Source organism: Solanum verrucosum, unplaced genomic scaffold (genome assembly GCF_900185275.1).
Source record: "Solanum verrucosum unplaced genomic scaffold, falcon-dt-bn FXZP01000177.1, whole genome shotgun sequence".
Lineage (NCBI taxonomy): Eukaryota > Viridiplantae > Streptophyta > Magnoliopsida > Solanales > Solanaceae > Solanum > Solanum verrucosum.
Window position 1 is genome coordinate 2,324,333 of NW_026020401.1, and position 143,367 is coordinate 2,467,699.

A 143,367-nucleotide genomic window follows, 5' to 3' on the forward strand; every position below is an offset into this window, starting at 1 on the left:
AGACGATATTTTTTAAAGAATTTCACCATCTAGTAATCTCAATATTTTACCACTAAATAAGAAATAAAAAATATTCTTATATGCTTCAATTGGTTCAAATCTATTTTGAACGGAAAAAAATACTTTGATATACTCAACATATATAAAGTAATCAACTCTAAAGATTCTTCAGGGGACTTAGTGATTTCCTTATCTATATTTTCATCAAATTGTTTCTTACGAAAATCAGGTTTATATTCATCACATATGCAATTTCCTTAGTAGAAATCATAGCACTCATAGTACACATAATTTTTTTAAAAAAATAACATATATAGGTAATTGTTTTTTAAAAATGGAGGCCTCAAAAAATATGGGGCCCCAAGCGATGACTTTAGTGGCCTAGGGGTTAAGATGGCCCTGAAGTAAAGGGGGGCTAGACCTTATCTTACCAATCCTAGCTAATGAGGTAGTAAACCTCTACTAATTAATAAGTCTGAAGAAAATAAGAGCTAGAGAAAATTAAATTATTGTACTGGCTTTACATGTTGAAGAATTATCATTAATAGAAGAATTATTAATGCTTCATAATTACGTATATTTAATTAGTAGTACGTTATGTACTTAATTAATACTCCCTCCATCCCTATTTAGTTGTCCACTTTAGAAATGATACACAGATTAAGGCAACAATGATTAGCATAGCGAAGTTACAATTTTACCCTTATAGTACAATTTACAATTCCAAAATAAATTAACTCAAGATAACTAATCAATGTTGGGAAGTTTATAAGTTTATTTACTTTATTTATGACAACTTTATTTAAATAAGGGTATAATAGGAAAACAATTGTTGTCCTTTCTTGATTTTTCAAAATGGACAACTAAATAGGGACAACTAAAAGAGAAAATATGGACAACTAAATAGGGACGGAGGGAGTAGATATTCATGCACTCCTGGTCCTCTTGGGGTCTGCATTTTGCTAGTCTCATCAAGAATTATATATGCATGTTGGCTTGGTACTATGTTACTATTTTTTGTCCCAAATCGGCATTGTATAAGAAAGTGGGAATAAGTAAAGACTATATAAGTCAAGGCCTATAGCCAAGATAAAGCATCTTTGCGCTTGGGGCAATGACGCAGCTAGTGAGGTTCTAACCGAGGCGCGTCTATTGCTGGTTGAAAACTATTTCCAAACCCCCTCTTCGGCCTTGGTTCTACCTTGGCCGTCGAGAATATTTGGAAGGGCTCCCTTTCTTAGGTAAAGCCCTACAATTCTTAGTTCAATATTTGTTATGCTAGCACAATTATGTTGAACATCTTGAATGATTAAAAACATTCAAGGTGTTTTAATGCTAGGTGGGCAAAAATGTGTGAGGTTTATACAAAAAGTGTACAAATAATTGATTTTAATTTAATTTTAACATGGACCAAGTGATCCTAAAAAGGATATATTCTACTAATTTAGAATCTATAACTAACATAAACAATACAAATATGGAGGAACAAGCCAGTTATGAAAATATTCCTATCATATTTATTAATTATAGTATGGAATAATTGCATTTTGTTTCACTATTTAATAATTTCATATCAGATTTCAAGTCAAAATAGAATCACACTAGATTGTACATTACATACATGTATCTAGGACACTAGGTATGCGAATGAGATATGAGAAAGACGAGTGAGATGAGAACTGAATTACACATAACATACATGTTGGGGAAAAAAAAAACTACAATATTGATATTGGACTAGAATTACAAAGTAGGAAACAACTTATTACAAATATTATGTCGTGGCAAGCCACTGTCTTGAAAGCGATTTCGATCCGACTCCGGTGCAAATCGTTGTAGCCGGTCGCTCCCCAAGATTTCTCCAGTTACTCTCAAACACGTGCACTTATGGCTGAAAGTTTGGAAGTTGCCAAAAAATATTCTAAGAATAAGAAGAAAGAAGGAAAATGTTTTTTTTTCCTTTTGGTGGTGTTGTAGTATCTTATGATTTGCAAGAAGAGGAGTTTCAAAGAGAAGTACTTTCTTAGAAATGTATGTGAATGTTAATGACATTAAAGGTCATTACATCACACTTAACTAAATCTAATTTGGAACAGATATGTAATTCATCTCCTTTGTAACGTAATATTTTGTATCCTTTGCATTACTGTTAATTAATTAAATTAATATCACACATGTATCTGGTGTGATTCGCATGTATCTGAGACACTAAATGTCAGCGAGATATGAGAGTGACGGTTGAGATGGGAAGAAGGTGAGGGAGGTGAGCAAGATTTGTCTATGTATCCCATATACATGTTAATCCACTTAAATACAATGTATCTAAAATAAATTACACCTAATTTTGACTCCATATATCACAAGATACATGTATTTGAGCACACTAAAATTTAGTAAGATTTGTTATATTGTAAACTAACATCTATATAAGCATTAGATCCTAAGATTTCTATAAGTTATCCTATAAATATGGGTTCTAAACATACCTACTTCAATGTACGGCTCAAGTATTTATGCCCACTTGGGTAATTCAAGAGTTTTGACAGTCGGTGATCCACTATTTTTCTGCTACATACGAGTGATCTAACCTGAAATGTCCATTACAAGATTTCTTTTTTAAAAGATGCAGATCTTTATTTCAAGGAAATGATAAGTCTATAGCTGTCAGGGCTGATTTAATCTAGTCCAGTCTTGAAATTTGATGGGATGAATTGGGCCGACCCACCATTTTGATGGGCTTGAAATGACTATGTGGGTTGTGGGTCGTATTTTTCTTAAATCTAAATTCTAACCTAAGAAAGCTAAAACATAAATAAATATTTAGAAAGAAGATATTACGTAGTAGTGTTGTTGTTAATCAAATTTCTAGTTAATTATCCCAACAAAAAAGAGAAACGAGAGAGAGGAAAGAGCGGTTCCTTTTTAGGGATTTGGGAAATTTACAAAAAAATTTATTTACTTGTTTTTATTCAACATAATTGTAACATCTCGCACCTAGAAACAACTATAAAGAGTTTAAAATATGCAAATATTGATTTTTGAAAAGAATAAGGAAATCTGGAAATTTTTGTCTAAGTTAAGAAAGTGAGTTTTGGCTATTTTCAAACGGCCATAACTCCTAGCTCAGGATAATTTAGGAGCAAATCTTGATATGGTTGGAAACCCCTTGGAGAGATCTTTCCAACGCCGCCAAGTTTGCGCGATTTCGACAACGTATGAGTGAGTTATGCCTTTCGGAAGTTGGGCTGTTGGATTGAGGAAAGTCCAAATCCGGATTTAAGGAAGGGTAAACTAGTCTTTTCTCTAATTAATTTCCTAATTCATTTTTAGGGGTTTATTGGGGTAAAAACAGAACTTAATTCAGTTTTGGAAAATTAGAATACGCTTAGGGTTTGGAGAAAAGAGAAAAGAAGAAAGAAAGGGAGAAAAGCCAAGATTTCGCCAAGAACGTCAAGCGTTTGGAGTGAAATTCGTCGGGGGTGATCCCTATTAAGGTATGTGAGATCTTTTAGTGATGGGTTAGTTCACCCACACACCAACTTGTTTCAATTCAGCGATTTTGGGTTGTTCACATGTTAAAAAATGAAGTTCTTGAAGGACATCGTTAAGTTTTTGATTTGGTTGTGTTGTTGAAGTTCTTGTTGATTTGATTCGTGTTTCCAGGAGGATTTTCGAGTTAGATCTGTTGTATGTTGAGGGTATTATTGATCTTAAGTGTTTGGGAAAAGAACTAGGGAAGATTGGAGAGTTTAGAGATGAAAAACGAAGGAGAAAAATCGTCAAAAACCTGGGGAAGGGGGTGGGGCGTCGCGCCAGCCAGCGCCCCCAAAAAGGGGCTCTGAAGTTCACCCCTTGGGGCGACGCGCCAGCCAGCGCACTCCCTCTGACGTTTGAGGGCTGGCGCCCCGCGCCTCTCAGAGCGCCAGGGACACCAATTCTCCCCATTCTTCCCCCACCTTTTCGTACTAGTTCCTAAGTGATGTACCTATGTTTCCTAGTTGATTCTAACACTCTAAGGTACATATAAACATCATGAAATCATCCATAAACATGAGATCATGAACCTTGAATCCATAATCCAATTCAAGGAAAGTTAAGATCAAAGTCAAAGAAGTTAAGAGTGAAGTCTAAAAGTTAAGAAGCAAGTCAAAGCAAAGTTTCTTAAAGTTTTCAAGAGTCTTTAACAAACGTTTTAACTTCGTTTCAAGGCTCAAGTTTCAAGTTAAGCAAAGAGTAAAGAGTTGAGTCCATTTTCTCAAAAAGCTATAAGGGAACTAAGTATTCCCAAAGAGTTTATAAATGTTTTCACATTTGAGCAAGAAAAGGGAACATCGATTCCAAGAGGGCTTTTAAGCTAAGTTTTGAGTAATTATCTCAATTCAAAGAAAGAGTTTTGTTTTAACAAACATATGGGCTAAGTATTTTTTGGGAGTAGTATTGAGCACCGATATGGGGACGCGTGTTCATATTAACTCAAGTCTCCATAAACCATGTAGCCATCATGGGTAGTAAAGGATCATACTTTTTAGATGACTCCTTAAGATGCTTTTGGCATTGACTAGTGGATCCACTAAGTTAAGCGTTCTATATGACGACAAAGTATATGACAATTATGGCAGCGTGGGCAAGACGTTGTATCACCACTTAGGCTCATAGTGGTGGTTGTCGGTTAGAGAATCTCCCACAAAAGTTATATTACTTTTATATATAAGCAAAGTTGAGTTTGTTATTGCTTTATCTTTAACGAACTAAGTTGTTTACACTGTTTTACAAGCTTTATATATATATATATATATATATATATATATATATATATATATTGCATGTGTCTTATTGCTTTATATTGAGTTCAGTTATTCATGAGTTGTACAGAGCCAAGGTAAGTGTTCATTCTTACTCTTTTCAAGCTTAAGTTGTTGTTTAGCATTCCAACTCGCACATTCAATGTACTGATGCCAGTTGGCCTACATCGTCTTATGATTCAGACGCAGGTAACCAGGATCAGCATCCATCGCCTCGTTGATCCAGTTGAACATTCAGAGTCAGTGGTGAGCCTCCTTGCATTTCGGAGGACTCTTTTATTCGCTTTCTAGTTTAGTTCATTAGGATGTTGAGGGGTTTTGTCCCAACATCCATCTCAGTTGTTTAGAGGCTTCATAGACAGTTAGTAGTTCAGTTGTCTTTACATTATCATTCAGATGTTGTTTAAAAACTGAGTTGCCATTTTGGCTAAACTATTATTTCTTAAGTTATGCATGAGTTATATCTTCTTATGTTTAAGTCTTTCGCTGAGTTAAGTAAGCCAGACCAAGGGTTCGCTTAAGGCCAACAATGGTCTTCGAGTGTCAGTCCCGCCCAAGGGGTAGGCTCGGGGTGTGACAATAACTTTGTTTAAATTTTAAAGTGTCGGTCTTTGGGCATCGTAATATATATAACGGACTAAGGCCTAATTTGTTTTCATTAAGAACTAGATATATGAATTTGAATAGGTCATCTGAATAATTAAGATGTTGTCTCTAGAACTGAATAGTTAATGATTCAGTAGGATTGTTTTTCAACATCAAAATGTACCTAATCTATTTTTATGTACATAATAAACTATATATACAATTCAAATAAAAGTTAATTAAATATTTTAAAAAATAATAAAATAAAATCATTATTTGATTTTCAAAAAATGAATCACTTATACTTGCTAGTGATGATGGAGATAGTTTGTAGTGGTGATGATAATGGTAATAGTTGTTAGTGGCTAGTAATGATGGTGGTGATAGTTATGACGAGTGAGGTGGTTGATGTTGTGTGGCTATCATAATAGTGGTGATTGGCAGGGGAGTAAGCATATGTATGTAAGGGTGTCCAATTTGGACACCCTTCATCGGAAAAAGTTACCGCATATATAAGTAAAATGATACATGAAATGATTAAATAACATATTTTGGACACCCTTGACATAAGAGGTTGTTATAGCCTAGTGATTTAAAATGTCTTTAATACGTGTTTAGACATATTTAATGAGTCAATGCTCACGTGTTCAAATCTCACTTGCAACAATTTTTCCCCATTTTAAAAAGAGCTTTTGTTGTTTAATTTTTGGACCCTCTTCGTGAAATTCCTGACTCTGCCATTGGTTATTGATATTGATGTTGGTGGTTTTAATGATGAAGTTATTTGATGTTAATTAGTAGTTGAAGTTGTTGATGGTGGTGGTTGAAGATTATGTGGTGATTGGTGATGTGTTTGTGGTAGTTGGTGGCGGTTCTAGTTATGATGATGGAGGTGGTTGTTAGAGATTGACATAGTGATTGTAGTGGTATAGGTGGCAATGGTGACCGTAGAATGTATGAATGTAGTTGGTGGTGGTTCTAGTGGTGATGGTGGAGATTGTTGGTAGTAGGAATTGACTATAGTGGTTGATAGTGGTGATGGAGGTGGTGACGACTCCAAAGACAGTGGTGAAGATGGTGGCGGCAATGATATAATCATAACGATGGAGGAGGTACGTGTAGTAGCTGCTGACTGTAGTAGTTAACAACGATGGTGGTTGGTGGTAGACGATAGTAATGGGTGGTTGACAATTATGGTGGTGGTGATTGTACTGGTGGTTGTTGTGATGACAAGGGTAGTTAATGTTGGTGGCTGGTGATTGAGGATAGAGTGATGGTGAATAGTATCCCCTCAAGAATACATCTTAATAGTATTAAGGTGCAGTTTTAAATCTTAATGATTAAGAGTTAAGACATATTCAGGCTCATTAAGTATTTAAATCTTAATGAAAACAAATGCACTTAATAATTCAACTCAATCATTCAGATTTAGACCTCCATTAAATGAAAACAAATTGATCTAAGTAGATTATTAATTTTGGTTCCTCCTCTTAGTTGCTTTAGTTCTCTATTTTTTATCTGGTCCATGAACTGCCTATGTCGGTTAATCCTCATGGGCTGACAAACTTATTTTGACCGAGCTAAAATAAACTTGTTCTTAAATGTTTCCTATCATATCAAATTGATCTAAGTAGATTATAAGCTTTTTTTCTTTTGGGGTAAACTTACTTTATCTATGAAAAAACAATATATATGATATGACTATACGAGTTACTTGTGCATTTAGCAGTTTATGTTTGTGTTTAGTATCCTTCTTTTTTTTTGGTAGGATGTTTAGTATCCTTCAATAAATGAAACATGAAAAGAAAGTTAAATAAACATAAATTCATTATTTAATTCTGTGTAATGGTCCATCATCATCAACTTGTTAGTTAGTGCTTTTTTTTAATGTTTTCAAATTAACATGTTTGTTTAATTAGCTTAATTTAACTTGTGAAAAATGATAAACAAATATATCAAGAATATCTTTTGTCCACATCATGTACTTGTCAATCGTACTCCATCGTTCTTATCTCCTTGTCATTCTAGTCTTAATATTGTTCAAATACAAAAAAAAAACTTTTTACTTGCATTTACTACTTTTCTCTATGCAATTTGATTATCTAGTTTTGACACGATACAAAATTTAAAAAAATAAAAATAAATTTATGATCTTAAACATGACAAATAAAATGTTGAAATAAAAAAGTTGTCAAAAAGGAAAAAAAAATCTTTTTAAAACAAAATAAAAAAATTGGAACGCATTGAAGTAACTTATTTCCATAATATACTTGTCATCATAATATTTACTTGCTCTAGTGCTGTAAACCATATAGTACGTACTTTAAAATTTAATTTTTTATTGCTGAGACGACTTTAACATATTCTTCAACAAGGAAAATGTGTACATATTGCGTGCTAATATTGTTTTGTTTTTTTATTTTTAGTATGAACTAAAAAAAACTATATATAATTACATGTCTAGAGAAAAGACTTAATCACAAAAGATATACTCTAGTATTAGATGCATATAATATTCTTCTTTATCGAAAGTGCGATAGAGATGAACAAAATATGGGCAGAAAGCTACTATAAAAGATATACTCAACTATTAGATGCATATAATACTCTTCTTTATTTTTTCTTTTTCTTTTTAAATTGAGGGTTTGGGGAGGGAGGGAAAAAATTACTGATTTTTTAATTTTTATCCCTTTACAGTTTTGTGGGTAACAAATAACTAGTCGAAAATGTATCGACAATGAAAAAATAATATAAAAATTCGCGAGACTTGAGTTCAATAAGATAATTATGTCTCAAAGGCAAAAGAAATTATGCCTAAGGCACAAGTTATGCCTTAATGCATAAGTGTAGTGTCACAAGTTATGTCCGTAGGCAAAAGAAATTAAGTTCAATACACAAGTTATGTCGAAGACAAAAATTCAATAACATAAGTTATGCTTCAAGTCATAAGTTCAGTGACACAAATTATGTCCATGGCATAAGTAAAGTGACACAAGTTATGCATGCCAAAGGACAAGTTCAGTAGCACAAATTATACTCCAAGCAACAAGTACTCTAAGACTCTTGCTTGTGAATCAGATATTACAAAACTTATAATTTCAATGTAATATAACTCTTTCAATTTTAATTGAGAAAGAATGGCGAAATTTGATCCAATAAAAAATAAGAGAGGAGCAAAGCGCCAATGACGCGCGAAGTGGATGCCCAAAGTAAACCTTTTCTAAAAAAAAATGACTGAATTTAGATCATTAACCCATAAATTTTCATTAATAAGCACTAGAAACAAAAATTAAAAATTATGAATTCAAAAGGTAAAAAAATTAAAATCATAAAAAACTTGATTCCAACCACGATCTACTATATTTATACCAATCATAGTCCTCTATATATTATCTATCGATATGGTGAGGCCTCGTGGTGGTCCTAAATTTCATGGCATTAGTTTCTCAAAAAGCAACCCATCTTATTAATTGAGCATTTTTTATTTTTCTTTAAATTTTTTCCTAATTTTAATTGATAGATTTAATTGGAACTAAAGGAAAAAGATTAACTAGAGACACTAAAATTTTCTGTCAAAATTTTAAATTATAAAAATACACCAAACACTAAATAGACAAATCAATAATAAAAATTGTGCCTCAAAAAATTACACCAGACTCTTAAATAGAACAAAAAATAGCATATATAAACGATAAAATTTGTACTTCTAAATGTGAGTCCCGATTATATACGCTATATTTTCATAATTCAAATTGAATTAAACAATTAGAATTAGGTAAATACCTTAGTGCTCAATTTTAGTAAATTTAAAAGACCAAAACTGCTCAAGTTCTAATACTTAAAAGAGACTATTTTGAGTCTACCATCATAGATAAGGGACCATTTTTGTCATTTTCTCTTCAAGAGATTTTTAGATTCTGAATCAATGGACAAGAATGTCATAGTATTAACTAATTTCAATTTACAACCACATGTATTAGAAGAAAGTGATTTTTTGCAATTGCATGCATTTACCTTCACTCCAGTAACAAATAATTAAGACATCTTGATGGTTACTTATAAAATGAATAGAAAAAATAGCAATTTTTTAGTAAGAGTACTATAATCTTTTTTTTAAAAAATAGTAACTGATTTAAAAAAACAAATATCTTAGCATTGTGTAGAGACACTGCAAATGCATAAAACAAACAATTTTTGGTTGATGATGGATATATGTGTACTACAGTTCAGTTTTAAATTTCAAAGTTAATATGTGTATTAGTGATATGTATTTGATTGTTGATTAATATATATGTGTATCTATGTATTTACATTTCAATTTTAAAGTTAATATGTATATATGTGTGCAATATTGGGAGGAGAAGGGAGAGAGACCAGCAAGATTTGAAAGAGTAAGGATAGAGATGCACGAATACAAGTTGTACCAATATGGAGGTTGTATCTGAGATACATGATACAACATGTATTATCTAGCATCTCTACTCTCTCGCTTGTATCTCTTCCCTCTCCTGCTCTCTAGATCTTGCTCGTCTCTCTCCTCTCTAAAATTATTGCTATGAATTATAATTAGACAAATTATAACTATTTATAAAATTCCTCATGAAAATATATGGAGGCATACATCCAGTTAGGAGTGTACAAAATTGAACCGAAAACCGAACCAAACCGCAACCGAGTCAACCCGGAAAAAAAAACGACTAGTGGTTTGGTATTGAAAAAAAAACCGACTATATTTGGGTTAGTTTGATTTTAACTAAAAAAAAAACAACCCGAGACCAAACCAACCCGACATTATATATATAATTTTAAAATTTTATTTTATACATAAAAATATTTACTTTGATATAATTTTTAAATATTTCTTATACTTTTTTATAGTTTTTATCTTTTAATATATTATTTCAAGTTTGAAACTTAGAATTATGAATGGTCCAATAAAGATTATAGTCCATAGATGTTGGTAATTATAATAAAGCTTAAATCAAAATCAAATTAATACTAATGCAAAAAGAAAATCAACTCTACATTAAGAATGACAATAATATTGAATATTTGTTCTTTAGTTTTACATTGATTTAGACAATTAAAATACATAATTTAATTTTAATTTCTTTTAATATTTAGTCATGTAACTAATACTTAATTATTAAACTTATTTTAGCATGATTTAGTACTTTTAAATTATGATCATTTTCATTATGACTTGTTAATTTGCAATATTTGTTTTACGCGATTTCATTATTATTACTATTTATGTTGGATATTTTAGTGTCATTAATCATATCATATTGTGTTATTTTTTAAGAAATACCTTAGATATTTGTATTTTGATAGGACTAAAGAAATATTTGAAGTACAAGTAAATTATATGTTTGTATGAATACTTTACCGGAAAAATCCGAAAAATCGAAAAACCCAAGAAAATCCAAAAAAAACCCGAGATTGAAAAACCCGATTTTATTAGTTTGGTTTATAAATTTAAAAATCTGACACAAATGATTTGATTTGATATTTGAAAAACCCAAACCAACCCAGACATGTACACCCCTACATCCAATACTACAAACCATGAATTAAGAGGGAACTTCCACGTCTTGAAGGCAAAAATAAATCTATCCAGACATAGAAGAGTAGCTAGAAGATTAGTGACAGATGCAACTGAATTCAATATAGCTTTAATTCAAACGATGTAGTTATATTAAGAAATTTATTAGATATGTATATAAATTAAATTCAGAGTTTAGTGATTAACATCTAATATCAAAATCCTAACGGTTGTAAATAACTATCAAGTCGAGTACACTCAAGTAGTGCCAATCAACCTCATTTGTCTTCCTCCTAAATCCTACCTATAATATAAACATACTATTTTTATATAGATTGTGGAGACAAGAAAATTCATCTCTCTTGTGAGCCCAGGAATTCAGCCCCTTAGCTGGTTGGAATTTTTTTTTTATCAGGTGCATGTGTATCCTCACGCCACCAGGTGAGTTCACCTCTGCGTGTGAGATTTGTCGATAATTTGTACTTGTAATACATGTCATAGTTATTACAGGTTCAATTTTATTAAGGAGAAATCCGTAAATTTCTTAACTAATATGTTCGGTTAAATATAACCATAATATTTACAAACTCAAATCTTGGCTATGTCTAGAACACGTGAAGTAGGGTGACCCAACAACCAAGACTAGTAGAAGGTCCATTCCCCACATGTTTGGAGAGTAGATATACCTAAAGCCAATCCTTTGGTCTATAATGAACTAAAATGCATTATGTAATTAACTTTGTTGTCATTTTATTGATATGTTTTTTTACCCAAAAAAACGTAGTCTTTTTCAATATTGGGTAGATATTTGACCAGACAATGACCCTCATCCACCACCTAACCTAACTTTGTCAAAAAAAGATTAAAACCATCCCCTTTAATTTGGTGTACTTGTACCCCACAACCTTAAAATCATTTCACTCTCAAAACTCATTTCAACATAAATTTGAGTCATTATTTCTTGATGATTATAATGAGTTTCTTGAATTCTCTACAAACTTCTAAATTTTTCAATAGAATGAAATTAGAGAAAGAAAGAAGAAAAATAATATATATTTTTCTTCATTTCAATTTATTTGTCTGATTTCGATTTGACACGAAAGTAATGAAAAGTTCTGATAGGCGGTAGGTCTTAGTAATGAAATAATGTGGTATCATATTGTGAAGTATTCCACAGCCAGCTCATTATATATGTTCAACAAGCTGCCTACATAGATTCTCATTTTCTTGTGAGTTGTTGTCCATATTAAGGGTGTACAAAACAGAATCGAAAATCGAATCAAACCGCAAATCGAGTCAATTCGAAAAAAAACCCGACTAGTGGTTTGGTTTGACTTGGTTTGGTTTTGAAAAAAAATACCCGACTATATTTGGGTTGGTTTAGTTTTAACTAAAAAAAACCAACCCGACATTATATATATAATTTTAAAATTTTATTTTATACATAAAAATATTTACTTTGATATAATTTTTAAATATTTCTTATACTTTTTCATAGTTTTTATCTTTTAATATATTATTTCAAGTTTGAAACTTAGAATTATGAATGGTCCAATAAAGACTATAGTCCATAGATGTTGGTAATTATAATAAAGCTTAAATCAAAATCAAATTAATATATGTACTAATGCAAAAAGAAAATCAATTCAACACGACAATAATATTGAATATTTGTTCTTTAGTTTTACATTGGTTTAGACAATTAAAATACATTACCTAATTTAATTTCCTTTAATATTTAGTCATGTAACTAAGACTTATTAAACTAAATTTTAGCATGATTTAGTACTTTTAAATTATGATCATTTTCATTATGACTTGTTAATTTGCAATATTTGTTTTACGCGATTTCATTATTATTATTTTTGTTGGATATTTGGTGTCATTAATCATATCATATTGTGTTATATTTTTAAGAAACATCTTAGATAGTTGTATTTTGGTAGGACTAAAGAAATATTTGAAGTACAAGTAAATTATATGTTTGTATGAATACTTTACCGGAAAAACCCAAAACAACCCGAAAAACCGAAAAATCCGAAAAAACCCGAGGTTGAAAAACCCGAGTTTTATTGGTTTATAAATTTAAAAATCCGACACAAATGATTTGGTTTGATATTTGAAAAACCCGAACCAACCCGACCATGTACACCCCTAGTCCATATTTTTGAAATATCCTCTCATGGCAAATTAATTATAACCCATTTATATCATCAAGTTTAGGAAAGTTAATTAAAAGTGATTACATTTTTAAAACATGGGTACCTATTTAAGATAATTAAAACACAAATACCATCATGGAGTATAATGAGATTTATTTACTTAGATACCTCCGATAAGAATATTTCTTTTTATCATAAGTGCTAGACGATGTAAAATTAAATTAGATATAGTCCAACCAACAAATTCATCCTAAATGATAATACAACAAAAAAAAAAATTGACCTAAACTTTAGAGATGTCTTACATGGTGGTAATTACAGAACACAAAAAATTAGTATCACACATGAGGGAAACACAAGGATAATATTTTTTTAAAATAATGAATAGTAATTTGCTAGTGGTATTTTAGAGAGGAGAGAATGGGAAAGGTCAGACCGAATTGTTTGCAACAAATTTTAAAGTGATAGAAAATAAGCAATCATAACTAAAATATGAAGAAACATAATTTTATATATTGATAAATATCGTGGGTATAAATCTATTTATCTCTTAATTCTTCTTTCCTAAGATTTCTCTTAGGTCATTAATAGCGTATTTCTATGAATATTCATATTTCTCGAACTAGGATAATGTTGACCTCCTTGAGATTTATTTGATTTTCATTGATTTTTGTGAATATTTCATGTAATTATGCAATTTTCGAGATGATTGCCTAGATTTAGAGTAGACTAACCTCCAAGAATCCTAACAAAAACTAAACTCGTAATCCTACAATATTTTATCTCTACATGGATAAACTCTGCATATTCCGGAGAATATTCCAGCCACCGGCAACCACTAGCAAATTATTTTCTCGATGATCGTTAATTTTTCCTAACAGCTTCATTAGTTTACTAATTTTTTGTTAATCCACACCATAAACCACAAGTCCACTGCCATAAACATCGCCTCTTGTTTTGATAATTAATTGGCTTTTGGGGTACTCCGAAAGGCCATATTTGCCAAGTATTTTCCACGTATCACCAAAAGATTTAATAGATCCGGTCTAATATATGATTAAGATTAAGCAAAGCCTGTTTGTCTAATAAAATTATCTTAATACATCTACATATAATATAAGTTCACGTGTGTATTTATTTCAAATATATTAGTTTATTATTCGTAATCATAAGACTTTGATTCACCTGAAAATAAAATAATAGTTGATTGAAGTAGTTAATTTTTTTATAAATTACTTAGACGAGTCTTTTTTACTCCCAATATTTAATGTTAAACTAAAAAAAAGGTGTATATATCACTAAATCAACAAGACAGGTCTTTTGTTTCTTTTGTTTGGTTGTAAAATTCTCAAATACAACTTTTTCTTCCCTTATAATTAATAAATACGTAGTCACTATTATGAAATTTCAAATATAAAATTTGGATAGAGTCATTGGAAGCTTTGTTGCAAATAACTTTTTTATGAGACATCATAATATTTTAAAGTAGTTTTCTCATCCTTAAAGAAACTTATATCCCACCACGCATAAATTCGATTCTTAAGAATAAAAATTAACAATCAACAAAGCTCAATGTTTTCCATTTAGAACTGCATAACGGTACCCAATTTTCAAAGATTAAAAAAATTATTTAAAAGAAAATTAAGAAAAGATCTTACGTACAAAAAAATATTTAGGGAGAGAACAATTTTTTCCTATATTTATAGACAAGACAATATGTTGCTAAGATTGTGAGATTATAATAATTTTTAATACTTAATATATAATGTATTTATTAATTAAATCATGGTTAGAGATTTACTTTAAGAAATTAAATCTTAACCATTTATTTTACCTATGTCATGTGTCACTAATTCAAATAGAAACTTGAAAAAAAATGAAGAGAAGAAAAATGAAGAGGAGCCGGATCCAAATAAAACACGTGATTATTGAAGTTTAGTACCATACACCTACAAAAGTGTCAATTCTTAGTTTTAAAAAAATAAAGAGCCCTGTTTATACATCCACATATTTATGCACTCACAATTAATCATTATTAGTTTCATGGAAAAAACAAAATATTACTAGCTTTCATAGCCTATATTTAATTCATAGTAAATTGTCCTGTTAAACAGCTATTAGTTGTATGAATATTATAAAGAATTAGAAATGATATATCCTTTCTTCTTTTTGTTATTACAGTTTATTTATATGAGGAACCAAAGAGCAAATTATAATATTTTTATCCACGCGGGCTAAAAATAAATAAAAGAATCTATATTTTAGCCTTTTAGGTTTAAATTTTAAAGCTAATAAGTGTATTAGTGATATGTATTTGGTTGATGATTAATACATGTGTGTTTGTGTATTTACGTTTCAGTTTTAAAGTGAATATGTATATATGTGTGCAATATTGGGAGGGGAAGGGAGAGAGACCAGAGAGATTTGAAAGAGTAAGGATAGAATTCACGAATACAAGTTGTATCAATATGGAGGCATATATCCAGTACTACAAACCATGAATTAAGAGGGAACTTCCATGTCTTGAAGGCAAAAATTATTCTATATAGACATAGAAGAGGAGCCAGAAGATTAGCGACAGATGCAACTGAATTCAATATAACTTTAATTTAAACAATCTATATCTATATATATAATAAAGCTAGATGTAGGAAAGGTGATGTGGCATGCCTCTAAAGCCAAGAATGACATTTATGTTTTTTCTCAGTTTTTTGACATTTTTCTTAACTTTTTCTATTTATATAATTTATTTAAAAACCTATAAATTATGTCTTAATTACATTAGTTTAGAAAGCTCAAAAGTCATTATTATTAATGTAATGATTCTTTAATTTCTAATTAAACCATATAAGTAATACATTTTACCTTCTTCATCCGTTTTGCTCAATTTTTTCCCTTTCATGGGTGAACAACAATTGTAATATCTAATTAAATTGAGCAATTAATATATTCAATGTCTATGTTTCTTTATGTTCTTTCATATTACTTATTTCTTTTTATATTGTTAATAATTTATTTGCAATCGTGAAGTTTCACTTTTGCAGATTGTGGGGTTTATGCAGCTAAAGATCTAATTTCACACACACAAAAATTCTGTGTGCTATGCATGGTAAGCTGTTTAAATATATTCTTTAGATTTTTTTCGTAATTATTTTGTATTAAATTGAGGTATGATTATGTGTTATCAGATAGAAAATTCAAAGGAGAAATACTACTGATTGTTTACTTTGCAGATTTATTATATTTAATTTTTAGTTTGCATCTTCGTAATTTATCTTGACAAATTCACATGCTATTATATATTTTATTTTGATAAAATTTATTTGTATGTGTCATATTTTTCCAGCATATTCAAATGGATTGGTAAAACTTATTCGTATTGTCATATTTTTCTAGCATATTCAAATGGATTCATTTTTCCATCCAAATTAAGGTATGTATTGTTTTTGTTTGAGTGTTACTTTATAGTTTCTTAATTAATTCTAACTCAACATTTGATAAATTTTGATATTTTATGCTATATCATTTATATCAAGGAGTCTCATATATTCGGCCTATGATATCTATCTCAATGTTAGATTTTGAAGTAATTATTGTTTCTATTCACTTTATTTGACATATTTTTCTTTTTGAGGGTTAATTTAACTATTTTTCAAAGCTAAATTGAATTAGATTAATTCATTATTTTAAAATTAAAATTTAGATGTTCTGCAAGCTATACGAAAAATACTATAAGATTCAATATTTCTCATATTAATATGATGAAAAAATACATCTGAATAAAAGTTCATATAATTTGATTCTCGAAAAATAAAATATGATAAACAAAGTTGAACGGAGAATGTATAGACGCTCCAAATTCATAAACATTTTTCTACTTCTTAATTGACACTGTAATTTTGGAGCTATTTTCAAGTTTCATGATTTAAAAATAGAGGCAACACTTAACTTTTTAATTACAAATAATCATTGTTGTGAAGTTGAAATTCATAAGTATTTTACAACCTTTTTATTATTACACCTAACAATGTTCAATCAAGTATAATAACTATATACACAACATTAAAAGGAACATGAACATATGATAAATAAATAAAATGTAAGAAGAGAGAGAGAGGAGATGAAGCGGCTATCACCATAAAGAACACAAGCTCCAAATTTATATAAGGATTGTCGAATTAAATACTTTTAAAAATTTAATAAAATAATTTATAACGTTTGTTGGTTTATTTTTAAAAAATTAATATAATGATGAGTTTCTCCAATTAAGTTGTTTATTCTTTTATCTTCTCAACTGTATTGATTATTTTCTTATTTTCTATATTATGTAATTTTATATATATATATATATATAGTTCTCCATAGTCTACCATTTTTATGCACTATTTATTTAGTATCTTTTTTTGTTAATCATGTTAAGACTTGAGGATATTAATTTTAAGTTGTTTATATTTATTACCAAAGAGTTAACGGAGAAAGAAAAAAAAAGATTTTACATTATTAAAAAAAATAGAAAATTGTGTGTAAGAAATGAAAATGTTGTGGATAATTTTTTCTCTCAATTGTCGATTGATATCATTTTTAATAGCTCAACAAGTCTTAAAATTCCATTAATCATCTTTTCATTCCTCACTATAATAGTCTTCTTTATTAAATATCTTAAATCTTAATATATGTTTTTTTGTTCTTCCACCTTCAACCTTCATAATTCTTAATTTTAATTTTTGATTATGCATTGATTACATAATAAAGAAGCACAAGAAAAACATTAGGAAAAGAAATAAGGAGATCAGAATTGATGTCAATTGTCTAGAATGATTTCATAGACAAGGATATATAATTCTTCGAAGAGAGTGATTTTAAATATTGCGGTTGGACAAACAAATGCTTGTGAAGGAACAAAAGTAGCAAAGAAACAAGGATATGACATCATAATTAAAATTTGAATATTTGATGTTGAAATTATTTTTTGTTTATTCAAACGAGTAACCATAACTTTCAAAATAATCAACATATTCATATTTAATTTGTACGAATTTTATTTTATACTCATCTTAATTATTGGTTTAAGGCGTTCTATTTTTTCTTTTTACTCTGCTAAGGTGTGTGTGAATATATATATATATATATATTCACGTAACCACCTCTTAAGAACTAGGAATTTTATTTGTCTTTTTTTTTCCCTTTCTATTGATTTGCTTTATCTTATTTATTAAAAAAATCATTAAAAAGATAAACAAGTACTTTTATTAAGAAAAATAATTATTTTTTTCTTCACTTATAAGTACACCATACGAGTACTTAATGAAGACTAAAAACTTTTAAGTGATAAAAACAAATCATAGAAGAATATATAAATTAAGTATTACTATACAATTGGTGAAAGATTGAAATATTTGACTTAGAAAACATAAAGTCTTTCAAAAAATATTATTGAATTGAAAGATTAATTTGTGCGTAGCGCAAATTAGTTCACTAGTATAGTTATATTAAGAAATCCATTTGATATGTATAAATTAAATTCAGAATTTAATCATTAACATCTAATATCAAAGTCCTAACGGTTGGAAATGACTATCAAGTCGAGGCCACTCATAACATAAGCAGTGCCAATCAGCCTTTTGGTCCATTAATTTAATTTCCTCCTAAATCCTACCTATAATATAAATATACTTTTTTTGTATAGATTGTGGAGACAAGAAAATTCATCTCGTTGTGAGCCCAGGAATTCAGCCCCTTAGCTGGTTGGAAATTTTTTTTATCAGAAAAGCAGGATTTATTTTAAAAGGCAAAGAAAGTCGTCTTTCTATATTCAAACAAGAATGGAGAATCATAATAAAATTTTACAGGCACTAAATATCACTGATATAATTCAGGTCCCAGCTTGGGGATACTCTAGAGGGATTGCTTTGCTTTGCTTTGGAGGAATTCGAAAATTACCATTGAACCTTTTGGTCTGACTGAACAAGAAATCCACGCCACTATTGTGGTTAGTATAAGCTTCCCTAAATGGTATATCTCTATAATTTATGCTAAGACATAGGAAGATATTATGGGAAAATTTGAGGAGTATATATAGCTACCAAAATCAATGGACCTTAGCTAGTTTGTGGAGATTTTAACAAAATCACTAGTGCTTCCGAGAAGCTTGGGGGGAGACCTATAAACAATGCTAAGAGCTCAAATTTCATCAGTTGTCTTGATGATATGGACATGATAGACTTAGGTTTTACGGGGCAAAAATATACTTGGACAAATAAGCACAAGAGTAATAAAACTCTCATTATCGAACGCCTTGATTGCTTCCTCAGCAATCACTCTTGGTTAACTCTCTTCTTAGACACAAAAGTCTATCATCTCCCTCGTATACATTTTGACCACTGCCCTATACTCCTAAACTACCTAAAAAGCTCTTCACACGTAAAAAATTAATTAGATTTGAAACTATGTGGATTAGGCACCCGGATTTCCCTAACATAGTAACTAGAGCGTGGAAGGATAATAACAACTATAATAATGCCCTAGAAAAATTTCTCCAAAATATAAAAATTTGGAACATAGAGACCTTTGGTAATATTGTCAAACAAAAAAAAAAGATATTCTCAACAGATTAAATGGGTTGCAGCAAATGAATGCAATAAATAAAAAGAATTTCCATCATAATCTGGAGAATACTCTCAGTATAGAGTTTAACGAAATTCTTAAAAGAGAAGAGGACTTTTGGAAGCTAAAATCTAGAGTCCAATGGCTTAGCGAGGAAGATGGAAATACTAAATTCTTCCATACCATCACTATAAATAGAAGACGTAGAAATTGAATTATTGGGTTAAATGACTCGGTGAAAAACTGGACATTCGATCCTACCTCCATAAATAACATTATTACCCAACACTTCCAAGTCATTTACACAACTGAGCTTACTAAGAGCGACTACCATAACCCAAATATTTGTCAAAATGCTCATCCAATGGAATCTAGAGATTTTATTGGTAGACCCCTAGATAAAGAAGAAATCAAATATGATATCTTCGCCTTTAAACTTCTTAAATCCCTGGCCCGGATGGTTTACACCTTTTCTTCCAAAAATATTGGAATGAAAATAAAGAAGCCATAATCAATACTTGCATGAAGACTTTTAAATCCAGCTCCATTCCTCCAGAAATAAATAAAACTTTCATTTGCCTCATACCAAAAATTAAGAACCCTGAGCAGATTAACCACTATAGGCCCATAAGCCTCTGTAATACGGGCTACAAAATCATCAACAAAATTATAGTTAATAGGATCAGACCATACCTAGATACTATAATAAGCCCTCAACAATGTAGTTTCATTCCTGGAAGAAAAGCAGTAGACAACGTCATAATCGTTCAAGAAGCAATCCACTATTTCCGAAAAACAAAAGGAAAATTTGGCAAATTTTTTCTGAAAATTGATTTAGAAAGAGCTTTCGATATATTGGAATGGTCATTTATCAAACAATCCCTTATGACCCTTAACTTCCCAGAAAAACATAATCGACCTCATTATGTCTTGTATATCCACTTCATCTATATCAATTCTTGTTAACGAAAGACCTACAAACTATTTCAGCCCTACCGGAGGAATTAGACAAGGTGGCCCCCTATCACCCTGTTGACACCCAATTTTGGCCTAACATTTTTTAAAATTCGTAACTTTTAAGTTTTATTTATTTAATAGTTCAAAATACATTTTTTTATAAGTTTAAACAAATTTATCGATAACTATCCTTATTTGTCAAAATTTAGGATTTTTTTTATCAGTTAATTTTAATTACATTATTTTATGTCACAACCAGTTGACTATGTTCAAATATTTATTCATTTCGACTAAATCATTAATTCTGATAAATTGCATTTTTTACATGTCATTAGCTAAATTCATTATACTTTTTAAAAATCATTTTATTTGTAATATTTGTTAATATTAATTTTGATATATTGCACAGTCTAGAAATTCATTCGAATATGGATAAGATTTCATGCACAGATATTTTTAAAGGCTAGAGATTTTGGCGCACGATTTTAAAAGAATGATACTGTACTATAGGTAATTTTTTATTTTTTATATAAACAATGGCTTATTCATTAGGTCAAGGGTGGTGGATAATATTTTTTTTACATTAGAAGAAACAATTTCCAAAGAGAAAAACCCTAACTTTTTTCTCTCATATTTTCCTCCCTTAGCTGCCACCACCTAAAACCCCACTATTAAGCCATCATTTTTCCAAATCATATCTCCACAAAAATCAGCCAGATCCAAACTCCATTTCAACAAAACCCCCTCACCTGAAACCACTGCCAAACAGCCATTCCTCCACTACCAACGACCACCGAACAACCACCTAAAATCACAACAAACCACCACCAGACCTCTACTCTTTCGTTACCCCAGAAACTCCGACGAAAGTCTATTTTTGAGCTCCAAACCAGAAACGGCCCCAGCGAACAGGAGCTCTAAGCTCCGAGCTTGCGAACCAACTCCAAACAGCAGCAAAGCAACACCAAACCCACTCCAAAAAACCTGACCCCAAATATTGCCTCTGTTCTTTTTTTGGCAGCAACGAACCAGCTCCAGTGAGCTACGAGCGCTAAAGCCGGTGAACTAGAAGTCAGTGACTCCATTGCTGCAATAGACAAGATTTAATGACTTCCCTAAACTCACGCCGGAGCTTCGGCCAAAAACAATCAAACAACAACGCATCACCACTGTAAAATCCTTTTCTCAATCTTTTTTAATGTTTATTTTTGTTTTATCTTATTAATGATATTGTTGGAATCTGTTCTTGTGCCATAGTTACAGTTGTTAAAATTTCAATTTTTCTTATTTTGTGGTTTTTGACTAATTTTGTATTAATTTGATTGATTGGTGGCTGCTCATATATTTTTTTTATGACACTTGGGTTGATATTGTCCCTGTATTTTCTGTTTTTATTTTGGGTATTGTTTTGTTATTGTGATATTTTTTGCTATTTTGGGTTATTTGCCAACTAATATTTTAATATTTTAATGTTATTTTACTTTTTAATACATTTTATTATATTAAATGATGAACAAATTTTGATATTACTCTTTCATGGTGGTTGTAGTTTAGTGCTGAGAATTCCTCATTATAAAGGATGAAAATTTAGTTTAAGTTTATATTTTTTGTAAGTTAAAACGGCCAATGAGGAAATTACCGTTGATTTCCAAGGTTTTCCATGTTAATAAGACGGATTTTTATTTTTTAAGTTATTGTTTAATTCATTCATATTTATTTATTACTAACAATTTTACTAAGTGACTTTACAGGAACCCGGAACTGTTTTCCATTGAAGCTATTCGAACAAAGTTCGAACAATACTTTTGATTCATTATCGTATATTATTGACGATGGGCAAATCTAGGTTGTTTCTTATATTATTGTTTTATTTTATTACTTGTGTATATTCTATGTTTGTTTTATTTGTATATTGTTTTTATCTCCTCTTCAATTTGAAAAATGAATTCAGTCGGAATCCACATTTGTGGATTTCGAAGGATGCCTAACACCTTCCCTTTGGAATAACTTGAACCCCTTACCTAGAATCTAGTGGTTTCGTAGATAATTTAATTGGTTTTCTAGTTTTTCCTAAAATTAGATGGCAACTCCCTTAAAATTCATTTATTATTTTAACTTATTTAAAAATTTAATTAATTGTTTATTTTTTGAGTCATCACGACGTTTCACCCTATTTGAATAAAGTAGAGATGTAAACAGAATGGTGACTCTGCTAGGGATATAGAGGTTCTAACCATTATAAGTTCATTTTTTCAAATTGAGGAGCATTTTCTTTTATCGTGTTATACCTTATATTTTGTTGATTATTTGTATATTGTACTTGTTGTTTATTCATTATTCATTTAATTGTATGTATATTGTTATTGCATTTCAAGGCATAATTTTCGCCAAATGGCAAATAGAATGCATTAGGACAAAGGCGATTACGTGGCTTTCCACAGCTGTCCTTCAAAAAAGCACATTCGAATTCTTTTGAAGTGATAAATGAATAATTGGTTTGTGGTTATTCAATGTCGTTTATTATACTTCACCTCGTAGTTTGTTTGACTATGGTAATCAGGTCTTGTCTAAACCACTCTTAGTCAACTAGTGTAGAGCGAAGTCAAAACCTTGAATTTAGCGCATTTGCTTGAGATGAGTCAACACTCAAGGCACATTTGTATAAGACATGCATTTATTGTTTGTATATTATGTGTTATACCTGTTTTACGTGAATATGTTGTATGATAGTCCATTATTTCAAAAAAAAAAATTAGAGCTTCATAGACATAAATGTCAAGTCAGTTTTACCTTTCGAGTTATTTTTGAAAGCTTGAAGGTTATTGTTCGTCCAAAGTTGCAAGGGACAAGAAGACTCGCGAAATTTAAGTCTTTGTATTTCACAAGACATTAATGCCCAATCAAAAAGACAAATTAGGGGAGTCTTTGACCATGAGGCCACACTCATTTATTTTTGTTATTTTTCATGTTGGTCCCGCTTTCACACATTTCTCATATTTTTATAGGGAAACCGTCCCCGACAATAATCGGGGATGGTGATAATAATGTGTAGTTCTTGTAAATAATTGGAAGTATACACAGTTTGAAGAGGCATCCAAAAAATAAATACAACAAGTGGTTACTGTCAAAATTCGGAGACCACATTTAACATATAATGCAAAGATCAACAGTTAAGAAGATACAATGAATCGCTCCGAGTTTGTCTAAATTTTGAAATTATTGTATTCCCTATCTGAACGAACTACGCGAATCTGATTCTCATCTCGGTGAGATATGTAGGCAACCCTTCTTGGGTTCGGTATCCAATTTTACAAATTTAAAAAATAAAAAGTAAAATAGTTTGTGCATATTTTCAAAGAAATATCTCAACGAACTACGCGAACCTGATTCTCATCTCGATAAGATACATAGGCAACCCTTCTTGGGTTCAGTATTCGTTTTTTCAAAAGTAAAGTAAAATAAAATTGTGTGCATATTTTCAAAGACATATATGGATAAACTACGGGAACCTAATTCTCATATTAATGAGATACGTAGGCAGCCCTTCTTGGGTTTGGTATTCATTCTTTTAGATTAAAAAAAATAATAAAATAGTTTGTGCATATTTTCAAAAAAACATATCTGCACGAACTACGCGAACCTGATTCTCATATCAATGAGATACGTAGGCAGCCCTTCTTGGGTTCGGTATTCATTCTTTTAAATTAAAAAAATAATAATCAAATAATTTGTGCATATTTTCAAAAAAACATATCTGCACGAACTACGCGAACCTGATTCTCATATCAATGAGATACGTAGGCAGCCCTTCTTGGGTTCGGTATTCATTCTTTTTAATTCAAAAGAAATAATCAAATAGTTTGTGCATATTTTCAAAAAAACATATCTGCATGAACTACGCACACCTGATTCTTATATCAATGAGATACGTAGGCAACCCTTCTTGGGTTCGGTATTCATTCTTTCAAAAAAAATTGTATATATCGTAAGAGTCATGTCTTCAACTCAGTTGGGACCAATGCAGTTAAGAGCATGTAAATAAATTTGATATGATGGAAGGGACTGACTTTGTGGTAAACTATAGACTCTTTTGGTACCTCTCATTTGCTTGAAAATTATCTCGCATGCATTCAAGATAAGAATAAAATCAACCTCATTCTTTCATTTGCATTATGTGGTGAGCTTTTAGATCGAAATTCAATTGCATTGCACTGTTGATCTAGAACTTGGCCTGAATGTTTTTTAGGCAAAATCTTGAGTATTGTTTGGTTTGGGAAATGATTGTAGGCCTTCTTTGACCCGATTGTGCCTTTCAAAGCCCACCGAATGTCATTAATCCCTAGTTTTCCTTATTTTGAGCCTGAAAACTTTTCTTTAGACAACCACATCTTAGCCATTACCCTTTTGAGTGCTTACATGCACTATTCCTCTCTTGGCCCAACCTTCTTGAGCGAGCCGAAGATGTGCAAATTATAAGCGAAGATCAGTGTTTAAAGTTGCCAAAGGCAAAGGATATTGAGTCTCCCAAAGCCAAGGAATAAAAAAAAAGTGAAAAGAAATAAAGAAAGACAAAAACACCCCTACAAGATCAATGAAAGACGAAAAGGAAAACACTCCAACAAAAGAGAAGAAAAATTCAAAAGAAAGGGTGAAATAGAAGAAAAGTCCCAACAAATAAGGACTCAAAAGAATTCGAAACAAAAGAACGGGGTGACAAATGAAAAACTTCAAGAAATAAGGATTAAAAAGAAGCTGAAAAAGGGGGGACAACGAAGAGGATCAAACGCCAAAGGTGTATCAATCATGAAAAACACAAAATCAATGTGACGCTCAAGAAGAATTAAGTCACTCTTATTCCAAATAAATATCATATCCGTCCCTAAACCTATATTACAAGCCAATAACAAGTCCTACATGATCTCAATCCAAATGCTCTCACATTAGTGGAGATTTACATAAGGGTCAAACATATGGTATCACAGTTGCATGCATTAAACATTCTTGTGAGTGTGAGTGCACTTAAAAAAAACGTCCTCAAATAATATGCTTCAACTATGTGTGAAATAGGACTCTTCTCTTTTGTGAGGGAACTTGAAACATAGGGATTGACACAATTTAAATCTTTGTTTAAAGAAAGATGAATAAATCTTGTTAATACTTAAGTATGTTTGAGGTACCATATGAAGCTGTAGGAGTTACCTTGAATTCAATCTTAAAAAAAAAGCTTTACATGAGATCCTAACTCTTGGTACTAATTGTAGCCAAGATTTGATTGTCTCTTTATATTATTTATATTTCAAAATAAAAAGGGCAAGCACCCACTCTTTAATATTTTTCAAAAGAAAAAAAAAAGAGATTTTACCTTTCCTTTTTGGGTTGTTCATTGTAAAAAATGTTATTAGGTTAATCATGTCAATGTGAGACGCCTATTTTACTTCATTGGGTTGTCCGTCTTAAAAATGTGATATATCTTGTCTTTAAGCTTTGAATATCGCGGAGAATAGTATTTTTCTATTTCATCATGTTCATATTGAGCATTTTATACTAATGATCTTGTCTCAGATTCTTTGCAGTGTTCATCATCTACAAGATTGGAACTACATTTGACCTGATTCTTGGCTCAAAAGGATATGTAGGCTCTATGACTGCTCGATCATATACCCAGTCTGATTTTCTTTTCTCCTTATAATTAAAACTGGACAGTATTCTCAAAAATTCACAATAGAGGTGCTATCTCCAGCAAGTTAAGATTGGAGATCATTTTGAGATTTGCCAAAAGTTCTAACTGGGACAGAATTTTTGAGGTCTTCCTCAAAAATTCCAACAAGTACTGTCAGCAGCTTGATAGTCAACTTCAAATGATCCATCACTGCTTGAAGTTCTAAGTCAACCTGCAAATCTCCAACATTGTCATGTCGACCTAACATCTCATCGTGCAAATCCCCAATAAAACATGAGTTACAATGAACACAAGGTGTTCAAGAGCAAAATGATGTTTGCTCATTTGTGTCAAAGTCATAAGACACTTTGTACACATTCTCTTTTGAATCTTACCTTAAAGTTTCTTGATCATGTTGCTAGTTAAAGCAAGATTGTGTCTACTAACCGTTCCTTTTTTAATACAGGGACAGACAAAAGTATCAAGATGATGACATTTTCAAGACACACGAGTCATTCACCTTGTTACAGTGGACAATCATCGAGCCATCCACCTCGTTACAGTTAGACACTCATCGAGTCATCCACCTCGTTATAGTGGACAATCATCGAGCCATCCACCTCGTTACAGTGGACAATCATTTAGTCATTCATTATTTACATTTTTCATTTGCCGAGAAAGTCATTGCATTTTTCATTTGCCAAAAGGGTCATTGCATTTTTCATTTTCCGAGAAGGTCATTGCATTTTTCATTTGCCAAGAGGGTCATTGCATTTTCATTGCCGAAAAGGCCATTGCATTTAAGTCCTATCTATTCAGAGGTGAATGATGTGCACCCTATCTATTCAACATTCAAGTCGGTGGAAACTTGCGTTGAAAATATTTGCATTTAAGTCGCATCTATTCGAAGGTGAAGGATGTGCACCCTATCTATTCAACGTTCAAGTCAGTGGAAACTTGCGTTGAAAGATATTTTCATTTAAGTCGCATCTATTTGAAAGTGAAGGTTGTGCACCCTATCTATTCAACGTTCAAGTTGGTGGAAACTTGCGTTGAAAGATATTTGCATTTAAGTGGCATATATTCGGAGGTGAAGGATGGGCACCCTATCTATTCAACGTTCAAGTCAAAGTAAACTTGCGTTGAAAGATGTTTGCATTTAAGTCGCATATATTCGGAGGTGAATGATGTACATTTTATCCATTCGCGTTCAAGTCGGTGGAAACTTGCGTTGAAAGATATTTGCATTTAAGTCGCATCTATTCGGAGGTGAAAGATGTGCACCTTATCTATTTGCGTTCAAGTCGGAGGAGACTTGCGTTGAAAGAATTTTTATTCATCCTACTGATGGACATACATTTAAAATTCTACTGATGGATCATCTTTTTTCATTCGTCCTACCGATGGACATACATTTAAAATCATACCGATGGATTATCTTTTTTCATTCGTCCTACCGATGGACATACATTCAACATCCTACCGTTAGATCATATTTTTTCATTCGTCCTACCGATGGACATACATTCAAAATCCTACCAATAGATCATCTTTTTTTATTCGTCCTACCGATGGACATACATTCAAAATCCTACCGACTGATCATCTTTTTTCATTCGTCCTACCAATGGACATACATTCAAAATCCTATCGATGGATCATCATCTTCAATCGTCCTACCGATGGACATGCATTTTTATCCTACCAATGGATCATCTTCATTTGTCGTATCGTAAGATATGCTACCTTTTCTACTGTAATTTTGTCTCTACTAATGAGTTTCATCTTTGCTTTTTGAGAACATCCAAGAGAATGCATTCGATTGAGCCACATGTTTGGACAACTTCAACAAGGAGGCAACACAGCGTGGAACCTTTTGGAAGCAAGTTGAGGATCGACTCCCACCACATTCCAACCTTTTATATGAAGGTCATGTGTTAGGTTAAAATCGGCTTTGTCAAGTTTCTTTGTCCATGATTTCTTTCATCAATCATATCCAGCGAAAAAGACAGTTGTTGACGCCCAATTTTGGTGTAATATTTTTTAAAATTCGTAACTTTTAAGTGTTATTTATTTAATAGTTCAAAATATATTTTTTATAATTTTAAATAAATTTATCGATAACTATCCATATTTGTCAAAATTTAGGATTTTTTTATCAGTTAATTTTAATTACATTATTTTATGTCACAACCAATTGACTACGTTCAAATATTTATTCATTTAGACTAAATCATTAGTTCTGATAAATTGTTTTTTTTACATGTCATTAGCTACATTCATTATAATTTTTAAAAATCATTTTATTTGTAATATTTGTTAATATTAATTTTGATATTTTCCACAGTCTAAAAATTCATTCAAATATGGATAAGATTTCATGCACATATGTTTTTAAAGGCTAGGGATTTTGGCGCACGATTTTAAAAGAATGGTACTGTACTATAGGTAATTTTTTATTTTTTTATATAAACAATGGCTTATTCATTAGGTCAAGGGTGGTGGATAATATTTTTTTTACATTGGGAGAAACAATTTCCAAAGAGAAAAACCCTAATTTTTTCCTCTCATATTTTCCTCCCTTAGCCGCCACCACCTAAAACCCCACCATTAAACCATCATTTTTCCAAACCATATCTCCACAAAAACCAGCCAGATCCCAACTACAATTCAACACTACTCCCTCACCTGAAACCACTTCCAAACAGTCAATCCTCCATTACCAACGACCACCGAACAACCACCTAAAACCACAACAAACTACCACCAGACCTCTACTCTTCCGTTACCCCAGAAACTTCGACGAAAGTCTATTTTTGAGCTCCAAACCAGAAACAGCTCCAGCGAATAGGAGCTCTAAGCTCCGAGATCGCGAACCAACTCCAAACAGCAGCAAAGCAACACCAAACCCACTCCAAAAAACCCGACCCCAAACATTGCCTCTGTTCTTTTTTTGGTAGCAACGAACAGCTCCAGTGAGCTACGAGCGCTAAAGCCGGCGAACTAGAAGTCAACGACTCCATTGCTGCAATTGACAAGATTTAATGACTTCCCCAAACTCACGCCGGAGCTCTAGCCAAAAACAACCAAACATCAACGCATCACCACTGTAAAATCCTTTTCTCAATCTCTTTTAATGTCTATTTTTGTTTTATCTTGTTAATGATATTGTTGGAATCTGTTCTTGTGCCATAGTTACAGTTGTTAAAATTTCATTTTTTCTTATTTTGTGGTTTTTGACTAATTTTGTATTAATTTGATTGATTGGTGGCTGCTCATATATTTCTTTAGATGATACTTGGGTTGATATTGTTCCTGTTATTTCTATTTTTATTTTGAATATTGTTTTGTTATTACGCTATTGTTTGCTATTTTGAGTTATTTGTCAACTAGTATTTTAATATTTTAATGTTGTTTTACTTTTTAGTACATTTTATTATATTAAATGATGATCAAATTTTGATGTTACTCTTTCATGGTAGCTGTAGTTTAGTGGTGAGAATTTCACATTATAAAAGACGAAAATTTAGTTTAAGTTTATATTTTTTGTAAGTTAAAATGGTCAATGAGGAAATTACCGTTGATTTCCAAGGCCTTCCACTTTAATAAGACGAATTATTATTTTTTAAGTTATTGTTTAATTCATTTATTTTTATTCTTATTTATTTATTACTAACACTTTTTCTAAATATTTTTACAGGTACCCGGAGCTGCTTCCCATTGAAGCTATTCGAACAAAGTTCGAACAATATTGTTGATTCATTATCGTATATTATTGACGATAGGCAAATCTAGGTTGTTTCTTATATTATTATTTTATTTTATTACTTGTGTATATTGTATGTTTGTTTTATTTGTATATTGTTTTTATCTCCTCTTCAATTTGAAAAATGAATTCAGTTGGGACCCACATTTGTGGATTTCGAAGGATGTCTAACACTTTTCCGTCGGAATAACTTGAACCCCTTACCTAGAATCTAATGATTTCGTAGATAATTTAATTGGTTTCCTAGTTTTTCTTAAAATTAGATGACGACTGCTTTAAAATTCATTTATTATTTAACTTCTTTTAAAATTTAATTAATTGTTTATTTTTTGAGTCATCACGACGTTTCGCCCTATTTGAATAGAGTAGGAATGTAAACACAACCTACATATTTATAATCTGTATGGAATCCTTAACAAGACTCATAAACTATGTCATTCAAGAACATCTCTGGCAACTAATTAAAATTGGTAGAATAGGTATGCCTATATCTCACATGCTCATCGACATCTCACATGCTCTTCGTCGATGACATTATTCTTTTAGCAAAGGCTGACACTACAAACGCCACCACCATTATACAGATTTTCAATATGCTGGCAAAACAACCAAGACAAAAAATTAACTTTAACAAATCGTCTATTATCTTCTCAGCCAATGTCAGCCTTGAAGTAAAGAACCATCTCTCTATGGCTATGAACATTCGTCAAAAAGAAAAGAAAGGTAAATAACTTGGACTCCCCATAACTAACTATCATCCTAAGAGCATTGACTATTAATACATCATTGACCACATGAACAACAAGTTGAGAGGCTGAAAAACTCGATTTCTAACCTTAGCAGGAAGAACAACACTAGTTAAATCAGTCCTAGCCTCTATTCCTACCTATGCAATGCAATGTAACTTAATTCCCCAAACGACTCGTAGCCACATTGACCGTATTCAAAGAAACTTTCTTTGGGAATCAACACAAGAGAAAGGAAAATGCATCTTGCAAACTGGGAACTAGTAACATCCCCTATTGAAAATGGTGGTCTAGGAATTCAGAAAACTAATGAAAAAAACTTTGCTTTGTTAGCAAGTCTAATCTGGAGATTCTTAAAAAATAATAATCACATTTGGACTGAGGTTCTCAAGAAAAAATACTCGAACAGAAGCCAAATGAACGACTTGAAATGTTATCCTCAAGACTCTTATATATGGAAAGGTCTCGTAAGAGCCTACCCACTATTCCTAAAAAACATCTCTTGGAACGTGGGTATAGGGAAGACAACTGGATAGATACAACATACTCCTTACGGCAAGTGATTCAAGGACCGACCACTGAAATTGAAACCAAGATGGTCCTAAAAAACTACATCAAGAATAACAACTGGGATTATTCGTGTTTATCCTTTGAAATCCCTAATAACGTCAAATTAACCATAGAAAACACTTTCAAACATCAGGCTCCACCTTCTATTGGAACAAGAGCAACGATGGTTATTTTAACACCAAACGTGCGTACTTAGCATTTCTCAAAGCTAACTATGAAACTTCTATAAATACAAATTGTAACTATGTATGGGTGTGGAAGATAAATGCTATCAATAAAATAAAAAAATTCATGTAGCTCCTTGTAACACCCCAGAAAATTTTTTGAACTAAGACTCGAACCATTCTTCGTAGTGAGTGAGATTTTACTGAGGAATTAAAATTTCTTAAGTGTTAAGTTCACTAGATGTAGCACTTTGAGTTCAAAAGAGAACTAAATTGGAAATAGCAAAATCTGAAATTTTGCAAGTTATGCTTAAGTATGAGTTTTGGGTCTACTTCAAACGGCCATAACTCCTAGCTCAGGATGAGTTAGATGTGCTACCAGATACTGTAGGAATGAGCTTTGAATTATATTTCCAACGCCGCCGAGTTTGCTAAGTTTCGAGGTCGGATGAGTGAGATATGACCTTTTGAAGTTAGGCTTTCCATTTAAGGAAAGTTAACCAGATTTCAGAGGGGTATTTTGGTCTTTTCCTTACCCAATCAGATTTAATTCATTTTTAGTAATATTTTAAGGGTCTAATCCTATTAGGTTCAGTTTTATAATCCTAAAATACACCTAGGGTTTTAGTTGAGAGTTGAAGAAGAGAAAAGAGGAGAAAAGAGAAAGAGCGAAGCGTTCGTCGAAATTCTTGAGAGTTGTTGCGGATTGTCACCATGGGTTTAATCCCTAAGAGGTATGTGAGATCACATAGCGTTGGGTTAGTTCATCCACGCGCCAAGCATTTTAATTCAGCGTATTTTCGTCCTAAAAAGATTGAGAATTTGATGTTCTTGATAGTTGTTCTTGAATTGATTTCGTTCTTGAACATGAGTTGGGATTAAGGAGTTTCTTGATGATTAAGTGTTGTTTCTTTAATTTGTTGGGTTAGATTTTGTGTATATGATTTGGGTACATGAATCTAAAGTGAATTTGAGAAAAAGAATCAAATTAAAACGATTTAGGATTAGAAAACGAGATGCAAAATTCGTCATGAATTCGCATGAAGGGAGGCTGGCGTGACGCGCCCCGATAGCGCCAAAGAGATTGGGGTGGCGCGCCAACAGTGCGCCATTTTGGATCCCCAGTAATGTGGGGCTGCCACGGCACGCCCCAAACGCGCCTTGATCGGCGTTTTTCACCCAGTTTTCATCATTCAGTCTGTTTAAGCCTTTCTAAAGGGTATTAACACTCCCTATTGATTCTACCTACTCTAAATGACTTCTAAACACCTAGAAATCATTCAGAAACATAAATCATAACCTTGAATTCATAAATTTAAATTCAAGGAAACTTGAGAGCCAAGTTTAGGAAGTTCTTCGAGTCTTTTCAAGAAGTCTTTTGCAAATGCTTTTAACTTTGTTTTAAGACTTACAGTTCAAGTTGAGTAAAGATTGAAGTTCATTTCTTCAAAAGTATATGGGGACTAAGTATTCCCAAAGAGATTTAAAATGTTTTCACATTTAAATAAGAACGGAAACTGAGATTTTCAAAGAGCCTTCGGACTAGTTTTCATAAAAGAGAAATAGCTTTCTAAATGAAGCAAGCAGGGAAACTGAGATTTCCGAGATAGTCTTTGAGCTAGTTATTGAGCACTAATCTCAAATCACAGAAGAAGTATGTTTTTAAACATAAAGAACTAAGTATATTTTTGGGAGTAGTATTGAACACCGATATGGGGATGTGAGTTCATATTAACTCAAGTCTCCATAAACCATGTAGCCATTATGGGTAGAAAAGGGTCATACTTTCTAGATGAACCTTTTTCACATAGATTAGTGGATCCACTTAGTGAGTTAGCTTCCTATATCACGGCAAGATATAGGATGGGCCTCGGCAGCGTGAGGTAAATCGTTGTATCATCACTATAGTTCTTAAGTGATGGTTGTCGGTTAGAGAAACTCCCACAATAGTAGTAACATGGTTCCTCAAGGGGTTCTACATAGTGTGAATGGGGTATGAGACTTCATTCATACATTGCACAAGTAGACTTTGAGAGGGAGCATGATTTGTCTTTTTATGATATTATGATTATGAATTGACAGCATGTTTTCAACAGTTTTTCTTTATATTGCACTTGTTTTAAACTGCTTTATAATGAAATGAGTTTATTTAAGTATTCAGGAGTTGAGAAGAGCCAAGGTAAGTGTTTCTTTCATAATATCTTTCGAGCCTATATTGTTTTAGCATCCAACTCGCATACTCGTACATTCAATGTATTGATGCCAGTTGGCCTGCATCGTATTATGATGCAGACACAGGTAACTAGGATCAACATCTGACGCATTTGTTGATCCAGTGAGCAGTTCAGAGTCTGTTGGCGAGCCTCTTTGCATTCCAAATGACTCATTTACATTGCTTCCAGTTTTAGTATTAGTTCATTAGGATGACATGGGTCTGTCCCGACATTCATCTCAATTGTTTAGAGGCTTCATAGATAGTTAGACAGTCAGTTAGTTAATTCAGTTGTCTTTACTTTTCATTTCATATGTTAAAGACTTGAGTTTGCCTTAATGGCCAGTTGAATGTTCTTTTATAACATTCTAGTTACTTTATAAATGTGTATGTGATGAGTTAAGTTTTCCGCTGAGTTAGTAAGTCAGACCAAGGATTCGCTTGAGGCCAACAATGGTCTTCGAGTGCCGACCACGTCCAGGGTGTAGGCTCGAGGCGTGGCACTCCTCCTAACTCATAAGCTCCTTTATTTTGTAGCCCTATACAATAGAAATATTACTGCATCCAAAAATTGTGCATCCTGTCTCGACATGGAGGAAGACACAAATCATATTTTTTTAAACTGCCCGGATGCTAAACACATCTGGAAAAACTACAGTATAAGTATCACCTCCCATGACCTCCATACAAAAATTCATCAACTGTGTAGCACAAAAATCTTTGTAACCATAAGCAAGCACCACCTGGTGCCTACCGCTACTCTAGTTCCAATTATTCTTTGGAATATTTGGAAAAATATAAATAATAAACTTTATAAAAATTTAAATATTAGCAGGTCTACTAATACTATAAATAACATTTCCTTCCAAGCAATGGAATACTTTCACTTAAACCAAATCCTTTCGAAAAAAGTTCCTAGACATATGGTTCCAGTTTCCTAGCACAAACCACCGGATGAAAAATACAAACTAAACATTGATGGCTCCTATGAGCCAAACTCTTCTAATGGTGGAACCGGAGGAGTAATTAGAGATCATCTAGGAACATGGATCGTTGGATTCACATGCAAAATCATAGCAAGAAATGCCCTACATGCAGAAGTTCTAGCCTTGCTACATGGTCTGAATCTAGCGAAAAGTAAGAACTTAAAACATCTGCTGGTGGAAATGGACTCGCATGTATTACGTAACACTCTATATAGCAATAATCTCATATACTCACATATTTTCGCTGATTGCAGATCGCTACTCCTCCAATTGGAAGGATTGTCCCTGAAACACATTCTGAGGGAGGCTAATGCAATAGCAGACCTACTAGCCAAATACGGAAGAGAAATGAAGGATCCATAGATGATCAACAATCAAACTTTGGTTTTTGAAGCATCTCCTTCACTAGTAATAGATGCATTAGAAAGAGATGCGATTGAAACTGTAACTCATAGACTAGTTCCACTTTTGTATGGTTGAACATATTATTAACTAAATAAAATCCTTCCTTTATTTAGCAAAAAAAAAAACTTAGAATCAAGATAGAAAGTAAAGAGGAAAAGGCATGACCATAAGAATTGTGTGAAAAGTGAGTTTATTCCGTTGAGGCATTCTTGATTGATTGAGGTGCACGTGTATCCTCACGTAACCAGGTAGGTCCACCTCTGCTTGTGAGATTTGTCGGTAATTTATACTTGTAATACATGTCATAATTATTACAGATCATTTTATTAAGGAGAAATTCGTAAATTTCTTAACTATTATTTTTGATTAAATGCAATTATAATATTTACAAACTTAAATTTTGGCTAATGTCTAGAACACGCGAAGTAGGATAACCCTACAACCAAGACCAGTAGAAGGTCCACTCCCCACATGTTTGGAGAGTAGATATACCTAAAGCCAATCCTTTGGTCTATAATGAACATGCAGTATGTAATTAACTTAGTTGGCATTTATTGATATGTTTTTTTACCCAAAAAAACATAGTCTTTTTCAATATTGGGAAGACATTTGACAATTGACAACGACCCTCATCCACCACCTAACCTCACTTTGTCAAAAAAATTATAAACCGTATCTCCTTTAATTTGTTGTACTTGTACCCCACAACCTTAAAATCATTTCACTCTCAAAACTCATTTCAACATAAATTTGAGTCATTATTTCTTGATGATTATACTGAGTTTCTTGAACTCTCTACAAACTTCTAAATTTTTCAATAGAATGAAATTAGAAAAACAAAGAGGAAAAACTATATATTTCTTTCGTTTCAATTTGTTTGTCTGATTGTGATTTGACACGAAAGTAATAAAAGATTCCGGTAGGTTATAGGTCTTAGTGATGAAAAATAATGTGGTCATATTGTGGAGTATTCCACAGCTAGCTCATTATGTTCAACAAGCAGCCTACATAGATTCTCACTTTCTTGTGAGTTGCTGTCCATATTTTTGAAATATCCCCTCGTGGCAAATTAATTATAACCCGTTTGATGATCAAATTTTGGGAAGTAAATTAAAAGTGATTATATTTTTAAAACATAGGTATTTATTTAAGATAAATATTAGGCAAATACCATCATGGAGTATAATGAGATTTATTTACTTAGATATCTCTGATAAGAATATTTCTTTTTAACATAAGTGCTACACGATGTGAATTTAAATTAGATATAGTTCAACCAACAAATTCATCCTAAATGATAATACATCAAAAAAATAAATCTAATTGCTGACCTAAACTTTAGAGATGTCTTACATGGTGGTAATTATAAAACACAAAAAATTAGTATCACACATGAGGGAAACACAAGGATAATATTTTTTTTTAATAATGAATAGTAATTTGCTAGTGGTATTTTAGTGAGGAGAGAATGGATAGAATTGTTTAGAGTAGAGTAGTCTCCATAGAATTCGAGATGCATGTTCAAGGGATATAAGCATGAGCTAGGTTTAGAATAGAGTAGTCTCCATAGATTCTAACTGAAATTGAACTCATCTCGTAGAATTCTAAAAAATCTCAATCTCTACACGGATAAACGCTGCATATTCCGGAGAATATTCCAGCCATCGGCAACCACTAGCAAATTATTTTCTCGATGATCGTTAATTTTTCCAAACAGCTTCATTAGTTTACTAATTATTTTGTTAATCCACGCCACAATCACAAGTCCACGGCCATAAACATGGCTTCTTGTTTTGCTAATTAATTGGCCTTAGGGTATTCTGAAAGGCCATTTTTGCCAAGTATTTTCCACGTATCTCCTAAAGATTTGATAGAGATCTGGTCTAATATATGATTAAGATTAAGCAGAGCCTGTTCGTCTAATTATCTTAATTAATCTGTTTTATTAATTATTATATACTCCATATAAGTTCACATGTGTCTATTTATTAATTATTATATACTCCATATAATTGACATGTCTTTTTACTCCCAATAAATTATGTTACCAAAAAAAATGTAAAAGTATCAATAAATCAACAAGACAATTCTTTGTTTTTCCTGTGATTTGGTCGTAAAATTCACAAATAACTTTTTCTTCCCTAGTAACTAAAAAAACAGTCACTATTATGAAATTTAAAATTTTATATATAAAACTTCAGGACATTGTGATATAGTTTTATCTATGAAATTTGGTTAGGGCCATTGGCAGTTTTGTCTCTCAGAGGCATATAATATTTTCGCGAGACATAAATTTATATTTTTGGCATCATAATATTTCAAGTTATTTTCCTCGCCCTTTAAGAAACTTAAATCCAACTAGGCATAGGTTCATTCTTAAGAGCAAAAAGTTAAATATTAACTTATTTAAAGGACAAAAATTAACCAATCACCTTATTTTAAAGAGTAAAATTTTAATTTATTTATTTTTCATTTAGAACTCTATATATAACGGTGCCCAATTTCAAACATAGGGCCCAAAAAAGGGTAATGAGCACTATTTTCATGTCAATAACAACTTTCCTCCCTTTTTTTGGGGGTGGATAGGGTGGGGTTAAATTGTTTTATAGTCCATCACAAAAAATTCGTTAGGTTTTTTAAGATCTTGTTTTTATTTTTACATGTTTAAGATCTACATCTAAAATACTAGAAAATATCTTTAGAGAATCATTTTAGTCCATTCAAATCATACACGTTTATATCAAATCATATTTTTCTTTGAAATCGTAGATCGAATAATTCACTTATTTTGGTGAACAATCCTGTCATGAGAAGCATGACCCCATGTGATGAAAAGGACATCAAATAAAGTAATAGCGCATTATGTAACATATTTCTTTCCCTAAGATTCATTAGATTGTTATAACCTATTTTTATTTTAATTTTCCAAGAATATATACTTATATTTTAAAATAATTATTTATATATGTACAAGTAATTGAAGTTCTTTCAGAAATACTTTTCTATTTTTACGAAGCAATGATCAAATCTAGACACATTTGTCATTTGTATGCATAAGTGAATCAATGAATATTTTAGTTGAACCAATCGGTAATTTGCTAGTGATCAATTGATTAGACATTTGATTAATTAAGTAATTAATCTGAGTTAGGTTTTATATTATTTGTCACTATTTCAAGCTTTACCTAATTTTGTCAATCTTATTAACCTTGTAGCCACTCCACGTGGAAAACAAGTCTTCTTTGTAGTCTCATTGACCATCAATTACTACCTAATTCTTTATTAGTGTTTCCAACTTCTCATGAATCACGACATCTTTTCATTTTTTATTTTATTTTTTAAATTAGGACTTTAGAATTATTGATATTGAATCAGAGTCGAAATTAAAATTTAAAATTTATAATTTAAAATTTTAGATTATAATGATTTTAAAAAATATATATATATAATATTTAAATTAAAATTATTGAGTTCGATACGATCTATATCTTAATATCTAGCTTTGGAAAGATTAAAATAATTAATTGAATAAGAAAGGGAAGGGAAATTAAAACACATGTGATTATCGAAGTTTAGCAGTCATTTTCACAGTTTTGTACCATACACCTACAAAAGTGTCAATTCTTAGTTTAAAAAAAAAAAACAATGAGCCACATATTAATTTACTCAAAATTAATCATTATTAGTTACTCCCTCTGTCCCAATTTATATGACTTACTTTCATTTTTAGTCAGTCCTAAAAAAAATGACATATTTCTATATTAAGAACAATTTTACTATAAAATGTTTGTTTTACCCTTAATGAAATGATTTATAGTCACACAAATTTCTATCATTCATTTTGGACCACAAGTTTTAAAAGTCTTCCTTTCTTTCTTAAATTCCGTGCCGAGTCAAACTACATCACATAAAATGAGACGGAGGGAGTATTTAGTTTCATGGAAAAAACAAAATATTACTAGCTTTCATAGCCTATATTTAATTCATAGTAGTAAATTGACCTGTTAAACAACTATTGTATGAATATTATAAAGAATTAGAAATGATATATCCTTTCTTCTTTTTGTTATTACAGTTTATTTATATGATATGAGGAATCAAAGAGCAAATTATAATATTTTTATCCACGCGGGTTAAAATATCACAAGTGTGATAATTATATTATAGAATATACATTTGAATTAGAGAATTTAATTACAATTCTATCAACTAAATTAAAATAATAATAATTTCTCATGAAGTTTTTGGTAGGTTAAAATATTCTTCTATTTGGGCAATTAATTATTTTTTTATGATTTTCACGTTTTCGTTTAAATGTCTTCGAGTATATCTATCTACTCGAATATAATTTTTGACTTTTTAAAACTTAATATTAATTCTTATCCAATTAGATGGCGTGGATTTTGTACAGGTTGAAAGTCTTACATTGGTGTAGCAAAAAAAAAAAAAAAGGTCAATAATCTAGGTTAGAATACATTGTTTCTCAAATTTGGCACTAAATTTTATTTAAATATTGTCATTTGTCATTATAACATGTTTTGGTTAAACAATTGAATACACGATAAGTTTAAGCCTTTTTCGATTGATATTAACGTGTATAATTAAAGAAAATGACATATTTTGTGTGATTACATATGTAATGGACGTTTGAGAACAGCGCAAAAGCTTTTAAAATTTTTAGGTGAAAGTATCCAATATCATATGTGTTGGAAAACTATACGCACAACGGAAGCATACCAGAATCATACGGCGTACATGAATAATAGATAACCAATACGTTTATGCTAGAACACATATAATCATGCTTGAACACAAACTTTTTGAAATTTAATTCAAGAATTACCTCTTGAAGCGTGAGCAGATACCTTCCAGCGAATCCACAAGACCTTCAAGGCGAATCCACAAGTTGGACAACAGTTTTGCGGTCTTCTACATTGATCCCAAGCTCACATCCGAGCTCTCTCAATACTTAGTTGGGAAAGTATCGTATAGAAAACTTATTATCTTTCGAGGGTTAAAAGAATCCTTAATTATAGAAATTTCTCACCAGTCCAAACATGAGAACCAAAACACGGGTTATTTTTCTTGAAAATGGAAAAAATACGCACTTGTTTTTTTAAAAAGAAAACCTACGCATGTCTCTCATTTTTTCCTTAGATATAGAATTCTGAGTTCTAGATAATATTTGTAGGGACAACATAATTTATTACTGAGTCTTCCTATTATGGAAATAATTTCAAATAATGAAGTTGAATTATTCTTAACACAATAAATAACAAATCATTCCACTAGAAATTCATAATTGAACTCTTCCGATTATATTTTGAAATTCCTCATAAACACTTATATAATCCTACATGTTAAGATTACAAATACTAATCAATAAATTAAATTACTGACAAATTTGATTCAACGATTAATTTCCTTTAGAGCACTGGTTAACTTATTTCATGTGTCGAATTCATAAATTCACTTGTAAGGTTTGACACGATGAAAATTTATAAGCTTCTCAAAAAGACATATCACCAATCTCTATATTGAGACATGAATTCAATCAACTAACTTATTGTTTCACCAATATGTAGTATTATCATTCAGTCTATCAGGCAAATTGACCCATCTCACACTCTCGCCTTTTAATAAATCAAAACGATAATTAACATATACATATCATACTAGTTATATCAAGATCAAGAATATAAGTACATTTAAAACAATTTAGAGAAAATGTTTTTGTTAGTCAGCCTAAAACAACTGTCTCTACTTGGTCTCATTCAATACATATCAAAATGCTTTACAAGAAGCTAGAACTATACCATTTCTATAATCAAGATAAATTATGTATAATCTTGTGCTACAATTGTACCGATGACATGTCCAATTTCCATCTTAGATTGTGAACAAAAAACTTTATACTTATAATAAGAACCGATGATTTAATCCTTTGTGTATAAGCTAAAACTCTATACACTAAATTATTTACTATATAAGTCAGCAGACACCATAAACGAATATATGATCTATTAAAACTGAATAAATAATTATTAACTATAATAGATATCCCTAGATACTATATGGTTAATAATATATATCACATTAATGTTCAGATATTCAAATGAAATAGGTCATAATTTGAGTTTCAAAATAAAATTTACTAACTAACAAATTCATGAGGGACGAAGCTATTATTATAGTCACAGATTCAATTGAATATAATAATATTAACTCAAATTCAATAATTATGATAAAAATTATTTTAATATATATAAACAATTTAATTTGATAAGAGAATATTATAAACTAAATTTTTTGAATCCGTCTCTAATCAACATTCTTGTTCAAAAAGAATTTCCTTTTGCATAGAAAAAGATCATGTGGTTTCCTTGGCACTGCATGATATCCACATCTCTACACTTCATTTTCAAACACTTGCATACACTTAAATGTATGGAAATAAAAGTCAGTTTATTTTCCACCTTAGAATCCAAGCATCTTCATTTCGATCTACATTTCACTAATGTTGTGGTAGTATCATGGTTAAAAATAATAAAATTGGCTATGAAATTTATCGATAAGTTTCAGTTAATTCGTCGCTAAATAGCTTCTTACTAATTTAATTTTCTTATAATTCATTACTAGTTCATAAATAAATGAGATTAATAAAAAAAAATTATTGTTTAGTTATAAAATTTTATCTGTAACTAATTCTTTATTTTGTAATAGTATATATGTATATCACTATTAGTTTCCTAGAAAAGCTGAATTAATTAGTTATAAAGATGCAAAGATATTAATACTTGGAATCCCTTAATACTTTTGACAATTTTTCTCTCCCGACAATGTTGGAGTTTGACAAATCATTTTAAATTTTATATTTTTAATGTTTATTTCATTTTTTAAAACTAATCATGTTTCATTAGCAATAATGGATGGTGACAATTAACCAATGAATTTTTATGATCATATTTTAAATTGAATGTTTTACTATTTTTCATGTAATAAGGATACAATAATTTTTCGATAGTCATCCAACTAAATAATATCTCATACGCGAAAAATGATTAATAGTCTACGATAAAGAAGCACACAAAATGAAATTCTACTTAGTTAATAGATGTCATATATATGTCTATTGTCACGACCCAGACCATCATGATTGACACCCACACTAACCCTCCGGTGGGAGAACCATTACTACAACCCAAATCTAACAACTTAACCAAATACTACGCATTTAAAGATACGGAAGCAGGTTTAAGTGCAGAAATTATATAGAGTTCCCATAAACTCCAAGGTTTAAACAAATAACTAACCAAACTAATGCGGAAATTCAACCCCTAGAACCTGAAAGTCAATGTACCAAAACTCTAACAAGATTCATAAGTCTAAACGAGAAAATCATCTAAAGAACTAGTCTAAGTCCGAATATGATGGACTAGACAAAAAGAGAACTCGAGGTAGCCCGGAAGAACTGGCTCACCCTTGAATTTGAATCGGTGATCACTGATCTTCTAAACGAGGTCTGTCAATAGCCGCCGGAAGATGCCCTATACTCAACAAAAATAAGAGCAAGTGCAGTATTAGTACACAACCACCGTGTACTGGTAGGATCACGCGGCTATCCCACTAAGTGTAACATACATTAGTCAATACAACAATATAATCACATGCCCATATCGAACATATACAATATCATCAACATATACGAACAATGAACAACTTCACGATTCTCACATATCACAATTATATAAATTTAGAGCAACATACCGTCTTTCAATATCAATCATCATTAGATATGAATGAACTCATCACAAGTAGATTCATAACACAATTCAATGGTCCTCTCACGGAACCTCATTCAATGGTCCTCTCACGGAACCTCATTCAATGGTCCTCTCATGAAATCCAAACCCAAACAATTAGCATACCGGAGCGTGGTATCCGATCGCATAATCATGCCGAAACATGGCAACTGATCCCATTTTTATGCCGGAATGTGGCAACCGATCCCTTTTTTATGCAGAAACGTAGCAACCGATCCAAGTTAGTTATGTCGGAATGTGGTATCCGATCCAATGTTTATGCCAGAACGTGGCAACCGATCCATTTAACACACCACAATCACAATCACAAGTATATTCTCAATAGTCATACAATCAAGAAGTGATTCATGGCATACAATTATTCGTTCATACTCATACAATTAGTGTGATCAGCAATGCAACATTCACATGCATATATGCATCATAATGAAGCAAGAACAAGTATATATCACACAATCATGAAATCACAACCATCACCTACCTCGAAACAAGCTTAAAACCCTAAGAAACTTGATCATTCCCTTTCCGGATTCGTTCCGCTTGTTCTTGGTCTACAAACAATCAATATAATATGGGAATCAATAAACAATCATTAATTACTCGAATTACTAACAATTCTATGAACCCTAGATCATACCCATGATCTCAATTATTCAAATTAGGGTTGTTTCCACCATAGAATCTATAACAAAACCCTCCCCCATCAATATTCACCCATTCTATTACGTTCTACGGATCGAAAAACGGATTCGGGGAGTGAAAAACTTACATTTAGCATCAAGAATTGTGAAAAATGAGTAGGAGTCGTCTGGGAGTCGTTCCTTAGCTCAAAAAGTCGAAAAGTGCATAATCATGAGGTCGTTACATCTATACACCTTCAAATCATAATTATTTTAATTCGTCTATCAATTAGCACAAATAAACGTCAATTAAACCTTTGGATTGTGGGGGCAATTTGGGACAATAAACTTAAAAATATGTAGGGACTTGTCATACACATCTTGAATGAAAATAATACACAACAAGAATAGGATGGAGTAGAAATAAAAAAAGGTGTGAAATCATCTACACACAATTCCAATAGAACATTTTTTTTCAATAGCAAACTCAGTATAAAAGCTATCAAAATGTTTCTAAACTTCTCCTTCCGATGGATGATACATAACACCAGGTAACCTTCTATTTTTGTGGTGCCTACTCATATGAGGAGTGAAATTCATTGATGCGAACAACCTCTGTAACCTAGATATAAGATGTCACGCCCCGAGCCTATACATTAGACGTGGCCGGCACTCGAGAACCATTTTTGATCCCCAAGCGAACACTTGGTCTGACTGACTACTTAGCGGAAGACTCATTCAAGCAAATATAGCCTTAAAATAGAATCAAAATAAAACTCAACCCGAATATCTGAAAGTACTCATTGCAGTAATTATAATAGTTTGCAAAACATCTTTAAAGGAAAGAAAGTACTGAGAGACTCCTCGACTCTATCTATCTATGAAGCTTCTACTATTAAAGAAGGATGTCAGGAAGACCCACGACATCTCAAAACTACTAACTAGAAAGTAAATGTGAAGTCCTCCGGAATACAAGGAGGCTCACCAAAAGTTAGATAGAGTATTGAGTGATCTCAACAAAGCACATGTTGATGATCTCGAACACCTGTGTCAGCATCATAAAATAAAAGATGCAGGCCGAATGACATCAATACATTTGAATGTACGAGTATGTAATATAGCTGAAGTGAAATAACTGAATGAAAGGATTGCAATAGATAAAAATATACTCAAGATGAATGTAAAGAAATAAAGGAGTTAAATCATTTAAAGCTTTATATATATATATATATATATATATATATATATATATATATATATAAATATATATTTGTTATGCGAGTTTCTAAATTACAAATCAAACATCTTATTATTTTTATACATAAATTATAATAACTTATTTCCTAATTAGCTACCAAACATTAAATAATTTATATAAAAAATTAATACATAAATAATTTGCTTCTTTTGTTGTACGTTTCTAATGATTATTATACCATTGAATTCTTTAAATGGAAAGTTGAAATTAAAGAGTTGTTAAAAAAAAGATATTTTTTAAAAACGATTTTTAAAAAAAAAAAAGTAAGATAGCAAATTAAAACGAAAATAATATAATTTAAATGATAAAATAATATTGATTAATTACGTAAATGAGAACAACTTATATAAGGTAGCATATATTTGTTGAACTCATCCCCCACACACCCCACCCCACACCCCCCCCCCCACACATATGTATATATGATTGTTCAAAATTGATTCGTAATTGATAAGTCAATTGCAATATTGACTTATTAATATTGAATTATCAGATAAATGACTAAAATTTTATAAATAACGATTTATTGATGTGGGAGTAGATTACTCAATTTTCTTATGAGATAAAAGTCATTAACTTACGAAGAGTTACTATATATACAATTAAATCTATAGATATATAAATTATAAAGTACATATTATATTATGATTTACTCCTGAAGCATGATCTGATGATAGCACAATCAAGTGCTAAAACCTTCAAGAGTTAATATAAATTATAAAGTATATATATATATAAGGTCTTTGCTACATTTTAAAGAATAGGAGATCCATTTTACAAGTCATATAAATTAATCATTGTTATCTGAAAATTTCATTCACGCATGTTCAAGAATCATAAATCATAAAAAATGACAATAAAGCCCTATTTTTTTATGTCGCCCAAAAAAAATAATCAACCCAAAGCATTTAACATAGTAAAAAAGTTAATTTATATATCAGATAATTGCTAATTGATTATCGAATCAACTGATATTTTACTAATTAATTAGTGATTTAATATACTTAAAAACTAATAATTGATAAATCAAATCGTTAAGTATAATTATTTAGCGGATTCTATGATAAGCAACTCCACTAATAAGTACTTCTCTATTTTGGTCGAAGGTGAAAAATCGAACCAAAAAATTATTATCGGGTTATTGCATTAACGATTGTTTAATGGTTTTACTAAAAAAATTATCGGGTTATCGGTTCGATATTGATTTTTAATATTGGGTAAATTAATAACTCATTAAGACTAGTAATTTACTACATATACTTGTACATAAATATTATATATTACTCTCAATACCTTACTAGTTACTATCTTTATAATTTAGCTTTCAATTCACACTTCAAAGTGACTAAAGTTCACAACTTCACACTATACAAAACGTCAAAATCTAAAGTAAGTACCTTATTCCTCTTAATTACTTTTTGTGTTACACTTGTAATTTTTTTAATTACATTATTGTGTGTTGCGTCAAATTTATTAGAGAAGTTATATATTTTAATTTATAAGTATTTTCTTATTGGTTAAATCGAAAATCGAACTGTTATGAATCAAAATCGATAAATCGAAAATCAATAAAAAATCTCTTATTGATTTAACATATTTAAAAATTAAAAATTGAATTGATAACATATAAAACCAAACCAAACCGATCAATGCACACCCTAGTTGGAGGTGGAACCAAGATTATAAAGTACTTCTCCATTTCGGTACAAGTACTTCTCCATTTTGGTAAGGGAGTCGGGATTAAGAGGCATTTCTACCACCCTTTCTTTACCATTGAATTGTCAATCAATTTTGTTAGAAGTTCATAAATTTATATATATATATATATATATATATATATTTATTTATTTATTTAATATAAATACAAAATTTACAATTTTTTTTTTTTTATCTGAATCCACGAATCCCACCTAGCTCTGCCTCTGATTTTGGTGGAACTAGTTGATGGGGCCGTTTTTAAAATAAGGAGTGACAATTAATACTACTCAAGGGGTATTACCTTTTGTGATGCGGCAGCGTGATCGGTTTTTCTTGTCACACACTAATTCTTCGAGATTATCTAATCATAGTACAGACTAATTAATATTTTTTCTTTTACAATATCCACGAGACCAAAATAATTATAAAAGCCCAAAGGTTAAAAGGGAAAACAAATGCTAATTAAGGTTTAATTAAACCCAAAGAAAACTTGAATTGGATAGAGAAGAAAACAAATCAATTGCTCCCTCAAAACCACTGCGCCATTTTTTCCTTTTATATAATATAATAATTCCTACGGTAATTTTTGATTTCTGGTTTTAGAGTTTTGGGCACATTGGAGAAGATTGTAGAAGAGAGAGTTGCTCAAATGGTGATGGAGGATACGGGGAGTTGTGGTAGTAGAGTGGTGGATTCAGCGCCGGCGAACAGCCGGCAACACAGAAAAAAGTTGGAGGTTTATAATGAGGTTCTTCGTAGACTCAAGGAATCTAATAACGATGAGGCTCAACAGCCTGGCTTTGATGATGAGCTTTGGGCTCACTTTAATCGTCTTCCTACTAGGTAACTATCTTCCTACAGTAATATGTATATTAAGATATGATCTCGAGTGTATTTGTGCTTATTGGGAATTGAGTCAATTGTGGTGCGGTTATGGTTGATGAGATTTGTACTTATCCGGTTTATATTTTTGAGGCTATTAATTTTTGTTTCGTTTAGCTGGTGAATGTGAAAATTATAGATCGAGATAAGAGTTTGATGAAGTGTGCCAATTTGTTTTTGTTGATGATTCTTCTGGTTTGCAGATACTTTTTAAAGATGTGTGGTTTGGATGCAGGAAGTTGCAAATTATTGTAATTTGTGAATAAGCTGTTGCGTAGTTTTACAATTGACTTACTGATTAATTTGTTTTTCTGCATTTAAGGTACGCGTTAGATGTGAATGTTGAAAGTGCAGAAGATGTACTCACGCACAAGCGGTTATTACATTTCGCACATGATCCGGCTAATAGACCGGCCTTTGATGTCCGGCTGGTGCAGGTTAGTTCCTTTTGCAGGATAGAATCTTGGTTTCGGTGTGGTGTCATATGAATGGCCACTAAAATGTTCATTTTCCTAGAGTAATGGAATATTAGTAGCTCAGCTGTTAGCATATTGTTATCATAAGTTCACGCATGCTGTGTAGGAATATAGAAAGGTTGAGTTTGTAAGGTAAAACATCTGCATCTGGAAGAGTATAGTTTATCAGACATTTCATTGAATTAGATTCTATCGTCTTCTTTTAGCTCTACATCTTAAATGTTTAATCTGCATCCAATGAAGTCTTTAAGTTTCAGGTAATTTCAGTTTCAAGTTTCGTTCTAACCGGGTCGTCTGAAACAATGCCAATTGCATGCTTTTTTGTTCTTCTATTTGCATTGTTATTTGCTTCATTTCTAACTTAAGCTACTCGGAGTTGCGTGTTGAATCAAATGTGGCATTATGCAGGTTACTCCAGTTCCTGATGGAAACTCAGCAGACCCTGTTCCGTTTCACTCTGCAACCAAGGAAATTAGCCGAAGGTACCTGAAATAACTGTCTCACATGGGACATTTACTGCCTTTTAGTACTGTTTATTTGATGCTTTGTCGCATCCTTCAAGTATTCCTTCAGTATAACCTTCGATATTTGATTATATTAATATGTTCCCTCCATCTTAATGTGTAGTGTCCTTCCTCTACCTGCCTTTGGTTCTTCCCCTAATCTCGAAGCACTTGCTCTTGAAGCTAGCAAATCTGAAGTTCAAGATGAGGATGTTACTGTCACTTGTGGAAATTTGTTACGGTATACGATCTTGAGATTTAAATTTGGTATCTTAGTTTATGTCCTGAACTATTTTATCCCTATAACATGATGATGATGCATAGAGGGCACTCGCAAAACGCTTGGAATAATCTGTACCCACATTATTGCTGTGATCATTCTCATTGTTTTTCCGAAATCTGTGTTTTTAACTCATTCACTGTAATGCGTGTATGCATTACCATCACTCATTTGAAAATTATGACTACATTAATTTCATCAAGATGGAGCATTTCAACTCTGTTCCCTTTTCCTGTATGCCATTTTTGCTTATATTATGGAGCTCACTACTAAACATAGTACATAATTATGACAGGCCAATGCATGAAATTACGTTTTCAACTGATGACAAGCCCAAGCTCCTCAGCCAGGTAGTTGGATGTGCTTTATTGTTTGATATATAGTACTTAGCAACATACTAGTCCGTTTGATAGAAAATGTACACCCATGCCGGTGTAGAGGTGGGATCAGAAGAGAGCTTTGGATTTGACAGTTAAGACTGCTCACATTTCTATTGTTAAAACCAGCTCACATTTCTATTGTTAAAACCAATGTCTACCAACCATGTATAGTTTTAATTGTTTCTGAATCTTAATGATTCCTTTTCTAGGTGTTGGGATTTTTGTGGGGTGGGTAGGTGGGAATATAGTTATTTGACCAACATCTTAGAAGGTAAAGACTATTGTGGTTTTATGTCTTGATGTTTCAAGAACCATAGGTGACACTTGGTTTGGGGGACACAATAATTCATAAAAGCCTGCCTGTTCTTTTTGGATTGTCATGTGGTACTGCTAGAAGACTTCATTTTACAAATTTTAAATTTTGCAGCTTATATTAGTTCACATACTTCTAAAATTTAAAAACTGTGAAGCATTAATGAATCCCTTCAATGTGTGACAGTTAACTTCATTACTAGCCGAGCTTGGGCTGAACATCCAGGAAGCACATGTATTTTCCTCTGTTGATGGCTACTCCCTAGATGTTTTCGTTGTTGATGGTTGGCCCTATGAGGTATATTTTCTGTTGCTTTTACACTGTTGCAAAATTTCACTTGGATCCGCTCTTAGCTTAAGGTCCTATTATAGCTTTTCACCTAATACAAAGAACTTGTAGATAATGTAGCATCTTTTATCTCCATTTTATTGTATTCTTCTGTCCTTTCCTGAATATGAAGTATATAAATCTCTCTAACCGAAGTTATGCAGTTGTTTCATGTAATTAGTTGAAAAAATGAATTTTGATTACTTTTCATCTTCAATCTCTAAACTAGGGAGAAGAAAGTACTGGTCTAGAAAGTGCTTTTCCTGGCTCATGGAATGGGGCACTTTCTGCAGTTGCTTACTAAGTAAATATTCAATGTCGTATTTCCATGTTTTGGCATAAGTGAGTATCTATCTTCCAAAAAGAGTGAATAAGTGGCGGTTATTAGCATTCTAAAAAAAAAAGAGAGAACAAGTAGCATGATGCTTAGTTCACATGCCAACTCTATCACTCAATTAAAGGTAAGGATGCTGATGGATGCTTGTTTTCCTGTGGTCTCATTTCAGGAAATTGAGCAGCTTCGAATGGCACTGAAAAGGGAAATTCTGAAGATTGAGGTATCTCCTGGTTTTGCCCTACCTAAGTTAAGCCAACCAATACTGATGCTTCAAAACTAGAATATGTATCGATTTCATCAAAATGCTAAAAAAAATTGGCAAACCTGTTTTATTAATGGGCTTGTTTTTAGTCCATGGTCAAATTCGTACCTAATAGTGGTCAGAAGTGGTCTTTTTATTTGGACAAGCTTTTGAATTCCTATGCTAATTTTATGTGTTTATATGTTTTAAGTTTCAATCTGCATTAGTAGGAAATGCTACAATCTAATTAATTGGGTTCTCTTTCCATATGAAACTCCCCATAGATCTACTTGTATTTGTTGTAAAAATGTCTGGAGGTGTAGCTAATTTGAGTGCCCACATGTTTTACTGTTGTTTAATTGGAGTAATGCGATGCAGAAATCTTCACCTAGTCAAAGTCCATCAGAATCTTTTAGAAAGGAGAACAAAACACTCATCAAATGTGAACTTGATCCTGTGACAATACCTTGTGATGGCGTTGATGTCTGGGAAATTGATCATCAGCTTCTCAAATTTGGCAACAAGATTGCTTCTGGTTCATATGGTGACTTGTAAGTTTGTTGTGGACTAAATCATATCTATGATCATTTTTGGTTTCAGAGTAACTTAATTAGTTATCTGATTGTTTCAGATACAAAGGTACATACTGCAGTCAGGAAGTAGCTATCAAGATCCTCAAATCTGAGCGCTTGAACACAGAATTGCAAAAGGAGTTTGCCCAAGAAGTTTATATCATGAGGTTTGTTGGATATCATAGTACCTGTGGAGGTTATGGCTGTTTTAGATAAACTTCGTCTTCTTTCTATGCAGTTAGCCTATTATGAACCGACATCTTCATTCTTAGTTACCATTATCTTTTCTGTCTCTAGTTTTGTTTTGTCCTGAGATCACTTTTGTGTCCTGCAATTGAGCAAGATTTGATTTGTTGGTATAATGTTGGGAGAACTGCTTTTACTTCTATATTGGGTGAGAGCAAGCATTCATTGTTTTCTACTGCTTTATACTGCTGCAAGTACACGTGTTGATATGCAAATGTTCTCATCTGATTGATTTGTGTTCCCTTCTTTTGCTCTTAAAACTAGCTTAATGAAATAGCAGATCGCTCATATCTGAAGAGTCACTATGTTTCAATAATACTTTAGCTATCATTCCTGATCAATCAGCCAATATATTTTTTTCTACGCGTTTGTTCTGTTTTCCTTTCTGGGACGCAATAGGGTGTGTTCATGTGTTGGGTACACACAGACTATATAATTTCAAGATTTGATTTCTCTGATCTATTTTCCATACTTGGATGCAATTGGGTGTGTGTTGGTTAGGCAAGGACGATATAATTTCAAGATTTAATTTATCTGACACTTCATTTTGACTGTGCTTGCAGAAAAGTTCGTCATAAAAATGTTGTCCAATTCATAGGGGCATGTACCAGGCCTCCAAACTTGTGTATAGTAACAGGTATATTAATAGCTTAATCGGGGAAATTAAACTACAGACAACATTTGGTTTTCTTCTACTTGCCTCCTCCAAATGAGTTTTCTTACTAATGACCTTACTTTAATTTTCTGAACTGTAGAGTACATGTCTGGAGGAAGCGTATATGACTACTTACACAAACAAAAGGGCAGTTTCAAATTCCCTACTTTGCTCAAAGTAGCAATTGATGTGTCAAAAGGGATGAATTACCTGCACCAGAATAACATCATACACAGAGACTTGAAGGCTGCCAATCTACTGATGGATGAAAATGAAGTAAGATATTATCTCAATAAGCACAATAATGTAGATGTTTGTTGTCTATGTTATTGGTAGATGTTTTCAGCTTTCAATTTGCATAATAAGATTTATTAATTGCATAATCTGTACCAGTACATCTTTTATCATTAACTAACTGAATATGAGACTGAATCTTGCTTTAGTAAGTTGTAGTTTGTGCAACTTATATTTGACTGCAGATATGAAGGAGAGATAATTTCATAAACCGAAGGATTAGTTCTTCAATTGCATATTGGATAGCCATCAGAGATGTCATCCAAGTATTAATTGGACTTCTTAGCTAAAAATATCTCAAACGTATGTTTTTTATCTGACTCATTTGCTAAGTGAAATTATGTTCATCTTATTGATGAGCTTCTTGAACTTGGGACATAACCAAAATAAAGATATGAGAAAGATAACTTATATTCGGGTTTTGGGGTTCCGATAGAAATTTCCATCCTTAGATTGTAAATCTGATATGGCACTTAGCAAGAAGATCATCTTTTAGTGTGAGCTTTATCAAGAAATTCAAGTTTCATGGTGTAGGCAGAACCAAAACTGCATGTTATAAACATATTTAAGGCTGAACAAAATTCCGGGGGTCTTTCGGAAGTAGCCTCTCTTCTTCCGTGAAGTAGGGGTAAGGTCTGCATACACTCTACTCCAGCCTCCCCGAACCTCACTGTGTGGGACTACACCGGGTATGTTGTTGTTATCTTGTTCAAGAATGGGAAGGGAAAGAAAGGATGGTCTAAACTCTTGCCAACACTTTTGGGGATAGGGGAAAATGTACTTTTCTCGTTATTTTCTATGAATTTAGCAAGTAAGCTGTAAGCAGTTTCCTAGTTTGAAGTTAGACAAAGAGGAAGGAACTAATACTTCAAGGCTGATTATTACTAATTCATAATATACAATAACATGGAAAACTGAATATGACGAAGCAAAATCTTTACAGTCTGATGCCTCCTTTAGTAAAAAAAAAAAGATTGGAATATTCAAAGAGGTTGACATGCTCCTTGTCTTCTAATGTACACCAGCTCTGCCTACAGTCCTAGTCTAAAACTGGAGACGGAACTTTGTGAAACGGATTTAAGATGCTACTTTTACTTTCGATTCTTTAGTTTTCATCAAATTTTGTGAGTACAGTTCAAGTAGAATTAAACTCTTTGGTGAATTTTCTTGGACTAACCAAAATATTCTGAGTTTGTGGCATGGTTTGCTTGGTTGTAGCATTAGTACCTTTTCTTGGACTATAGTTCATCCTCTCAATCTCTTGAAATCAGTTGTTGGTGAATTTTGAGGGTATTAGTTGGATTTTCAGTTGTTTGCAGTTGACAGTCTGTTTCTGTTTTCGTACTTATAGCATAGAAGGTTTTTTATTTTCTAAATTTCTTGGAAATCATATGCATCATGCCCCTTTTTCTACCTCAAGGACCTAAATTAGCTTGCCAAAGCCATGCAATAGCAAACTGTCATTCTTCTCGTCGACTTTCATTTCTAAGGCCTTTCATAAATAATCAGTTTTTTTCTAGTTTCATCTAGCCACTGTGCGAACACAATACATTCTGTTTCATATCAAGTTTTACCCAGTACTTTTATTATTTCAGGTTGTTAAAGTGGCTGATTTTGGTGTTGCCAGAGTGAAGGCACAAACTGGTGTCATGACGGCGGAGACAGGGACTTATAGATGGATGGCCCCTGAGGTATGCTTTGGTCATCAACATTATTATCAACCAGTATATTTGGTCTTACAACTACCTAAGCTAGCACTGAACCTTGAGTAAGGACTGAGCTATGCAGATCTTAAATTTAAAGTGTGCATATTAGATACGACACCCAAAGAAGGTGAAGTTATAAGAGGATAAACATACAGAAAGGGAGATCACAATTGGTTGAAATGCCAATGTGTGCCGGATTATGACTGAACACCTCTAATTTAGCTTTAGTCTGGTATTTGCTTCTAATGGAAAATTCAGATTCTTAAGGTAAAATTAGACTTTAGTTCCAGAATTAACTGTGGCTTCAGTTGAATTTTATCATTTTATGTTTTAGCAGTTTCAGCACTCATATCCATGTAGAATATTCTTCAGTAACTTGTGTGTAATCCAATTTATGCAAGCAACTGTCCCATTAACCCAGCAACTTAATCTGGTATATGATTTTTCAATAATGCTTCTCCATTAAGTTCTGGTACATCCATAGTTTGTCAACCTTGATGAATTTTATCAAGAGAGGTTCCAGCCTATAGACCAACTATAGAAGGTTTTCTTTCGTTTTCTTCAGGTCTTGTCTTTGCTCTACCCAAAAGAAGATATGTGCATAAGCATTTTGTTCGAGTAGGCCAAAAGGTGGGTCAATACCAAAAACCCGACATGCCATCTATTTGAGAAGTTGACCAAATACCATGTGTTTTTCCCAAAAGAAAAAGTATTTTGGTGGGTTATAGGGTTAGTTAAACAGCTCCTTCTGTCAACCTGTAGACTTATATGCAGAATAGCTCTCTTTCTTATAACCGTGGTGTCCAGAGTCCAGACCAACTTGTGGGTACCAAAGTAAGTTGAGGGCATAAGATTGGAGGGACTAGACGACTTAACCATTTTCCAAGTCTGAAGATTTGTTTGCCTTAATTTAATTGTTACTGTACCTGCATTTTCTTATAACAGATCTTTGTTCTTGAAGGTTATAGAACACAAGCCATATGATCACAAAGCAGATATTTTCAGTTTTGGGGTTCTGTTATGGGAATTGATGACTGCAAAGGTATTTATCTGTGGTTATTTTGATATTTAGTCATTTTGTGTTGTTTTTCATTGTATTTATATCTTTTTATTTGATTATCAGCTTCCATATGAGTACTTGACCCCACTACAAGCTGCCATTGGAGTTGTCCAGAAGGTATGATATATATTATCAAATGTGACCATGATCGCTGGATGCATACTTGTGCCTAAGTCCTAACAAGCATGCAGACACATATTAAAGAAAATACATATATGGTGATAGTTCTTTTCTAATGGATTTCAGGGGTTGCGACCTGCTATTCCCAAACATACTCATCCAAAAATTGCTGAGTTACTGGAGAAATGCTGGCAACGAGATCCAACATCAAGGCCAGACTTTCCTGAGATAATAGAGACATTGCAGCAAGTAGCAAAAGAGGTATGCGCTTTTCTTTTACATTACCCAATCAATCCTATATTTATTGTTGCTCTGGTGAATAATTTAATGTAAATACATACAACACGAATAATTGATAGATTACAATACATGAATTGAATCACCTAGTGAAAACAAACATCTTTTAGACCTATAATGTGTCAAGTTCCGATGCATAGAGGTAGGTTGCATTAGTTTATTTTTTTATTCACCAAAAATAAAGTTGGCAAAAGGAATGGTCACTTTTCATGTAGTTCAACAAATTTGACACCCATAATGTGAATTTGTAATGAGTGCTTGAGGGTTCTTCTCCAATCTTCAGCATCCAGATTCCAAAATCACTTTCCTTCTTTTCTTCATCGTTACAGTTGTGTAATTGTCATATCTACTTTCAAGCACCCTCCCTGCAGTCCGGCCTTCCTTGTATTATTCGATCTTGCAATACTTATTAAATACACAGAAGAAAATGCATTTAGACCCCGTTGTAGTTGTCAATCATTTTGTGGCACTGGGAATGGCTGAACCATCTACGATGGGGGAGCTAAAGCACAGGGAAGAAGTTTTAGATAAAAGAATACGTTCTTGTATCACTTTACTTATTATTGCTTTGATTTATATTTCAAAAGTCCTAGACTTCTCCTCATGTGAAGACATGTTTAAAACGTTAACATTCTATTGTATGGGTCAGGTTGCAGATGAGGAAGATGATCGCCGCAAGGAGAAGCCATCCGGAGGATTCTTTTCAGTCCTCAGACGTGGACACCACTAAGTAAATACACTTATAGAGAATGTTGATAAAAAGTTATAATCTGATAACACACTTCTAGCTTATTTATCCCTTGTACAGATTTTTTCCCGATCAGTGTTGCCATTTACCAGAACGTTTTTTGCTAATTATTTTGAGATACCCTTGTTTAGGTGGTCATTCTTTCTTTTAGCATTTTCTTCCTTATGTTCAAGAAGCTAACCAAGAAAGAAGCTTTTGGGTTTGAGCTTGTAGAACTTGAGCAAAGTTTACCAGGGAACGGTTCGGTTCATTCCGGATCTAAGATGTTTGTTGATTGTTCAAGAATATTGTGCTTTATATGTCTTAACAAGCAAATCTTTTTCTAGTTTTCAGTCAGTCGTAGGTCCTTTGTTTTCTATTCTCTTATTATGTGTTAATGCAAGGCGATAAGAGAAGAGTCCGTTCCATGCACTAAGCACCACATTAATGATTCAAACCATTATAGAAACACCTATGTCAACTGTTCCCCTTCCCTTTTATGATTGTTATATTTGAGGTCAACTGTTCCCCTTCTCTTTTATGATTGTTATATTTGTATACTCTTCTAATTTGCTGGGTAGTTGACTTGCATAAAGTGACAGTCGACTGATATATTAACCTTAGAAAAAGAGATCAATTCACCCTTCTTCTTGCGTTTTGCTATAAGTAGAACAATAACTAGTATAATAGTGATATCATGATGAGTCTTTATATTAAACTTGTAGTTGGAAACATAAAGAGTTTGTTTAGCTAAGCTTATGAGTGGGTCAAATTAGCTTATAAGTATTTTTGACCTAATTATGTGTTTGGTAAATATCAAAGTACTTATAAGTTAAAAGTTGTAAGTTGATTATACCCAACTTGTGGTTTTATAGTCTATAAGTATTTTTGGTTTGATGAGCCATTTATGACTTCTATCCCTGCTCTCTCTCTATTCTATTTGCACAATTCGTCTTTTTGGAGGCATTTCTATGGCGTACGTTAGGGTTAGGGTGAATAAGGACATGTACGATATAGCCAAGATTCGAATAAAGACATTGGGCCCACTTGGAGCACTTCTCAGTTGTGATGGAGTCGTACCGGGTTACGATCCCATTTTAAACTAATTATAAACGTCTAATAACTTGGCTATTTGTGAATTAGTAGAGTTGCTAACCTAAGTTTTATGCAATTAGAAAACCTTTTTTTTTTGGAAAGATATTTATGATAACCCTATTTTGAAAACCAAAGAAAAGGTAAGGGTTCCGGCATTTTTCCGATGCAGATGTTAAGACATTTGGGAAAATCCGTAAATGCAATTTACTGGCAGATTTAAAATATTTTGTGGTTAAAAATAAGTGTAACTTATTTGTAAAGGAAATTAGAAAGGACTTGCATGAAAGAAAATGTTGAGCACTTACTTTATTCCTATTACAAATTTTACTTGCGAGTAGAAGTTTTAAATTAGTTGGATTATAATCTATATTTTAGCCTATTTCATTTCAATTTTAATCCATTTTAGTCTAAGTAATTTTTAAATTAATCTTATTTATTAATTAACTCAACCCATTTTGATTTTTGACTCGTTCAAATTCACTTCTCTTCATTTAACACATGTACTCACAAGTAATTTGGTTATCACTTGTTTGTCAAAATAGTTGATAACTCCTTGGTCTTCAATTGCTTTGTTCCAAAATCCACAAATTTAAGAGAAAGCAACTGCTTCGTTCAATTACCATTTATTTTTTAGATTCAATGCGTTGATGTGACATGATATTTTTTAGGTAAAGATTTGAACGTGAACTAGAAAACCTTGCTCATGTGCTGCAACCCAAAAAGCAACTTATCGCATGGTTGAAAGAAAAAAACTTGGCTAATTAACCTCCTCATTTATCGTTACATATACCATTTGTCTGATGCGCGAGTAAGTATTTATCGTGATTCTTTTTTCTTTTTTTTTCCCATGTCAATACCATAATTAGTCAATCCCAAAGAAAACCATTTTTTTTACATCTCTCAACACAACACAACATAAACTTTATACCCCACCTTCAATATAGGAATATAACGTTTTCCAATTGCAGCATTTCCCATAACCGAAGCATTCATCCAAAACCATGTTTTTTTTTTCAGGCTGAAGGATTAGAGGAAATTAATTAAACCTCAAGAATACATAGGAATTATAAATCATGGATCAACTTTCTTCATCTCTCAAGAAATCATTAACACCACACGGTTCTTATAAGAAGGTCTCTGCTGTCCACGATATCGAAAACCAACCTATATTGGCTCATCGAAGCCCGGAAGCCCCGTCTGCTTCCTCCTCCATCAACTCCTCCTCGTTGACGACAAGGTCCTCCATTGATCTTAATGACCGACGAGAGGTCATTGTCAAGATTGATGGTGGAGAAAAAAACAATGGAAACGAACATAATATGTTATGGCACGAGACGAGTTATGAATTTTGGAGAGAAGAAATGAATAACGGGCCCCAAAACAACGTCCCGAAGACATTCCAGCGTGGCAAGGACATGTCTGAGGATCCACCCTCCAGACTAATTGGTCAGTTCTTGAATAAACAGAGAGCTGTTGGATGTGAAATGACATTGGACATGGACATGGAAATGGATGAACTGAGAAGTCATCCGAAACCTGAAAATGATCATAGCGCTGCTGGATCCAGTCCCCTAATAAATTTCCCCCCTGATCACACACACAATCATAGTCATACGACATCAAGAGAACTTAGAGTTTCATTTCAGGATCCGTCACCATCTAGTAACGTGGTTGACATCGAGCTTGACCAACCTTATAATAATGATTCATCGAGCGATGAAGAGGATGGTGCAATTAGTGATGCAACACCCAATGAGCAAAAGCATCTTAACCGAAGAAGGACCATAAACATGAATAATTCTCCAGATGATACTAATAACAGCAACACTGCTTATTACACTCCTAAAAATGGTGCTGGTGAAAGTGATCAGGTGCTAAGGTGCACTTCGTTTCAAAGAAGAGCGAGTGTATTAGGGAGAGTAAAGACAAAATCAAGGCTAATTGACCCGCCGCCTGATATACCTGAGAGGAGATCAGGAAAAATAGGAAAATCTGGTCAATTAAAATCTGGAGTGTTAGGAAGAACTTCAGGGATGCTAAAGCCACCAGAGGAGGAAGATGACGATCCATTATTCGATGAAGATCTTCCAGAGGAATTTAAAAAGGGTAAAGTTGATTGCTGGACGCTGTTACAATGGATAAGTCTTATTGTAATTGGTACAGCTTTAATTTGCACACTTACTATTCCTTTGTTGAAGAGCAGAATATTAAGAGGACTTCATTTGTGGAAATGGTTAGTTTTGGTTCTTGTTTTAATATGTGGGAGATTGTTATCAGGATGGGTGATTCGGTTAGTTGTGTTCTGTATTGAGAGGAATTTTCTATTGCGGAAAAGGGTACTATATTTCGTTTATGGTGTTAGAAAACCTGTCCAGAATTGTCTTTGGTTAGGGTTGGTTTTAATTGCTTGGCATTCCATGTTTGATCAGAAAGTTGATACAACTAATAAGTTCTTGGGGTACATCAATAAACTGATGATATGTATGCTAATTGGGACAATGTTATGGCTGGTGAAAACTCTCATGGTTAAAGTCCTAGCATCTTCATTTCATGTTAGTACTTTCTTCGATCGAATTCAAGAGTCATTGTTCAATCAGTATGTGATTGAGACATTATCAGGTCCGCCTTTGCTTGAAATCCATCGATCTCAAGAAGAAGAGGACAGAACATTGGCTGAAGTTTGGAAGCTACAGAATATTGCAGGGGCACAGTTGCCACCAGAACTTAGGCCCCCACTTGCTCCTCGATACAGTAGTAAAGGTGCAAGTGTTAATGGTGGGCAAACACCAACACCAAAACCATCAAGAACAGTAAGTATCGCCATTTCTGGTCCCTTGTCAAAAAATCCAGATGAACCGAACCAAGGGATATCCATTGATCATTTGCATAAGTTGAATCCCAAGAATATTTCAGCTTGGAATATGAAGAGATTGATTAAAATAGTAAGATATGGGGTAATATCTACGTTGGACGAGCAAATACACGATACGAAAAGGGAAGATGATTCTACTACACAGATAAGAAGTGAATATGAGGCCAAAGTTGCTGCCAGGAAAATATTCAGAAATGTTGCCAAGCCTAGGTCCAAGTAAGTAATTTCATAATTTCCAGGTACATCTAATTAATCCAAATCATTTTTCTAGAACTAGAAGACATCGAACTTCTTAGAGGTTGAAATTAAGGTAAGAGAGCACATTATTTTACTAGTTTTTGAAGACTTTTAAGAGCAAAACCTTCTCTTATTTTCCTGTGAGGACGAGACAAGTAGATTCTTTTTTTAGCTGAAAAAAGATAAATGAACATGGCCTCACAAAACAAGAAAAATAACAAAAAAGAAGAGAAAAAAGGAAAAACTAACCAGATCATTTGCAGCATCGCATATTCATCAAGTTTCCTAGCTTGTCCTGCTGCTTCTTCCTCATCTTGTGCTAATACAGATAACACAAACGAAGACAGTATAGAAAGATACATATCTGTAATTTTCCACAGTTTGTGATCCTTTTACGTATCTTTCTTGTTAAATAATAGTACCTAATTTATGGAGATAACCATTTCATAGTCCTGATTCCTGAATTATGTCCAATTTTGGAATTACTACTGCTGTACTGCATACCGATATACAGCTTAGGTTTAGCCAGCTACCTGGTGTAGTGTGACTTTTATTAATCTTAATTCTTAAAGTTTTGATCAGTTACACTTTTCCAGATCTTTTGATACTTGCTATGTCAGACAAAAGGATCATATACTTAAAAAAGCAGTCAACTAACTGGTCATATTACTTCAGTAAATTTAGTCCCAAACTTTGTTCTTCTAACAGGTTCATCTATCTGAAGGACTTAAGTAGCTTCTTGCGAGAAGAAGAAGCTTTGAAGACTATGAATCTTGTGGAAGGATCACCGGACAGAGAAAAGATCAGTAAAGCATCACTCAAGAACTGGGTGGTAAGAAATGATCATAGAAGCAATGGATTTAACATCTAAATCACTTTAAAGGAAATTACCCCCAATCAGTGGAACTAATATAACCTGGAAATAAGACAAGGACCCTTCAACAACAAGTTAAATTGCACTGACTGTATGCCAGTGGATACAAGATATATCCGCAAGGAGTTTAACTGTACCTTTTTGCTCATTAATTCTTGATGAAGTTGAGCACATATTCTTGTGATCTTATCAAATTGCATACACAAACAGGAGTATCAAATAACTATCCTTAATTTTTGTAGGTGAATGCATTCAGAGAACGGAGAGCTCTAGCTTTGACGCTAAATGATACAAAAACAGCAGTGAACAAACTTCATCAGATGGTGAATGTTTTAGTCAGCATCATCATTCTGGTCATCTGCCTTGTGATTTTAGGGATCGCAACCAGCAAGTTCTTGCTCTTCATCAGCTCTCAAGTCGTTGTTGTGGCATTTGTATTTGGAAACACATGCAAAACCATATTTGAATCTATTATTTTCTTATTTGTGATGCATCCCTTTGATGTGGGCGACCGATGTGAGATTGATGCAGTTCAGGTATATAGCATACTTTCTTGATCTTTTTTCCACTTTGTTATGTCTATTCAACCATAATAAAATACTCCATCCTTTTCATTTTACATGATAGTGTCAGATAAGTCATATAACTTAAGAAAGAAAGACTTTTGACACATACCAAAAGCACCGTTAGAGCTTGTGATCTTAAATGTGTCATGACAATTCTATGGTTATAAGAGCATGTCATTAAGGGTAAAAGGGGAAGTTTACATGAAAAACTTTCCAAATATAAAAAGGTGTCATTCTTGTTAGTGTATTTATGTATCATATAAAATGGAAGAGTGGGAATATTTTTGTTAGTGTATTTATGTGTTTAGTAAGGCCTGATTTATTTATTTTCAATTTTCAGATGATTGTCGAAGAGATGAATATTTTAACTACCGTCTTTCTGAGGTTTGACAACCAAAAGATAATATATCCAAATAGCACTCTTTTAACACGACCTATTGGCAATTACTACCGCAGTCCTGATATGGGAGACTCGGTTGATTTTACGGTCCACATTTCTACACCAGCAGAGAAAATTGCTGCTATGAAACAAAGAATAATCAGGTATATGTTTGTTCTTGTCATCCAATATAATCTTTTATCACCACTATGAGTACTTTGAAGTTTGAAGAAAGTATGTAGAACCTGGAAGATTTAAACAAGTATGAGTTATGATTGGACATAATCTTTGTGGTTTGGTATTGCAGTTATATTGAGAACAAGAAGGACCACTGGTATCCCTCTCCTTCGGTGGTGTTGATGAACCTAGAAGATCTAAACAGGTTGAAACTATCTGTATGGATCAGACATAGAGTTAACCATCAGGACATGGGAGAGAGATGGAACAGACGAGCTCAATTGATTGAGGAGATGATTAAAGTTTTCAAAGAGTTCGACATTGAGTACAGGCTGTATCCCATTGACATCAATGTTCGTGGTATGCCTCCCATTACCTCCAACAGGGTTCCCTCAACTTGGCCTACTGCTGGGAATTAAACATGAAAATCTAATAGGAATTGGCTCACAGATGCTCCAATTTCTAGAGGCGAGAGTTATATTTTTGATGTTCTTTTATTAGAATAGGACATTTAGGCCACGGGGTTTTTGGTGTCTTACCCTTGATGGTCTAGGCAGAAGTTGTTTTCCACTTTTGAAAGTAGACAAGTTTTCAATAATTAGCAGTTTTTCCCTTCTAACATAGGCAGATTCAGGATTTGCAATACAAAGCACCACTTCATCCACATAGTAACAATGGAAGTAAAATCAGTACAAATACATATACTATATTTTAAAAAATCATGCAATTATATAAAATAGCTTGAACCGGAAGTAGTGAGTGTGTCTCTATATGTTATTGAGGATGCACATCTATCCATGCCTATTATACCTGCTGCTACGAAGATACACACCTATCCCTGCCTACAAAAGATGAATATATCAATCAAGGGGAGATAACAAGGATATTTTTATAATGTAGAATGAAAATGGATTACAAGAACATACAGTTCGGGGATGAATTGGGATCAAGTAAGATTGTAATATTGGAGGATTCACGTATAGACGAGCCCATAAAGCGCAACATTTCTAGTAATGATAGGAGCTGGCTTTAGCTAAATTACTTTGAAGTGAGATTCTTTTGATTAATAGTAAGCTAGCAAGTCCCCTTGCATTGAATATGGCTTTCGCAAGAAGGAAGTGGTTAGTTGAGTGAATTGCATTCAGTTGCCCAAATTCTCTAGTACAGGGATCCTTTCCACCTACTGATCATTGATCTAATATTTATTATCATACCACGAATAAAATAATGGGACATAACTTCCTGCTGACCTTGTTTAAAATCTGTGGCTGGACATCAGAAATACTGAAGCACGGCTGCACAGAATTATTGTTCATGTTGGAGCAACATCATTATTGCCTCTTGCTGCGGAGACCAAGATTGTTCTTTGATACTTGTTGGAGAGGTTCCTACTTCTTGACCCAAAGAACTTGTAAATACTCCTTAGTCCACCGTTGGTCTCGCAAATCTTGCAGAGTGGTGGATGTTGAATTATTGCTGACAGTTCTTTGGATACCATCATGAGACTACACAATGTTTCTCTATGGAGCTGTAGACATTGTAATGTAATTGGTTAGGTAGAGCAATCTATGCTGCAAATAGGTTTTGCGCTCATGTTTGTCTTCCACTATTATGAATAATCACCCAAACAAGGACCTTGATCTTTAAGAATTTGCTTATAAAGCCTGCGAGAGTAATGATTTCATATATTGCTTACACGGGATATCTTGCAAAAATTTGTTTCTCCATTTTGCGTGCAAAACGCTGTGATTGCTTACTTCTGAGCTGCATTGAACTGCTTATGCAGCAGCTCGATTTGTTTGTTGGACTTTTATGCAGGAGTTTTGCAATTGTGAAACACAGGTAATTTAGGCCAATAACCAAATATTAAATGCTAGAACAGCTCATGGTATTCAGCAAAATTTTAGATGCTTCAATAGCTGACGATAATTGTTCAACAAAAAGTGACATGCTTCAACAATTAATGATGATTTACCTTTCTCTTATCAGCTGTCTCGCTATTGTAACAGAAAAGTGCATGTTTGAGGATATCAGATAATCGTGTTTCTACTCAATCATAACCAACTGGTATGATAAGGATCAATCAAATTCAGCTTCTTCTTGCGGTCTTTCGTGATATCATCTTAATGTATTTAACATCTAGGACTTGTGACTGTCATGATATCCTTTCATGTATAGTGGCATTATAATTTGATAACCACTCCATGAAACTTTTTCCCTTAGCAATGAAACATCCAACGTTCTTCCTATCAAGCCTGAGTGGACATCCAATCCGCAGTAGTATTTCCTTGATCAACCGTTTCACAGGGGATTCTCCTCTAACAACACTGTGTTTTCCTGCTCCACACACCACTATGATTTCACCTGGAAGAACACGATTTTCAGCAAGAAACTTGCATTGAAGCTGATGAAACCATTGTAATATGATCACATAAGCAGAGGTCAAATGCATCCCATGCAAGTCCAACTTCAACTCTGAAGGCTTCCACTGCATTGTCTCCTCCAAAACCGAGGATCCAACCAATATATTAACCAAAACCGCTTCATTCTCATCCAGATTGCCCATTAACTCTTCCAAAGAAAGAGGGACACTCTTCAGATCTTGCAGTAATAGACTAATTGTTGGGCAGGAATTCAAAACTGAATTGTAAGTTCTAATAGAAAACAGAACACCTGAAGCTTCAATTTTTTGGAGCGACGAAACCACTTCTGACAACTCATTGTGAGATCCAAATGAATTAAGCACCATATTTGAGCTAACTGTATCTAATTGAAATCCCATACTCTCCATTTCAACTACAATCCTTTTCATATCTCTTAAGTATCCAGATTTCCCATATGAATAAACTAGAGACCTAAATTCAAACTTTGACAATTTCAGTCCTAATTCCTTCATCTCTTCCATCAATTCCTCAGCTTTACGCGGTAATCCAATAAGACAAAATCCTTCAACCATTGAGGCATACCCTCGTTGCTTCAAATAAACAGACGAGGAACGCAAGAGAACAAGCTTCAGTTTTGTACAAAAATCCAAAACTCCTCTCTCCGAATTGTGCTTAGATTGTGAATGGATTAATTGAGAGTAGAAACTGCACAAATCTCGTTCTCGGCTTCCCAATTTAGATACCGTTTCAGTAACTAGGGTTTCAGCTTCATCAAATCTCTCTAGCTTGTAAAGCAATGCAACCAAGTCTGCCACTAGTTTCGAGTTCCAATCAAACCATGACGCTTCACTGATTTCCAAATACAACTGCAGAAAGCATTTTGCTTTGCATTTAATCAAACTTATCGAAAACAAGTATGACAAAATTGAAAACACATAATGATACAGCTGAAAACAAACAATTTGCTTCGCATTGAGTCATACTTAGCGGTGATCAGTTAGTAGGAAAAAATGAAAAACATAACTGCAAATAAACATTCTGCGTCACAGTGAATCGAGGACAAACTGAAATACACGATAAGAGAGAGACGTACGGGGAGGGCAAGAGAACAGAGGCGATAATGAGAGGTAGTAGTAGGAGATACAAGGTGAGATAGAGTACTGAGAGCGACGTGTTTGGAAGATGAGCCAACGAATTTGCGAAGTAAGTGGCGGGTAGCGGAGATATCGTCGGAGTCGGTGGCGATAAGGGTGGAGAGAAAGCGGTGGCCTTGTTTGCTCAATGAGCACCAAGGATCTGGCCGTGGACGGCGGTTCCAGAGGCTTAGCCGGTGACTTAACAGTTGTGCCGGCGTCGGAAGTAGGATACTTCCAATCATCTCAAGAGATTTAGGAATTAATCAATCAACTAGTACTATCTTCCTATCACTATGATACTCCAATTTTAACTGTACGGGCAGTTGCGTTGGTGGAGCATGTCAATTGGACGGATTTGATTAAATTTGAACGAGTTAAAATGAATCAAGACAATAAACAAGTTAAGATCTAATGAGTTGGGTCAAAACGGGTTCGATAACGGATTAGTAATGGATCATAACTCAGCCCGTCTAATTTTTACTAAGTTTTAATAGTTTTATTTGTTATTTTATACTCCTTATTAGTACCTAACAAATATTTTGGACATAAATTAATTAGATTTGGGCTAAATCGTAACATGTGCTCTATAGCTTCACCTTGCGTAAGGATTTAAGTTTTAGTATATGTTAATATATTTACTATAGATTCAATATTTTCTAAGACTGTTAGTCTTGGCAAAGGTTTTTGTACAAATGCACAATACAAAGGGCTTGTAGTTCTATTTTACGAGTTTTCACTGCTTCATTATATAATTTTTCTTTAGATTTATGTTTTAGTCTATGTTAATATATTACTTTAAATTCAACATTTTCTAAGGTTGTTAGTCTTGATAGAGGTTTTTGTACAAATAACAATACAAATTTTTGTACAAATACCAAGGGCTTCTAGTTCTATTTCACGAGTCACAACTTTGTTGTATAATTTTTCTTTCTTGCATTCACCCACGAGTCCATAAAATTAATTTTTATTATATATAATATTATATTAGACTAACATGAATTTAAGTTTGTAAAGATTATGAAAATCGAGAAGCCATACAAAGCTAATTACAATTTAGATGTTATATAAAATTGATATCGGCATAGATACATGCTTGAACCGCATATCCAAACAAAAGAAGTAGACCAATGTAAATACTAAGCAGAAATAAAGTGCATTATACATCCACTTATAGTGCAAATAGCAAAGCATCTCCAATTGAAACAAACTCCAATAGCATTGCATCACTTCACCATGTTTGGTGTAATGAGCGACTTATTCATTCTCTATCATAATAATCAAATATTGTATGCTCATGCATATGTAGAAAAGCAAAAATAACTTTAAAAAAATACAAATCAACTATTTTTTTTGAATATTACATCTAAAGATAAAAATATAGTTAAGCGTAAAATCATAATTGAAGAATATGTGTCTCAAAAGTGTGAAAAATCCAAAGTGGTAACAAGCAATGACAGATGAATTTAATGCCCTTTTGGAGAAAAAAATGTGGGTCCTTGTTCTGTGTATTTCGAATATGAACTTAGTTGGTTCTAAATGGGTATATTACATAAAATATAATTCAAATGGATCTATTGCGTGGTATAAGGCTCGTCTTGTAGCACAAGGCTTTCGTCAAAAACCTGACATTGATTATCATGAGACTTTTAGCCTTGTTGTCTGTGCAACAATTGTGAGAATTATTCTTTCCCTTGTTGTCTCCTTTTCTTGGCAGATTCTCCAGTTGGATGTTAAAAATGCATTTTTGCACGGTGTCCTTACTAATTAAGGAGGTCTACATGAAGCATCCTCCAGGTTTCATTCATCATGACTATCCTACTCATGTTTGCAAGCTAACCAAAGTCATCTATGGCTTGAAATAAGCTCATCATCGGACTTGGTTTCATCGCTTCAGTTCATTTCTTATTTCTCATAGTTTTATTTGCAGCAAATCTGATAGTTCAATGTTTATATATCGTTTTTCTTCTCATATCCTTATTCTCTCCCTCTATGTCGATGATATTATTCTCACAGGTAGTCTTAATGGTCTTCTTGATCAATTCATATCTCGTTTATCTTATCAATTTGCAATGAAGGATTTAGGCAATCTTCATTATTTTCTTGGTATTCAAGTGGTTCGTTCATCTCATGGTCTTCACTTGTCTCAACAAAAGTACATTTCTGATTTATTGCTTAAATTTCACATGCACACATGCAAACCTATATGTACCCCTCTTGCTTCTCGCACTTCTATCTCTCTATTGGACGGCGAGTTACTTTCAGATCCTAGTGAATATAGGAGCATGGTTGGTGCTCTTCAATATTTAACTATGACACGTCCAAATATTTTCTTTGCCGTAAATGTTGTCTCTCAATTTATGCATGTTACTCACATGCATTGTATCAACTGTATTTTCAGGTATTTGAAGGGTACTCTGACTTATGGTCTGACTTTACGTGCCTCATCACCGACTTCCATGGTTATTGCTTACTTTGATGTTGATTGGGTTGGTTGTCCTGATAGTCGTCGTTCTACTTCTGGTTGTGCTATGTTCCTAGGATCTAATCTTATCTCTTGGCATGCGAAGAAGCAACTAACAGTTTCAAAATCATCTACAGAGGCTGGGTATCGGGCTGTTGCATACACTATTACTGAGACTTGTTGGATTTGTCACATCCTTTGTAAGCTTGGTATCTTTTTTCGTGAACCAATTCGTGTATTGTGTGATAATATCAACTCCACTTACATGACCCGCAATCCAGTTTTTCATGATCGCTCGAAACATATTGTTGTTGATTTTCATTTTGTTCGTGACAAGATTGCACAAGGGGATCTTATAGTTCAATATGTTCCGACACAATTGCAGTTAGCTGATATCTTTCACAAAGGGCCTGCCTTCATCTCGCTTTTATTTTCTACGAGACAATCTGTCCATACTTCGGCCAGTCCAGATTGAGGGGGTGTATTAATGCATATAAAATAGGTTGAATCTTTTTAGTCTTACACTTAGTACTCTAAGAGTCCTTATTTACATAAGCTTGTACTCTTATCAGAGTCCTAGTAATACATTGTACTCTATATAACATTACATATAATATAGAAGGCTCTGACGTAGAGCTCATCTTGGGTGAATATTATTCTACACAATGGATACATGATAGAGCTAGCGCCAGTTGGACTGGTCTCACTCAGTGGATTGATATTCTCAACTCTTTTTCATATTTTGAGTCGAAACTTGAGGACAAGGTTCTTATCAAGGTCGGGAGTATTGTTGTGAACCAAGCTAGACTATAAGGGCCTATGAGCTAGAATTGGTGGAGACTGATTCAGTTGAAATTATTGGGTCGAGTAAAATATTAGATAGTTTTATTTGAAATACATGCCCAATCAGAGGCGAATCCAGGATTTTAAGAAAACGGGTGCACCATTGCTTTAAAGATAAGATAAAAAATTTTTATAATAACAATAACTAAGCGAGCAATACATAAAAATTACATTACCACAAAAAATATCATCAATTTACAATTGTACTCGACGAGACTTCATATTTTGAAAACGATCTATAATAGCATCATTACTTACATTTTCAAATATCTTCCGCTCTATCTTACAAACTAAACATCCATTCAAAAATTCTTCACCAATGCTATTACGTAGATCATTTTTGATGAGCTTCATTGAGGAGAATGCTCTAAATTCTTGACTTGAAGTTCTTCTTTGTGTGGAAAATAGAAAACAAATTTGAAGAGAGAAGAAAAATATTGTTGGAATTTGGAACTTGAAAAGTGTGTGGAAAGGAAACTTTTGAAGTCTTTGACTATTAGAACTTTCCGAATTTAGCTTTTTTTTTTCTTTTTTTTTTTTTTAATGAAAAATGTGTTTTTAGTTAAAAAAAATAAATTGCAGCGAATTGGGGCTGCCTGGGAGTGAACCTGCGACCTGTGAGTTGAAATTTTGCAGTGGTACCAGTGAACCATCCAACCATTTTGAGAACGGGTTCAACAAGTTTTAATTTAATATATTCTTTAATAATTATAGAAGTAATATATCGAGTTTAGTCGGATACCACGGGTTCGGGTGACCCAAAATTAGTACATAAATTCGCCCCTGTGCCCAATTAAGCTACTAGTTAAAAAGGACTGTGTGTTAGAAAGAAGAGTTCTATGCGTATTTATTATAGCTTAGACTCAGTATATTATCCCCATCTCCGTTCTACGTTCTAGTTTCTCATCTCTTTCAGGCTACTTTCCTCCATTATTCTCATTTGTCGTCCTTATTATAGTAGAGTTTCCGGTGTGATTGAAAAGAAGGAAACTAGTTGTGTAGAGGTTTATGCACATATTTGGTGGGTGAGCCACCTACACTTTCTGTAAATAGTTTTTGACAATATCAACAAAATGATAATTGATTTTTGTTAAGTGTTCTACATTGTTTGAACGATCCTCTACATTTCGTACATCATGAGCTAGCTTTTGAAGTTAGTTTTAATCCATTTCTTAATGAATATATTTGAAGAAGTTGATGAACTTTGACTTAAAAAGTGTAAAAAAACTACAACTCTTCATATATTTGTTGAGTATTAGATTTGGCTTTATGGAGTTCAGAATGTTTATTCTCTTATTAGTAAACATAGCCGCGCTTTGCGCAGTCATAAAAATATTACTATTATATTATATTAAATAAACGGATTACAAATGTAATTTTTTCATTAGAATCGTCTTGATTGACGTTCTTTTTAACATTCAAGTGAAAAAATTTCCTCTTGCGCACAAATTAAGTATAAAGACTTTCATGTAACGAAAAATAACAAAAGTTTTCTAGATTCATAGAAAGAAAATTAAGTATTTAATTGAAAACAATATTTGTTATTCTTATTTACTTAAATTGGACGATATTTTATAACCAAAAACCTCCCTGGGAAAATGAAAATCATTTCTTTTTATATATATATTTTTATGGCGTTCTTTGGGCTTCTCTTATACATACTATTAATTAATTTGTCCATAGTTGGAGGATTGTTATTTATAGATTGATTAATCATGAAAAATTAGGTAAAAGAAAGTTGAGAAGACATGATATTTATGTAGAGAATGCAAATAGATAAAGTTTTTTTTTTGTAACTCATGAAGCATTATTAGATATAGTAAATATGATAATTTATTTAATTATTAAATGTATAATTGTTTAATGGAAAAAAATTTTAAAAAAAGGAGAAAAAAGATATATATGAATGGTGGTCGGTGTCACATCACCTTGTTTATATCTAGCTTTATTATATATGTAGATAACATACCTTGATTACAATTTGCAGTTACACTTTGATTTGCTACACATTGTATTTGTTGTACTTTTTTGCGGAGAAAAAAATACAAATACAAACTAACTAATTGCTTGAAACAAGGAACTGATCTTTTCTGTTATAGTAAATTAGCTGAAATCACTCCCTAAAAATCTTTTTGTTGCAAATTACACTCTGGTTGTTACAAAATCGAAAGCCAAGCAAATTCGAATACAAAAACGCAAAATCGATCAAATATACTCTGTTCCTCTTCAATTATGTTGTATTCATTTAAATTTGAATACAAAGTCACTTTTTGCTTCTGACTATATACCAAAAAGTGCTTATTTCTCATATTGAACAAGTCATACTTATTTTTCTCTATGTAAATTAATTTTCTTAGTCACATGAAATTTTTCTCAACAGTTAATTTCATGTATTTAACTCAGCATTTCAGACCCAAGAAGCACCAAACTATTTACCACGATCAACATTTTTAGTAACTTTCTATTTAATTTTTGAACTTAATTTTATAATTCAAACACAATATTGTTTAAATATATATATTCATGTGTTGTAAGTATATATTTTAAGTTATCGACGACCCCTTAAAGTTATCCCCATAATTCACTTAGACACCTCCACTAGAACTTGTACCTATTAAACACTTAAATTTTTCAAAACATATACCTATTAAACACAAAACGCTGATGTGACAATTTAAGTGTACCTTACTTGACATTAGGCACGTGAACAGGTTTCAAATATCATTTTATTTTTATTTATTTTCTAAGAACTTGTACCTTTTTTTATTTTATTGACATTTGACATTAAAATAATTAAAATCAGTTTTTTTATTTAAAATTAATTTCTTGGTAAACCCAAGAAATCAACCCCACCCCCTTTTTCTGCCATCGTCTTCTTCGTCCATACTCTCTGTTTTTTTTTTTAACTTTGTTATTTCATTTATTTTCATTCTTTATGTAATCTGAATCTACTAATTAAATTTGATTTTGCAATAAGAAAGAAGATTTTCAGGCATTGAAGTTAAGAAAGTTCGTCAGACTCTGTTCATCTATATTTCTAGCCACTTTGAACCGATATCACCACACAAATTAAAATGTAAGTTAATTAAGTTTATTGACAATGATATTTTAAAATTTCATAGAATTAATTTGAGTATTCTCGATTTCTTATCGCTGTTAATTTCAAAATGATTCACATTGATTTATTTTTCATAGGCATCTCAAATATCATTTTGCTAAGCTACGAATTATTCACGAATAGATTTAATCCCACTAGGTAACTTCCCCATACAGGTTTAGAATTTAACTTATTTAATTATATTAAACCAAAAATAAATTAATTATGTGGGCCATAGAAACTTACAGATACTAAATTTAAATTTTGTAAATAATTATAATTAATAACAAAATGATAAATTATTTTTAAAATTTTTCAAACTGAATATTTAAAAGTGAATGGAGAAAGTATAGTTGATAAATTAATGGATAGTTAAAAATAAATTATTGTGTTCACCAAAAACATAAGTCCTTAAGAACGGGCAAAAGATTTAGTAGGTGAGGTTGAATTATTTAGGGTTGAAAACAATACTTATTTTTTATTCTTTCAAAATTACAAAATATTTTTTTATAGTTAGATTGGGCAATAGGACATGGGCCAGGTGTCATAACTTCATTCGTAACTATTTTAAGTTACGGAGTGTGAGTTACACGCATAGGGTTTTATGTATTGATTGTCATTTTGTGTCTAATAGATATATATTTGTTAATATTAAAGTGCCTAATAGGTACTAGCCTTAGTTGAGGTGTCTAAGTAAATTATGCGGACAACTTTAAGAGGTCATGGATGACTTAAGCCAAAAAAAAAGATAGGCCTAGGTTTAAGTCATGTCTAGCCCCTTGAAATTGTCTGCATAATTCACTTAGATACCTCAACTAGAACTTGTACCTATTGAACACCTATACCCTCTCGAATTTGAACCACTTAGACACTTTATGCAAATGTGACACAAAAAGTGTAATGCACACCTTGTTGGGCGCGTGAAATAAATAAATTAACGTTTTTCCTTTGTTTTTTCAAAATTTTCCATTATTTTTTAAAAAATAAAAATCTTTTTATCTTTCTTTCTCTTTCACCATAAGATCTTGCTGCACTATTTCTTCACAAGAATACACTGCCATTTTTTTTAATCTTCTTATCACTATACTATTAATTTTTCAGATGTAGAAATAACCCATCATTTTTTGTCGGAAAAAAGGAGATCATCATCACAGTTTTTTATCGAAAAATGGATATCATCATCTACATCTTTTTTTGCCGGAAAAATGGAGACCATCATTCACATCTTCTTTGCCGGAACAAATGAAGACCATTATTTAAATATTTTCTCTCTTCCTCCTCATCTCCCCTGACCCACACTGAACATAAACAAAAAAGGAAAAAAGAAAAAAATTGAAATCACAATAAAAAAAAGAAAGACCAGATCTTTCAAGAAAATACTATCAATGTAAATGGAAATAAGAAAAAAGGAATAGAGAGAAATAAAAATAGTAAATTCATACTTAATATATATATTAAAACCTCCATTTTTCTATATTGAGAATTAACCATGGTGGACAAGGGTTGCTATTAGGGAAAAAGAAGAAAGGGAGGGCTGCGTTGGGGGGTCGGGGGGTGTTGAGGGTGTACAATTTCTTTTCTTTTCTTTTTTAAGTTGAAATGATTTTCTTTAGATTTGTTTATATTCAAAATTTATTTTTATAATTATTCTAAATTAAAATGCCACGTGTCTTTCTCTGATTTGTTATTTTGCCACATCATGTGCATGTGTATTACACACACTTCCTCTTTTGATTATGTGTCAGAAAAATGTTTGATAGGTATTTATTTTTGAAGACCGGAGTGTCTAATAGGAAAAAAGGTTTGTTGAGGTATCTAAGTGAAATATGCAAATAACTTTAAGGGATCGTCAATGACTTAAGCCTATTTTTTACATGGATGTGATGCACACCTACAACACATATATGCAAAAGCCATTCTTTAAAAAAGGAAAATAATTTATATTTCAAGCTAGCGTTTGATCATAAATTTTAAAAATTTACCTTCAAAAATATGTTTGATCATGAAATTTTATTAGACTATGTAAATCTTGTACTCAAATATTTTCAAGTTTGGCTAGTTTGTGGATTTTCGAGATTACAATGGTCACATTATTGTTGTTTTATGTTTAGTTTCCAATTTTCACAAACTATTTTAGTATTCCAACTTGAAGAATTTTCCATAAACTCAAAACTCCAATATATTCCAATTATATACGTAGTCTTCTTTTTCCAAACTGTACACCTGACACCAAATAACTGGTCTGGAGGCTTCGTTACGTGAATCCCACTAACCATCCTTATTGGTCGGGAATAAGTTATTCCGAAATTAATTATTTCGGAATAAGTTATTGTATCATATAATATGAATGACTTATCTCATAACTATAATATCAATGATAGAATAAATAATCTAAAAACTACCTAATATCTCAAATTATTTGTGCAGTCACAGTCGAAAGCCACTTTCCTTCTTTGATAAATAGGCTGCTTTTCGACTCACACTTCCTCAAAATACTCCATCTTTTTTCTCTATGGATTCTCTAGCTCTCTTCGCCACGGCTTCTCTTATCGCCGTTAGCCTCTACTGGTTCGTATGCATTCTTGGCTCCGCCGAGCAAAAGGGCAAACGCGCTGTCGAACTCTCCGGTGGTTCTATCGCCAAAGAGAACGTTCAAGACAAATACAAACAATACTGGTCTTTCTTCCGTCGTCCTAAAGAAATCGAAACTACCGAAAATGTCCCTGATTTTGTAGACACTTTCTACAATCTCGTTACTGATATTTACGAATGGGGATGGGGTCAATCTTTTCATTTTTCCCCTTCTATCCCTGGAAAATCTGATCGTGAATGCACGCGCATTCACGAAGAGAGGGCTGTGGATCTGTTAGGTGTAAAGCCTGGAGCCCGAATTCTAGATGCGGGCTGCGGGGTTGGCGGACCTATGCGGGCCATCGCAGCTCATTCAGGTGCTAATATTGTTGGTATCACCATTAACGAGTATCAAGTAAATAGGGCTCGACTCCACAATAAGAAAGCGGGACTTGACTCATTATGTGAAGTTGTGTGTGGGAATTTTCTAGAAATGCCTTTTGATGACGACAGTTTTGATGGAGTTTATTCAATTGAAGCAACATGTCATGCACCAAAACTCGAAGAAGTGTACAGAGAGATATACAGGGTATTAAAACCCGGATCTCTGTACGTTTCGTATGAATGGGTTACAACTGAATTGTTCAATTCGGATGATCCCGAACATGTGGAGATTATTCATGGTATTGAAAGGGGCGATGCCTTGCCTGGATTGAGAAAATATAGTGATATATTTCAGGTTGCTAAGAAAGTGGGATTTGAAGTTGTTGATGAGAAAGATTTAGCTAAGCCACCATCGAACCCATGGTGGACGAGGCTGCAGATGGGGAAAATTGCGTATTGGAGAAATCATATTGTGGTTACAGTGCTTTCTTGGCTTGGAATTGCACCTAAGGGTACAGTAGATGTGCACAAGATGTTGGTTGAGACAGCTGATTATTTGGCTAGAGGTGGCGATAAAGGGATTTTTAGTCCTATGCATATGATTCTCTGCAGAAAGCCTGAAGAAAAACTAGCCAGACATCTTCAGATTAGTAATTCCAATCGAGTACGTCGAAATTATTGGATTGGTTTACCTATTAATGGCATTTTTGTTTTCTCTTGTACCATTTTCGATCCTTTGTATAATTTCTAGCTTGGAATCTATGCTTCTGATGTAGTACAAAATAACTTCTGTTATTTGTTACTCTCCTGTATCTCGATTTATGTGACTTACTTCTCCTTTTAATCAGTTTCAGAAAAGAATGACATATTTCTATATTAATTAACAATTTAATTATAAAATATTTATTTTATCCTTAATGAAATGATTTACGATCACACAAATTTTTATCATTTATTTTAGATAACAAGTTTTAAAAATACTCCTTTCTTTCTTAAATTTTATGCAAGTTGAACTACCTCACATAAAAAGAAAAAGTACTTATTATTAGTGTTCTGGGGCCAAAAAGTAGTAAAAGGACCATTTTTAATACTTTTTCTATTTCCATTTGTTTGACTTGTGACTTGTCTTTCTTTTTTGTCCATTTAAAAAAGAATTATTCTTCGATTTTTTTTGGGATGAGGGAGGGGGTGGGAATTTTAAATTTCTTAGTGGAAAAGGAAGAAAATAAGGAATTTTGAAATTTGATGGCACAATTCTAGAAGAAATTGGAATTTTTATGACAAATGAGTGGATGACAGTGCAACATTGGATGTCAAGTAGATTTTTGAAGAATATGTTCCAGCTATGTGTATTTTAGATATTTTTGTGTGATTAATTAGTATTCCATACAATTTTTGGAGATTGTGTTGGCCAGCAAAGTTGACTAATCAGTTTTGAGATTCATATTTTGAGAAAATGACAAAAAATGATCCCTTATTAAAGTATAGATTCATAATATTATTTGAGTAGTTTTGGTCCTTTATTATTTGTTAAATTAAAAGTTGGCATTTTTTTGTTATCTCCATCGGATATTTTTCAAATTCTGATTATTAAACTTAATCAAAATTGTAAAAATAAAAATTATTTAATGGTAACTCACATTTGGACGTATATTTTTTGCGGTTTATGTTATTTATATAATTATTATGGTTGTTTTTTCAAGCCTGGTACAACTTTTTTTAGGATTTTGATGAAATTGTGTTTTTTCTGATTAATTTAATTTTTTTCACAAGTACAATTCAATTTAATAATAAAAGTTTGGCAATATCTCACGAGATCGAAAGTGCTTACTTTTAATCATTTTTTAAAATTAGTACACTATGGGGCGACTATTTTCAACCTACAAACAAAGATATATAATAGACCATATTTTAATCTGACTTTGTAGTTGTATGGTTAACCAATAACCACGTACTATCTTTGTTGTCAACGTGCATTAGTAATGCTAAGCATAACAATAGTTATTTTAATTACGTGATGGAATGATCATTGTTTTTTTTAAGAAAAGTTTTTCATGCCCACTATCTCATATCCACATTGAAACTTGACCATACCCACTAAAATTCGATTAAATCTAAATTCGCACGGGGAAGTTCCACACTAGAAGGTAAAACACTCCCTAACAAAGGCAACTCCATACCCAAGGAGACTCAAACTCGAAATCTTTATAACCAAGAAATTTGTCTGTGACCCGCCCTTTGGACCAATCACAGTCTTCTAAATTTGTTTGTGACCCGCCCTTTATCAAACATGAGGTCATTGAACCTGTGGAGGAATTTTTCAATACAAGTATACTCTATAAGGCTATAAAATGTACCACTGTAACTCTGGTGCCCAAAAACTCTAACCCTGCGAATATTAAAGAATATCGACCCATAGCTTGTTGCTCAGTCCTTTACAAAATTATTTCGAAGATCTTAGCTATAAGGCTACAGAAGGTAATGACCACTGTAATCAGTGAAGAACAAGTAGGTTTCATACCAGGGAGGAAGATATGAGACAACATCATTCTTGCACATGAATTAGTGAAGGGATATAACAGGAAACACATATCTACAGGTGCATGATCAAAATAGATTTGCAAAAGGCCTATGAATATTTGGAAAGGATACATCTCGACCAAGTAATGACTGAACTTGGATTTCCAAGAAGGTTCACCAATTGGGTGATGGAATGTGTGAAAACAGTGAGCTACTCTATATTGATTAATGGAGAAACAACTCATCCCTTTGAAGCTGCCAGAGGATTAAGACAATGCGATCCAATATCACCTTTCATTTTTGCAATTGCTATAGAGTACTTAAGTCGAATATTACACAGCCTCAAGGATACTAGAGAGTTTAAATTCCATCCAAGGTGTGGGAAGCTAGGAATAAGTCACATGTGTTTTGCGGATGACCTGTTCCTTTTCTCGAGAGGTGACCTAGCATCAATCACTATGATATAATAATGTTTCAATGAATTCTCTAAGGCATCGGGGCTACTTGCTAATTTAGGGAAAAGCTCTGTGTACTTTGGGGGAGTATCACTAGCTGAGGAAGTGCAAATCCTCACTAGATTGGGATTTAGTCGTGGAGAGTTTCCCTTCAAATATCTTTGAATTCCATTATCCACTCAGAAAATCACTTTCATGTAATGGAAACCTCTCATCACAAGGATCACTGCTAGGATATCTTCGTGGTCTGCTCGAAAGCTGTCATACGCTGGTCGAGCACAACTCATTCAGTCTGTAATATCTGGAATACAAGCTTATTGGGCACAACTGTTTATGATGCCAACTAAGGTGATGGAAATGATCAAAGCTTATTGTAGGAGCTATCTTTGGTCAGGAAGCAATACCATTACCAAAAAAGCTCTAGTGGCGTGGGAAACACTATGCTCACCCAAGTATGTGGGAGGTCTGAACCTAACTAATCTGAGAATCTGGAACAAGGCTGTTATAGCTAAGAACTATTGGGATGTGGAGAACAAAGTTGACAAGCTGTGGATTCGATGGATACATACATACTACATAAAAGGAGAACAAGGAGATAATATTCAAGTACCAAAGTAGGCATGCTGGATGATTAGGAAAATATTGGAGGCAAGGATTGTTATCTCTCAATTTCCTACTATCAATCCAGAGAAAAGTGTGATAAGACAGCTCTACAACAATATGTTACAAGGTAAACCTAAGGTGCCATGGAAATGTCTAATGTATATGAATGTTGCCAGACCAAAATCAAAATTCACAACATGGATTCAACTTCATGGAAAGATGTTGACAACTGATAGACTGAGCAAATGGTGTCTGAATGTAGAGAAAACATGTTGCATATGCCAATTGCAGGAGGAATCGAGGGAACACCTCTTTGTGCAATGTACTTATGTGAGAAGATTGTGGGATAGAATCCTAAGATGGATGAGCAGACCAATGTATAATGCTATTACATGGGAGCAACACATACAATGGACTATCAACAACGGAAAAGGGAAATCTAAGGAGGCGCAGGTGTTCAAGATGATTTATGCAGAAATCACATATGGGATATGGAATGAAAGAAATCGGAGAACTTTTGAAACAAGACGGCAACAGTGGGAAACTATAGCTAAAGAGATTGTATATGTAAGTTGAGTAAGAGCCCCCCCAGAATAAGTAGTCTAATACATAGTTTTATTTTCTAGGCATCTTGTGGTTTGATTAAGGATAGCATTTCTGTGATGTAGCATGCTAAGATTTGTAATGTTCTTTTGGTGATTAATAGAAAGCTAGTTACCAAAAAAAAGATAGAACATACTTACCCTTTTTGTTAACACACTCATACTACTCGATCAAAAAAAATCCCAATACTATTAATTTTTTAATCTTAACAATATCACGTGATTTAAAAAAATACTATTTTTTTATTTCTTTCTTAATGTAGTAAATATAAGTCTTTTAGCAAGTAAATATGTTTCTATTTGCTAGACGGTGAGGATACATACATACATATTTATATATATGCACTATTTTTTAACGAGGAATATATTTTAGGCAACTTTAAAATTTTAAACTTATGAGTCCAATAAATAGATTAATATATAATAATAATCAATAAAAAATAAAGTAATATTTTATTGACTGATCCTATTTAGTTTACTTTGTTACTTTGTTTTTTCTAAAAAAAAAAAAGGAAAAGATCCCTTTCCTTGCCATGAAACCGGCCTAACCATTTTGTTATGAGTTCCTATAAGAAGGTATCTTAATATAATTTTCATTATAATTATCTATCTATCGTAACATGCGTTGGTTCTTGGAAACCCCCACCCGCTACTAATGATCTGCTATCATACCTCTAATCACAAAATTAAGGATAAATTTATGGAAAAACTACATAATTAAATATATGTAATGTTATTATATATACTTTCAAAGTGTTGCGTATCTTACTACTAATTAAGAGTTTCCTACCATGTATTGAGGAAAAATACATTTAGATATATGTATTTTTGCTACTATATACACATAGGGAGAGAGGCGAGCAAGATGGGGAGGGAGAGAATTGAGGGAGGCGAGCGAGATTTATTATGTATCTCATATATATGTGAATCTATGTGGATACAATGTTACACCTAATTTTGACCTCATATATTTCAGATACATGTATGTGGACGTATCTGAATAATCCAAAATTTGATAAAATATGTAATATTGCAAATTATACTATATCTAAGTAATTAGCTCCTAAACTAGTGAGATTTATGTAAAATTTCCTTGTATTTATCTTTTTCCCTTTTATGAAAATTATGTATATCTATCTATTATTTGTTATAATATCTTTAGTAATTCTTTTATATAATGTCATTATCAAATCAAATCAAATGAAATGAGCATTCCAGGCTACATCTGCTTCTGACAACTCATAGAGGAGTAGTTCTCTAAGAATATTTTATGCACTTCCGTTTCTTATTGGAAATGGTTGTCCAACATTGTGGCTATGCATGAGTTGGGACATATGCTTTAATTGGGTGGTTACCAATTAGTGGTCCATTTTGAGAGCACTACATGTGATCTACGATGTGCTGCCACCTTTGCACCTTGTTTGGATGGTTATGTATATTGCTAGTTTAAAATATCATGTTTGTTTTATTAATTTTATTGTAACGAGTACTAAATATGTTACGTTACTTGACCATGTTGAGTGATAATCATCTACTGCCATCTGTGCATCTAAGTCAATTATTCCAAGTAAAAAAATCTTATCTCTCTTGCAAATGGATGAACATATATAAACAGATACAATGAGGTCCTGAATTATAACAAGTTGGTAGTATATGAAAAGTGTTCTGATAGAATATATAAACTCTAAAGTAGTGTCCTTTTAGGTTTAGATTATTTGACAAATGACACACCTACTATTGAATAATTAAATCCTCTCAGCAATAGTTTTCTTCATAATCTTTAGTTCCAGCTAGTAAATAAGCTCAACTTGGCTATCTCAGATGAAAATTTTGCATAAATTAAAAGAAAAGGTACAGAAACTTATTTAAAATTATACATAATTATTCTTATGTTCATGCTACTCAAGATGTTGAGGATCCATATACCTGTCTACGCTCCATGCCCCATCTTGCTCGTCGCAAAATGGAATGTTTGTGTTGTGTGTTGTTTCGCGTAACTGATTGTTGACAGTGGCCTTTCTCTCCTCTCTGAAAAAAACAGTAACACCAACAAATAATATGATAAGCAAAAATAAACCTCGTTATTGAGGCCATTGCATTATTGTACATCACCTAATTCTTTTTGACGATGCACAATAATCGTATTGTATCTTGTGAGCCCGAGCTATCCTAAACCTGGAAAAATCTACTCTTGAAGTTGAAACTATGAAACAGATATAAATATGTTTTGTTAAAAAAGAATCAGCTTATAGTCCATGGAAAACAATAAAATTGCTTCATACATAGAAAAGGCTGTGCATAAAACCTAGAAGCCCCTAATGTTGTTGGAATTTAAACAAAACCAATTATACCCTGCAGCATGTCACATAACACAACAGGTGATAAATTACAAGATGTAACTAGTTCCCAAAGGAATAGCATTGACTTCTAAATGCCAGAGAACCTTTGTTTTTGGAACTCATTGATTGTTGAGCTAAAAGGAGATACACAAAGAGGAAAAACTCGCGAGCCAATGTATTGCACCAAGGAATTGCACAAGAGACTAGTAAAAAGCTGGCTCCTTCCTGTCAATTAGATGCATCACGGCTGTAATACTGATCCAGGGTTTTTGCTGGGATACGATGCAAAAGCTCACGGGGAAAGATGCGAAGAAGTGTCCAAGCTAAATCAAGTGACTGGAATATATTGCGGGTGTCATAAGCTCCTTGAGAGACAAACTTCCTCTCAAATTTGTCGAGGAACTCTAAGTAAAGCTGTTTAAACAGAAAAGGAGTATCTAGTCATCTTATCATTGAATTATTGATAACCTACGCAAAACATAGCTCAAAATTAATTAAACAAAAGGACTTTTTCACAAGCAACATACCAAGTCCTCAGAAGAAAGTGCTTCTTCTCCAACCACAGCTTTCATTGCCTGGACATCTTTTCCAATGGCATAATTTGCATACAACTAAAGGTTTTTAACAATAATGCAGAAGGGAAAAAAATAAGCACATTAGCAGAGGTACAAGGTATCAACTCTCTTGAAGGTATGAAGATTAATCAAGCAACAAAATACATTTTTTATCGAAAAATTAACTTACCTGGTTGGATACATCAGCATGATCCCTCCTAGTCATACCCTCACCAATGGCACTCTGCAAAGAAATTTAAGGGGTTAATCGGAATATCACATGTAAGGCTTCCTCTAGTATCCATTAAAATGATATGACAGTATATAAAGTAAAGAGTCCCTGTCCTCACCTTCATCAGCCGAGATAAGGATGGAAGTACATTGATTGGAGGATATATCTGTTACAGTTCAGAAGAGGAAAAAAAAATTCCGAGTCATTTCTGTTCAAAGTTCAAGAGCTATCCAAGAAGTAAAGACATTCAATAATGGCAACCTTCTGTAGCACTCTGAATTGGCAATTATCCAAATTTAAAACTCGACTTAACAAGTAAGGTCACTGCAGGTGTTCACATTAACTGGGTACTTCTCAGTCACTCTTGCAAAAAGTGTTTCTCAAATTGATTAGTCAAACAGAAACTGCTACTCTCTAAAATTGCTTTTTTGAAAAAAACTTCTAGCAAAAAACACTTTCCAAAATAGGCCGTTGAAGTTTGGCTAAACAGGCAATTAATCTAGCTTTGGTTTCTCGGGGTTATTATAATTTTAGGTCTAGAACAAGTCTAGGAGGTATTAGGATCACCGCGAAGTTCCAGTATCTCTTTGAAAAAGAGGGACTACTTAAATGGTAATTATGTATTCTCCCGGAAGAATATGAAAAATGAATCTCAAATGATCATCTTCATATGAAACGATGACAATTAAGCCTATGTCTGGTGAAGCTGACGACTTTCATGGAAAAATAAAACTAAAATGTGGAATGTGTACTGCTTGGCCTGAGTTAGCACCATACAAGTATGATAACTCCCTTTAAATCCTATGGGTCATTTCCTAATATTCATTTCAGTTAACAAAATTCAAATAGAAAGTAACTTAGATGTTCTAAATACTACCAACATGCAATTCAAGAGTGGTGTCGGCAATGAGCAAGTAGAAAATAGAGAAGTAGTATGTATTATATTAGAATTTAAAGTTATACTAATATAATAAGCACGTAATTAAAGAGGAAGAAGAGACAAATTGGTTCAAATTCCCTCCTAAGTTGATAAGTTGACGTTGTTGCCAACTTGTGATACTTTTTAACAATAATATTCGTGTCTCATTTGTGAGATTGATGGACTACTAATGGTTTGAATGATATAATATCAGGTTTTGGGAGCCTTTGAAAAGCAAGGATTGGAATAGCTTCAAATACTAGAGAAAATTGGACATGAAGGCCAAAATTTAAAGAAAAAGTGGCTAAAAGACCAAAGGAAAAAATCTGAGCTGGCCACACGGCCTCACCCACGTGGCCTGAGCCACGTAACCCCACCCACGCAGCCAAGGAGATGAAGGGGGAGCTTTTGCAAATGGCCACACAACTCACCCATGTAGCTCGGTCAGGTAATTGGGCGAGGGGTGTTTTAGCCACCATAGCTAACTTTGGGAGGATTTGGAGACTTTTCACCAGAGTTCACATTTTCTTACTTAATTAATCTTCAGTTATGTCTTCCTTTTCTCTTGTATTTTCCATTTCTAGTATGAATAGCTAAAATAGTTGGGGTTGTAAACTCTCATGGTATTAATGTGAATTGAGTATCAGTTTATCTTGTTTCTTACTTGGGTTTGTGATTCTCTACTTGTTTACACTATTATTTGTCAATTTGGTGGTTGCAAACACTAGATTTAAGCCCTTCATATCTATTTCTTTCTTGGAAAAGTGAAAAATACATTGGGTATTTGGCAAGTAGAGAGCAAGAGCATATTAAGGAGTTAATATTGCTTGATTAATCAAATCAAACTAGGAATAGGGAGATATCTACTTGGGTCTTTATCAATTGAGTCATATTTTCACTTGGGTTTGAAAGAACTTTTAGGGACAAACTGGACCATGCCCGAGCATACTGCAGACTAGTTGAGTTATTGGACAAGAAGAGGGGGGAGCAAGAGTCAGAAGGCATGGTGGAGGATAATTCCACATTGCATTTGGTGCACAGTCTGGAAAGAAAGAAATAGTAGAAACTTTGAAGATAGGTTCAATTCCATTCAGAAGGTTAAATGGAATTGGTGTAGAGAGAAAGGTTTAGAGGAAACAATACAGATTGTAGAATTATTAGGATCCTTGTAAGTATATTTTTTTTCCTCTTCTTTTGTTCCCCTCTGTTTGCTGAAGGCCACCACCATATCCTTAATGCTGAAGAATACAACATTACCATTTTCAAAACAAAAAAAAATAATTTAGGGATAAGCAAGATGATTATATTCATGTATTTAAGCAAGATGATTATATTCGTGAACTAGCCATGCCATATTGAGTCACGACCCTGGTCTCTCTCTTAATTGAAACAAGTCATTTTTTCTTGCATTCCAAGTGTTCGTTAAAAGTCCTAGCTTAGTATAATAGTCTACTTTTAGAAATAATTGTTTAACCACTCTTTTGTTTGAAGATTACCTTAGAAATTTCCAAATTCTAACACTTTTTAGACATCTTGACACAAGCAGACTACTCGTGGGATCAACCCCAACCTTTGTTTGGTCTGTTATTGCTACGACCATACAACATTTCATTTTGAGGTGTAGGATCGGACGTTCCCAATTTTTGGGGAAAGAGGAAAAGGAAGGGATTTTGATAACATTCTATTTTGAAGTACTAATTAGTTATCCATTTTTCTGAAGCTTTGCTTGGGATCGAGAGAAGAGAGAAACGAAGGAAAAGTAGAATTGTTCCATATCTTTTAACAATGGAACAAAGAGTCATCAATTTTTTTAATGACAAGGAAATCCATCAAGGGCCAAACTCAGGGATAATGGGTCTGCCCCTTTACCCTTCTCCTGTTAAATACCAGGCTCATCAATTTTTCTTTTCCTGTTCTTTCTATTTCCCTTCTTGTACATTTCTCATCCTTTCCTTACCCTTTAGTTTCCAAAAAATAGGGTAAAAATCTAATCAGACAAGACTGACTCAGATAATCTAGAGCTAATTTAATAAACAATTTAGAATGGACAAAGTTTAGGATTTAGTTTCAAGCCCATGAAATTATAGGAATGGTAATGAAGCTTGTCATTCTGTTTATTTGGCCCAGAGCTTACCTATTAAGGGAAGGGTGTAGGTAACAGAGAAGCTTATCCAGAAATTCTCTGTCTACTTTGTAGAGCATCATAAAACATGCTTTCCTATTGTCAAAAACAGTAAAAGATTTTTCAATTTTCTTTTATAAGGAATCAACAACAGTAAAAGATTAAAAAAGCAGAGAGCTTAAGATACCCAGTTTAGTTGGATCAATTGCTCATTTACTGGTAAGATCTATAAAGCAATTTTAACAGTTTACGAGTATATATGAGTACTCAGCCTCAGAGCTATACAATACCTGTCGGTTATGAAGTTGTCGGTCTATATAGATTTGTCCTTCAGTGATATAACCTGTAAGATCTGGAGTTGGATGCGTAATATCTGTTCAAACAACAGAAAGTAGGGACTCATTAACAAATATAATTGAGCAATCAGAAGCAGAAGTAATAGCCAGAAATTATTGCTCAACTGTAAGTTACCATCATTTGGCATGGTTAGAATTGGAATTTGTGTGATGGAGCCCGTCCGTCCCTCAATACGCCCAGCTCGTTCATAGATCGTTGCCAGATCAGTATACATATAACCAGGATATCCACGCCTTCCAGGAACTTCTTCTCGGGCAGCAGATACCTGTGGGAGGATGAGAAGTATGGTTTGAGCTCTCAGTGGTCTAAGGAACTCAGAACATCTGATAACACCACATAACTGAGATGAACTAATATTATTTCTTAGTTTTTTTTTTTTTTTGGAAATTGGTAATGTTGAGATGTACTAATATTAAGTTCTAAGAAGTGCTCCTTATTAAATACAAACATGATTAGATAAAGTTAAAAGGTCATGAGGTGTTCATAAACAATACCTCACGCAGAGCATCAGCATATGAACTCATATCAGTTAAAATGACAAGAACATGCTTCCCACATTCGTATGCTAGATATTCTGCAGTTGTCAGAGCAATCCTGGGAGTAATGATACGCTCTATTGTAGGATCATTTGCCTACGAGAAGTAAACATAAGAGATCGAAATGAGCTTCACCTTATAGAAGTGTTCCTATTTCACATAACCAAATACTCATGTGTTAGTCTGAGTTAAATCCAAGTATTACCAGGTTTAAGAAAAGCGTCACTCTCTCCATGGATCCATTTTCCTCAAAATCGCGTTTGAAAAATTGTGCGGTTTCCATGTTGACTCCCATAGCTGCAAAGACTATGGCAAAATTGTCCGCTTCACTGTCCTGGGACACCAAGGAAGAAAGTGAGAATTATGTCAATGTGAATCCAACTCAATCACCAAAACATAGAGACCAAAATGTGCCACTCCAGCTATTCACGGGTAGATTAGAGAAGGACCTAACCCTCGGTAACAGCTTTCTGAAAAAGTTTTAACTCTGCTCAGTTTTTCCCTTTTTAAAGATATACTGATATAGTTAATGAACTTCATAAGAAGGGGAAGAAAGAACATTGCAGACTCATATTTTGTTCTTCCTCATCGTGGATGTAATGTTGTGAACTCCACTTCAATGCAGTAATCTAAAGCTATCATGTAATCTGACAACAGTAAAATTCTCAACACAGACATCATAACGTGCATTTAGGCCTAGAACGACAATCGAAGTATTCAATGGCCATTTCAAGCAAAGTGGTATACTTCCTGTTATCAGCATATTAGACATTTGAAATATGTAATCCCTTCGTTCCATTTCTTAAGACAGTATTTGACTGGGTACAGAGTTTCATACTTTGATTTGACTTATTTATTGTATAAGTGAGTGGAGAAAATATTAAAAATAAAGTTGAAAAATAGTTTGACAGAAAAACATCACATCAAAATAAAACATTTAATAATTTTATGAACTTGAACTCTAGCTTTTGTGGAAGTTGCATAGGATTGGAATGGTGCCAAGTTGCCAAAATGGAAAGAGACATATGAACTGAGATGGATGGAGTATGTTACAAGAAACTACTACTAACCTCAAGAAGATTTTCAGATTTCTCCAACCTCTTCACTAAACCAGCTTGTCGGCAGATCTGAGCCGCAATTTCATTATGAGGAAGACCGGCAGCAGAGAAAAGAGGAATTTTCTGCCCTCTAGCAATTGAATTCATGACGTCAATTGTTGAAATTCCTGTCTGTATCATCTCTTCAGGATATGTTCTCTCACTGGGGTTGATAGAACTTCCTAAAATTGACATATTACATGTAGCAGAATATTAGTCCAGAAATCTCATGTGAGAGCCAAAGTTGAACTTGCTAGAACTAAGTACTTACCAGAAATATCCCTGTAAGCCTCAGGTAAAATAGGAGGACCATTGTCAATTGGCTTTCCAGAACCATTAAATATGCGTCCTAGCATATCCAGTGAGACAGGTGTCTTCAAAACCTGCAAACATATGTACACTCTTACAAAGTAATGAAATGATAAACCATTAGAAGCATAATATCTCCACTAATAAAAAAAAAGGGAAAGAGGACAAATATATCCTCGAACTATCGTAAATGGTATGTAGATACCCTCCGTCATACTTTTGGGACATTGATGCCCCTGCCGTCTAAAAACTAGAGCATATATGCCCTTCACTCTAACGGAAGACTAAATAGGAATATGTGGCGCAATCTTATCCGTCGATCCGATATTTAATAAATGTCAGTCGGTGGATAAGATTATGACACGTGTATGTCCGTTAGTATAAAGGGTATATATGCTCTAGTTTTTGGACGGCAGGGGCACCAATGTTCCAAAAGTATGACGAAGGGTATCTGCATACCATTTACGATAGTTCAGGGGTATATTTGTCCTTTTCCCCAAAAAAAATGATAATACCCGTTATGAATAATATCTTTGTTACAGGATCCATATCATTTCTTACTTCTCTCCCTCATTGAACAAATACTAAGTTATTGCAACATGTTAACACTAACTAGTTTATTGCTCTTGACAAGACTTTTGTGTGCTATATACAACACTTTGAATGCAACAGAGAGGAATAAAAGGCTAAACAAAAGGTGACGCATGTTATTGCAGACCAATGTTTCTCAGTGGTTGAAAAGAATTGATGAAAACAGAGGGGGACTTTCTACAAGTGATTTATGTTAATTGGATTTTATGGAACAAAAGTCATGAGAAAATATGAGTTATAAAATATATTGTACCTCCCCAGTAAACTGCACAGTTGTGTATTTGTTGTCAATTCCAGATGTTCCTTCAAAAACCTGGTAAAAACAAAAGAGGAAATGAGCATGCTACAGCAGATTCAATTTATTCTAGAAGAATTGTCAGAACCATTTCTCGATTTGTGCGTGTCAGAAGGTAGAAACTTAAAGTGGATGAAATATTCGTCAGAAGTCAAATCTAGCCATAAGTGATTCTAAAGAATAATAGACCTGAACAACAGCTTTTTCCCCATCAACTTCCAGAACTTGTCCACGTCGGGTTGTTCCATCTCCCAAACGGATATTAACAATCTCCTGGTACTTAGGTCCCTGACAAGAGAAACACATGTACACATCATTCTAGTTGCATTAACACCAAAATTACAATAAGCTACAGTAAGTTTTAAAAACAAAAGCAAAGTGCACAATGATTACCTTAACTTTTTCAAGGATAACCAGTGGTCCAGCAACACCAGAGACGGTCCTATATTCTGCAATTTTGGAACATTAGAAGCAGATGTGGATCCAGGATTTGGAGGTTTTGGGTGCCACATTTCTTTGAACGTAGATAACACTATCATAAAATCGCTAATTTCTAATGAACGTTGAAATTTGGCTCATCGGTAAGGGATTATCAATCAACAATTTGTCGAAACGTGGGCAACGAGCAAAATACCACCGGACTCCATCAAAAATTTGAGAGAGAAATTAGTGATTTTTTGGTAGTGTGGCACCGAAATCCTCCAAATAGGGAAAACACTTGGTTGGTTTGATCAACTTTAGGCTTCAGTCATTGTTCTTCTTTTCAATTTATACAGACAAATCAATCAAACGAAAAAAATGTAACGATTATAATAACATAGCACAAAACAAAAAATTAATCCAACTTGTGAGTTAAGAGTGAGAACAAACATATATTTTCAGTTCCATTATTAAGCGGTTATGCCAACAAGTCAAGCATCATCATTACGGGGAGAGATGAACTTTTAAGTTTTAATACAGAAGAAAAACTCTTCAATTATCTTATAAATACTTAAAGTGTTGACAAAGATGAGACAAAAACTCAAGAATCAATACAAAAAAGAGTCGAGCAGAATTTAATGAAGAATTATTGGTCAAGGGGAAAAGAGAAGAACCATAGAGAATCGCATACTTGTATGTGTATTTGTATGTATCTCTATTGTTTCAGCAAGTCTAAAATTACTACCTGTTGGCAGTGGGATTCGAACTCCCAGCACTTGGGAGAAACTCTAAGCCTTTGCTACTGACACCTTTGCCTTATTTATTACTACAGGTAGCACTTGATACATTTCTACTATTTCTTCAATATATATATATATATACATATAAATACAAAGGTTCAACTAAGCTTGTGGATCGCATGGTACCCCCTCAGGCCTTAATAGATCTTGCCCTGATTAGAAGTCACCATCAATCTTTTAAATGAAAATTTTAAACAAATTCCTATGTGGACTCAACTATAAAATAAGATTGAGAGCCAGAAAATATATAATTTATTATTGATGATCTCCTGAATATTTAACCAGAAGGTACATCACACTCTATTCATAATTTATACTAGTATTTACCAATGAAATCTTCTAACTACTAAAATCAAGAAATAGAAACTCTTCTCTCATTTGCACGCGAACTACTCAAAACGAAAACCAAAGGGTCTTTGACTACAGTTCTCTCCCAACTTGAAAACCTCTATCAGCAACTTGGACTGTAAAGGCATTCAGCTCATTATCCCTATGTCTAACTTAGCTCTTGTTTGCATCATTACAAATCATAAATAGGCTTCATTCCACAAAACAAAAGGCACTAAAAAGAAGAGTACCACATGAACTTACCCATTCCAACCTCCAGGGTTCCTTCCTCCATGTCAATATTTTTTTTTGCCTTACCCATACTTAACCTGAAAATGAACAATAATACATCAATAACCAATCATCAACTATACCTCAATACCAAAATATGATAATAATTGCGAGTAGGTCTATGGCTAGCATAAAAATAGTACTCCCTGTGTCTCAATTTGTTATCAAATTTTACTTATCAAAGGCCAAATTCTGACTAACTTTCAGAATTAAATCGAGATAGACTATCTTCTACTTTTAGATATTCGAAAACTATACGAAAAATTCTATAAGTCACAATTATCCTAATCAAAATGATAGTGATGTACATAATGATGCGAGTAAGAAACGAACCGAAAGGCCTTGAAAAACGATTACTAAATTGGAAGATGAAGATTCAAAAATGGATCTGTAAAAAGGAGATTACCTTTCTTCTGAATTCCAGAGGAGAGAGAGAAGTAGATGAACCGGAGAGAGAATAAAAACCGGAATCAACGTGATGCACGCTAGTGAAAGAGAGATCGAGGGGCGTGGGTGGGTCGGATTGAGTTTCCACTTGAAAAAGAAAAACGGTAGAAGAAACAAATTAATTCAACTATCCTAGTAGTAGTGTTAAAAATTATGTAATAGACATATGTTACTCGGTCCGTTCGATTTAACTTGTCACATTTTATTTCATGACCTACTATCTACTAACCATCTATCCTATTTCTTCACCAAGATCATATTATCGATACATTGTAGATGTGTCATATTTTGTCTAATCATTTATTTTCCAAGACTTTTTCAATCTACCTCTACCTCTCATCATATCCACCATAGTTAACCTCTTACATCTCCTCACTTGGGTATATGTTTATCTTCTCTTCACATGAATGTATTATCCTAGTCCCGTCTCTCTCATTTTGTCCACCACACTCCGAATATCTTCTTTCTTAATTATATCTATCCTAGTATGTCCGTACACCTATTTCATCATCCTTATTTTCGTTACTTTCATCTCCCATATATGTGAATTGTTGATCGATCAACACTCCATCTCCTTCCACTATTCTCACATGAATCTTGGCTCCTGTGTATATGTCCCTAATTCCCCTAATGTAAGCTACATATACACATAAACTTCAAGCATCTCCACGTAACTCTCGAGGGACTTTGTCATAAGTTTTTTTTTAGGTAAATGATCAATATCATATGGAAGTCATTCTTTATATTTCTATATTGCTCAATCAATCTCCTTAGATATGAATGACTTTTGTAGTTGAACACATTGACATTAAATTAAATTGGATTTTAGTAATAAGCATACTCTTCATCGCTCTTATATATCCCCATTATCCTCTTCCAAAATTTCATAGTGTGGCTTAGAAGTTTGATACCTCTATAATTATTACAATTTTGGATATCATCCTTATTCTTGTATAACAGTCAGACATTTTTGACGTGATGTTAAATAAACTCAATTAACCATTCCATATTTTCTTTACATATATAGGTACACTTTTTCAACCTATTACCTATGTATAACTAATGTCAGCATTACTTATTCACTCTATTGTGTAGGGGTGTACAAAATCGAACCGAAAACCGAATCAAACTGTAAATCAAGTCAAATCGGAAAAAAAACACAACTAATGATTTGGTTTGCCTTGATTTGGTATAGGAAAAAAAACCGACTATACTTGGGTTGATTTGGTTTTAACTAAAAAAAGTCAACCCGAGAACAAACTAACCCGACATTATATATATAATTTTTAAAATTTATTTTATACATAAAAGTATTTACTTTGATGTAATTTCTAAATATTACTTATACATTTTCATTTTTTTATCTTTTAACATATTTTTTCAAGTTTATTGAGACTTAGAATTTTGAACGGTCCAATGAAAGTTATAGTCCATAGATATTAGTAAACTCTAATAAAGCTCAATTCAAAATCAAATCAATACTAATGCTAACAAAACAATTAATTCAACAACAATAATGTTGAATATTTGTTCTTTAGTTTTACATTGGTTTAGACATTTAAAATAATAACCTAATTTTAATTTTTATTTAATGTTTAATCATGTAATTTATACTTATTAGACTTATTTTAGCATGATTTGGTACTTTTAAATTATGATTATTTTCATTATGACTTATCAATTTGCAATATTTATTTTATACGATTTCATTATTATTTTTTGTTGAATATTTTAGTGTCATCACTCATCTCATATTTTGTGTTATTTTCTTAAGAAACACCTTAGATAGTTGTATTTTGGTTGGACGAAAGAAATAATTGGAGCACAAGCTAATTAATTATATGTTTGTATGAATACTTTATCGGCAAAATCCAAAACCCCCAAATATCTGAGGTTTATTAGTTTGATTTGATTTAAAAATTAAAAATTTTGACACAAACGGTTTGGTTTGGTATTTGAAAAATCTGAACCAACCCGAAAAAATCCGAGGTTGAAAAACCCGAATTTTATTAGTTTGATTTGATTTAATTTATAAATTTAAAAATTTGAAACAAATGATTTGGTTTGATATTTGAAAAAACCGAACCAATCCGGTCATGTACACCCCTACTATTGTGTATCGAGGTATTTATTACTAATACATAAAAATTCATGGTATTAGCCTAGACTGCGTATCGGTCGGTTTGGTTTTGAAATTTATAGGTTTGACTTATTGGTTATCGGTTTGTAGATATGCTAAACCGTTATAGAACCATTAAGATATTGGTTTATCGGTTTATTATCGTTATCGATTTAACCGTTAAGATTTGACAAAAAAGATATTGAAAAACACTTAAAAACAAGGTGACAAAACAAATGAATCATGCACATGAGTTCACAAGTTACATCTTTCTCAAAAGCAAACATTTTTACATTGTAGAATAACCAAGAGTTTGGGACAACCAGAAATGAAAGTAGGAAACCAATCTCTAAGTCAAGGACTTTATATACAAAATGGTATAAATATAATTGTTTAATTTACTCTTGGGTTATTTGTTAACCCGTTAAGAAAAAATCTAAAACCGTTAAGAACCGATAACCCAATAACAAAAAAAATCAAAACCGCTGAAGCAATAACCCATTACAGATAAACCAATAACTTTTTTTCGGTTCGAATTATCGGTTTCGGTTCGATTTTGAACAACCCTAGTATTAGCAATGCAATAGGTATTAATGCATGCATTAGTATGGCTAAAGACTCAATTGTCCCTAAAAACCTTTTCTACTTCTTTTTCATCATATTTGTGGAGTACTGTATCTTTGAAAATAAATGTTTTCTTTTAAAAAAATTATGCAATACATGCTATTTTTAATACACCAAATCAAACAATGCATAAAAAATAATCTCTACATAATTAATGTTAGCATAACTAATACAAATATTATTAATATATTCTATTAAGCATTATTCTTATACACCCTACCTAACGACCCTGAATGTACCAGCATAGAAATTACAAATGTCCAAAGAACCAGAAGGAAAGGAATAGTATAACAAAAGGGGGATAAAAAGAGAAGGAGAAAAAGCATCACCTTGTTTTTGGCTTCCATGTCAATTTATATAAATAATTTATTTATTTTTTAGTTCATTTCAAAAAAAAAATTAGGACATTTTTTTTTTATCTTAATGAAAAACTTTCATAGCCACGTAAATTATTTAATGTTTAAAACAACACAAGTTCCAGATTCCAAAAGATCTATTTATAATTTTTAAAATTTTGAAATCAATCAAAAGAAATTCACATAAAGAAATGAGTTTATGATTTATCTATTGAAGATAATGAGGATAGTGGAGTGACTTAACCTCACAGATTAGTTACCAGCTTAGCTTAGCAATTAGTTAAGGTCAGTTAAATGTAACCACTTCTGTTATTGTGGACAGGTGTAAGACTATGATAGGCTGTAAATATGGTTAGTAGAATTGTAGCATTGGATATATATATATATATATATATGTACATGATGCACTGTATGATCACGCTTAATGAATGAAGAATATTTTTCAGTTCATCTTCTTCTTTTCTCTCTGATCAGATCATATCAAATTATAGTTATAGATTTCACATGTTGTTATTATCCTGCATACCATCATTTAAGGATAGAGAGCACAAAATGAAATATTTAATATCGTACCGAACAACAAAATGTTCATTCAAGTAATAAACCACATGAAACAAAGACTAGAATTGACATTTGAAATTGCATTTAATTAGTTTTTGAGGAAAGAAAGAAATATTATACTTAGAAATTAAAAAAAATTATAATTTATGTAACATAATAAGACGAGCAAAGAAACTTCTTAACTCTTACATGCAGACAAAAAATTAATATGTAACATGTCTTAGATCTCTTACAAAACATGATAGGGACATTTTTGGACATACCTTAGATCTACTATATATGGACCTTAAGAAATACTTACCTCCTCGTCCCAGAGATACCTACAAAATTCTGTGTACGCTACTGTCTCTCTCATCCTCCTTCACCACACCAAACATAATGCTGCAGGTAAAAATAATGCCAAATGGGAGAAGAATGGTAAGAAGTACTCCCTCTGTTTCAAAAAGAATGATCTAGTTTGACTTGAAACGGAGTTTGAGAAAAGAAAGTATTTTTTAATCTTGTGGTTCTAAATTAACGTTATGTCAAATGTACCAAAATGCCCTTTAATCTTGTGGCCTTAAATATGCCAAATGGAAAGTTAAAAGTTAAAGTGTTGCCAAAAAAGGAAAGGGGTCATTCTTTTTTAAATAGACTAAAAATTGAAATTGAGTCATTCTTTTTTAAACGGAGGGAGTAATAATTATTCAAGTAAAAGTTACAGATACATACAATTCGGCCAATATATATATATATATAAAGGAAGAACATAGACAAGGTGATGTAGCACCTCTCTATGGCCTCCATTTATATTTATCTTTTTCTCCTTTTTTGACCATTTTTTTTCATTTAATTATTTATTTTATTTTTAATATCTCATAAATTATTTATATTCAAGTACTCAACTTTTCACCTCCCACTATAATATGTCTTCTTTATTAGATATAATGTGCATATATTCATAACTCTCATAATTTTCAACTTTTCATATTCATAACCCTTAAATATTAAATATGAAACCTTATGGTATTCTTCCATTATTTTCTATATAAATTCATATTTTTTGTTTCATGAGATTCTATCCAAAGTTACCCTTCATTTTCACCATAGTATTATATTCATGCTTTTATTTGACTTGAAAAAGAAGAAGGCTCTTGAATAGTGATAGGCTTTTGAAGTGGATATTAACAAGAGCTTCGATAATTATGTATTGATTTCTTTTCCCTTCTATTTTTTTTAATGATATGTGTATTGTACTTTTTTTTCTCAATTTAATTTTTATACAAAGAAAGCTTTTGAATAGTGACAGATTTGTGAAGTGAATATCAACAAGAGTGATGTCTCTCTACCTTTGTTTGACTTGAAAAAAAAGAAGAAAGCTTTGGATATTGATAGGCTTGTGAAATGGATATGACAAGATCTTAGACAATTATGTGTTGCTTTTGTTTTTCCTTCTATTTTTAATTTTAATGATTAAAATCGCAATGATATGTGTATTGTATTATTTATTTTTTCTTTCATTCTTTCTTTCTTGTGTATCTTTATGACACCTCTTAAGTATAATTTTTATACAAACTTAAAATTTAATTCAAAGCACGACTACTTGAATTTTAGAAGTATGAGAGTTATTTGTTGTATAATTTCTATTTAAATGATTTGGTCTCTTATTTTTCCTCATAAAAATGTTAATAAAAAGTAATAAAATAAAAGATATAATAATACTATAACCAAACAACACGAAATAACCTTTTAATATATATATATATATATATAGTTGACACCCAATTTTGACCGACCTATAACTCTTTCGGAAGTGCTATTCGATTAAATACATGTTATTTTAAAACATATTTCAAGTTTAAAATCTTAATTAATTTTGTCTAAAAATTACATATTTTAGTATGCATGATTTATAAAAATTATTGTGTATATTGTTGAATTATCTTATTATTATTAAGTTATTATATTTTATCGATAATTAAACTCGAAATGATTATTTTACTCAAATGTTTTAAAATCTAAGTGTGTTTAATTTGTATGAAAATATTTTAATATGTGGTATTTTATTATTTGGATAGCATCTCCTTAATTTCCCTCCAAAGCATTTAAATTTTAGCTTATTCTATTCTAATTTCTTTCAGTTCTAGCCTATTCAATTCCAATGTTATTTCAATCATAGCCCCTATTCATTTCAATTCTAGCCATTTCTATTTCAATGTTAGCCAATTCATTCCAATTTCCATATTTAATAACCTTGATTAAATCCCAACCGTTTGATGGTTTGATCGAACGGACTAGATCAAGCCACCCTTATTTCCTATTTCAACTCTCAAAAGACCAAAACCCTAAAAAGAATGTTCATTCTCCTTTCTCTCTCCCCTTAGTGTCGCAGTCTCCTCCATCAGTGAGAGCCGGCGAGAGCTCCACCATCGCCGGTGAGTTCTCCCTCTCGCTCCTCCCCTTGTCTTCCTCTACTTCTCTTCTCCTTTCTTCTCCCCCCTGCCCCTCTCTCTACTTCTCCTCCTTTTTCCGGATAGGAAAGCAGTTGGACAGCAACTCCAGCGATCATCAGCAACACGAGGCCACCGGTAAGCAGTCAGCTCCAATCGGCAGACCAGCGCCGCCTCTCCCCTCTTCTCCGATCGAAATTAGCAACTAGGAGCTCCAGCCGGAGAGAACCAGCCGACCGGCGAGCCTCCTTCCTTCTCCTCCTTCCTCCGGCAAACTACAGCTCCGACCAAGTGAGAAGCTCCGGTGAGGTTCGAAATTCTGGAATTTTGCACAAGACGGATCTCGACAGATTCGTCCAGGTTTGTCTTCTAAAAATTAGCTTATTTTCATCTATGATTTTGTGATATTCTAATCAATAATAGTTGTCAATCTTTTGCTAAGCATGAATCTTTAAAACCCTTAGAACATTTGCTCGTTTTACTTTATTATTTGTAGATTTGGGTTGATTAAATTTCTGCTCAAATTGTCATCACTGTGTTATATGCTTGAATATATTTTTCTTCATAAATGGGTATTGGCTGATTCTTGATCCAATTTGATGTTGGATATGATAGTATTAGTTTTTCCCAATGTCGGTTGCTTCTAAATGGATTGCTTTGCTTAATTAGTTTCAAAGGATTTTCCTCTTGCTAATCATAATCTGATTCCATTCAATTTATTGTGACCTCAATGATAATCCTCATCTTGATCACCGCCCTAATTACTCGATCCTCTAGGGTAGATTGTTAATATCGATTATAATTAATTAATTTACCGTTCTAATTGTTGATGTTGAACTGGTTATTCTCTCGCTGATAAGTCTATATTGGTATCCTGTGATTGATTTGTAATTTAGTAAGTCTTTTAATTTTCAAGAATTTGCAAGAGAAATTGCAGATTCCTTGAAAATTTTAATAAACTATTGTCATCTTTAATAGATTCTTATCTTGATTGACTCTAATATATTCTTACATGTTGTAATTTTAGAAAAGTGATATTTGATTAAGGTAAAAGAATTGTACTGATTTTACTCCCTACTTGTTGAGGAAAATAAAAATTTTATAATTTGCTTAATTAGTTAAATGTTGTGAAATGAGAGAAAAATATTATAATACTAAACAAGGAGGAAAGACAAATAGAAATATTAAGAAGAAGTATTCTTTGAACTCTTCAATGTGTGTTTCATAAGGGTGAAAAGACTACCCTTTTATAGGATTTAGAAAACACCCTTTTACATCCTTTAATCAAATACGTTAGCACAACTTTAAGTCTTACATTAAATAGGTTCATTATGTTATGTTGTTGATAAAAAGAAACATCCACAATTCAATGGTTTTATAACACTCCCCCTTGGATGTTTATAGATAATGTGCCTCGTTAAAACCTTACTAGGGAAAATCCAGTGGGAAAAAGCCTAGTGAAGGAAAAAGAGTACACACATCTTGTAATACGCCTTGAGTGTTGCCTCATTAAAAATCTTACCAGGAAAACCCAATGGGACAAAACCTTGGCTAAGGAAAAAAGAGTATAACAGGTATTTTACTCCCCCTGATGAAAACTTTATTTGATATCTTGGAGACGACGCATTCCAATCTTATATCTTAACTTCTCAAATGTTGACGTTGGCAATGCCTTAGTGAATAAATTTGCAAGATTATCACTCGAACGAATCTGTTGAACATTTATCTCACCATTTTGTTGAAGATCATGTGTGAAAAAGAACTTAGGTGAAATATGCTTTGTTCGGTCTCCCTTGATATATCCTCCATTTAATTGAGCTATGCAAGCAACATTATCTTCATACAATATTGTTAGGGGTCGTTTGGTAGAGTGTATAAGAATAATGTTGAATATGATGTATTAGCAATGCATGCATTAGTAATGCTTGCATTAGTTATGTTTTGCATTATTTCTTATACATTGTTTGGTTTGATGTATTGGAAATAGCAAGTCTTGTATAAAGACTATTAAAAAAATATTTGTTTACAAAAATACCCCCACATTCTTTTACAAAAATAATAATAATAATAATAATAATAATAATTATTATTATTATTATTATTAATAGAGGGTAGTTTTGTCATTAGTTAATCTAATGCATGCATTAAAACCATTGCATTGCTAATACCTAGAAATCCATGGTATTAGCAATACACACTTTAATACACAATAGAGTGTATAACTAATGCAAGCATTAGTTATACATAGGTTGGAAAAGAGTACCAAACAAGGTACTAGTAATACACAGTGCTAATGCATGCGTTATTTTTCCTAATACACTCTACCAAACGACCCCTTAGAGTCTTTGTTTGCCCAGAAAGATTGCATAATTGCAAAATGTGTTGAGTCATTGATCTCAACCATACGCACTCTCGACTGGCTTCATGAATGGCTATTATCTCTGTATGATTTGAAGAAGTATCAACTATTATTTGCTTCATCGAACGCCATGATATAGATGTACTTCAATATGTGAATAAATAGCTTGTCTGAGATCTAGCTTTATGTGGGTCAGACAAATATCTTGCATCTTCATAACTGGTCAATTATGACTTGGATGCATTAGAATACAACAACCCCATATCAATTGTTCCTTGCTGAATATATGTTTAACACATTTCCAATGTCTTATTGTTGGACATGAACTGAATCTCGCCAATAAACTTACTTCGAAGCAAATATTTGGTCGGGTATTGTTGACAAGATACATTAGGGCCCCGATAGCACTGAGATATGGTGTTTCATCATCAAGAATCTCTTCATCCTTTTCTTGGGGTTGGAATGAATTTTTCTTTATATCGAGAGATCTCACAACCATCAGGGTACTCAATGGGTGTGATTTATCCATGTATAATCGCTTCAAAAACTTTTCAGTATATGTTGACTGATGGATAAATATTACATTTGTCAAATGTTCAATCTGAAGGCCAAGACAAAATTTTGTCTTACCAAGATCTTTCATTTCAAGTTCTTTCTTCAAACACTCAACAACTTTTGAAAGCTCTTTAGGAGTTCCGATGATGTTCAAGTCATCCACATAAACAGATATTATTACAAATTTAGATTTTGACCTTCGTATAAAAATACAAGGACAAATAGGGTCATTCTGATACCCTTCCTTTAACAAGTATTCACTAAGACGATTACACCACATTCGCCCTGATTGTTTCAATCCATATAAGGATTTCTGAAGCTTTATTGAACAACTTTATTTTGAAATTTTATATGCTTCAGGCACTTTTAGTGCTTCATGGATTTTCATAAAAAATTTATGGTCTAGTGAGCCATATAAATAGGCTGTGACAACGTCCATTAGATGCATTTCAAGCTTTACATGTACTGTCATATTTATTAGATACCTGAAGGTAATTGCATCTACCACAGGAGAATATGTCTCCTCATAATCAATGTTAGGCCTTTGCGAAAAAACTTGTGCCACAAGTCGTGCTTTATAACTTACGACTTTACCATTTTCATTGTGTTTTCGCACAAAAACCCATTTGTGCCCCACTGGCTTGACACCTTCAGGTGTTCGGACTATTGGTCCAAAAACTTTACGTTTTTCAAGTGAAGCCAATTCTGTTTGAATTGCTTCCTTCCATTTTGGCCAATCAATTCTCTGTCTACATTCATTGACAGATCTTGGTTCCAAATCTTCATCTTGTTGCATTATTTCAACTGCAACATTATAGGCAAAAATATTATCCACCATAATATTATATTGATTCCATATTTTTCTCGTCGAGACATAATTTATAGAGATTTCCTCATTCTCATTATTTTCAAGTACATGGAGCTTCTCTTTGGTGTCATCATTTATTATGTCTCGGAGCTCTTCATAAGCAATTGCCTCTGTATTATGATCATCTTGATCATTTATTTCTTTCCTTTTTCGAGGATTTTTATCCCTAGAACCAATTGGTCTACCACATTTTAAACGTGGTCCAGACTCATTTGCCTTAACATTTTGTCCTATCGGGACATCAATTCGAACTTGAGCATTAGCAATTGGGATATCTGATTTAGTAACCCGTGGAAGGTTAGTAAATGCATCCGGTAGTTGATTTGCAATATTCTGTAAATAAATTATCTTTTGAACTTCTTGCTCACATTGATTTGTTTGGGGGTCTAAATGAGACAGTCAAAGTGAATTCCAATCTATCTTATTTCCCAACTGCTTTCGTTCTCCCCCTAATGTTGAGTATACTGATTCATCAAAATGACAATCAGCAAACCTTGCCGTAAATAAATCTCCAGTTCTAGGTTCCAAATATTTTATAATAGAACGAGATTCATACCTAACATATATCCCCAACCTCTTTGGGGACCCATCTTTGTGCGTTGTGGTAGAGCAATTGGAACATATACCACACAACCAAAGATTCTAAGATGGAAAATGTTTGGCTCCTGACCAAAAATCAATTGTAATGGGGAGATGTCATGATAACTGGTTGGCCTTATGCGCGCACAAGTGTCGCTGCATGCAAAATAACATGCCCCCAAATCGAAACAGGCAACTTTGTTCTCATCAACAACGGTCTAACTATCAATTAAAGATGTTTAATCAATGACTCTGCTAAACCATTTTAAGTATAAACATGTGTAACAGGATGTTCAACTATTAATTCAGTGGACAAACAATAATCATTAAATATCTGAGATGTAAACTCACCAGCATTATCAAGACGAATTGTTTTTATTGCATAATCTGGAAATTATGCTTTTAACCTTATTATTTGAGCCAACAACCTCGCAAAAGCCATATTGCGAGTTGATAATAAACATCTATGAAACCATCTTGTAGATGCATCTATCAAGACCATATAGTATTTAAATGGTCCACATGCAGGGTGAATAGGCCTACATATATCACCATGTATCTATTCCAGAAATGCAGGAGATTCCACCCCAACCTTAGTCGTTGATGGTTTGGTAATCAACTTTCCTTGTGAACAATCAGCACAAAAGAATTCCTTTGATTGAAGAACATTTTGGTTCTTCAAAGTATGCCCATGTGAATTCTCAATTATTTTGTGCATCATATTATAACCGGGATGGCCCAACTGGTCATGCCAAATAACAAAATCATTAGAATCAGTAAACCTTTTGTTTAGCATGTGATTCAACCGTACCAATATTTGTATGGTACAATCCAGAAGAAAGTGCAGACAATTTTTCATGCACAGTTTTCTTCTCCGCATTTATCGTAGTAATGTAAAGGTATTCCACCTTTAATTCATTTGCAGTCTCAACATGATAGCCATTTTGGCGAATAACCTTGAAACTTAATAAGTTTCTTTGAGACTTACTACAATACAATGCATTATTAATTATCAATATTGTTCCTCCAGGTAGTAATAATGCCGCTCTTCCAGAGCCCTCAATCAATTTTGTACTATCGGATATTGTATTAACATATGCCTTTTTCATTACCAAATGAGAGAAATATTTCTTTTCTCTTAGTATTGTATGAGTTGTGGCACTGTCCAGAAGGCACATATCTCTATTATTCATCTTGGATCCAACTGAAGACTAGAAAATTTTATTTATCTTCATAAAAATAAAAATACATAATAAGAAGTACGAAACTTAACAAAAGAAAATTTAAGTACATGAACTATAAGTAATACATTAAAAACACATAACGACATTATTCATTTCCCAGTTCAATTATCAATATTCAGTTGCGATCCCCAAAGAAGTCATCAGCTTCTAGATGAGTAATATCATCGAGCCCATCAAAAGCATCATCTTTCAATGCTAAATTTGCCTCAACATTCTCATCATATTTTTGAGAAGATCCTGCTTGAGCATCATCCTTGAGAGTCAAATGTGACTCCACCCGGGCATTAGAAGAAAAGGCACCACCTTTCTTTCATTTTCTTTTAAAGAAATTCTAATACAGCCTGACAAAATGCTCAGGTGCCCGACATTCATTTTTCTAATGAACTTTAAGGCCACAACGATGACAGTGATCGCCCTTTCCTTTAGATGGATTATTTTGAGAACCGATATTGTCCTCTCTTTTGTTATGACCACCACTTCGACGATTATTATATCGTCTTTTGCCCTTGCCACACCCATGCACATTTTCATGGCCCCGATTATTTTGTCTTATTTCAGACTGACCGTGTGTTTCTACCCTGTGTGCCTCCGATAATGGAGCACTTCCAATGGGACAATCTTCATGATTTTTCATTAAAAGGTCATTATGCTGCTCAGCCACCAAAAGGCATGAGATCAGTTCAGAGTATTTTTGAAAACCTTTTTCACGATATTGTTGTTGTAATATCATATTAGAGGCATGGAAAGTAGTTAGTGTCTTTTTCAACATGTCCTCATCTTTTATAGTTTCCCCACATAATTTCAATTGGGAAGTTATTCTAAATACAGCAGAGTTATACTCAATTATGGTTTTATAATTTTGAAATTGTAAGTGCATCCACTCATGACGAACCCTTGGCAATACAGTTGCCTTGAGGTGGTCATACCTCCCTTTCAAACATATCCACAATTCAAGTGGATCTTTCATTGTTAAGTATTCAACCTTCAGGCTTTCATCAAGATGATGACGAAGGAAAATCATAGCTTTCACTTTATCCTGACTTGATGCCTTATTTCCTTCGATTATACAATCACCAAAATCCTTAGCGGTAAGGTGAATTTCAGCATCAAGTACCCATGACAAATAGTTATTTCCAGAAATGTCAAGTGCCACAAATTCAAGCTTTGACAAATTCGACATGTTGAAAAACTGACTCTAAAATAGTTGAGTTAATAACATGATGTTATTTCTTTATAATAAAAGATAAATTTATGTTTCAAATGATTAAGAATTAGTATAAAGTATATTATATGCATGAACATGGAATGTTACAAAAACATGTAGACTCATAAAGTATGAAACGGTAGTTTTAATATATGTTCTAATTATTTTTCAATATTTATTTCTAGTTTCAATAGTTAATAACATCAAACTTTTGTAAGTTTTTCAAGTTATATTTAATATAATACTACTCTCTTTATGACACACAAATATTTATCATAAATTTATGACAAGAAAATATTTACAAGTCTTCTAACTAGCATGTTATCACATTTCCTACTATTTAATTTAGAGTTATAAATTAGTAGCATATAAACAACATAAAAATATAAACCTGAAATGTATTGATTATTATGCCTAGTAAAGTATTATAATAATACCTAAAGCAAGTTACATATGCAGTAATTAAATTACGGATCAAAGATTTATGCAAGTCCTATTAGAGATGTTATAAACACATAAATGTATACCTGACTCTAAAAGAAAGTTGATTAACTTTTAGGAATTAATTTCGAATTAAGTAGGTCTCAGTTGGTTAGAGACTCGTGTTGATAACGTGTTGTGAAATGAGAGCAAAATATTATAATACTAAACAAAGAGGTAAGACAAATAGAAATATTAAGAAGAAGTATTCTTTGAACTCTTCAATGTGTGTTTCATAAGGGTGAAAAGACTACCCTTTTATAGGATTTATAAAACACCCTTTTACATCCTTTAACCAAATACGTTAGCACAACTTTAAGTCTTACATTAAATAGGTTCATTACGTTATGTTGTTGATAAAAAGAAACATCCACAATTCAATGATTTTATAACATTATATTCCTTTCTGGTCGCACTCTCTTATTCTCCTATATAAAGAGACTTTTGCTCTTCATAACCCTGAGACTTAGAAGCTTACACTTAGCAATTGTTAAAACTCTCTCTACTCTAAAAGAAAAGAAATAAACAAGAGTCTTGAGAACTCTAAGAAGTCTTACCATTCAGTTTTGTTGTGTTCGTGTCAAGCATCAGATTAAATTTGTCTAGTCTGCTCAACTGGTTAGTGTTCTCCGTTAATTAACTTATTTTTGCATTAGAATTATTTAATTGTGTAATGCTCTATGAGGATTCAAGGAAAGCATCCGGGCCAGTTTTCCTTTTCCCCCTCTTTACGTGACATGATATATGTTTTCACATGTTTTGTTCAAACTTTGTGTGCCCTCCTTTGAATTGATGTGTACGCCAATATGCTAAATAGTAATGCTATGTGTTCTTTGTATTATGTATTTATTGTGTTGTTGTCCTTTAGCAGGTTTGAACACAAAGTTCAAGATAAGGATAGTCATCATGGGAGGGAAACAGTAGACGAATTGATCTTGGTTAATTTATGTGTTGTATATTGTTTAATCTCTGTTTATGTTTTGTAATAATTTGTATAAACTCTAACTCTCTCTATATTTATGAAATAATTGGGGAATATACGTGCTATTTGTTCGCAAATTATTACGTTAGGAAGCATGTCCACATCTCTTAGGGGTCGTAAGAATAATGCAAAATAGGGTGCATTAGTAATGCTTGCATTAGTAGTGCTTGTATTAGTAATGCTTGCATTAGTTATGCAAACATTATTTTCTTATACGCTGTTTGGTTTGATGTATTAGAAATAACAAATCTTGCATAATTTCTATTTAAAAATATATGTTTACAAAAATACCCTTCACACTTTATTTATTTTTACACTCCCTTGCAACAAAGTTCTTTGCTAAAACATCATTAACTCCTCTTCTTCTTCTTCTTTTCAAAAATAATATTAAATAGTTGTACTATTTGAGTCAAAATAATTTTGTGAAAAGTTGGCAAAGAATTTTTTTATCAAATTTATCGCCACAATAGTAATTTTTTTTATTAAATTATGTTGAAATTAGATTATTTAAAAAAAAAAAAGATATTTAAGAGGCCATAAAGTCTATTAAGACACCAACAAATTAAAAGACATTGAAAAACAAATAAAAATAAAAATAAAAACATATGACAAGAAAGAAAATGAAAAAAAGAGAAAATATTAGGAAATGTTCTAAAAAGGCTATGAGGGTAGTTTTGTAATTATTTGATCTTAATGCAAGTGTTAAATGCTATGTATTACTAATACCTAGAATTACTTGGTATTAGTAATACACAACTTAATACACAATGGAGTGTATAACTAATGCAATCATTAGTTATGCATGGCAAGAAAAAGTGTACCAAACAAGGTACTACTAATACACACACCTAATGCATGCATTATATTTCCTAATACACTCTACCAAACGACTCCTTAAAGAATCCGCCTAAGGTCAATCATTAAAACCAACAAATTTGTAATAAATAACCTTTAAGTATGTTGCATAATCTGACTTTTTGAAACAAATGCTAGTATATTAATTAATTAGTTTGAATTACTAAGAGTTTGATAACTTTAGTATTAGTTGATAATCCAAGTCTTAATTTTATATGTTTAATAACTGTTTTTTAGCATGCTAATGAATTTTAAAAGGAATAAAGTCTGAACCTTTTTAAGCATTGATTTGCCGTAATTGTTATCTGTTAATGTGATCCTTATTAATAATTCTCAGCATTATCACACTTAGAAAAGCATGCCAAAAGGATTTAAATATTTCTTAATGTCATTTGGGTGTAGATACCATGCCTATAGGTTGTGGATATTGGTCTTTACTTAGAAATCATGTTCATAGGCATTTCGACGAGAGGGAGTTGCTCGGATGGTAAGCACCCCTCACTTCCAACCCGAAGGTTGCGAGTTCGAGTCACCAAGGGAGTAAAAGGGGTGGGAGCTCCTAGGGAGGGTAAAAAAAATGTTCATAGGCATTTCTAATAATTTCAGCATGTTAAATAATGTAAATAAATTTGCTGCATATTTCTCCTCACTGTCAAATGATTTCTGCAAATAATTATTTTTCTGCCACTTAAAATAAATCAACCAACTATTTTCAGCATGTTACAACCAAATAATAATAAATTTATATGTGACCATTTTCTGAATGTAAATTGGAACTGCTTAAAACTAATCTCCCTTGATCAAATTTGTCCGAATCAGTTATTTTCTGCATCATAATTAACTATTGTGCCACTTAAAATTATCTACTGATTAATTTCTGTATCTATTAAACTGACTGCCACTTAAAATAAATCTCACATAATAGTCTATTCTGCTATTTCATTAATATGTTATTTTCTGCATAATCTACTATTTTAAAATTGTTGTCCTAATTAAATTATGTCCGAAATATTTTAGTTTATGTATTATAAACAATTGTCTAGCCACTTAAAATTCACTAAAAAAAATTCTGCACTTGTAATAATTTTATGCCCTCTAAATTCACTAATTAAATTGTTAATGTTTGTATGCCACACACTCAAGCATGAGAGCTTTCATTAATTATGTGTGTTTGCAAGCATGTTAATTAAAATCTAGAGGCCAACATGAGACTTTACATGCCAAGTGTTGTCCAATGTGTTTTGCTTGGTGTCTAGAGGGCCTAATTAGGAGCCTATATTTTATTTTAGTCTAAAACCACCTTAATAATAGGTCAATGCCTCTTGGACATTAAGCAAGAGAGCTAGGCACCTTTTAGGACGTGATGCATGTGGAAGGTGGGGTAGGGATAGTTAGCCCCTTACAGAGATGATGAAATTGACTCAAGCTTTAAATGACAAACATTGGTTTTGTCTGTTCGAAATAGAAGCCGACCAAAATAAAAAGTCGAGCGTTAATCTGTAAAGTCTGTGGGTTTCGGAGTCTCCCTTTCCCTTTTCCTTCTATGTTTTTTATAATTATAATTATTTGGGGTAGTTTAATAAATAAAAAAATGTTTCGCCTAGTTAATTGTGCAATTTCTGTCTCCTCGCTTATCTCTTTATTAATTGTTTACTGTTTATTTATTGTTTTGTTATATCACCTAGTAAGCATGTTTTAATTAAATAACTAATAAACGAAGTGACCTTAATTGCTACTTGTAACCCCCATATAAATTGCATGAGATACGGTCGGGATCCACATTTGTGGACCTCGAGGGATGCTTAACACCTTCCCCTCGAGGTAATTTGAATCCTTACACGATCTCTGGTTCGTTGACCTTAGGTAGATTTAGTTAGGTTAGATAGGTGTCCTAACGCGCCTTAATTTGTTAAGTGACCACTCTTCAATTCAACCAAAACCCAAAAGAGTGGTTACGTGGTGCATCGAAAACTCGTTTTTGTGAAAAATGGGGCGTGACATATATATATATCATTAAATTACAATTACTAATATAAATATATGAACACGTTTAAATAAGAACACAAGGCCGAAAGGCTTATGCTACTCTTATTTTCTTGGAAATAAACATTAACTTTTGTTCTTCACTTGACAAATTTTTCAAAATTTTGTTGTAATAAATCTATAAAAAGGTATATGATTCTTTTGATTCATATTTAATTCTTCATAGCTGTTTTTATATCGAAATACCGGTATTATAATATTTTTATTTCTTTATCCTCATTATAATATTTTTATTATATATAATTATGAAATTACAACTTTTACTATAATATATTTATGAGTCTTAATTATGAGGAGGAGAATAGTTTTTATTGAGTAATAGACATCAATACTTAACATTTAATTTGTTTCATTTTTGCAATTGTTAAAAGTAATTATTAGCAAACTTCAATTTAATGAAGTTGAATCACTACTACTTTGTAGTTTCTATAGTACAATTCTTTTTACTTTTTATATATATATATATATATATATATATATGTGTGTGTGTGTGTGTTCTTTCCTTGTACAACATATAGGGAGAAAAAAGAATAAAATAATAGTAAAGGCATTAGTGAAGGATAAATGACAGGGAAAGAGTATATACCAGAAAAATGAAAGTCAATGGTTGTTTTAGTTTCTTTTTAATTTTCATTTCATTTTTATTTTATTTAATAACAATTATAGAAAATATTTTTTTAACTTTTATTTAGATTAAAAGAAATTAAAGAATAAATTCTCTCTTTTGTTCAATATTAATTGTTAAGTTTAACAAAAAAAACACTCATGTTGATATTTATCTTGATAAAATAATATAATTAGAACAATTAATGATGTTATAACTGGAGAAAAAAGAAGACATGACATTGATAGAGATCAAAGATTGTTTTTTTAATTAAAAACAAGGGGATAATTTCTTTGGGTTCCGCTCTATAACTTGACAAATTTACCCTTCTTTGTTTTAATTTCTTCATATTAATGCATATTATTAAAAACATGACTTATTTAATAAATACTTTAAAACTAAATCAACACAAATAAGTTTATACTATAATATATATTAAATAAATATATATAAACGTGTTCTTTTTTTACCAAACAAAGATTCACACTTCTTCATATTGATTTATTTTTAAGACTTTCATTATATAAGTCATTTTTTAAAATAATGTGAATTAATATGAAGAAATTAATACAATAGGACAAAGTTGTCAAATTATAATAATTTATATTTATTTTAAATAAATATAAAGAATGGTTACAAAAAAAATCAAAATAAGGAAGGTATACGTAATGTTGTAAACCACAGGGGAGGTGAGTTTTGTAAAATTATCCCTTAAAAATTTTAACCATCGCGCAAAGCGCGCAGACAAATTCCCTAGTCAGTTTATAAATATGAATATACAATCAATGTAGTTTCAAGCTCTTATATGCTCAATTATTGTGGATTACACACAATTTAAAAACTGTGGCATGATCTTACGTTGATTGTAACTCATTTTATGCGACAATATAAGTGTCAACTAGGAATTCATGTCAACATAAAACAACTAAGTATACTTTTTTACAGATAATATTGAAAAGGGTCCCATTTCCATGAGTGTTTTTGGAAAAACAAAAGATCAAGTTGTTGATCTTTTTAACAAGACATTAATTAGGAATCGGTTTTAAAAATAAATAAATTGATATAAGTTACTTAAGTGCAAGGGCATTGAACTCCCTCAATAATTGGCTAGAAATTGTTAAACTATACCAAATAATTCATTTCCATACACATGAAATGTTTCTAATATTATAGGGAAGGTCTTGAATATTGTTTTTGGAAGCGAAGAACACAAATATGAATTATTATGTAGAATGTCAGCCTATAATTTTGACTTATAATCTATTTAGCCAAGTTATATAAATTAAGGAAAATGACTGTTCGGATTCACTTTTTTTCCCTCCCAAATGTTTGATTCTTCAATTTGGTGTTCAATTTAAGAGTGGAGATTTTTTTGGTGCAACAAATAATCGAACTTATATTAAAAAAAAATAAAAAAAAATTCTAAGTTACTAAATAGTCATTTTTAGGCCCAAAACTTTTCACAACCCAAGCTACGCAGTAGCAATGTTTGCTGCTATTATGCTGGCAATATAAATGTTTAAAGTCGTGATTGATTAGACTGAATTGAACCGAACCGAATCGAAGTTGCAAAAATCTGAACCGAATTTAAATAGTTCGAATAAGGTGCATATTTTTCCAAAATCAAATCGAAATGTAATAAAATTGAACTAAACGCCTACCCATTCTTGCCAACCATGCAGACGAAATAAAAGAAATGGAAAATAGATTTTGACAATTTTACAGTTGGGAACAGTTGTAACGTATGCCCTACCCACTGCCAATTAATTTGGATTTGAAGTTGTCCAACTATTTTAAATTTGTGTTGCACTAATTTATGTAATTCATTTGACCATAATATGGTATTTTTATTTTTATTTTTGGTTAAAATAATAAGGTATTGTTATTCATACATCAACACTATTTGATATCATATAACAAGTTCAGGATACAAACAGAACTATACTATACAACTAAGGTGACAAATTAAACAAGAAATTCAAATTTAGAGTACAAAAAAGCAACAAGCTACTACAATTTATACATGCAAATGTAACTAATCAAGATGTTTTATTTTAATTAAAAGCTGTCTGGATGACTTCACCATGATTAATGCATAAATCTAGACCGAGTTTAACTTCTATACACTGACAACATAAAATAGTTGGATCACGTAAAAAAAGACGACACATAACAGTGAGAATGTGAGGGGAAAATAAGCCATATTACCTGCTACATCGTAAAAGACTAGTAAAATTACACGATCAATGCATACAAGTTAAATCCAAACCATCACTCAAAGTTGACACTTTGCAATAGACCATTAAAGAATAATAAAGGCATAAAAACATTTACAGCGGCCAGGACACATAATTTACAAAATCCAAATAAAAAAGTTTGAGAGGAAGTAATAGAAGCCTAATGGTGTAGATCTCTTTTTTCAAGTCCCTTAAGCATAGGAACTAAATCTGTATTAGTCTCAAGTTAAACTAAAGGTGTACATTAATTAAAAAAAAAAAAATTAAAATTGCAGGCCTGCTGTTATCTTTTCAGAAGCTACCTGGTATTCACAAGAAAATAGTACAACATCATTTGGAAGAGAGCTTCTTCGAGTCGCACGCACCATGATTAGGTTGGAGCAAGTGTGTTTCGAGGCAGACTTATCCCGCCACCTTTCACAGACACGTTAGGTACCTTCCCAGAGCTAGCCCTGCTCGCAAAATCTGAGTCGAGGAATATTACCACAACGGAGATGTCATCATGGAAATGTCGACGTACTCCACGATCAATTTTCTTCAAGTCTGAGTACCTCATCTCCCTTTTCTTTGCTGCTTCTTGCAATGCAGTTTTTACTAGCCTTTTCGCGATCCCCTGCCAAGTAGCAAATAAGAGCTTTAAAAGTTTGGTCCAACTGTTTTTCTTCTGTTCACAACATATATTAGCTTTGTATTACATCTATCTAGAGCAAACAAACTCGGAATTTTACTTGGGAACTCTTCCGAGGAAAAGGCAGCAAAACCGGTTTTCTTACTATGCTAGTGTGCTTGCAGATTTGATAAGTTTCTTTATTGTTGGACGGATATATACACAGATCCCAAGGAAGGGCTGGACGGCCCGGACCACAAGAGTCTATTATACGCAGCCTTGCCTACAATTCTGCAAGAGGCTGCATTTGACTTCTCTTGCATTTAAGAAATTTAAAGGAAGAGAGCTGATGTAATCAGATTTATAGGGCACCAGTAATGATGATACACGTGTGCCTTTAATGGTAATATAATGTTACTATAAGGCTTTCATTGATTTCACGAATCCTGAAACTTTAAATGAAAAAGTGCTTCCCTATAGGTAGAAATTAGAATCACTGCAAAACTAAGAAAATGGCAAAAGCATGTATCAAAGGGGTTCTCTTACATTGCGTGGGTGATTTTGTACAATGTCAACAGCTTCTTGGTTACTTAGGTGCTCCCAGAGACCATCCGAGGCAAATATAATAAACTGATCCTGAGGTTGCACCGGGTGCACCAAAATAGCTGGATCTGCGCTCAATATGGGCCTCTGAAACGGTTCACGGAGCCGAAACTTAGCATACAACGGTTCCCTGTTGAATTCAGATTTCTTCAAGTACACATCACCAATGGATCTTGTGATCTACAACATGAAGTACACAGATCATCAGATTATGAGCCATGCAACAACAAATATAGACAACGTAAATGAACTCCCTAATAGTATTCTCCTCCATTAATGGCCAAGGGTCTATGTTTCCAAAAGATTGAAATTGCTTTTGAACATCACCCTATCATAAATATATGGCACACCTCATGGAAACTAAACTAATTTAGTGCTTCCCCATAACAAATGTGAAGGTCTTACAGAAGTTCAATTGTAATGCAGGTCTTTATAAGGGGCTGCTAATGTTTAAAGAATTGCTATACAACAGTAGTCTCATTAAGAAATTGAATGTTCATATTTCCATTTTGACTATCCTATGATACTTCACAAAAGGAGAGCTTTATCGTTCATTACATATTTATGTGATATATGACTTGGACAGAAAGACTATCATAGTTCATATCAACAGCAGTATATCACTTTCCACACAAGTGGGTGCAATTTTATTAAGAGAATGCATTATTGATGGTAGTATATACCAAAATTTAAGAGTAGCAGCAAGGTGCAAAGACCATTTCAAGCATTGGACAAGAATTATCATCGTATGCATCTCCTGAATGGAGGGAACCATAGTAAAATATCAGATCAGATACTCTATACATGAGAAACACAAGACATGGGACTTAACAAACCCAATTTTGTACTTGCGCTTCTGTTATCAGGGACACAAGATGGCTAAACAGTGCTGGAATTTGAAAATGAACAAAAAGCAAGCATGCTGCAAATACAGATCACATCAAGCTAGTAGATTCCAGTTTCAAGTATGCCTCAACGTTCAAGCTAATACTAGAACAAAGATAAGGAGACGCACAATCTTCAGAGCATACTATGTATATTGGTTCTTGAATAATCAACACTCTGGTACCAGCAGAAATTAGAGCTTTAAATATTAAGAGTTGGAAGAGCAAACAAAGATCCTCCAATTGAAGGAGAAAAAAGATCTTCAACTTTGAAATGCTATTCAGTTGAGGTAGCAACCTTTCATCGATGTAGTAGGCAACGACAAAGGCTAGTATAGTTACTACAAAGAATAATAATGTCAAAAGCAGAACCATCGCAAGCTTATATACAAGTACAAGAGAATACACAACTAATTAAGGAGCAACAACAATATTTAAAGTCTATGATGATCCTCCTTGCTAAGAAACAGAATTTGTGAATTGCTATTTAAAGAATACGAAGTCATAAAAGCATCAAAAATACTTAGAGCTGGGAAAACATAAACAGAAGAAGCTTAGGAATGCAAAGAAGATCTTACTTGTATAATACCCTTCACACGCCAAACATTGTGCTTTAAAACTACAATTTGCGAGTCATCTGGATGCAAAGAATGCATTTCCTGCCTTACAGATTCAATACTTGCATTGTGTTCTGCAGAAAGCTGAATAGCAAGAATCTCTCCAGTTGCCTTGACAAGCCTCCCCAAGACTGCTCGAGAGTCGCCAAGGTTGGCAACATATAAGGTCCCACTGCAGATAACTCCAACAAGGCAGCATGATCCAACAGCAGCAATCTGAGGTTGTGTGGGCCATCGCCTTGTGACAATAGAGAGGAAACCCTCTTCTGTGGCTTGAAATGCCTTCCGGATCACCTCCACAGACATAGTTTGCTGGTCAGATGTACACCCTGCATATTTGAACCAAGTGGTTGAGTGAAAACCTAGAATAACAACTTCACCAAAAAGAGCTACTTTGCATCTAGAGTACTATATGTTTACTGTGACATTTTTCTAATAACCGAGAAATCCCCAATGGTTTCAAAACTATATGGATAATGGAACCCCCCCCCCCCCCCTCCCTTTTCTCATCTCCACTCAATTAGCTGGCTTGCGTCTCTGATTGCACCCATGACGTGCTCCTAACCACACATCACGCGTTGTGCTCTTACCACTAAGTCAAAGCCCCAAGGGATACTTCAACTTTCAATTATTGTTAAATGGTCCTTAGAAGCTAATACATAGCTAATACTGAAGACTCCTCGAATTAACTCGAATCCAATAATTTTAAAAGTAAAAAGACAAGATTCAGCTCACCTCATTGTGAACCATCAAAATAGTATTGTTTATTCCCCTTGAAACTGAAAAAATTGAATGACTTGATTCAAACTGGTAATAAAAACTTACTCTTGAGATGCTGAAAGAGGTTATCATTGATGAACCTTGAAGTCTCAGGGCCACCATGTCCATCATAAATTCCAACAAAGGTACCATACGGACCTGAATCATTCAATCCCAAGCACCCTGATTCAACTTGGCTCTGATCTTCCAATAGATTATTAGCCTGAACTACAGCCATTGAGAACTCTCCATTAAAATGTTGCCCTGTATCCTTATACCATAGCAGCCCATCTTGACGTCCACTGGCATCGGAACCTGTATGAACGTGTCGATTGGCCCTTGGCTGAAAACAAGCCCTCAAGAAGTTCATTAATCCAGATAACATACCTCATCTCCTCCAATACACCATCTAAACTCTCCACATCTAACAGGACACACTAAATAAACCTCAACTTTGCATAGGTTCCTCCTCAAAGCAAGTACAAATCTATAAAAACAATATCATCAACCAAGTTACAATAAGCTAAAGAAAAGAATAGAATTAACAACAAAACACAATCTTGCAAGTTGCACATAAAAAAGCCAAAATGCACATCAAGAAGTCACCTTTACTATAAAACTAAGAAACCAAGGTATCCAATACCAAAATTCAACATCAATAAAAAAAATAGGAACTTTGAAATAGTCAAAATCACTTTTTCAATAAAGAACTGTATATGGTCAGCCAGTATTACATCTAATAAAGAAACCAACTTTCTTGATCTCCCAAATTTCAAGAATCACATAAATACTAATTAAAGATAAGGGTATATGAAAAAACTTACCTTTACTATGGAAAATGGAAGATCTGAAAGTGAAATAGTATTAGATCTGTGGATCCATCAAATCAAAGCAAAAACTGAAGTGGGGTTTGATTTTGATAACCTTTTTTGTATTTTTTCTCACTTTTCTTGAAGATTTAAGATCATGATGGAAAAAAAAAAAAGAGTGAAAAGGAGTGATCAATTAGTGTTTTGAGCTATTTGTTTCCATTGGACCAAGTGAAACTCTTTGAAGAGAAACCCCCCATTATAAATCAAGAATGGAGAGCTTGAAGCCAGCAAAGCAGAGGACCAGCTTTGGGCTCCACACACACACACAGAGTTGAGGATAGAGAGAGAGAGAAAATCTAGAGAGAAGAAAGTACCCAATACACAGACACTCCAAAAGAGTCAATGAGTATTTTTTTTGTTTTTTATTTTTGGTGGATATAGTAATATATTTTGCAAGTTGGAATTGGAATTTCCATGAAATATCCTCATATCAGGTAACATTGGCTGGTTATCAAGAAAAAAATGAATAAGATCATTTATTTATCCATCTAAACTACAACTCCATCATGTGTTTTCTTTTTCTCTTTTGGTGGTGGAGGTGGGGTAGGGTGAGGTGAGGTGAGGTGAGGGTGGCTATCAACAAATACTTTATTACTCAAAAAATTCACTGTTCAACAATAGTTGTTGATTATTGATTTGACATTCTTAAAAGATATTTTTTCTGTTCAATAATATTTAATATTTATCTATTATTAGTTTTGCACACTTGTTAATAAACTATAAATAAAAAAATAATTTTATTATAATTAATGATAAGGATAAATTAGGAACCAAGTGTAATAAGAAAATGATTATAATTAATGATAACAGTAAATTAAAAACTAAGTGTGAAATTATCTATTTATTTCATAAAGTGGATAAGCATTGTTGAACATTCCAAAATAGTATAGTGGATAACTATTGTTGGACGGAGGGATTAATGAATAATATGGATAATATTACTATATTTCCCTTGAGTATATTAAATTTAATGCTTGGGAAATGTATTATATATTGAATAGTAGTTAACACCAAGGGTAAAATAGATATAAAAGGATAAAATTATCTATTGGTTTTCTAAACTAGACAAGTATTGTTGGACAACTATTTTTAATATAGTGGACAAGTAACGATGGACCAAAGGATTACTTTTATTACTCCCTCTATTCTATATCAATTGAACTTTTGGGTCTTTTTTCATTGTTTCAAAATAACTAAATTGTTGAAAGTTTAAGATAGATATTTCAAAAAAATAATTATATTTGCCCTTTCCTTTGATAAAGTTTCATACTCCATTCATTCCATATTAAGTGAATTTTTGAGGGTTTTTCATTGTTCAAAATTCAAGATGGGTGTTTAAAATTTTTCCATAATTATTCTTTCATTTATTGAAATTTTATATTTTTTATGAGATAAATTACACTACTTACAAAGCTATATTTATAATTTCACAAAGTGCAATAGTGAAAATTATGTCATTGAATATTTTTCTTAGCTGGAGTTTGACCCCAAGTTTCAAAGTATTTTTGCCAAATAATATTTGGCCATGTTTTTCCCAAGTTAACACCCTGTGTTTGGCCCGAAGTTTCCCCAAAAATATTGACTATTCTAAAAAATATGATTTATACTCATAAGTTCTAAAAACTATTAAAAATACCAATAAGTTTGTATTATCTATTTATAATGAATATGTTCCGTTAAAAATAACTTTTTGACATTATTGATAACAATCAACAACAACAAATAACAATATAGGCAAGAGCTTTCCACATTATATGAACAATTTCTTCCCAATAAGTTTGTATTATATCTATTTATAATGAATATATTCCGTTAAAATTAACCTTATAACATAATTCAAACTTGTCATTGATTCGGTTATAACAACCTCCGGAGGAGGTAGTCACAAACTATTCCTTTATATAATCTTCCTACATTCTACGAACAATCTCTTCCCGACAAGCTTTCATTTCTAGATCAAATAACTGAGAAAATTAGTTTGATTCGGTTATAATTACAATCTACTAAAAAAATTATTCTTTTTTTTAATAAATTTTATCATTGAAATTAGAACTCGAACTTTTTTGCCGGAGGTAGTAACAAACTATTTCTATAGATATATATTAGTTGGAAGTAAATGATGAGTATTTTTTTATCAAATATAAAAGTTTGGGGTAATTTTTTAAAGTTTCAAATATTTCCCGAATTCCCAAAAACTAGCTTTTTCTAGTATTTGGGAACTTGTGATTCTTGGCAAAAAAATTTGCCAAGTTATGTGGCCAAACGCCAACGGCCAAATTTTTTCCAAGTTTTTTCGAAATATTCCCAAATAAAACTTGGGGCCAAACGGGTCTTTAATACATGTGCATTGCCTCACAAATTATGTCAAAAGTGAAAAATATTATTATTATTATTTTGAAAAATCAAGTGTGGAAAATCCTTAAAACTGCTTTTAAATAGAAGTAGAAGTAGTTTTTCTATTGTTGGGAAGAAGCCAAAAATTTCTGCTTTTAAAAAAAAACATAAAATTATTTTTTTGAAGACTAAAATATCTCTTTCATATATGCATATTTACCAATATATTCCTTATAATTAATTAGCATATCTCATAAGTTTGGTAAGTTTCATTCAAGAATTTTATTTTAAATTATTATATAATAAATATTTTATTTATTGTATGTTTATATATTATTATTTTGCATTTGTGTTTTATATATTATTTTTTAAAATTAGAAATAAATATAACAATATTTTTGCAGGATTAAAAAAATAATTAAAGATTTCAGAGATACCTTCAGAAATACAAGGCAAATCTTCTACTATTATGAAAATATTGTGTGATAAAATTAGGGATGAAATTATTCGAAAGTTTTGTGATGTATGAAAGACTTTATTCATTTTTGTAGTGATTTAATTTGGGGAATGGTTTTTAAATATATTTTGCTTGATATTTTTAATTATATTTAAATCATCATGTTAATATTATATTATTTTATTTATTATTTATTTATCTATGTATAATTTTGATTGAAAAATTGAATATGTACATTTTAATTTAATTAAAGTGAAATTTACTTGAAGTTTTTGTATTAGATATTTAAAATAATTTCTTTCTATAAAATAATCTTAATATTAAAAGTGCATTTATACTTGTCATTTTTTGTAACTTGACTCTCAAAAGCACTTTTTTTTATAAAAAAAAAACTGTCAAACACAATATATTTGCTTAGCAAAAACACTTTTCAAATGAATTTGTCAAACACAAATTGTTTTTTTTTTCAAAAGCACTTTTCTAAAAAGTTATTTCTAAAAGGTATTTTTTAAAATAAACAATTTTAGTAGCAATGCCAAATAGGCTCTTAATATGGCAATGTTATTATTTGGAGAGTTAAAGAATTTCTTTTGACTATAATTTTGTTTAAAATGTCTAACTATAAAAATAAATTGTATTTAAAGTATATAAAATCTTTATTAATTTGAAAAGGAACTTAAAAGAATCATAATCATGTAGAATTATAACTATTTTTGTCCTAGTTGAAACCGAATTTTGTCATCTCTTGAATGGAGATTATTGTAATCTTTTAGAGGGGAGTGTGTTGCGCTAAGCCGATCCATAAATGTTCTTAAAATAATGTGATGTTATTCATTTGAGTTAATTGATATATTTTAAAAGATTTTTTTTATTTTTACAGGAATAAAATCTGCATATAGCACTTCATCTTTTTCAAATTTACTTGCCAAATTATATTAATATGTGATTGTTATCATTCGCAAGAGATTTACTATACCTGACTTTTTCTTGTCAATTTTTTATATGAAAATTTGCTTGCACACCAATAATATAGAGTTTGTCGTGGAAAAGAAAAGTTGCTCATTAGTGGCCTAAACAGTAAAGGGATAGGAAGCCATTTTATGTTGTTACAAATTATCTATTAGGGGTGCACTGAGCTTTAATTAATTAATTAATGAGCTTTTGGAACTTAAAGGGCGTGGTTTTCCATCTACTAATTGGTTTTTGATTCATTTGATTGATGTTAAAGTGGACTAAATGTTAATTAAAGTACTTCATTTTTCTCTTGATTCATTTGATTGATGTTAAAGTGGACTAAATGTTAATTAAAGTACTTCATTTTTCTCAAATTGATTTAACATTTAGACCACTTTCTGCTTTTTCTTCACTTTCCTACTTCATAGGAGCCGGAGCACGTACTAAACTATATATGTATGTAAGCATTAGTTAAAATTGTAAGCATATAATTAGAAACATAAGTTTTTTTTTTAATCATGAATCAATGAATAATTTGTGTTATAAGATATGATTTTCCTGGACATGATGGAAAACAAAATCAGCTTTCTAATTTTTCTGTGTGAGAATTTTTTTTTTCTCACTGATTCAATCAAAATATCTGTGGAAATAGCCATTGAACATTTTTTAATGAGAAATAATGATTTTTAGTAGTGATAGTAGACTGTTAGTGGTGGTCATTTTTTGTTTTGTGCATGCCATCCTCCTGTAGATATTTTGTGTTCAAATCCTATTGGATATGATCAAAATTACTTTGTTAGGAATCATTTTACTTTAGAATTTCCGATACGAATCAAGATTTAACTGGATTGCTGGTACTTGACACCGGAGAAATCAAATATATCTAGACAAAGTCCTGCCATTATAAAGCAAAATGATAGTACATACTATAGTATTGATCTAATCTACTTACTAGCAACTTGAGTTAATTACTAACATGGGTTGTGGTGTTGGGTGCACTGATGGGAGTGTTTCACCCTTAATCAGAGGTTTCGGGTTCGAGCTTTGGGTATGAAGAAAATTCTGTTGGGAGCGTTACCCCTGAATGGGGCCTGTGTGATCCGAATTTAGTCGAAACTCTAATGTGGACTCCGGAGATCGGACGAAAAAAAAAAACTTTGAGTTAATTAATGGCTAGTGAGTAAGGGAACTCTATTGATGATATGATACTTATGAGCAGTCATTTTCTAATTTTGATAATAACTTATCATAGCAGAGTTTTGTATATTTATGTAAACCCCACAGTCCCCTCTTACTGCTCTGCTGTGTCTTATAAGTCATTTTTAATATGCATCCCCACTAGCTAGCAATAGAAAATGCAAGTGCATGTTAAAAGCACCAACCGTATTATATGTATTTATATTTTGGTTATAAAATAAATGAAGTTCATAAATAAACAAAATGAAGATATTATTGGTTGCTCTTTTGATTATGAGAAAGCCACTTCAATTTTTATTATTTTTTAGTTCATATATCCACAATTGTTTCAACTTGAATTTAGTACTCCCTCCGTTTTAATTTATTTGTTTGGTTTTGACTTGACATGAAGTTTAAGAAAATAAAGAACTTTTTTGAATCTTATGATGTTAAACTAAAGATATGTAGAATATACTAAAAAAAAACCTTTAATTTTATGGTTTTAAATATGTCATAGAAAAAGTTAGAATTAAAGAATTATCAAAAAAAGAAAAATACATATTCTTTTTTTAAACGGGTTAAACAGAAAAATAAGACAAACAAATTAAAAGAAAAATGACAATTATCAAGACATATATATTGTGTGAACCGTCACATCTAAAAATTTTAAAAAATATTTATCTAGTACACTTATTTGTTATGGACAAAGACGTGTTTTCATCACTTATGAACTTGATTTAATTTCTTGATAGTTAAGTACTTGAATATTTAAGACGTGTGTTAATTAATATATGTCGAGCAATTCAACAAATGTAGATGATAGCTTAAGTTGATTGGTCAAAAGAACACTTTAAAATAAATTCTTAGTGATTATAGTGATGGAAAAAGGTCTGAAATATATTCAAACTTTGATCGAAATTGCTGTAACGATACCGAACTTTGGAAATGACCTTTTACCCCCTGCACTTTATAATAGTGTATTTTAAAGGTACATATGTGTCCACATGGACATCATAAATATTGCATCATTTAAAATAGTAATGTGTCCACGTGGACACATATATACCTTTAAAATACACTATTAAATAGTGCAGGGGTAAAAGTTCCTCCATAAAATTTGGTATCGTAACAACAAATTGGTCAAAGTTAAAGTATTTTTCAGACCTTTTCTCTATAGTGATTAGAGACACATATGCTTAGTGATTAGAGTGATTACGTACCTAATATAATCTAGATAACAAATTAGAGACCATATATCATGCAACTCCATTATCCTTTTAAATTTTGATCTTCCATCAGCTTAATTAGCTTATTGATTTCATAATGCATGAGAATCAAATCTTAATTATTCTTTTAATTATAACTTGCGGTGCTTAATTTGCTTTTGATGTCATCACATTGTCTTGTTTCCATCATCATTTCCTTTTGTGAAGGTGATTTCCATTGTCTTAAATAAAATTATCCAAATTATAGGGATTATAATTTGCTTTCCTTTCCTTTTCTAATACTCCAAGATATTTCATCTCTCCACAAATAATGCAATATACATATGATAGAAGTTTAAATTATTAGAGGAAACATATATTTATTTATTTAACTCGACAATTCCTTACGACTCACGTGTGGTTTTTATTGTGTTTCATGGTCAAGTACCTATAGATTCTTTTAATAATTAGTAGCGGTGAATCTTGAACTTAGTAATACTAGAGCTAAGTTCAACAAAGATTTAACTGAATTTCTTCGTCAAAAAATTATACTTGAGAATATAGGATCTAAATATGTATTTATTAAAGTATATATATAAGTTTTTGTAGAACGTTGACATAAATGGACTTTTAATGTCATGATAAAAGAGATTCAAAAATTACTTCAAGTCACATGCTCCATTTTGTAATTTTTTGAATTAACTAATGAGAATTATTGTTTCAATTCGAATCCAAGACCTCTATCTTCTCTCTTATATTATGTTAAAATAAAAACGGTGAGACCATTAATATCTTAAAGTATTAGGAAAACCACATTTTTTTTTAATCTTTTTGAACCAATATCTACTAAACCTAATTTAGGATTAAACTTGATTTTGATATTTCTTGTATGTGTACCACGTTGGTTTCACGAGTCACCAATTTTTCCCCTAGTTTGGTACGAGAAATTGCCAGTGATGAGAATCACGAAGCATTGTCATGTGTCTTATCAATTACCTTGGATACCGTGTCACACGTCTCATTTTTATTTCTTGAGTTTCCGTTCAGTATCTGATATTCATATTGAAGTTCGATTAAATTTAAATTCACGCTGAAAAATTTCACATTAAAAGCAAAAATACAACTCCGTTCCCAGTAAAACTAGACCCCAAATAAAATGTGGATCCAACGAAATAAGATTGTTGCAACAGTACGTGGCTTTGACAAGAAATTATATTAACCATAGAGTCATATATAGTTGAAACACTAGTGAAGTGATGGTCATATATTTTGGAACTATTTATTTACAAGTACAAATAATTGTTCTCCCTTGTTGGATAAAGCAAATAAACAGCTGCAACCTTCCGTTTTCATCACAATTCCCTTTCATTATTGCTAGGAAAAGTAGTTTTCCATGTCCACTTATATGTTACATATATAATTGATTAGGATTGAATATATCGATAGTTTTTTAAATTTATCGGTAATTATACTTAGATACTTGAATAATAATATATTTTAACTGATCAAAACATGATAAAATGTTTATATAAGACATTTTCAATTCATTTTTTTGATAAAAATAATTACGTAGATGTCCAAGTAAGAAGGTGTAAAAGGTTAGCAACGACGTGTTTAAGACTTGATGACATATTTTAAGTGGTTTAGTCATCGATGTAATAAGCATTTGAGAACACGCTTAATTTTATTTTTTTTAAAATGAATTAAAATTATTTAATAAAATATATTTATTTATATTCAGATACAACAATAGAAACAAATCATAATTTAAATGTAATTTACCCATAAATTTACGAGACTTGTGGATGCATAGCGCCATTTGATAAACCGATGACACCTTGCAGAATGTGTGCGACTTTGCGTAACATAAGTGTATGTTATAATATAATATAATGTAAATAAATTTGTTACTTTTTTTAAAAAAAAAACTAGCAGAGCGTTAGCTTGGTCGTATAATACTTGGGGATATAATTATATTTCTTGTTTAAAATATAAGTTAGTGGATGTGTGAATGAAGCTTTTATTTCAATGTATACATACTCTATGACATTATTGCTATTAGGAGATTTTAGAGAACTTTTACTTTAATTAAGCACACAATACTTTCATATATATTTTTAAAATATGTAAAATTAATTTTAAAATTGATTGTTTAAATTAAGATGAAACTACATAAAATATTTGATTCGCTTACTTCAAACCCCTTATTTTTTTAAATATGAAAGGAAGATAATAGTAATACGATATTATTAAAATTATAGGGACCACAATAACATTGAAGTGATGCAGTTTGTAGTTTCATGTTTAATTTTTGGTTAGGTATAGCATGCAAGTGGATGATATTGTGGGTACAAGTTTTTAGCAAAAAACAGCTTACATTGATGCTAATACTTTCCCTTTCTCTATCCAACCACTCAATATTGATTTAACTTTACTTACGATTCTCGATCGTTACGCATTAAAAATAAAGAAATGATTCGTCTAAAAATAGGTAATCGTGTGTTTTTTAGGTCCCGGTGTACTATAACAAATGGAAGAAGGGGAATTCTATGCTATTGTTGGAGTCTATGTGGAAGACTGCATAGAGCTGATCGATCAACTGAGTTAATGCTCAATTTACTTGAAGTAATTTCATAAAAAACATCTTTATTGTAGGGTTATTTTAAAGCTAGATGTCAACTATGAGGGTATTTAAGGAGCGATAGGTGGATATTGGTTATTTTAAAGTAAAATCAATAATATTTGGGGTAGTTTTAGACCTTCTTTGTTTATTTAATCAACATATAAAAGATAAACCGATTACTTGTAACAAAATAATTAAGGACCATTACTGGTCCAGGTTCAATATTTGTTGATGGTTAATGATAGATACAGTTTTAGCCATTTTCACATTTTTGCCAAGAATATCATGGCTGATGATGTATGCGATTAAGGGCATGCAAAAAGAATATGAAAAATCAATTGAATTGATCGAATCTAACTGTATCAAACCAATTTATATCATTTCTCGATAGAATTGTAAACTTTTATTTAAGTGTATAATCGTCTCAAATAATTGAGATGATCTTTCTAATTTATATTAAGAAAAATCGATATGATTGAAATAATTTTAAACAAATCAATTTTAGTTATATTTTATAAAAAATAAAATAAAAACTAAGATAATATAATTTAAAAAAATAATCGACTAAACCGTTCTATTAATACTCTCAAATGCGATAATGCCCTTTTTGTATACTGGTACTTTATCCTTACTAAAACTACTACTCCAAGGAAATGAATCCTTTTTTTATTTCATTTTCGAGAGGGAAAAAGGAAAAGAACTGTTGGGAGTATTTATTCATAAATACGACTATAGGAGTACAATTTAGGAGGTTTAGGGGTTTTTTTCTTAGCAAAAGTAAATTTTCGATGATTACGACTTATGTCACCAATCATCTGTTAGAGTGGGTAAAAGTCCCACATCGATTGGGGAATGGACTGATGGTCTCTTTATATGGACTTGGGCAATCCTCCCCTCATGAGTTAGCTTTTGGGGTTGAGTTAGGTCCATGTGCCATATTTTTACATCATCTTAAACAGAATTTTAAAAGACATTTGAAGGCAAAGCCTTATGGCATTGCGTATTAAAAACAGATTGAGATAATCTATGAGGATGAAAGTGTTGTGAGGCATAAACCTCATTAATTTGGATATACTTTTTTTTTTACCTAATTATATAATGGTAATTTAGGGAGCACAGTCATTTAAACACAAGAGAATACAACAAAAATTCTTCAATTTCTATCAACATAGTGTATCTCTTGAAAATATATACAGATCAATTGATAGATATTTTTCTTGGTGCATGCTAAGGCTTGGTAGGAATGATCTTGGAAATGAACTATTGGCGATGAAAATCAACAATATAATTTGTACATCATGCATATTGTGTTCTTTATCATTTTTTCTGAGGCTGCATCTTTTCTTTCATTATAATAATTAACTTCAAAATTGTGGAATCACATTTTTTTTATTTCTCACCTGATGTTTGAAGTCTACGTTGAAGTCCCGATCAAATTCAAATCGCCCATAACATAACCAATTCAGAGATGACGATCCTAACAAAATTTTCTCTCTATTGCCAAAATCACGTAACTTATAACTAAGTGGAGTACTACTCCCTCAGTATAAGACTAAGGGAGTAGTCCACAGTAGGGGTGGACATTCGGTATTTGGTTCGGATTTCTCAAATTTCGAATTTGGTAATTGGTATTTTAAAGTAGATATCAAATACCAATTTTTAAAATTTCGATTTGGTAATTTGGGAAACGGTAAATTAAACTTCGGTTACAGTATTCAGTAATATCATATTGAAGTTATAGCCGATTGTATTACAAAGTTAATACTATTTCTCTAATTATTTCTATTTTTTTATGTGGAGGCACGATATAATAGAAGATCAACAAGTAAGAAGACAACAAAAAAAACAAATTGATACAACTAAAAGACATGTATTTGGATTGTTCATGCTTATTCCTATAACTTTCTCTTTGGACTTGTACTAATGAGTAATGAATATGTTGATATATGACCTTCATTAAGTAAATAATTTGATATTCGGGAAATATCGATTATCAAATGGTACTAATATCTCATACCAATAACCCAAATCCGAATATCATAATCCTAAAATCTCACTCCCGAATACCATACCAAATACTGAATTACCAAAAAGATTTGATTCAATTCGATAATTTAATTTTAGATATTTTATGCCAGCCCTAGTCCACAGGTGTATCTTTGTGCCTTGAAATCGTAAAACAACATCTGAACAAGATAATATTTTTAATTTTATTTTAATTTGTTGGAGATATATTCACTATATATATGTCTCAATCTGACCATGAGAAGTCATATCTGCAATAAAACCCTACTTTTCTTGTTGCTGCGCCATAGTTTGTGGCTCCTGAATTTTTCTTTTTTATTACTTTTCATTGCCACATAATTTAATAATAATATAGTCAGTGTATTATTGCAAAGAAAATTTGAAGAGCATAAATATACGCAGATCTTATTATTTCTATTTTTATTGGACAAAGAGGTTATTTACGATTGAGCCAAGCTAAAAAAAAATCGTGTTTCAAAACATGCATGTTAGCAAAAAATAAAATAAAAATACACTAATATCATTGCTTGAAAATGAAACTTGTTAATTGTGGAGAAAGAAGGTCCAATTCATACCTCCCTTAGAAAGCATTCAGAACTCCATATTTAATTTAGATTTCGAAAAGGGTCAAAACTCTCGAATAGAAATATAAAAAATATATGCCATTAATTAAGGGTATACTGCATATATAGTAAAATATTATAAAACATAGTTCTATTTAAGGGAGAATTCTTCGTGTTACATCAGCTTAATTTTGACCTATAATAATGATATATATATATATATATATATATATATATATATATATATATATATAATTGTTTTATCAAAGTTCAAAAATCCGTTAAAGATTACGACTCACTGATAGATATAGTTTTAACCATTTTCACGTTTAAGGTTTTTTTAACTATAATTTTCACGAATATCATGGTTGATGATGCATGCAATGATGCACTTTTTGTAGACTTGTAATTTATCCCGACATAAACAACTACTACTTTATTTTAGTATTATTAACTGCCTATAGTTCTCTCTTTTCACATAATTATATTTATTTTATGGAAATTTTTTTTGGCCAGAATGGTAAATAACATATTTCACACTATGTTATTTTACCTTTTTAAACATTTTTATCCTTTTAACTTAATACCTTTTAATTAAAAAATGGGGAAAAAATCAGTTTATTTTGAAATAAAAAGAATATTATAGACTTTTTAAATTTCTAGCCAAATTCTGACTAAATTTTCTGACCATTTAGCATTATCCTTATTTTATTATAATTAATTTTTTTATAATAGTGTCCAAATTCAATGGAGTGACCCCCAAGTGAAGAACAAAAGAAAAATAGGAGAGGTGAGGAAGAAATTTCAGTTGCAAGGATTCTTCAACCATCATCAATATTCGTATTTGACTTGAAAACAAGAATCTCTTTCTTAATCTTTAATTTCTTCTTTGGTTTAATAAACTATTAAACTGATTTAGTTATTATTATAAATAAAAGTACTCAAGAAATTCGTTTAAGAAACAAAAAGAAGGAATATATTTATTGATCAATTTAACTTAAACAATGGAAATAGTATAAATATAAAAAAAGGATATAGATAAACACCATAGTCTTTCGGTGAAGTTATGATCATAACTAACGAAAATCATTTAAATACAATTTTTTTTCCTTTTTATTTTTGTATGCATGATATATTTCTTACAAAAATATTGTTAAATAATATTTGAGTATGAATGTATGTTACAAAAGAAAAAATTAACAGAGTATGTTATTTTTGTTATAAGAGAATGTTGATATACCATGAAAAAATGATTATGAAGAAAATCAAATGTTATAGTGACATATTGTTACAACAAATAACTTTTATAACAAAATTTGACTATATAAAGAACTAGTAAAAAGAACGGAAGGAGTATATAGTGTACATATATAGCATATAAAGTAGTTAATTTGGCGTTATATTTATGATCATCGGTTTTTATGTAGCACACAATTCAAAGTCGTTACATTATGGATGTATATATAAATCATTTCATTCATTAAGGGTAATGGAACACATCTCACGAAGGGCGGGCTAATGAGAGTGGATCAAGCAGGACTAACAGATTTGTAGATTGGCAAGATTTTAAAGATGAGATGCATGTAACACCATAACGAATCTCACATCGAAATTGTAAAGAAAGAAAATAAATTTTATAAGGCGTTAAGAAATTTTATAAGGCTTATATAATTCAAGTTCACATTATACGCACTTTTGAAGTTCAATGTGACATAGCTCGAATGATAAATTCGTTTACACCTAAAGCTTAAAGTGTTGGAACAAAACCACAAGAATCAACTGGAACTGTCACTTAATTAAACTAGCCAAATAACAATATTTTTCTCTTCAACATAAATTGAATAAAATGATTATTACGTAGTATATTAATATTAATATTATATAATTATAATACTTATTGATTAGATAAGTGATCACTACTTTATTCACCTGGCGTAACTTATGGAATTAATCTATTCTCCTTTAGGATAGGAAAAATAAGCCTAATAAATACACTAAAATGTCACTTCTAAGTCTACATTTTACTGTTGATGATTGCAAATTGTAAAAACAAAAACAGTAGGGATGGCAAATAAAATAAACACTAACTATGTCATCTGCAATTGATTATCTGATAAGAGAGTGGACAACTCAATTCACTTTGTTTTTTAAAAGAACGATTACCAAGTACTACAAAAAAAAATCACTATTTGTATATTTATTGAAATTTTCGACTGACAAATATATATCGATGGTATTTATATAGATATTTTAATTGAATCAATGAGAAAAGAAAACAATAATAGTGTTTCCATACGAATAACTTAGAAAGTTTTTCAATATTTATGTGAGAATCTGGTTTTTCAGTGAACTGTTTGATGGAAAATGAGTGAGAAATCATGTTTATAGCACAAATTTTAATTAATTCGTGGTGAAAAAAAAATACTTATTTCAAGTATTGTCAAAATACTGATGATGTGACAATTTACTTTACACTCTCAAATTTGAATATTGATTCATTAATTTAAAACTATACAATTTAGCCTACTCAGAAACTATGTAATTCACAATTTTAAACTAAATTTTATTTAATAAATTAAAAAAAAATTGCAACTTAAGAAAAAATATTTTTTTGACTTCCTAAGTAGTGATTGAATATTGTAAAGTGAAATTTATTAATGGAGTATTAAAAGAGCTATAGATGGTTTCACTATAATCTAATCATGGTTATCCTTGTCTTTTGCTTTCTGAACTAGAAATGTTTACCGTATAGTGTAGGCCCATATGTATACTTCATAGCAACTTTCGCAAATAGCCACAATAAACTTAATTATGTTTTATAGTTATAGTTTACATATTTATGGGCTATAACTATAGTTTAAGCTACCTCGTTCGTATAATTCGCGGATTTGTATAATTCGTAGGTTTGTATAATTCGCAGGTACATTTGTATAATTCAGTTATTTTTGTATAAACTCAAAATAGCGAATTTATATAATTACAAACATCAGAAGTGTAAATAATTATACAAATTTTGAATTATACAAAAGTTATACAAATTATATTATACAAAATCTGAATTATACAAACGTGCGAATTATACAAAACTAAAAAGTTGAGCCGCGTAATTATAGCTAAAAATAGGTCACAATTTGTAATTAAGGTAAACTATAGCTATGTTAACTAATTAACAAGTATATATTTGCTTATACGCGTAATTTTCCCTACTTGATATATATTGGGCTGCTTAGTTTTTGTTCTTCTTAACAAGTATATATTTGCTTATACGCGTAATTTTCCCTACTTGATATATATTGGGCTGCTTAGTTTTTGTTCTTCTTCCTCCCTTTATGTTGCTGCATCTCAATTTAATGGGATGGTTAACAAACCTAACTAAAGGTGAAGTTGCTATAATTCCAAAAGTTAATGGGGTGAAAATGTTAAAAGACAATTCCTCAATATCTTAGTCATTTGCAATAAAATAGTGTATTGATTAAAAAATAAATAAATAAAATTGTTATCTTAATATATGTACTAATATGTGTAGGTTTTTGTAAATCGAGAGAAATAACCATGGGTAAAGGAATTTTTGCGTGGACTAAAAAGAGGTCGGCCCAACTTTTAGCCCAAAATTTTCTTGTATATTGATATTTTGGGAAATTACACTAGGTGACGATTTCACTATATTTGAATTTGCGCCAAAAAGTCTCACATTATAATAATTAAAAAAAAATGAAAAAGGAACAGAAAAAAGATTAATCAAACGCCATTTTTCCATCAAAAGTACATGATCTTATTTTGGATTATGTATACCAATCTCAAAAAAGTATCAAAATATATATGCTATAAAATGTGGTATTGTTGTATCGTTACCGATAATTTGATATCACTTTTGTCACCACTCACCATCATGAATTGATGTGAACATATTTCATTTGTTCTATGTCAAAGTTACATTAATTGCATAAATAATGATTAATGGAGAATGATAATACCATTTTTTTAATTAAGTATTTTGTACAAAAAAACTCCGATGTCAGGGCCGTCTCGACAAGTTTGGGGACCTAAAGCTAACTTCATAGAGACCTTTTTTTTTTTTAATCGAGATATATAAATTGAATAATTATAGCATACCCAGTATAATCCTACAAATAATGCCTGGAGAGGTAGGATATACGTGAATATTATGAAGTAAGAATGCAAATAATGTGGTCTTTGTCCTTCCACCCTTTGAAGACAGGGAGGGAGGGCAAAGCTTTTGGTATTTTATTTTCAATAAAAATATAAAATGTAAAGTTAGAACAATCAAACCTGGCTAAAACTTTGAAGAATTTATATAATGATATCAAAACACCAAAAAACAAATTTGATCTTTTTATAAACACACAACAATAGATTTTGCATAATGTAGAAGGTTTGAACGTTTAAGAAACTTTAAAATATTTAATAATGAGAGAATAAAATAGTGAAAGAGGAATAAAAAAAGTAAATATAAGAATAATAATGTCTATTCATGATAATCGTCAAAATATAAATGAGGCAACAACATACATAGCTAGTCACATCAGAAAGGATATTACAATTAACTAAACACTGTTTCATTTCTCAATTATTACAATGACCTATATTAAATGAGGTAAAAAATTATTATATTTTCTATCCAAAAAATTCTTTTCAAATTTATCAATACATGAGATTTATATATATATGAAGGCAGAAACGATTGCTTTAGTAGCCTTATGATTAAATCGGCTCTGGCAAATGCATCTACATATTCTCAAGAACAAAAACTTATAAACAAACCATGTATGTTTGCCGTAGAAACGAAATTTAGACATTGATTTCAATAAAATTGACTCAGTTGTCATAGAAAGATCTCACCAAAATATTTAAAACTTCTCATCGAAAATAATATTAAATTTGACATCTCTTCTAATCACAATTAAAACAGAATTAGAGAATCAAATCAAGGAAAAATTGTAAAGAATATGATATGGTATTTTCATTATTCACAAAAAAAAAAAAAAAAACGAACAACAAATATTAAATAGTGAAAGATTGATTTTAAGTGGCCTTTAATATGGCGATGAAACGGTTCAAAATGTTATAGTTAGAATTTTAAAGGATGTCTTTCATTTTCTCAATCATTAATCAAAATTAATATGATACTCGTACGATGCGCGGAGACCAATATAAAAGGAAAATCATTTCCTTCGTATGAAATTGTTGTAAGATATGTGTTGTGTAGTAAAATTAAGAATTAGTTGATGAATTCATAAAATTACTTATCAGAATTCTAGATTTTTTTATCCAAATTATTGAATAGAAAGTTTATATTCTTGTTCCAACATACTAATTACTTACATTATTTTTTAAAGGTGAAATGGTCTGATGGACCCTTATACTTGTATGCATTTGTATTCTGGCCCCTTCTACTTAACTATTTGTCAATTGAACCCTTAAATTTAATGTAACTTAGCATTTTAAACCCCCTTGACTCTACGTGTACTTCAAACTCTCAACAAAAATGACACATCATCATCCACGTCAGATTTAAAATTACACATCATTTATTATTTATTTTTTTAAAAAATATCAATTGTGTTTTATTTAATAAAAAGTAAAACAATAAAATTTAAATTTATTCCTTAAGCTAAAAAAGAAACCCAACATATTTCCAAAATAGATTAGGCAATTAGCTCTTCAACTTCTTCTGAACTTTGACAATGGTGGCGCTTCTATGGAGGAGATCAAGCTGCTGGTGCATTTCTTTCTCGGAGGGTGAGTCCCCATTCCCATCTTAAAACATAAAAAATCTACTATTTTCCTTTCCTCCTCCTTCAACCATCACATAACTACTAACCTAAATCGCCGCCGCCGCCGCCGATCTAGCCGAAAATCTCTTCACTGTCGTAGCTAAATCCTCCAACCCTCACCCGCCTCATTCTCCACTGACTAGCACAGTCTCTCTCACTCTACTGCGAACTAGATTTCTCCGACGAGCACCATCACCATCGACCTCTCCCACTAGCGGTGATTCAATGGACTCAAGGAGGTTTCAACGCCAAGATCTTTTAAAGATGATGACAATAGTATGAAGAAAAAAAAAGAGTCGGGACATGTAGATTGCTGCAAATGAAGGTGGAGTGGGTGAAGAAGATGGAGACTTTTTAATTAATTTTTGTATTATTTTATTCTTTTATTAATATTTTTAAAACTGAAATATAGTACTCACTCACCTTAAGGAGCGTGAAGTCACACACTTTCGCCAACTCAGCCATTTTAAAGACACGTAAGTATGGTCAATGGTCAGAGGGGTTCGATAAATTGTGTTTTATTGAGTTTAAGGGTCCAAATGACAAATGGGTAAGTAGAAGGGTTCAGAATACAAACTGATACAAGTACAAGGGTCTATCAGACCATTTTGCCTTTTTTAAATTATAATTATAACAATCCCTTCCGGTTGTTACAGATAGATCAATGGTGAAAGATTTGGACTAGAAAACTTTTTGAGTAACAACTTAAAATTACTAGACTAGGTCAGTTTCAGACGGAAGTTGAACAAGGTGAGGTCTAGGGCGATTCGGAAAGGATTGGGGTCAATGTCTAAGCTTGAGTTTTTTTTTTTTTTTTTTTAATTAGCTAAAACATTAAGGAATCCATAAGGTTTTTCAGAAGTGCATTCGGGTAAGTAAATCTCCAGGTATCGAATTTGAAGTGAAGGGGTTATGATTGAACGTCAATATTCGAAGGTGTGTTGCGAAATGAGAGCTTTGGGAAGAATTTTCGAGCTACCCCCTCCGTGCAACCCACTATTGCGGGTGTCACGTCGCTAGGGGTGGACATGTTATGATATATACCAAATTACCAAATCATATCTAAATTTTTAATACCATGGTTTTGCTATTATAGTATTTGGTATGGTATATGGTATACATTTTAATTTATTTTTTTGGTATTCGGTACGGTATTTGGTATTTAGAAATAATATACCGAAATACCGAATACCATACAAAAATATATAGTTACATAAATAACATATATATATATATATATATATGCAACCTACTTTATTTTGATTGAAATTTAATTTATTAACAAAAGAAGTTGTTTGTACTTTATTTTGAATATTTATTTCTACATGTGTAATATGTTAATATGATACAATTGAGACCTTTTTTTTAATTGTTGAAGTCATAATACTCTGTCAGACGAGTATATATTAGTCGAAGTTGAACAAACTATGGTTACCGATTTACCATACCGTAGAATACCGAAAGCGAACTTCAAAATACCAAATCATAACAAATTAAATTAATATGGTAATGATATAATATTTTTAAAACCAAATATCAAAATTACGGTACCGAAACTTTGAAATACCGTACTGTACCATAACATGTCCACCCCTATACGTCGCTATAGCGCAAGAATTAATTCTTAATATAACGGGTGATCCCGCTATAGAGGATTGGGCCACTGTAGCAGATCAAGTTGGGTTTTTGTGCAGAAAAGTTTCAAAATCAATCATTATTTGGCCATCTCATTTTAGGGGACTCCAGAGGCGACTTAGAGCATTTTCACATAAAGTTGAGGTAATTAATCCCCTAACTTGTAATCTAATTCTTGAGCCCGAGAATCTATGATGGTTGGCCTTAGGGGAGGATTTTAACTTGAAATTATGGTGGAAAAACCCTAACTGGGTAGAATGATCATGAAACTGGCATAAGGTTGGGATTTGAGTAGAATTTGGCTATTGTTAGGTTATTAGTCCTTGATTGTTGTATTGTTTTATTGTTTTAGACTAAGAACAAGGTAAGACATTGCAAAAGGAAAAACTCGGGTTCTTTAGAGTTTTCAAGGCTTAATTTGAGGTAGTTGATGGTTGTTTGTTTCTAATGTATGTAATATTTACATGTTAACTGCTTTATAGTATTATATGTACAATGCATGTGGGAGACACATAAAGGGGTGAATATGAAATGGCACATTTTTTATAATCTCATGTAATAAACTTGTTTAATTTTCTTGTGGCTTCAAGTGTGGTTGTTTGTTGTGAGTGTGATTGTGCATGTTGTTTGTGATTGTTGGTTGACTTGGGTACCACGTCGATACAGATTTACTAAAGGTTGGTTCGGGTACCGTGCTTGATATGGAATATCATATGATTGTCTCGGATGACACACCGATATACTAATAATGGTTGGCTCGGGTACCACGCCGATACACTAACAATTTGTGTGTGGGTTTCATGAGAGAACTAGTGTATATAGTTGTGATCATGTGGGACATGTGTTATGCATTGGTTAAGTTAAGATTTGTAACTAGGAGTATATCTGTCGTAATTTGTTGATATATGTGTTGGCTTGTATTATTGTATTTTGATATCTATCCTATTTATATTCACACCATAGAACTGGTCATATGATCTTACCAGTACAATGTGATTGTGTACAATACTGCACTTGCTCTTTTTTTGTTGAGTACATGACATATTCATGAGGCAATCTCAAGACTTCAGCTTTGATACTTGTGGATTCTGAATCCAAGGGTGAGCTAATCTTTTCTGGGCTGTCATGAATTCCTTCTAATTTCTTTGTCCATCTTTTTAGACTCAGTCATCTTAGACTTAAGTTTATTGGATCTTAGTGAGGGTTGCATCCTTATTGTTGATTATTTTATAGTTTGGGTACTATAACTTTCAGATTCTAAGGGATTTAATTATGCAATTGTTTGAATGATAAAAAAAATTTCACCCTGGATGATAATTGATTAAGTTGATGAAAACTTGACCCTTTATTTGGTTTTAATTGTTCCATTGGCGTTTTACACTATAAGTTGCTCGTAAAATGAATTGATGGGTTAAGTTTGGGTTAACAATTGGTTCTGTCATCAAAGAATTAGCGTGGATGCCACTCACAACGAACTGGATCATGACAACAACTCTTTTTTTTGTCAAAAGATACTTATTTATAACACAAACTTAGTTCATCATTACATAAGGATAGTTTGCACCTTCTGCCACAAAGTGACCAAACTGGTGGCTATTAAAGAGGAGTTCAAAATACTAAGATTACCAAATTTTGCTAGATCATTACAGTTCATAATATTTGTTTTACTAGCAATATATCCTCCAAGTGAGTCATGATATAAGCATTCATATTATCATGGTGGAGGTTCCATAAAAAACTTCACTTCATTTGTTGAGGCCCATTTATGTCCGTCAGTTGCTAATATATGAGCCAGTGTGTTACCTTCTCGAAAGTTATATATACCGGACCTGGGGATTCCTCTGTTTCCTCAGTACGTACCTACATTCATTCACAGCGTTAGAAAAAAAAGGGACGTGTGTTGCATTAATTTGATCACCTCTGTAGCATCCGTTTCGACCTTAATAATGGTTAGCTTGTGCGTAACGGCCACCTCTAGACCTTGGATGAGAGCTTGTATTTCCATATGGATGTGATTAACACCTTGGCTTTGTTTATAAAAACCAACAATTCAATTCCCATGCATGGTTATCTCTGTAGACACCTTTAATTCCATTAAAACTGAGATCATAATTATGAGATCCGTCAATGTTAAGCTTAATGTCAGGCATCGAAGGGGAACCATTTAATATTGATGTCGATCTTATTATTACTACGTCTAGTAGAACCCTTTGTATACTTAATTCAATGACTTTGGTTATGAGGTTAGGGACGTGGATGGATTGGCATAATTGTTAAAAATATTGGGATTTCTATTTAGTCTAATGTGTCATAGTGCAAAGGGGTAGAAATAATCCCAACATAAGAGAGTATTTTCAAAAGTATGGTCGATGGTGAGATTGTGAAGAGGCGATTATAATGCCAAAATAATTTTAAAAAATCTTATTTTGCTAAGAGTTTCAATTTTCCATATCTAGTTATAATCATCACTATTTTAAGAAGGAGATGAGATAATATCATATGCTGATGAGGTAGAGAAGATACCTAACTATTAAGGGACCGAGAAGAGAAGTCTATGTTGCTTAGCTCTTCAGTAAAAACAACATAACAGATTCTATTCTTAATGTCATCTGGAAAGTCTAAGGAGCAAACATCCAAGTTCCAAGAGTCATTAAAATAAATATCACTGATCCTTTTGTTGATATCGTTTGTATGGATCGAACCCTGAATTAGATATCTCTAAGCTGGCAACTAGTAGGGCACAAATTAAAATCTTAAATATTAATGTTATTTCCTGTAACAACATTCCAAAATATACGTTGCTTACAAATATCCCAACAAAATTTAATGTTTGCAGGACTACTCAGAGCGCTTAGCGTATTTGTTAATCAGATATCTAGACCAGAGATGGTTAAGATTAAAGAAAAGTCTTCTGGCAAGACTAACTAGAGTAGTTTTTTCTTTTTTGACATAGCCTTAGTAATACCCAAGCTTCCATCCATCTTAGGTTCAATGACTTCATCCCAGCTGAGGTAGTACATTTTCTTCTTAATAGCAGTAGACCCCATAAGAAGTCCCGCAAGACCTTATCAATGACTTTAACAGAAAAGTTGGCTTGTTTAAGGGAGTTATTAATAATGTCAGCACTATTATGGTGCGCTCTAGAGAGAGAAGAGAAGCTTTAGGTTGGATTTTAATAAGTTTCCAGACCCCTAAGTCAACCTGGTGGCTGATATAAACACACTACATTTTCATATGGAGAATAAAAATATAAGGAGACAGTGGGTCGCCCTGATGGATAATCCTAGAGGGACTGGAGATCTCAGTTTTTGACCCGTTAACAAGAATAGAGATGTTACTAGTCAAATTGCAATTCATAATGGGAGGCCTAAAATTATTAAATTTGAAGAACTTAAGGGTTTCATGAATGAAAGACCAATTTAACTTATTGAAACCCTTTTCAAGATCGATCTTAAGAATAAAAATATCCCTTTTTTTCTTTGAATTTCTAAGGCAGTGAATCACCTCTTAAATGATACTCCCTCCGTCCCTATTTAGTTGTCCACTTTAGAAATGACACACAAATTAAGGCAACAATGATTAGCATAGTGAAGTTACAATTTTACCCTTATAGTACAATTTACAATTCCAAAATAAATTCACTCAATATAACTAATAAATGCTGGGAAGTTCATAAGTTTATTTACTTTATTTATGACAAATTTTCAATTCAAAATTACAGCCACTTCTTTGAATTCAAGTGAAATAAATTGGAAGGAAATAACATACACTTTTACAATTTTTTGTAACATTTAAAAATTTTCCACCAACATATTTTGTTATAAAAAAATGCTTCAATGAAATGAGAAATCAAACAACCAATGGATAGAAGACAAAATAAATCAAGTTCAATGAATGGATAGATTTAAATATTTCTGTTGAAGTGGATCTTCAATCAATATAAGTGAGCCTTTTACTTTGATAGGAGATTAGTTGAAACTTCAACTTTATTTCTGTCCATTTTTTTAGTAAAAAAATTGTTCAAAATTTTTACTCATAAACTAACAAAATGCTTTCTGGGTAACTTAAAGGACTGTGTAACTCCCCAAGCATAATAAATGTATTGTCTTGTTCCAAAAATGATGAATTACAGCTTACTAGAAATTTTCAAGAAGTTTAAATAAGGGTATAATAGGAAAAAAATTGTTGTCCTTTCTTAATTTGTCAAAACGGACAACTAAATAGGGACAACTAAAAGAGGAAATATGGACAACTAAATAGGGACGGAGGGAGTAATAGCATTATCCGAAGGTTTTATCCCTTTAAGAAAATTACTTTGGTAAGGACTTTCAGAGTCCCCGAGGCAATGGATCACTAAATGAATGATAATAACTATTGTTGTGGTTATGATTTTGTAGACAAACCAATGGGCCTAAAAAATTTCAGGTGATATGCATTAGGGATTTTTGGAATAAGCAAAGATAGGTGGTATTAAAGTTGAAGGGAATGGATGCATATTTAGATGAGTGACAAAGTCTAGGACAGATTTATCAATTATGTCCCAATGTTGTTGGTAGAAAGAGGGATGTAAACTGTCAGATTTGAAAGGTTTGAAAGAGTGAACAACCTTGATAATTTTTTGATCTGGAAGCGGATAATTAAGAGGAGACATATCAATGTTATGTAGGGAATTATTACTAAGGTCTGGGTTATAAAGGAGGTATGGTGGTGAGAGGTTGTGAAAATGTTTTGAAAGTATAGCTAAGAATATTAGCATGACTGCAAATCCAATCTCCATTATCGTCTTTAAAGAAAGATATATTATTCCTATGTCTCTATTTAAGGACAAAGATGTGATAAAACTTAGTATTTGTGTCACCATCGTTGATGTAATTTATACAGGAGTATATACGTTAATGGTCCTCCTCTATTTTAAGAATATCATTATAATTCGAGATAAGGTGAATGCCTAGGTTTTGGAGGGAAAAGATTATTACCAACAATAGGATTATTTTGAATACCCTCCAGTCTAATAAGGAAGTGTTAGAACAATGGATCCTGCAAGAAAAGAAGCGTGCATTCGCACTACTAGAGAACGTATAGAGGTTTTGGAGGAGAGGCAGCAAGCGCTGCGAGCGGAGCATGAAGCGCTCATTGTTCATGGAGCACTCGGTCACCTGGAAGACTAGAAAAATTCCAAAAAAGTAGTTAAGTCACCTCTAGGTGATTTTTCCTTTTATTAAAGTCCCCAAAGGTGATTCTACTTCAATTCTTAATAGTAGGGAAAAATAATAAGCCGGGATAAGATCCCTATTAAGCCAACAATTCGAGACAATAGCTTTAAAATACTGGTGAGCATACCAATAATTTTCAAGACGAAAAGACTTATTATTATTGTGATGATCCAAATTATCAAGCCGAATAAGGAGAGAGATGGTTAGAATAAATAGGGGAAGGTGAGTTATAGAAGCAAAGCTTGAGTCTAAAGTTGATTTGCAAAACATCTATCAAGTCTTTTGAGAATAAAACCTCTTCCATATTTATGATTTGACCAGATATAACGACTTCCCTTGAGGCCTAAATCTACCAGGCCACACTAATTAGTACAATTAAAGAATCTATTTGCCCCAGTACAACTAATGGGGTTACCACTACATTTATTTGCTTGACATGTAATATCTTTAAAATCACTTTCTACAACCCAATGACTATAAAAGTTATCTTCAATACATCTAAGGTTATCCCTAAGGGCATCCTTATGCATTAAGTTAGGGCTATCATAGATAATGAATATGAGCAGGGGGGGTTATTAGGTAATACATCAACCATGACATGCAGTTCTTGAAAGGTTAGCCTCATACTAGTAATTTGAACCTAGTCTTCATGCCAAAGAATAACAATAGCCAGAGAGCGCTCAATGGCAGAAGCATAATGATTCTAGTAAAATTGTATTCATTTTAAATAAACTCATAGCTCTCCATATTTATTTCCAGCAGAGCCAAGATACACTAAATATGAATATTGAGAAGATCCCCACGCATTCCTTCTAAAGGCTATATTGTTCGCTCCCCTACTGTTTCAGATAACCAACGTAGGGTTTCTATTAATCATGAATGGATAAAGGTTAGGTATATCCTGATCATGTCCTTTAAGTGGCATTGTCCTGGGAGTCACCACCACCGCAAGTTTCACCGTTCATTTGTTTATTGGGGGATGAAGACCTATGAAGCATTTCTTCCGTGATGGTGGGTATAAGAAGATATGTTTCTTGTCTTTCGTCTCAAGGAACAAAATAAGGGCCGCTTCTTTTAGATTTGTTATTTCGTTGAACGAGGTCGTACGATCTTCTGCTCCTATGTTTTTTTTTCAAGGCATTTTTTAATGTATTTTATTCATCTTCCAGTAAAAAGTACAGTGATTTGAGGGAGTATACAAGTGACTTACTTCTCCCTAATAAGATTGGATAGTTTACTATCCATAGGCAGATGATGTAAATGCATAAGCTAGAGTTTGTTCTTGGTTATACAATTCAACCAAAACCAAAGCTAGTAAAGGGTACATACTTTATGTATACACTAGTAAAGTCGTGCCAATCTCAAGGTGGTTCCCAAGATAACTCTCTCTTCTTCTTTTTGATAAGTCTGCAATTACCTAGACTCCATCTGTCCATAGTCATAAGGCCTCTTACTTCGGCGGGCAGGTCAATAAAGGCTTTATATGTCTGATTGTGAGGTTCTGCAAAACTTAAAGAAACTAGCTTGTTTGCTACTTTGTTTGCCTCTCTATAACAACGTTGGAGAATGAAACTTGTATTTTCCATCTGGACTTTCAAGTTAGATACTTCTGTAAGAATTCTCCAAGGAGTTTGGTTGAGATCATTAACACATTCAACCAAAAGCTTAGAGTTACTTTCTGCAATGATCATATCATAACCATTGTCAATGCACCAGTTCACACCAAACAACAGTGCCTTGGCCTCTGCCCAATTACTAGAGCCCTGACCTAACCTCAAGGAATAAGCAAAAATCAGATGCCCCATATAGTATCTTATTACTCCTCCTCCTCCATAGTCACTCTCTTTGCAACTTCCATCAGAATTGATTTTGACAAAACTGATTGAAGGTTTGAGTCATCTCACCATGATTGATTTTTTTTAGTTAATATTACTCCTCATAAGCTTTGCAATATCCGTCCAAACAGGTTTTAACTTGACTTTTTTAAATTGCTTTCCTATTACCTGATCCAAAGTAAAAGAAATATTTTTAATAATCTTCATAATATTATAAGATTCCTTACCATACCTTTTTTCGCATCTTGCTTTCCATATTTCCCACATAGTTCCTGCAGGTAGACATTTCAACAATAGGTTGAGGATATGATTTTTTGTTTTCCAAGACCACTAATTCTCAAGAAGTAGCCTCAGAGGTATGTTGCAGAAAGGAATTCCTAATGGACCACATAACACTTCCGATACTCCCTTAGCAAAGTCTCCTAAGCAACAGATGTGTTAAATGTCCTTTTCTTGGGGATTTCGGCAACAACCACATCTTGAGGGTATTGCAATTCCCATTTTGGCTAGTTTAGTATATGTTGGAATCCTGTCTCTCAAAATCCTCCACATGATGAAGTTCATTTTGAAGGCGACTTTATTATGCCAAGTCATAGTATCAATCCAATTTCCCCCCTTCTCTGTTGTAGTAATTGTCAGGTCGAGGCAACACTGAAAATGTCATTTTGTTTCGAGGTCCAAATTGGTTTATCATCTACTTCACGGATCAGATTGATATTTATGTCAACTATGTGTTCAATCACATGAGTAAGTAGGAAGACGTCCCAGCCTCCCCAATGCCACTGACCATTGACCAAACTATCAGATAATTTAAGATTTCTTGGCATTCTATCATCAGGAAAATATTGCCACATAGCCCCTCAGCCTGTCTAGTTATCAAGCCATATAGACACATCCCCTCTGCCAATCTTCCATAGAATATGATGGTCTATAGAGGATTTTAATTTGCATATAGCATTTTAAGAATGTGAGTTACCAGAATACCATCTCTTATTAACATGGTGTATCCTTTGACAATATTTCGCCAAGAGGAATTCACTCCAAAGAAAATTTTTTGTCCTTGGGTTCTACCATTACTTTATTGTAAAAGATTTGCATATATCTTGTAATCGTCTAAAACATGCTCCACCTTCCTCATAGGGGAAGCATAAATTTTCCCAAGAGGCCCAGTGTATTTTTTTATCTCATTTGTACCTCCCGAAAAGAATTTATTGAGCATTTTTTTGATTAGATTTAGAACACCAACAAGAGGGTGAATAGCTGCCAACGTATGAACCGGTAAGGACAACAACACATGTTTGATCAAGACGGCTCTTTCACCAACTGATAACATTTTAGTATGGCAGCCTCCAATCCTGTTCAAAATTTTACCCATCATTTCAGAAAATAAGGCAGTGTTCTTTCTTCCTTCATAGGGAGGACACCCTAGGTATTTGATTGGAAGTTTTTTGTACTCCATTCTTGTTATTTCTTCAATTTTTGTGATAGCTTGAATATGCTCATTTCTAGATAAAGACACACTAGACTTGAGCTTGTTGATTTGTTGTCCACAAACTCTCTCATAAGGGCTAAGAGTGTCCATCATCAATGTTAGAGACCTATTGTCTCTACTGGAAAAAAGGATGATGTCATTAGTTATTGGAAATATGTCTGAAGATAATATCAATCCACAACTCACAGATGCCCATTCTTCTCATCAAGATTCAAAGATAAGGCCAAGATACCCTATCATATGCTTTGGCCATATCTAACTTAAGTACTACATTACCATGCAGGTTATATTTGCCAATATCTTGAATAATTTCTTGAGCAAGTAAGATATTTTCAATAATTGATCTTCCCTTAATGAAACTACTTTGGTTATTATTGATCAAAGACAGGAGGATCTTACTCAATCTAGAGTTCAAAATTGTAACACCCCGACTTTTCAAAACGTCTAAATTAACTCGTACCTTCGTGGAAAGACAAGGAGGGTGAGTAATAAATTAAGAATCATGTGGTATGTCCTATTTTAAGTGTTCAAGTGTTGCATCTCAAGTTTTGAAGTTAGGTAAGTAGCAAAATAAAAGTTGGCGAAAGTTATCGTAAGTTCCTTCTTAAAGATTTCTCTGAAATTTGGGTCAAATGTCTTGGAGGTTTTCTCCCAATCTATAAAGAGTTATAGGGCCCACAAACTATTGAACCGAAGGTCTACGAGTCTAGTTTCCAACGCATCAAACTGTTCATTCATACGACTTCAGAA

At 32.3% G+C, this 143,367-nt stretch overlaps 7 protein-coding genes and 1 non-coding gene across 11 annotated transcripts; 5 read left to right on the forward strand and 3 right to left on the reverse strand.

The window, feature by feature from the left end:
- The first annotated feature begins 1,096 nt into the window (after positions 1-1,096).
- LOC125840064 (U4 spliceosomal RNA) lies at positions 1,097-1,249 on the forward strand. The gene has a single exon (XR_007443719.1). It is a non-coding gene; the product is annotated as a U4 spliceosomal RNA (small nuclear RNA).
- A 45,729-nt stretch (positions 1,250-46,978) lies between these two features.
- Positions 46,979-56,050, forward strand: LOC125839975 (serine/threonine-protein kinase STY46-like). The gene is made up of 16 exons (XM_049518936.1): positions 46,979-47,404; positions 47,766-47,880; positions 48,328-48,401; positions 48,547-48,663; positions 48,998-49,052; positions 49,582-49,692; positions 50,229-50,279; positions 50,679-50,851; positions 50,932-51,039; positions 51,682-51,755; positions 51,874-52,049; positions 53,663-53,758; positions 54,735-54,815; positions 54,897-54,950; positions 55,080-55,214; positions 55,900-56,050. The coding sequence occupies exons 1-16, from the start codon at positions 47,211-47,213 to the stop codon at positions 55,978-55,980; spliced, it is 1,695 nt and encodes a 564-aa protein (XP_049374893.1). The 5' UTR covers positions 46,979-47,210; the 3' UTR covers positions 55,981-56,050.
- A 1,936-nt stretch (positions 56,051-57,986) lies between these two features.
- LOC125840011 (mechanosensitive ion channel protein 6-like) lies at positions 57,987-62,758 on the forward strand. Its single transcript, XM_049518991.1, has 5 exons — positions 57,987-60,160; positions 60,890-61,013; positions 61,298-61,591; positions 61,962-62,164; positions 62,308-62,758. Exons 1-5 carry the CDS (start codon positions 58,146-58,148, stop codon positions 62,594-62,596), a joined length of 2,925 nt encoding a protein of 974 aa, XP_049374948.1. The 5' UTR covers positions 57,987-58,145; the 3' UTR covers positions 62,597-62,758.
- A 1,310-nt stretch (positions 62,759-64,068) lies between these two features.
- On the reverse strand, positions 64,069-66,010 carry LOC125840007 (pentatricopeptide repeat-containing protein At2g17033). The gene is made up of 2 exons (XM_049518987.1): positions 65,655-66,010; positions 64,069-65,427 (listed from the first exon to the last, which is right to left on the reverse strand). The coding sequence occupies exons 1-2, from the start codon at positions 65,937-65,939 to the stop codon at positions 64,333-64,335; spliced, it is 1,380 nt and encodes a 459-aa protein (XP_049374944.1). The 5' UTR covers positions 65,940-66,010; the 3' UTR covers positions 64,069-64,332.
- A 1,137-nt stretch (positions 66,011-67,147) lies between these two features.
- LOC125839920 (uncharacterized mitochondrial protein AtMg00810-like) lies at positions 67,148-68,633 on the forward strand. The gene is made up of 2 exons (XM_049518888.1): positions 67,148-67,448; positions 67,711-68,633. Exons 1-2 carry the CDS (start codon positions 67,148-67,150, stop codon positions 68,631-68,633), a joined length of 1,224 nt encoding a protein of 407 aa, XP_049374845.1.
- A 5,960-nt stretch (positions 68,634-74,593) lies between these two features.
- LOC125839921 (24-methylenesterol C-methyltransferase 2-like) lies at positions 74,594-75,804 on the forward strand. The gene has a single exon (XM_049518889.1). The coding sequence runs from the start codon at positions 74,611-74,613 to the stop codon at positions 75,802-75,804; it is 1,194 nt and encodes a 397-aa protein (XP_049374846.1). The 5' UTR covers positions 74,594-74,610.
- Positions 75,805-81,430: 5,626 nt separating this feature from the next.
- Positions 81,431-90,518, reverse strand: LOC125839976 (V-type proton ATPase subunit B2-like). The gene is made up of 14 exons (XM_049518937.1): positions 90,396-90,518; positions 88,978-89,033; positions 88,774-88,872; positions 88,543-88,602; positions 87,661-87,772; positions 87,363-87,571; positions 86,498-86,626; positions 86,251-86,388; positions 85,871-86,021; positions 85,690-85,772; positions 82,477-82,524; positions 82,317-82,370; positions 82,100-82,183; positions 81,431-81,986 (listed from the first exon to the last, which is right to left on the reverse strand). Exons 1-14 carry the CDS (start codon positions 90,451-90,453, stop codon positions 81,801-81,803), a joined length of 1,467 nt encoding a protein of 488 aa, XP_049374894.1. The 5' UTR covers positions 90,454-90,518; the 3' UTR covers positions 81,431-81,800.
- A 20,704-nt stretch (positions 90,519-111,222) lies between these two features.
- LOC125839865 (probable protein phosphatase 2C 46) lies at positions 111,223-115,735 on the reverse strand. Of its 4 annotated transcripts, none has more exons than XM_049518849.1 (6): positions 115,263-115,573; positions 114,826-114,925; positions 114,505-114,753; positions 113,641-114,008; positions 112,122-112,358; positions 111,223-111,581 (listed from the first exon to the last, which is right to left on the reverse strand). In XM_049518849.1, the coding sequence occupies exons 3-6, from the start codon at positions 114,674-114,676 to the stop codon at positions 111,339-111,341; spliced, it is 1,020 nt and encodes a 339-aa protein (XP_049374806.1). In that variant the 5' UTR covers positions 114,677-114,753; positions 114,826-114,925; positions 115,263-115,573; the 3' UTR covers positions 111,223-111,338. The 4 variants fall into 4 exon arrangements, with proteins under 4 accessions (XP_049374806.1, XP_049374807.1, XP_049374805.1 ...); XM_049518850.1 differs by lacking the exon at positions 115,263-115,573 and adding an exon at positions 115,045-115,219; XM_049518848.1 differs by having other exon boundaries at positions 114,505-114,925; positions 115,263-115,735.
- Between the last annotated feature and the right edge of the window lie 27,632 nt (positions 115,736-143,367).

Coding starts and splice junctions, on each gene's coding strand:
- LOC125839975 (XM_049518936.1), top strand. CDS start 47,211: ATGGTGATGGAGGATACGGGGAGTTGTGGTAGTAGAGTGGTGGATTCA. Junction 47,405..47,765: donor TTTAATCGTCTTCCTACTAG/GTAACTATCTTC, acceptor TCTGCATTTAAG/GTACGCGTTAGATGTGAATG. Junction 49,053..49,581: donor AGCCCAAGCTCCTCAGCCAG/GTAGTTGGATGT, acceptor AATGTGTGACAG/TTAACTTCATTACTAGCCGA.
- LOC125840011 (XM_049518991.1), top strand. CDS start 58,146: ATGGATCAACTTTCTTCATCTCTCAAGAAATCATTAACACCACACGGT. Junction 61,014..61,297: donor CATCACTCAAGAACTGGGTG/GTAAGAAATGAT, acceptor TAATTTTTGTAG/GTGAATGCATTCAGAGAACG. Junction 61,592..61,961: donor GTGAGATTGATGCAGTTCAG/GTATATAGCATA, acceptor TTCAATTTTCAG/ATGATTGTCGAAGAGATGAA.
- LOC125840007 (XM_049518987.1), bottom strand. CDS start 65,939: ATGATTGGAAGTATCCTACTTCCGACGCCGGCACAACTGTTAAGTCAC. Junction 65,428..65,654: donor TCTGTTCTCTTGCCCTCCCC/GTACGTCTCTCT, acceptor TGCTTTCTGCAG/TTGTATTTGGAAATCAGTGA.
- LOC125839920 (XM_049518888.1), top strand. CDS start 67,148: ATGACAGATGAATTTAATGCCCTTTTGGAGAAAAAAATGTGGGTCCTT. Junction 67,449..67,710: donor TAAAAATGCATTTTTGCACG/GTGTCCTTACTA, acceptor TTATTCTCACAG/GTAGTCTTAATGGTCTTCTT.
- LOC125839921 (XM_049518889.1), top strand. CDS start 74,611: ATGGATTCTCTAGCTCTCTTCGCCACGGCTTCTCTTATCGCCGTTAGC.
- LOC125839976 (XM_049518937.1), bottom strand. CDS start 90,453: ATGGGTAAGGCAAAAAAAAATATTGACATGGAGGAAGGAACCCTGGAG. Junction 88,873..88,977: donor TTATCCTTGAAAAAGTTAAG/GTAATCATTGTG, acceptor TTCTCTTGTCAG/GGACCTAAGTACCAGGAGAT. Junction 82,525..85,689: donor GACAACTTCATAACCGACAG/GTATTGTATAGC, acceptor GAACTGTAACAG/ATATATCCTCCAATCAATGT.
- LOC125839865 (XM_049518848.1), bottom strand. CDS start 114,823: ATGTTATCTGGATTAATGAACTTCTTGAGGGCTTGTTTTCAGCCAAGG. Junction 114,009..114,504: donor CCTCTTTCAGCATCTCAAGA/GTAAGTTTTTAT, acceptor TCAAATATGCAG/GGTGTACATCTGACCAGCAA. Junction 111,582..112,121: donor TACAAAATCACCCACGCAAT/GTAAGAGAACCC, acceptor GCTACTTGGCAG/GGGATCGCGAAAAGGCTAGT.